This window comes from Emydura macquarii, unplaced genomic scaffold (genome assembly GCF_026122565.2).
Source record: "Emydura macquarii macquarii isolate MOO-44397 ecotype Brisbane River unplaced genomic scaffold, CSIRO-AGI_Emac_v2 contig_1692, whole genome shotgun sequence".
NCBI classification, from domain to species: Eukaryota; Metazoa; Chordata; order Testudines; family Chelidae; genus Emydura; species Emydura macquarii.
Window position 1 is genome coordinate 1,055,107 of NW_027131829.1, and position 140,138 is coordinate 1,195,244.

At 52.5% G+C, this 140,138-nt stretch overlaps 5 protein-coding genes across 8 annotated transcripts; 3 read left to right on the top strand and 2 right to left on the bottom strand.

Annotated features, from left to right (window-relative positions):
- Positions 1–31,167: 31,167 nt before the first annotated feature.
- On the top strand, positions 31,168–34,570 carry HIGD1B (HIG1 hypoxia inducible domain family member 1B). 2 transcript variants are annotated; one of them, XM_067556239.1, is made up of 4 exons: positions 31,168–31,290; positions 32,728–32,831; positions 33,319–33,453; positions 34,314–34,570. In XM_067556239.1, the coding sequence occupies exons 2-4, from the start codon at positions 32,735–32,737 to the stop codon at positions 34,376–34,378; spliced, it is 297 nt and encodes a 98-aa protein (XP_067412340.1). In that variant the 5' UTR covers positions 31,168–31,290; positions 32,728–32,734; the 3' UTR covers positions 34,379–34,570. The 2 variants fall into 2 exon arrangements, with proteins under 2 accessions (XP_067412340.1, XP_067412341.1); XM_067556240.1 differs by lacking the exon at positions 31,168–31,290 and adding an exon at positions 31,677–31,749.
- Positions 34,571–35,201: 631 nt separating this feature from the next.
- Positions 35,202–70,489, bottom strand: EFTUD2 (elongation factor Tu GTP binding domain containing 2). Of its 2 annotated transcripts, none has more exons than XM_067556232.1 (28): positions 70,443–70,489; positions 69,865–69,973; positions 68,094–68,259; positions 67,583–67,661; positions 62,450–62,525; positions 58,631–58,696; positions 58,323–58,358; positions 56,000–56,090; positions 54,423–54,505; positions 53,751–53,917; positions 52,688–52,812; positions 51,087–51,150; positions 50,358–50,448; positions 49,703–49,838; positions 48,980–49,107; positions 47,715–47,908; positions 46,522–46,633; positions 46,030–46,170; positions 45,379–45,480; positions 43,578–43,660; positions 41,749–41,835; positions 41,305–41,431; positions 40,765–40,852; positions 39,690–39,808; positions 38,971–39,065; positions 38,386–38,539; positions 36,910–37,017; positions 35,202–36,231 (listed from the first exon to the last, which is right to left on the bottom strand). In XM_067556232.1, exons 2-28 carry the CDS (start codon positions 69,967–69,969, stop codon positions 36,136–36,138), a joined length of 2,919 nt encoding a protein of 972 aa, XP_067412333.1. In that variant the 5' UTR covers positions 69,970–69,973; positions 70,443–70,489; the 3' UTR covers positions 35,202–36,135. The 2 variants fall into 2 exon arrangements, with proteins under 2 accessions (XP_067412333.1, XP_067412334.1); XM_067556233.1 differs by lacking the exon at positions 70,443–70,489 and adding an exon at positions 70,386–70,416.
- Positions 70,490–70,584: 95 nt separating this feature from the next.
- Positions 70,585–85,138, top strand: CCDC103 (coiled-coil domain containing 103). Of its 2 annotated transcripts, none has more exons than XM_067556236.1 (4): positions 70,585–70,760; positions 73,791–73,942; positions 82,814–82,946; positions 84,440–85,138. In XM_067556236.1, exons 2-4 carry the CDS (start codon positions 73,800–73,802, stop codon positions 84,938–84,940), a joined length of 777 nt encoding a protein of 258 aa, XP_067412337.1. In that variant the 5' UTR covers positions 70,585–70,760; positions 73,791–73,799; the 3' UTR covers positions 84,941–85,138. The 2 variants fall into 2 exon arrangements, with proteins under 2 accessions (XP_067412337.1, XP_067412338.1); XM_067556237.1 differs by lacking the exon at positions 70,585–70,760 and adding an exon at positions 70,789–70,824.
- Positions 85,139–108,328: 23,190 nt separating this feature from the next.
- Positions 108,329–109,573, top strand: FAM187A (family with sequence similarity 187 member A). The gene has a single exon (XM_067556297.1). The coding sequence runs from the start codon at positions 108,329–108,331 to the stop codon at positions 109,571–109,573; it is 1,245 nt and encodes a 414-aa protein (XP_067412398.1).
- A 4,844-nt stretch (positions 109,574–114,417) lies between these two features.
- Positions 114,418–133,938, bottom strand: GFAP (glial fibrillary acidic protein). The gene is made up of 9 exons (XM_067556234.1): positions 133,358–133,938; positions 129,375–129,435; positions 128,244–128,339; positions 127,433–127,594; positions 126,598–126,723; positions 125,790–126,010; positions 125,054–125,097; positions 123,184–123,269; positions 114,418–118,128 (listed from the first exon to the last, which is right to left on the bottom strand). The coding sequence occupies exons 1-9, from the start codon at positions 133,858–133,860 to the stop codon at positions 118,093–118,095; spliced, it is 1,335 nt and encodes a 444-aa protein (XP_067412335.1). The 5' UTR covers positions 133,861–133,938; the 3' UTR covers positions 114,418–118,092.
- Between the last annotated feature and the right edge of the window lie 6,200 nt (positions 133,939–140,138).

The following is a 140,138-nucleotide window of genomic DNA, read 5'->3' on the forward strand; positions in this document are numbered from 1 at the left end:
CTAAACTTCCTGATGGCCAGTTTATATCCATTTGTTATTGTGTCCACATTGGTGCTGAACTTAAATAACTCCTCTCCCTCCCTGGTATTTATAGCTTTAATGTATTTATAGAGAGCAACCATATCTCCCCTTAGCCTTCTTTTGGTTGGGCTAAACAAGCCAAGCTCTTTGATTCTCCTCTCATCAGTCAGGTTTTCCGTTCCTCGGATCATCCTCGTAGCCCTTCTCTGCACCTGTTCCAGTTTGAATTCATCTTTCTTAAACATAGGAGACCAGAAGTGCACAGAGTATTCCAGATGAGGTCTCATCAGCACCTTGTATAATGGTACTAATACCTCCCTATCTCTGCTGGAAATACTTCGCCTGATGCATCCTAGGACCGCATTAGCTTTTTTCATGACTACATCACATTGGCGGCTCATAGTCATCCTGTCTTTCAGTATGGCCTTTTAACTGGTTAGGCATCCACTGTGACACACTGCCCCTCCCATGATCACCCTTATAGTGTAACTGTGCATTGTTTAATGCAAAGTATGTCATGTAAGATATTTTTTAAATGCTCATGACATACTGAACCTTATTGTTATAGTAGTATGTTTGTTGCAATGTCACATGTATGGTTATGAGGCTTCGCTATGTAATGTTCCCAAAGGTGTGTTTCATAGCTTGAAGCAGATTCAGGCAAAACCCACCAAGAGCAGAGGGGCAGTTTGGCCCTCGCTAAGGAATCCATAAAACAAACCAGCTCTTCTAGGAACAATGGACTAGCCTAAGCATTGATGAGGGGATGCTCACTGATTTGGGTATGGAGGAGGCCATACAAGAACATTGTTTGTCACCTGACTCTGAAGGTGGGGGCAAAGCCCCAGAGGGGAGAAGGAACATTTTTAAAAGGGGAGACATTTGCCATGCTCTATCTTTCTTTCACTTACATCTACAAACACCACCAAACAACTGAAATGCTGACCTGGGGGAAGCCTGGCTGGGAAGGAATCCAGCCAGCCTGTGATGAGTATCACCTAAGTTTGTAAGGTCGCTGAAAGTGTTAAGCTTAGTTTAGAATGTGTTTTGCCTTTTGTTTCACCTTGATCAAATCTGACTTGTGTCCCTCTGACTTATAATCACTTAAAATCTTTTTGTACTTAATAAATTTGATTGTTTATTTTACCTAAAACAGTGCATTTGGTTTAAGGTGTTTTAGAGAATCTATTTGAAGTGACAAGGCTGGTGCATATTGATTTCTTTGATAAATTGACAAACACAGGAGCTTGCAGCATTCTGTGGGCAGCACTGAACGTTGTAAGATGGCTTTCCTAGGATTACATCTGGGACTGGGGATAGTGGCTGGGGTCATACCATTGCACAGTCCCATGAGTGGTTGGCTAGAGGCATTAACTCACTGAGTTGGGAGCAACTTACATGCTATAAGCTGTGCATGAGCTGCACAGGAGTGGGGATTCTCACAGCAAAGCAAGGTGAGATGGGCTCCAAGAGTGAGGGATTTGGGGTGACACAGCAATTCACCAGTCCAGATTGCAGAGGGAAACATCACACCCACCTTATAGTGATTTCATCTAGACTATATGTTTCTGGTTTGCTTATGAGAATGTCATGTGGAACTGTATCAAAAGCCTTACTAAAATCAAGATAAATGATATTTACTGGTTCCTCCCTATTCACTGACCAGTAACTCTAGCAAAGAAGGAAATTAGGTTGGTTTGGCATGATTTATTTTTGAGAAATCCATGCCACCTATTCCTTATAATGCTATAATCCTCCAGGTGCTGACAAACTGATTGTTTAATAATGTTTTCCAGTATTTTTCCAGGTACTGAAGCTAGGCTGACTGGTCTGTAATTTTTGGGTCCTATTTGTTCCCCTTTTTAAATATAGGTACTGTGTTTTTCCTTCTTCAGTACTCTGGGGCCTCACCTATCCTCCATGATTTCTCGAAGATCAGTGCTAATGGTTCCGTGATTTCTTCAGCTTGTTCCTTAAGTACCCTAGGATGAATTTCATCAGGCCCTGCCAACTTGAATACATCTAACTTATCTAAAGATTCTTTAACCTGTTCTTTCCCTATTTTGGTTTGCATTCCTTCTCCTTGTTGTTAATATTAATTGTGCTGAGTAATTGTCTTCATTAACCTTTTCAGTAATTTGATCTAGACTACATTTTCCTGGATAGTGCCTCAGTTTTCCCATCCATAAAATAAGGATAACATCACCTATTATTAAGGTTGACACTTACCATTTTAAATTCCTGTTTTCAGTTGCTTATAACATTGCCACACTTCAACTGTTTGGGATGGAAATTTCCATGTCAGGTATCTGGCTCAGGCTGAATGTTTTTGGAAAATTTGTTTCCAAGAACAAAACTAGAGAAAAAGACATTGCATGTTAAAACAACGAGAGATCTGTAGCACTTTAAAGACTAACAAATTTAATTTCAGCAGGCATAAGCTTTCGTGGGTTGCACCCCACTTCCTCAGATGCAGTTGGTAGAAATAATATAGCAAATACAAGCAACATATATATGGTAGGCAACATATACATATCCAAAGGCATAGATAACAATGGGGTAGGTGGATGAAAGCTGGTACTTGAGGCCTAATTACAACCATTGAGTAGGAGGTGAGAATGGGTGATCAGAGCAACTTACTTCTTGTAATGAGATAGCCATTCCAAATCTCTGTTTAAACCCAGTTTGAATGTGTCAAGTTTGCAGATAAATTCTAACTCAGCAGTTTCTCTTTGAAGTCTGTTTCTGAAGTTTTTTTGTGATAGGATAGCAACTCTCAGGTCAGAGATAGTGTGTCCTGGGAGATTGAAGTGTTCTCCAACTGGTTTATGGATGTTATCATTTTTTATGTCTGATTTGTGTCCATTTATCCTTGTGTGTAGTGATAGTCCAGTTTGGCCAGAGGGGCATTGCTGGCACATGATGGCATATATAACATTAGTGGATGTGCAGGTGAATGAGCCCTTTATGGTGTGATTGATGTGGTTAGAACCAGTGATGCTGTCACTAGAGTCGATGTGTGGGCAGATCTGACAACGGAGTTTGTTGCAGGGATAGGTTCCTGGATTAGACTTCTTGTATGGTTGCTGGTGAGTATTTGCTTCAGGTTGGGGGGCTGTCTGTAAGCCAGGATGGGTCTGCCGCCCACTGCCTGAGCGAGAGACAGAGCATCTGCTAGGATAGGTTGTAGATCTTTAATGATGTGTTGGAGAGATTTTAACTGGGGGCTGTAGGTGATGGCCAGTGGCGTTCTGTTGTTTTCTTTGTTGGGTCTGTCCTGTAGTAGGTGACTTCTGGGTACCCATCTGGCTCTGTCAATTTGTTTCTTCACTTCTTCAGGCGGAATTGCATGAATTGCATGTTAAAATATTCTGGCAAAATGGCAACCTTTCTTTTGCCCACATGCTTTAGAGCAGGGGCTTTGTAATTTGGCCTGAGTATCAGGGATAAGCTTTTTGCTGTCCCTTTGAAAATCTGCCCAGATTTGACCAAGTTATCAGCCTTTGAAAAATCGTAGTTAGCACATGCTCAGAAGAGACTTCTTAGATGTTACGAGTTAAATTCTCTAAAGATTCCATTCACACTAGGCAGGGCCCAGCCTGGAGCTTAGTGGGACTCTCCCTGCAATTGCAGCTCCCAACTGCTGCAGGCAATGCTGGGTCTGGGTCTGGGCTCCTGAACTGGGAGCTGGGAGAGTCTCTCTCCTATGCTCTCAGTGACTCCCCACACAGGCCCACGCAGCGCAGAGGAGGAAGTTGTCTGTTATGAATGCAGGGGGAACAAGAGCCGTTATTGGTGGAGTTGGAGTGGGAGGAGTCATTTGACAAGTAGACTGGGGAAAGGGGGTGGAAACTGGCACTGTAGACCAGCTGGGAGGATTGGGAAACTGGGACTGGTTGCTGTGGGAGGATTGGGACTGGGAGCCAGTGGATATGAGGATGTGGTGTGGGGTGTGTGACTGGAGGCTTTGGGGTGGGGAGATACAGATCAGATGAGGAGCCAGAGGGACTGGCTCTGGCTGGGCAAAGAGACTGGGATTGGAATGAGAAGCCTGAGGAGTGGAGACTAGGACTGGATAGAGGAGAATGGGCCTGAGATGAGGAACCAGGGGTGGGGAAGAGACTGGACTGGAACAAGCACAGGTTGGAAGGGGTGAGGCAGAAGGGGTCAAGCTCAGTGGAAATGAGCAGAAGGGTATGTGTCCATCTCATGGGATTGCTGGCTCCTTTAAAGGGAGTCTGGACTCAGCCTGCCCATGATGAGCTTATTTAAGGAGCCCATTGTGATGTTCCCCTAGTGCAATCTGGGCTGGTGTATAGCTGTGTCACCCCAATCTCCCACTCCTGGAGCCCATCTTACCCTGCTCTGCAGTGAGAACCGCCCTCCTGGGCTGTTCACGCACAGCCTTCAGCATGCAAGTGGCTGCTAACCAAGGGAGTGAATGCTTCTAGCCAGCCACTCTTTAGATTATGCAACAGAATGACACTAGCTACTACCTCGCAGATGCAACCCTAGAACCTCCGTTTTACGATGTTCAGTGCTGCCCACTGACCCATGTAAGCTCATAATAGTTCATCAATATAACAAAGACATTGATATGCACCAGCCTGGTTACTCCCAGCAGAGTCTCCCACACACTTCACACCAAATGCACTGCTTTAGCTAAAACAAACAAACCAATTTATTAACTAGAGAAGGATTTTAAGTGATTATAAGTCAAAGGATAAGAAGTCAAATTTGGTCAAGAGAAAACAGAAGGCAAAACGCATTTTAAACTAAGCTTTTAATACTTTCAGCAACTTTACAAGCTCAAGTGATTCTCACCACAGGTTGGCTGGTTCCCTTCAGCCAGGCTCTGTCCTTTGGTCAGCACTTCAGTTGCTTGGTGGTGGTTGCAGATGGAGGTGGAAGAAGGTGGCAAATGTCTCCCCTTTTTAAAATGTTCCTTCTCCCCTCTAGGGCTTCGCCCCCATCCCTCCTTCAGGGTCAGGTGACAAACAATATCCATGTATGGTTTCATCCATGTCCTGAGTTAGTGAGCATTACCTCCCCATGATTCCAATCTGCCCCAGGAGTGGGAGGTGAACAGGTGACTCACTTGAGATGAACTCCCATGGGTACCCGGGCCAGTCCTTTGTTTCTGGAATGCTGAGCTGGGTTTGTTCTATACAAGCCTTAATGAGGTGCGAACTGCCCCTCTGCTCCTGGAGAGTTTTGTCTGGATCTGTTTTAGGCTATGAGGACACATCTTTGGGAGTATCACATAGTGAAACCTCATAACTATACACATGACATTGCAACAAACTTATTACTAGAACAATAATCCTTAGTACGTCATGAGCATTCCAAAAATACCTTCCTTATATGACATACTTTGCATGAAACAACACACAATTACACTGTAAGGATGACCACGGGGATGCAGGGTGTCAAACCTATTTAAGCAGTTAATTGGATAATGAGCACTGGGCCTGATCAAAGGCCATCAGTGACAGGAGATGCTGAGAGGGAGACAAGCTCTCAGAAGAGAGAGGAGCTCCCAGCAAGCACCGGCCCTGAGAAGGAGGGCCATGCAACCCCTGAGTCCAAGGGACAGGCTTTCATTCAAGGTTATTTGGCTTTAATAAGGCAGAATCCCAGCAAGGGAACTTTGTGTTACACCCTTTCAGACCATGTGCCATTCTTAAAGGGCCAGGAGAGATGGGAGTCAGGGAGTTTCTGCAGTGCCACACTATCTCGGCAGGGGGCACTACAGAGCAGGCACGTTGAATGACCACTGGTGCGAGCAGTGGGGTTCTAAGACTCCATCTATCAAGGTGGGAGGATGGAGCAGTGAGGTGATTACCATCACCCACTGGCATATGGAGGGACAACCACAGCTGGGGGGCTCCAAGCTATGGGAGCGCCCAGGCTGCACCGAAGACCTACTGAGGAGGTTCTGCGATGAAAAAAGTCAATTGTCATCAGCACGGAAAGGGAAGAGGATGCAGGGCTAACCAGCAGTGAGGGAGGGAAGCCCGCAGGATGCCCTGTGATTCTACCGATGGTCTCGCTACACCAAGCACCAGAGGAACAGGGAGAACTGGGCTGCAGACACCCTGCCACAGACACCTGGGGAGCGTGAAGTCTGAACAAAGGCCGGGGGGGCAAGGCAGGGTGATGCCCCAGGCACAAGCTGGTTTGGTTGTGGGGAGAACAGGCGCATAGAAAGGTGACGTTGGGCAGACAGACTGTAATTATGAGGAAGCTAGACCCTGCAAGAACAGACAAATATAGAGTAATCAAGGAACTAGGTCCAGAGCTGTAAAATGGAAAGTTGGAAGATGGCCGTGGATTTCACCCTTCTCACTGGTTGGGGGGATACCCTGGTGGCACTCTCAGCCCTAGAGGGTGAGAGCTTGGGGAACGCAAATAATCTGGTAAAGGAGCCAGCTCAGATCTAGCAACCAGAATGGTCACCACGGAAGGGGGGTCTGACCAACTGCCCTGAGGGACGATAAGATTCCTGGGTGGAGCAAGCCAGAAAAAAAATGGAGACAGGGCAGACAGGGAGACACTGGCAGCAAGCAGTAGGATGTGGCTGTTAAACAGTTCTGTAAACTGCAGGCCCACATGGATACTTTCTACCAGGAGCAGGATAGCTGGATAAAAATCCAAGAAGTGAAGTGGAGCAGCTGACCGCACAGCTGGAATGAACCAGGCAAATAGGAGTGGACCCTGACAGTGCAAAGCAGGCATAGGAGAGTGCATGTGAGAGGCTGATGACCAACGCTTCTACCTGGTAAAGGAAACACTTTGCACTCACCGAAGGAAGTCCCATAAGTCAGCTTGAAAAGCAGCTCTGGACAGCTGAACCCATTGGAAAGCAAGTCAATTAAACTGGTGGACCTGGGAGCCCAGCTGCACAGGAGGTAGGACTTCCTGATGGAAGAGTCACGCCAAAACATTTCAGTACGTTCCCTGTGGTCTCGGTAGTTGGCAGAGCATTTCCTCTCCAAAACAAGCAGATATTCCAATTTCTTCTGTCTCTCTTTTGGGTTAGAGAGGCTTTTCTCAAGATTTTGGTTTCGCTCGGCTCCTTCAGACTTCTGCTCCTTTAAGTGCTTCTTTTCATCCTCCCTCCCTTCCAACTTGGTACGGAACCTGAGAACCAGGTGCTAGAGAATGTCCAGTCTGCTTGGATGCCAGGATGAAGAAGAAGGTGGAGGCTAACGCTAATGACCTCCAGACAGTGGCCATTGAGGCATGCGTCCTACACACCGTGACAGAAGAGGCAGGGTTCCAGGGCACTGCAGCCCATGTAAAGACGTGTGATAAGATGGTGAGCACAGAAATGGATTACCAGGAGGCTTGTGTTGATACAAGAGGGTCGACTGACAATTGTTTGACAAAGGATGGGGTGTCCCCTGGCACAAATGCCAATATCCCATGCACAACAGGAGCTGTGACAAAGGCAGTAGCTGTCTCAGTGCCACAGCAGACCTCTACTGTAATGGACTGGAATGATGGAGGACAAGGCTGCTACCACTGATAGGAACCAGGCTGAAATCTTGGAACTGCAGACTCAGTTGACTGAGCATCAGCAGGAGCTGGAAGCAATGTGCTCTTCATAGGAAGGATCATAGTGCAAGCTGTCAAGCAAGAGCAGGAGCTGATGCACCTCAGCACTGAAAGGGAAACTGAGGGAGCTGTCTAAGCTCCAGAATGTGCTTAAGGTCCAGCCAGGGCTGAAGTCCATCTTGGCTAAGGATAAAGAGCTGGAATCATGCGGGGGAAGGCCACTACAACAGGCAGGTGGCTTGAGCAAGGAGGGTCATCAGCCGGCTGATGCTAAGAGCTGCCCTGTCGTGGGTCTAAAAACACGAGATCATGATGACGCTGCAAGGCCAGGCTGCAGCTGCACCTCTGCTAAAAAGAAGGGATATACTCCAAGGGAAGAGGAAAACCTCGGCAGTGCTAGATCCACAGTCTAACTCCAAAGGTACTGTGGGCCTGGGAAATGCAGAAATGGGTGCTGCTGTGGGGAGTACTTACAGCTGTAGGAAAAAGGGTGCAGTCCTTAGTGTTCGGAGGTTGGACTTGGACAGAGACATTTTCAGTTCTGATGGTAGTGCTTGTGTTTGTATCCAGGAAGATTCCCTCCCAACAGACCAAGCAGTGGTCAGTTCACCATGGGGAAAGATCTCTGCTGTTGACCGCAACAGAAGTAGCTGAGGAAGTAGACACTGAGACATCGCATGGGCAGCCTCCGTTCTGGCATTTCCTAGCTTTTGACTGCTTGACTTTCAACTTGAATGATGTTCTTTTAACGTAGTGCTTTGTGTGTAATAGTGATACAGCTCACACAGATGTGCAAAGCTGAATGTATTAAGGATTATACATTTTATAATATTTTATCTTTAAAAGGGGCCTTGTCCAAATGCACATTTGTCACTAGACAGCATCGATAATGATCGTTGGTGGGGATACGATGCTTTTCATCTGAATCTCTCCAAGCAGGGCTGGGAACATGCTTGCTTTTTTTGGAATGAAAGGTAAGTATCGAGTGGTGACAAGTCTTGTGATATTATCTCAAGTCTCACGATATTTGGTGGGTAAGTGAAAATGACCCAGAAAGGTGCTGTATTGAGCCAGCTTACAGCTGTGGCAGGAGGTAAAGGTAAAGACTCAGCTATCTGTCTTTCTAATGATCTTTACCCATTACTATTACCCATTACTGTTACTTGTCTGTTCCTAATAACTGGAGCTCCCTCCCCTGGAGAGGATTCTCAGTGCGAGAGGAGACCATGACATCATCTGGAAAGATGGTCCCAACTATGGAATCATTTCCTTCTGCTCCACTTTGATGTTCTCCTTCCCTGAGACTTTCATCCTCCTCAAAAATACAGAGGCTGTCATATGGGGCTAGGACCGTTTGACTGTGTCTCAGAAAGTCTCATCTGGGTACCTCTCTATCTCCTGTAGCGCCTCCAGTTCAGCCACCCAGGGATTCCTGGTGCAGAAATGGCTGAATCCTTCACCCAGGGACTTCTGCATCTTTGGATTTGTCTGCCTCTGAAGCAGCAAGGATTGGCCACATCTGGAAACAGGACTCCTGATGCAGTGAATATCTCTGTCTAGATATTTGGCTGGTGGGTCTTGCTCACATGCTCAGCGTCAAACTGATCATCAGATCAGGGGCTAGGAAGGAATTTCTTCCCAGTCAGATTAGCACGGACCTTGGGCATTTGTCACATTCCTCTGCAGCATGGAGCATGGTTCATCTGCTGGGATCATCTGGGGATGTCTCACTGATCACCTCCGTGCCCTGTTCTCTGCCTGTGGCTACAGCAGCTCAGTCTCCTGGGGAATGAAATGCTTTAGTCTAACTCAGATTCTTGGGCTCCATACAAGACATCTAGATGGTGTTGATGGCCTATGCTATCGAGGAGGCCACAGTAGATGCTCTAATGGTCCCTTCTGGACTGAAACGCTCTGAAAGTTCTGCATTGGTTGAACCAGAGAAGATTTTTTAGCTCTGATCTTGAGTTAAGCCTAGTCTTCGCCGGGATTTTACCATGTGATAACTAAAATGTGATAACATCCTTGTGTGGACAGGGCAGCTGTGCTTGTTGTATGTCAGCGGCTCGAGGGGAGCCCTGCTGTTTACCTGGACCTGTTATCACTTGTGAGAACTACACACGCCCTTATTGTAAAGGTTGCGAGGGAGCGTGGCCTAGTGGTCATGCTGTAGTCTGTGGCTGGCAGGGGGGTTGTGGGGAGGGAATTCTCAATGTCCAGGACTCACCGGTGGGGAAATGGGGAGAGAAGATGGCCCCTGTTCCTCTGGTTGTGCTGGGATTGGGGCCTGCTTTCCGTCAGGGAGGGCCCCTCTTTGGGGCCAGTGGTGCCGGACTCAGGGCCTGCTTCAGCTCCGCTGGTACTGTGGGCTGCAAGTCAGTTTCCTTCCTGCTCTGCTGCCGCTCCACTCTCTTTTAAGTTTCTCATTTTCTGCAGGTGTGTTGGGGCAATGCTGGCTGGGCCCAGAATGAGCCTTAACCCCGGTTCCCCAGGGTGGGGTTTGTACACCCATCACACTTGTCCACACTAGGATGTTACCATGTGTTATGTGCTGTGTGTTAGCTTATATGTGATTAAAAACGACTTTTTGTCCTAGTGCGGACACACCCTTAAAGACTCTGTAATGAGGCCGAGTGGCCTCCCTCTGATGCTGACAGGGAGGAACCATTCCTCGCCCCCTGGTGGGCGGAGCCAGGCCAGGCCCGCCCCATGCACCGGAAGCTGAGGGGCGGAGGAGGCAGTATAAGAGGCAGGACCTCTGGCTCAGTCAAGAGTTGAGAGCCCATGAGTGATGAAGTCCTACGAACAGGTACGGGTAGGAAGTAGCCCAGGAGAACCAGACATTAGTCCGGTTGTGTTGTGGAAACCACGGTCAGTGTGTTTTGGCAGGATGCCCACCACAGTTAGGGTCCCCAGTTGGGACCTGGTGGAGTAGGGTTGGCCCAGGTCCCGCTACCCCCTGCTGCCAAACCCACCCAGACTGGAGTGGCTGCTGTCAGTAGGAGCCTGTATCCCTGGTGTTGGGGGTCACCTGGATAGATCTGCAGCTGTGGCTTGGCTGAGCCCTGGCTGATTGATGTGGTGCCCTCAGGTAATCAGCTCAGCAGCAGTCCGGCTCCAAGAGACCTCATGACATTACCCCTCCCTCTTCAAAGCATGGCTACCAGGGCTCTTCGGACCAGACTGATCGGGGTGTGACTGATGGCCTTCTCTAAGCTGCTCAGGAGCATGTATGTCTTCAGCTGGCTCCCACGACCAATCAGCTGGACCCTAACTCTTCCAATCAGCTTTCCTTGGGGAATTCTGGAGACCAAAATCTGCTTCACCAGGTATTTCTCATGCCCCTGTACCTTGGCACACAGAGGCGATGGTTACTTTCATCTGAGGAAGGGGTTGTCAGCATGTTTTAGCAATACCGAGTGCATTTTCATTGCCCTCGACAGTTGGAGTTTGAAGGACACAGGATGGATCTGCTGGATGCAGGGGCGCTATTTCAGATTTGGAAGGGGGCAACTTTAACCGTGATTCCAGGGGCTACTTAGGCACCTGAAAAGTCTAGTGCTTTTGCAGACAGTAATTTAGAAATTAGCTGACAGGAGCACTGTGTCTAATTCCTACATAAAAAAAGAAATGAAATAAATATTAGACCCACTCACCTCTAATACTAACATGTTCTGACAACTTGTGTCAAGTCACTTAAGGGACACTGTTTAGGTTTAAATTTTAATGTACATTCTAACGTTGTTACAAACTCTTGAACACAATTGAAACAATTGTAGAAAAATCTAGATTACTTCTGTCATTTCGGCTATTTACTTTTTGCAGTTCACCAAGCTTGGAATAGATCATTTAACGTTTGGGAACATCCTACTAGGGCAAGATGCTGTGAGTTTATACTGCACCTGCCTGGCGTCCTAGGGGTGTTACCATACTACAAATAATAGACTAAAAAGTGACTTTAAACAGGAATGAAACTGACACTTTCAAGTCACTTTCCCAGTATTGCCAATCCCAAATGTTCAAAAATCATGAGTCAGGCTCACCGCAAATCAAAAGATTGGCTTAAAAATCATGAGATTACGTAAAATAATAGACAGTGTTCTTTTTATTTGCCTTCCGCTTTTTGAGCCTTTAGGGTGCACTGGGGTGACATTTTGGAGCTTTCTCCACAGCCATGAGGGCTAGAAACTTACTTTTCCTTTAAGACTGAAGGCTGAAACCATCACACATCCACTTGACTCCAGGAGCTGAGGATTTAAGGAAAACAATAATTATCATGAGACTCATGACAAAATCATGAGAGTTGGCAACACTGCATTTCACTCCTCTTTTTTTGCAGCAGGCAGCAGCGAGATTAGCTGGGCCCGTGGATGGAGAGCTAGTCCTGAGAGACCTGGGTTCTGTTCTTTTCATGGACTTCCTGTCTGGCGCAGGCAGTGCCTTCGGGGTGGAGCTTCAAGGTTTTTAGGCATCCAAAGACGCACCTAGGCATCTAGTGGGGTTCACAAAGCACCGAACTTTCTAAGTGCCTTTAAAAATCCCACTAGCTCCTAAAACCCTTTGAAATGCTGGTCCTTGGTCTCTCTGTGCCTCAGTGCCCCACCTGTTCAGTGGGGATAACAGCATGGCTCTACCTCACCGAGGGGGTGTCCGCCTCCCTCTTTTCTGAATGTAACCTTGGCTCAGAGGGCTTGGCTGTATTTCTTCTGAGTCCTCTGCGTTCTCTCTTTAACACTTCTTGCGCCCCCTCCCCCCTGCACTCCCGCAGAGGGATTCCTGTTTTACAGGAGCATCTAAGGACTTCCAGACCCTCAATCTAATCACCAGCCCTTTCTTATTTTAACCCCCCTGCCCCTGTCTGTGAACAAAACACTGACTCCCTGCCCCAGGGCCACGAGCTGGGAGCCTTCTCCTCTGCAGAACTCACATTCCACGGGCAATGAAGAGCTCCGCCTGGGGCTAGGACATGCGCCGCGATCAGACGTCCTGTACAAAACTGAAGGGGGGCAGGAGTCCCCCGTTCTCCCTAAACGGCACCCCTGGCCTGGAATGGGCCAAGATATCAGTAATCTAACTTCCTTGAGGGTCGGGTAGAGCCAAGATGTGGTGTTGAGAGCCATGCTTTACCTCCAAGTGTGATGTGAGGGGGTTGCCCATCGATGAAGGGGAGCGTATGGCTTGTAATCTCGTCCGCCTGACTCTACCTGGGTTTTCAGTTCTTCCTGGATGCAATGAAGGTGTTTGACTAGCTCAGAAGCTGCAGGTACATAGATGGCTGGTGGCGTAGATGAGTGAAACTGTGGGTGGAAACCACTGTTGGGGTAAAAAGGACTCTGGTGGGTTGATTGGTGGGCAGAATTATTATCTGTGAATTTGGCAAATGGAAGGAGGGAAAGCCAGTCATTCTGATGATAGTTAATAAAGCAGCAGAGGTATTGCTCCAGAATTTGGTTCACTCAGTCAGTCTCTCCATCAGCCTGGGGTGATGCTGAGGAAGCACGTAGCTCAAGACCCAGGACTTGAACAACTCTTGCTAGAAGCGTGAAACAACTGGTGGTCCTTGCTCAGATGTAACATGAGATGGTAGGCCAGGAAATTGGAAGACAGAGTTGAAAGCAGTTGGGCTGTTACTGCTGCAGTAGGAGCTTGAAGGCAAGGCACAAAATGAGATATTTTGGTAAATAGGTCAACAACAACTAGCATGGCCATGTGGCCCTGGAAACTGGGGAGGTCAACAGTAAAATCCACAGAGATGATGACCAGGGCTGAGACAAAGTCAGCAGTGGAATCCGAGCACCAAGAGGCTTGGGGTGGGGGGCAGAGGTCTTCGTTCGAGCACAGACACCACAGGAGTTGACGTAGGACTCAGTGGATTAATGTAGTTTTGGCCACCAAAGCTATTGAGAGACCAGCTTCAATGGTTTCCAGTGGCTACAATGGCTGGCCAGGGGCGAGTCGTGGCATAGCCAGAGTATTGCTAGACGTGGTTCATCATCGGGGACATAGATCCGGTCCGTAAACGTGACAATCCCGTTGTTGGCAGACAATATTGGGCTAGCCCTTAGTGGTTGATATCAAGTTTACTGTAACTGGATCGTGGGGTAGGAGGGGCTTCTCCAGTCAATAAACGGATACTAAGCTCCGCCTTGGTGCGATCGTTGGGATACATTGCAGGACACACCAAGAACAAAAGGTGGCGCTGGTTGAGAAAACCACAGACTGCCTGGTGGTTCCCACCAAACCCGTCTAGCAGTGGAACCTTGGGCCGAGCTCTAACCCAGCTGGGCTGCCAGGGCCTGTGCGTGGAGGGAGACGTTCTGCACATGCAGCTGGGCAGCTTGACCCTGAAGGCTCTGGACCAACTCTGCCATCTCAGCAATGGCCATTCCAGGGGTCTCCATCTCACCCCTGGAGCCGGGCACAAGAGGAGGTAGTCTGCTCAAACCATCAGGCTCTGAGAAGTGGATGGTCAGGTCTAGGTTGGAGCAGCAGCAGTCAGGCCTAGTGGTCAGGCCAGGGACTGGCGCCAAAGCAGGAAAGACGAATGGGGTTGGAGCAAGGCTGAAGCAGGAGCAGGCTGGAGCTGGGGCACGCTGTCAGCACCACTACGTAGGGGGGGATACTTCTGGCGAGGTAGCACCATTGAGCAGACTGGAGTGGGCTGGTCTCATTGGGAGCCTTTATCCCTGGCGTTGAGGTCATCTGGTGAGACCTGCGCTGTGGATTGGCCGAGCCCTGGCTGATTGACGTGGCTCAGAGATGAGTCATTACTGGGGGATTGAACCTGGGTCTCCTGCAGCCCAGGCTCTAACCATGACACTGATGTTTGCAGGGAGGAGCCTGACCACCAGCTCTTAGCCAGCGTGTCCTGCAAAAGGCCGCCTAGGTGACCAATACCAGGAGACGGTTCACGGCAGGGAATCCCAAGCAGAGATTGGTGCCTTTCTCAGGCCTGGCGTGAGGTACCAACTCCCTCTGTGGGACGGGGCCGTGGCCCTACTCTACTTCTGGCATGTCCCATTCTGCAGGCTGGCTTTGGGGGATCCCCTCTTTAGGCACCTGTCCCCTTGCATAGGGAGCCTGGGGGCCTAATTCTGGCCTTGGATTCCACGGGGTGGATCTAGCTCCTAGGCCCTGTTGTAGGAGCAGAGAGAGAAGAGACACCAGAGATGGATTTTCAAAGGCATCAGACTGGGGCAAATGGCAAAAGTCCCATTGACTTCAATGGAAGCAGAGACTGGTAACACTGAAAATCAGCAGAGAACTAGAGAGCAAGTCCTGCCTGGAAGCTCTCAGTTTACTGAGCTCTGTCTCCAGCACAGTAACTCCACAGCTCTGAGATGAGCAGATCTTTGCATCCACAGGGAGCCCACTGCCTTCACTGGGACTGGGGATGGCTGCGGGGTTCCACCTTCTGGGAGAAGCCTGAGAAAACTCTCCTGCAACCAGATCTGCACAGGTGAAAACTCCACAGACTTCAGTGGGAGCTGTGCATTTGGGCAGAGTGCAGGGTGCCGGCAACATGTGCACAATGATGATAGCCCCAGAACTCAGGTTTTATAGGAAAGGGAAAATCTTGTGCTAAGAGGTGAAGGTAGAGCTGGTGCATTGCTCACTGGGGTAACTTGTCAGATGGGTTTTGAAATCTTTCCCATAACTAGGCAAGGATACGTTTCCCCCCATTATTAAACCTGTACATCTTAGAGCCAGTCTGGGCTGGGAAATTATCCCCCAGCACCCCAGGCCTAGAGCGACTAGCAGCAGCAACTGAAAAGCAGCAGCTTTTTGGTAGTAGAAGAATTCACAGCAGCGTGGGAACGAGACCCATTCACACCACGGGTGTGGAGGAATCACTAAGGAATCCTGCTGCTGAGTGCTCCCAAAGGAGGTGAAAACCTCGCCCCAACTCCCCTGCCAGATATGTACCTGTGGGCTACGTGTCCGGTCCCTGGTAGGCCTCAACTTACCATCTGCGATGCTGGCTGGATTAGGGGCCCATTTATAATATTTAACATCAATATGTCAAAATCACAACAGTTCTTGTGAGCTAGGCCATGTCCGGTACCGTTAGAAAGGTGATAATTTGCTAAGGATGATGATATTGCTTATGTGCATGTGTCATATTTGTACTGGAAGTTCTGGAGGTGTTGGATGTGTCTGTATTTCAACTTGCGCTGTGTGTCTGGGCGACACCCCAGGCAGGATGGCAGCAGCACTAGCTTGGTTAATGGCCCATTAAGGAAACTCACAGGTACAATGGGCCCAGGGGAGAAGCTGGGGCTGCACCTGATGAGTCACCAGGACTTACTCATGTGACCCTGGACTCCATCTTATTTCTGTACATTTCCACAAGCAGCCTGGCACAGGCCAAGGGACATAGAAGGCAGCTGCACCAGTGACCACCACATCCCTTGTCTTCAGCCTCCTTCACCTCCCCCTGCTAGATCAACTCATCTGCAACTGAAGCTGTGAATGAAAGGACTGAGACCCAGCCAGGTACGGGATGTAACCAGAGGGACTGTACCAGCCTGCAACCTCCACCATTCTGCTGAGATCTGATACATACGGACTTTCAAATCATTTGTATGCATGTGATTGCTTTAATCCTTTAACATTTCTCTTATACTTTGTTTCTTTCCTTTTATGATAAACCTTCAGTTTGAGTTACTAAAGGATTGGCTGGCAGCGTGGGATTTTGGGTAAGATCCAGACTTACATTGATCTGGTGCTGTGCCTGATCCTTTGGGGTCAGGAGAACCTTTTTGGTACAGAGCATAGAGTTTAAATAACTGGTCTCTTTACTGGACCCAGTGGCTGAGTGGGAGCCAGACACTGAAATGCAGTAACGGGGGCTGTGGATATTTTGTTTTAGCTTCTTGCTAACCAGTGTGGGGAATCAGAAACATTGTTTGGGGCTAGTTGGGAAGTCTGACTTCAGTGTCACCCCCCAGTGCTGGGAGAAGCTGCTCTCCTTTTGCAGCCTGCCCTGCCCTTGGCATTTTCAGATGGTTACCCTAGGCATGGACGGGTCACACCATAGACAGACATAGATTCACAGATATGGGCAGAAGGGGCGACTGTAATCATCCAGTCTGAGCTCCTGTGTAACACAGGCCGGCCGAAGAACTGCCCTGAATTAATAGCTGTTTGAACTCGAGCAGATCTTTCAGACAAACACCCAATCTTGATTTAATGCTTCTAGTGATAGAGAAGCTCTTGATGAGTTGCTCCAGTGGTTAATTACCCTGACTGTTAAAAATGTGCTTTATTTATAGGCTGGGTTTGTCTGTTACTTTGTCTGCTGGATTGAAGAGCCCTTCGTCAGATTTCCGTTCAGCACATAGGACTTACAGACTGATCAAGTTGCCCCTTAACCCTCTCGTTGTTAAATTAAACCAGCTGAGTCTTTGAGCCTATTGCACTGTCAGCATTTGTTCCCTTTCTTTAATCGTTCTTTTGGCTCGTCTCTGACCTCTCCCCAATTTATCAACATCCTTCTTTAAGTGTGGACACCAGAACTGGACACAGGATTTCAGCAGCAGTCACACCAGTACCAAATACAGAGGTAAAATAACCTCTTTACTTCTGTAAAGGTCCCCTGGTGTGGGCAGGGATCTCCGGTCACGGCGCCCGCCCTTGCCGTCGATCTCCAATCCGGGGGAGGCCACATGGAGCTCCTTAAGGAATCCATTTTAAGGCCTGCGATTCACCAAGGGAAAGTCCTGCGAGGTGACTGGTTCTGTGGAACGGTGGATGTGATATACCTTGACTTTAGCAAAGTCTCTCACAGTATTCTTATCCCTGACTATAAAAGTATGGGTTGGATGGGACTATAAAATGGATAGTGAACTGGCTAGAGCACACAGTTTCAATGGCTCCATGAGCTGGCCCGGCCCTTCCCCAGGGGTCGGCTGGGCGGGCCACGCAAACCCTCAGGGGACAGTCTCTAGTGACCTAAACAAACTGGAGGATTGGGCCCTGTGTAGCAGGCGAGCACACAGTCCGAGCTGGGTAGCAGCTCCCCGGCCCTTCAGCAGGGCGGGGCAGGCAGCGGGGAACAGGCTCTGGCCGTTAGTGGGCGATCACCCCTAGATCAGGGTAGGAAATTGGGAGGGGGACGCAGGCCCACCCGACTCCACTGCATCCCAGCCCAGGCCCTGGCGTGACGCGTTGTCCCCTCACTGGGTCAGCGGGGCTCCGGCCCTGGCGTGACGCGTTGTCCCCTCACTGGGTCAGCGGGGCTCCGGCCGAAACACGCTGACTGGGCTACAGGCCATAACGCAGCCGGACGGGTGTCTGGCTTCCCTGGGCCCCTTCCTTCCCCCTCTCCCTAGAGTACCTGGTCCCTGGCGTTGCTCCCCGTCTCCTCGGGATACCCTGCCCGAGGGGAGTTCCAGAATCCTTCGGCCTCTTCACTCCACGGCAGGTCCGGGAATTCTTCGGAGCCATCTGCGGAGGGCAGCTCCTGCAGGTCGCAGGGTCCTGGGGTCTCCTCCGGCTCGCTGGGCTCAGGTAGCTCCTCCGGCTCGCTGGGCCCAGGCCATGGGCAGCTCCAGCAGCCTCTCCTCTGGGCAACGGTCTGGTCCAGACCCAGGCCCTGGCACCAAGGGGGAGACGTCCTTCTCCTCACTGAGCTGGAAGGCCTGCCCTTTATACCTTCTGTCCCGCCTTTCTGCTTCCGGTCAGGTGGCATTGTACTTCTGGGCTCCGCCCCCCAGAGGGGGTTTGGTGCTCCCTCGCCGTCAATCTCTGAGAGAGGCCACAGCTCCCGGCTACACTCCTACTTGAGATTCCCCTATCTATGCATCCCAGAATCGCATTGACCCGTTTGGCCACAGTTCTCACTGGGGGCTCATGTTCAGCTGTTTATACCTCGCGACTCCCAAATCTTTTTTAGAGTTTCTGGTTCCCAAGACAGAGCCCCCCATTGTGGAAGTGTGGCCTGCATCTTTGGTTCCTAGATGGACATATTCACATTTGGACATATTAAAATGCAAATGGTTTGCTTTTCTCAGCCTCCCAAGCAATCCAGCTCACTCTGTCTCCGTGACGTGTCCTCTTCATTATTTACTGTTCCCACAATTTTGTGTCATTGGCATATTTTCTCAATGATGACTTTATATTTTTTTCCAAATCATTGATAAAAATGTTAGCTTAGGGCCAAGAACCGATCTCTGTGGGACCCCACTAGAAACACACCCGATGAATGATGATTCACTGTTTACAGTTACAATTTGAGACCTATTAGTTAGCCAATTTTTAATCCAGTTCATGTGTGCCATGTTGATTTTGTATTGTTCTGGTTTCTTAGGATGTTGTGCAGTACCAAGTCAAATGCCCTTACAGAAGTCTAAGTATGTTACATCAACACTATTACTTTTTTCAACCAAACTTGTAATGTCACCAAAAAGATATCAAGTTATTTTGACAGGATCTATTTCCCATAAACTCACGCTAGTTGGCATTAATTATATTAACCTTGTTTAATTCTTTATTAATTAGGACAGTATAAGCTTTCTATTGTTTTGCTTGGTATCAGTGTCAGGCTGACAGGCCTATAATTATTTGGGTTGTACCATTTATCTTTTTCACATATTGTTACATTAGCTTTCTTCCAGTCCTCTAGAACTTCCCCAATGATCTAAGACTTACAGAAAATCAACGTTATAGGTTCAGAAAGCTCCTAAGCCAGCTCTTTTAAAATTCTTGGTTGCAAGTTATCCCAACCTGCTGATTTAAAAATGTCCAGCTTTTGTAGCTGCTGTTTAACATCTTCCTGAATTACTGCTGGAATGGAAAGTTTTTCATCAATCATCATGTGATGTGACTATGTCATCTGGCTTTTTCAAAGCTGCACGACAGAAATAGTTATGCTAATACGTGTTCCCTGATCCAAGGAATAGACCAAGTTTCCCCTGTACTCCCCAGAATCAGCAATAGAAACTAGGTGCCCTGAGACCTGTAACCACTAGACCAGAGCATTCTCTGTTCCCCAGCAATAGAACCCCAGAATCCTGAGCCCCAGGCCTGCTGTAACCAGTAGCTCACATTGCCCCCAATACTCCAGAACTGGGACTATAACCTGAGTCCTGGCATCTCTGCCTGGCTCTAGACCACACTCCCCTCCCTTAAGCCTCCCATATAGCCCAGCCAGTTTAGCTGAGTCTCCGTGGCCAGTGAGCGTGGCTGATGGGGGTGTGAGGAAAGTCCCTTTGGAGGCCGAGCGACTGGGAAAAGCACAGTGCCGGCCACAATGACACAGACTGGAGCAGCAGTTTCTTTTTTTTACTTCCTCTGCTGTGCTTTCCAAGATGTCTATATATAGCGCAGCTCCACAGATTGCGCTGACAGCTCCAGGCTGCCCTCAGCTCTGCTCCCGTTGCTCCAGCACGGCTGCGAATGCAGGGTCACCCGTGAACACTCCCAGCTGACGGTGGGGCCTGGAGAGCCAATTGTTCAATAACAAAAGCGAAAGGCAATCAGTTCAATCACTGTGTGTGATGGGGCGGGGGGCGGGTTGGCAGGCAGGATTTGGGGAGGGCACATGGGCAATGCTCCTTATCTGCATGTGTCTGGCGAGGTGGCCTGGAATTCAGCGCCCACGGCTCAGCTTCCTCAGACAGCAGCATCATGTCAGGACCCACTGGTGTCCCCATTGCATAATCCTTTGCATCTGTGCCTTCCCCTCTACTGCTCGCAGAGCTGGGAGGGGGACTCTAAACCAGCCAGAGCTCCACTGTCACACGCACTCCACCCCGGGGTGCTCCCTGCCATGATTACAGCGCTCCAGCTGGGAACTGCTGCGGCGCTGAGTGCAGTGAGGCAAGGGAGTGAGAGAGATGGGCAAGGGCCCTGGCCTCTCCTGACTCCCCTTTCCTCTTGGGGGTGACGGCCTCCCTGTGCCCCAGAGAGAGAATCCCCAGGACGTCTCCACAGGGCCCTGCCCCAGCCCAGCTGCTGATCGCATCTCATGGGCTCTTGCTTTTGTGTGTCAGCTGGCTGCCAGTGAGAAACTGACAGAGGCTGAGGTTCGGAAGTTGTAGCCACAGGGTCTTGAGCAACATGGCTGAGCCAGGGCCTTGCTGTTCTCCTGGGGAAGGTTTCCGTGGAGGACACAAGGAAGCTCTGAGCAATGTGCACTCAAGGGCTGGCACCCCTCAGCCTCCAAAGGACACCCCTTGTCTCTCTGGGTGGGGCCCTTGAGCTGCGCCCCATGCACCTCTTCCCCACAGCCGTGCTCTGCCCCGAGGGGATGGTACAGCATGTCGGGCCCTGGCAAAGAGCCTTTCACCCTTGATTCTGGGAGCCCTAATTCTCCGCCCCGCAGCCCCTCCTGGAAGGACAAGGCCCTGAGGGTCCTGGGACGGTCTCCCTGCTTCCTCACAACCGGGGTGGGTTGGCAGACGTGGGCAGAGTCCTTGTGTGAGGACGCAGGCACAGCAGAGTCGGTGTTTATTGCTCGGAGAGCGACAGAGCCAGCTCCCCTCAGGATGCTGACACCAAAACACTGTCCCTGGAGCCGGCCAGGAAGCACCTCCTCCCCTGCTTCCTCTCAGGGTTACACCCTGGCCAGGGGCCCTTCCCCTGCAGGATGAGCCGCACCTTGTAGGGCCTGGCTGCGGACATGCCAGCACACACCCAGTAACTCGCTCACAAGGTTTGTGCCCCCAGAGCACCCTCTGGCCAGGAAGGTGCAAGCCCTTGGGTCACACGGCTGCAGTGGCTCCAGCCCCTGTCCTGTGTGGTGGGCACTGCCCCCATTTGACAGGTGGGTGGCAGAGAGACCTGCCCACCGCCACAGGACGGGTGACCAGATCCCAGGTCCAGTCCTCTGCCTGAGCCATGAGCCCGGCCTTCCAGCTGCTTTGCCTTGTAGCCATGGGCCACAGCCCTGCCCTGGAAAGGGACTGGAGGAAAACATTTGCCCATCCCCCTCAGCCACGTTTCTGGCCTAGCCTCTCCCTTTGTCTCCATCCACTTCACAGCTGCTTACATGTCCTGTGTGTGCCCGCCACAGCGTCTCAATGAATGCTGGCCAAGTGCCTGCCCTGTCTTGCTTTAACCCCCTTGCGCCGATCCATGGTTTGGTCCCCAGCATATGGTGCGGTACCCGCCTGGGTCCTCATGCTGCGACCACGGGGGAAGCATGTTTTGCCCAGGGCCCAGCACCGGTCACTCCTACCGCTGCTGTGGGAAGAGCCGTGAGGATAATGCAGCCGGGCCGGGGTGTGGAGCTGTCTCAGCCCAGCTCCTGGCCCCCCCGACATCCTGCCTGCCTTGGGCAGAGCAGAGCGCAGGCGGTAGGAGTGCGAGTCAGGAGAGCTGGGCTCTCCCTCTGACTCACGGGTGAACTTGGGCTCTTGACGGCCACGTAGGGAAAAAATGGCACCCTTCACCTCCCAGGTGAATATTCGTAGCACAGCCCCAAGCCAGCTGCGGGAAATGGCAGATTTTCAAACCGGGAGGGTGACTAACCGTCGGAACAAGATAGCAAGGGAAGCCTTCAAAGCCAGACTGGAGGCTTTCGAGAAGATGCTTTGGCCAAACAAGTTATTGGGCTCAGTACTGGGGTAATTGGCGGAAACTGTCTGGCCTGGGATTTACAGGCGTTCAGACCAAGCGATCGAACGATCCGTCTGCGGTGACTGCACTGACCAACCCAGAAATCATGATGTTCTCAGCGGGTTCTTACATGCACAAGAGGAAAGGCTGGTTGGGTGACTGGGGTTCTCGATCCCTAAACCTCCACTTGGACCAACTCTGCTCAGAGCCCTGGTTCTGGAGCTCGCGCGGGTGCTAGCAGTTCTGCACTCATGCTCGCACTGGCTGAGTTCTTTGCTGAGATGTGGCCTTTTTCTTTCCGCTCACAAATCCATCCTGAGTTTTGCAGACGTCTCCATTATCTGTAGCTATTTGCTGGACAGTGTCAAGCTGTTCCCACCCCAGGAGCTGTTCAGTTAGACCCTTGACTGTTTGCAGTGTGGCATACGTCACTTGGTATCACATCTGCTTTCTGCTTGATGGATGGAACTTTTTAAAGCAGGAGAATAGCCAATAATGGCCATTCTTCCTCACCCCCCAAATCCCACTGAGTCCACTCAGAGGTGACAGTCAGACAGACAGACAGACAGTGAGCAGCCATTGCCCCGTCAGACGTTTGCAAGGCCAGCTCCCCAGGGGCCACGGCAGGATTAGCAAAGACTCTTGTACAATTCCACCAGCCTAACTCGCGCCAAGGACATAGGCTGCGTGTTCAAGGTGAATTCGCACTCGGCTTTGGGAGGAGGAATGCAAAGTCTCAGCGCTCCGCTCCTGTTAGCTTCAGCATCCCAGTCCCCTCATTAGCGCCTTGTCGGGATCACTTTAGGGAAGCTGGAGGGCTTTCAAGTTTCCGCGGTGCCTCCTCTTTTTATTCATCGCATCCCCCGGCTCTGCGGGTGCTTTATTAGCAGTAATGAATGCAGCCCTCGCACCGGATGACACAAATGCTCATTGGACCTTGTTAGTGACATGTCAGCAGTTTGGATTTCTTCGAGTCTAACAATGGCTCTGCGTCCTAGGGTTTGACCTCTGCTCCCCTTCCCCGCCGCCCGCTAGCCCACATCCTAACCAGACTTGGCAGCTAATATTAAGGCTTCCCGATGCTCCGCTGACTTCCAAAGTCTCCCTCCTCCCTTTGCACTGCACTGCGTGACTCTGCACTGAGGGGTCTCCAAGCCTCTCTGGGAACAAGGCAGAGTGTCCGGGGCCAGGTGTGAACTCCCAGCATCCTTCGGTGCGAGGCAGATCGCCATAGCCATCCCAGCCTGGCTGCAGTCGGCGAGGAAGGGACGGATTGTCAGAGGTGCCCCGGCTTTACTCACAGAAATATTTGCAGAGTTCAAAGGCTCGTCAAAACCGCTGCCATTCACGGCCTCAGACAAGCCCCAGCCTCCATGGTTCAGATCTTCCCCTGGGCCTTGGGGAGTCAGGGGTGGATCCCCAAGGGGAGTTAGGCACCGTTGGGCCTCAGGCACCAACTCCCATGGACAGTCCATGGGCTCTGGATGTCCAGCTCCTGTCAGCCCCTTTGAACATGGCAGTCTCAATGCTAACCCTGCCACGCCCTTCAGCCTCTTCCTCCCGCCTGGAACGAGGATCAAGCGCAAGCCTGGGAATCACAAGACGGGGGTTGCTCTGCCCTTGATGTGCCCCGGGTCTCTGCCCCAGCCTGTGCCCGGGGGAGGCGTTGCTCTTTCTAGGGGCTCCCACGGTGTCTGAGTGCACAGAGCCGCGGAGGCTGAGATTTTCAGGAGTGGCTCATGATTTCGGGTGCCCAAATGGAGACGCTTTAATGTGGCCAGTCAGTTTCCTAGACCATGTAAAAAAATGGCGAGACTGGAGGCAGGCGTGCAGGGGGAGAAAGGAGGGTGGGGCCATCTTCCCTCCCACCAGTATAAGGCTCCCCTGTCTAGTCTGGTTCCAGAGATTGCACTTCCACCAGCCCGTTGTAGTGGCAGCATTTCCTGCGCTTTGGCCAGCTGGGCAGCAGAGTGGCTGGGGGTGGGTGCCGGTGCAGAGGAGAGAAAGCCACACTTGGGGAGCAGGCGGGGAGGGTGATTGAAGCTGCTCAGGGGTTTGGAAGGGAGACGGAGTCCCAGAGAGAAAGCTGAGTAGGCAGGTGATCCAAGCTGTATCTTGTTATCAGATGCTTGTGCCCTACTCCCCATGGCTAGCAGCCCTAGAGCCACAGACTGGACAGAGCCTGGGCAGCTCGGGCCGTCTCTATTTGCAAAGTGTGTGGTGCTGTACAAAGTGTATTATTACTAGCAAGTGTTGCAACTGGAGAGAGGATGGCCCAGTGGTTAGGGCCCCAGCCCGGGACTTGGGCTAGCTGGGTTCAATTCCTGCTCGGCCACAGCCTGTGTGAGCGTGGGCAAGTCAGTCCATGCCTCGCTTTCCCCTCTGTAAAAGGAGGAGGAAGAGGCGCCTGTTCTCCCACCTGGGGTGAGCGAGGCAGGGCAGGGACCATCCCTCTCTCTGCTCCAAGTCAATAATGACAATACTTATCAATGGACCCAGGCCGTGTCTCAGTGGCCAGAGGCCTGTGTCTGAGTGGAGGGCTGCAGGGCAATGGAGCGCCATGTGTCAGCCCCCGAAGGGATGCACTCATTAACCCAGCTGCAAGCCACCGCCAGCTGAACTTGAATGGCCTGCACGGCATGCAAGCAAAAGCCACTCAGCGTCTGCCAGAGCCCTGCCCGGCAGCCGGAGCCCAGCTGAGCCTGCAAACAGAAGAGCGGCTCCTTCCTGCTGCTTTGTGAGGGCAGTGCCAACTGTTAGACAAAGGCCACTCACGTGTGCATCTCCGACGGGTTTGCCGTGCTCCAAAGACACGCTACGACCCCCAGGAAACCAGTGTGTGCTCCTGGGCGCAGGAAAACCAACGAGCCTAATGAAGTGAAACATGGCAAACTGGCCCAGATACTCTCCTGCCCACGTCCCAGCCAGACATGCTGCACGGGCAACGCTTGGGCTACTCAGGAGCTCGCTCTCCCCTGCAGGGAAGGACCAGGGGACAGGTGGCCACATACCCAGGATTCTACCTTCACAAGGGGCATTCACGGGCCCCCGTGTGCACGGCCACGGCGAGAGTCCAAGAGCCCCATCTCCCCTCCGCCCTGGGGGCAGGGTCCTCCAGGCTGTGGCCCAGCAGTGGGTGGCATGGGGGGGGAGCGCTTGCCCTGCTGCTCGGGCTTTCCTGCTCTGTGGATAAAGAGGGGCTGCCAGGCCAGCGCAAGTTGCTATTAGCTGAAGCAGCTTCAGCGAGGGGCGCAGCTCGCTTTGGAGCGACAGCCAGCGTTCCCCGGGTGAGTCTCTGGCCGGGTTGCCCGCTGCCAGAAGGGAGCCAGGTGAATAGCTCCAAACCACCCCAGGCACGTGTCCTGCTCAGAGAGCCCCAAACTGTCCCCTGCTCATGCAGCCCCCGTGTCACAGGGCCGGATCACTGCAGCTAGTGCCTTGCCCTGGAGTGTGCCGGCTCTTCCCTGTCTTTCTGCCTGTTTTCCACGCCCACCGCAGAGCTGGGTGAGAAGAGTTCCCATTTTACCCATGCCCCCCTTCCCTGCACTGTGGGCTCCAGGACTCGCCCTTCTCTGCCTGCACCAAGTGGGCCCCCCCTTGGGTTGTTATTTCAATGGGGACAGCTAGCGAGGCCAATCGGCCAGCCTGGAGCCTGTGGGCTGGCCCGCCGCCTCGGGCATCCAGCCATGCACATCCAGGTGGCACATGGGCAGGGGCCTTCCCCCCTCCCGGGACCCCGCAGCACGCGGGAAGCAGCTGGGAGTTGGTGCCAGGAATAGAGCGCGAAAGCGGAAGCGTGTGTGCGCGGGGTGTTGCCGGGGGCAGGCTGCAGGGGTTGCCCTGACGGGTTCCTGCCCCCAGCTCTGCTCTGACCAGAGCAGCTCACAGAGCCAGACAGAGCCGACGTGCTGAGAACAAAGTGGAGGCGTGTCTGGAGCGGCTCTGGGCTCGCAGTGAGTGGAAGCAGTGGGGCCGTGCCGCCCTCACTCCTGACCCCGCTGCTACACACTGGGAGCACGTGAGAGCTCACGCAGCCTGCCTGGGAAATGGATGTTTGTCTCTCTCCCTTTTACCCTGGGGAGTTGGCAGGTCTGGGGGCCGTGGCGCCCAGCCCTCTGATCTAAGGAGGGGTCAACCTTTTCCACTCACGCCCCCGAGAGAGGGAGGGAACCAGCCAGGCCCTCTGACCCGGGTCTCTGTAAACATCCCTCAGTCCTGTCCGCAGCCCAGTGGGAACAGTGACAATGGGAATGGGGCTGGGCCGTGTCGCTCTTTCCCAGCCAGCCCCCGGCTCAGGGGCTTGCCCACGGTGCTTAGCTTCTCGCTTGTACCAGTGATTTCAGAGTGACTCTATGGGCCACAGAGCACGGTGACGGGTGCTCAGATATTACAGCGCTAGGTGCCAGAGGTCTCGAGAGGCAGCACGGCCCAGTGGGTGGAGCACAGACCTGGGACTCAGAAGACCTGGGGTTTATTCCTGGCTCTAGCCTATTCGCTGACCTGGGCCTCAGTTTCCCCAGTTAAAATGGGGCTAGGGCACTGACACTGGCTTCCTCTGCAGGGCACTCTGAGATCCTCAGGGAAGCGCCTGGGAGAACTGCCTGATCTCGCCCATGCCGGAGACCTGCTCAGGAACTGCTGTTTCAGAGCAGCACAACAGACCAGCCCCTTTGCCCAGTGGCTCTCTGCCCCCCTTAACTGCCGGGAATCTCTCCACCTCTCGTGGGTGGATCTGGCAAGACGACCACGTGCTCCAGAAGCAATGAGCGCATTGCAAACCCTAATGGGGCTGTGGGCACAGCTCCCCCGGGGAACGCACTGACAGATTAGCCACCGCTGGCTGTGTCCAGAACTGTGCCCTTAGCGCTGCACCCAGCCTGCGCTGCTGGGCCGCCTCCCCCGCTCCCGCTGGTTTATCACTGACGGGGACAAATCACTGCATCTGGCCAGCAGCAGCAGGGCCCAGCGTCCCAGGTGAGCGCTCTGCTGCTAAGCCGGTGCAGAGCTTCACACCGGTGCATCTCAGCTCACCCCTTCTCACCCTTCTGACCATCTCCCTCAGCCTGGGGCAGGGTGATCGACACTGCCTGCCTCTCCCAGGGCAGGGGTCCACTGGCAGGTCAGCACATCTGTTGTGCCGGCATGTGGGGTGATGGACTTGAGCTGGAGGGGCCAGCTGGGTTCCTAGCTGGGGAATAAATTTGACACATCCTGGGCGGCCGGCAGAACTAAACGGAGAGAGAGGAAAATGCGATGGAAGAGCAGGGAAAGCTTCCGGACCCAGAGATCCAGCCGGACAGAATCCTCTGCGCCAGGGCAGTGCTGGGGGCCTTTCTGTGGGATGTTGAACAGGGACTAGCTGCTCAGCAGAGCTTCTCAGATCCAACCTTTTATGATGCCCTGAGGGCAGCTGACCCCACTGGCCAGGGCGTCTCCCATCTGCGGCAGGGTCCGACCCCCAGAGGAGACGGTTTGTGCCAGCCCTGGGCCCACAGCCTGGCATGGGGAGCTGCAGCGGCAGAGACCCTGGCGGGCCCCAGTGCAATCCGGTGCCTTGGCTGAGACGTGACTGGCACATTGTAGCGGATGGTTTGGGCACTGAGGGGCTGAGCTCAGGCTGGTGCCTCCTCTGAGACCCCGGCTCCACAAGGGAGCGTGTCTGCGACGTCAGAAGCGGCTCAGAGGGCTGCTCCGCACCCACAAGGCCTCCTGAGTCGGCTACATTCAAATGGATCGTTTGCTTCGCCCAGGCTCCGGAGCGAGCTCAGTGACCTGTCCTCTTCAGCTCTTCCCGCTGCCCCAGCTCTGCGCCAGCTGCAGACCTACCCGCGGTGACTTGAGAGGGTGTGTCTAGGCCGTTAATCAAAACGTTATCTAGCGCAGGGCCCCGCTGGAAACACACCTGGTCAGTGACGATCCCCAGTTACATTTAGCCAGCTTGGAATCCACGTAATGTGTGCCGGGGCCGTTTTCTAGTCTAGTTCTTTAGTCAGATATTTATTGTGCAGTATCAAGTCAAACGCCTTAGAGAGATCTAATTCTCATACCTTTATCAGCCAAACTTGTAATCGCATCAAACAAAGAGATCGAGTTCGTCTGCCAGGATCTGTTTTCCATAAACCCACGCTGATTGATATCAATTATCTTACCCTCCTTTAAGTCTTTATTAACTGAAGAGTGTATCAGCTGTTCCACTATTTTGCCCAGGATTGATTTCAGGCTGACAGGCCTGTAACTGCCCACATTTACCCTTCTTAAATACTGGCACAACATTCGCTTTCTTCCAGTCCTCAGGAACTTCCCCAGTGCTCCACAAGTTCTGGGAAATCATCTTTAACATTCCAGAGAGCTTCTCAGACAGCATTTTTAAACTCCTGGTTGCAAGTTCTCCGAACCTGCTGATTAAAAAATTTCCAACCATAGTAGCTGCTGTTTAACATCCTCCTCAGTTACAGTTGGAACACAAAGTATTTCTTCATCCTCATATATGTGCCTACATCATCTGGCCTTTTTCCGGTTACAGAACAGAAATATTTATTAAACACTGCTGCTTTCTCTGTGTTATTGACAATTCCACCATTTCCATTTAGTAATGGACCAATACCACTGTGAGGATTACTTTTGTTCCTAACATACTTTCAAAAGCTCCTTATTGTCCTTAGCCAGGCCCGGCCTTAGCCATAGGTGAGGTAGGCAATTGCCCAGAGCGGCAAAACCTAAAGGGTGGCTGCTGGGCTGCAGCCGCCCGCTGCCTGCCCGGTTCCTGCTCCCAGCTGGGAGAAGGGCTGCAGTCATCCGCCTTCTACCTGGTCCCGGCGTGCAGCCAGGAGCCCAGTGGCAGCTGCCACCATCCCGGGAAGCGGGCAGCAGCCGCCCATGTCCCCGCTGGCAGTGGGCAGCAGCCACCCAGCCCCCTCCCAGAACCAGGCTCCAGCTGCCCCTGGCTTTCTTGTTAATTTCAATGCTCCAGTGGAGCAGTGAAATTGACAAGAATGTCAGCCCCTGCAGGCCTGCAAATACTCAAATTTTTCTGCTGGGCAGGGGGAGGGACACGTTTTTATTTTGCCTAACACAGCAGAATATGTAAAGCCAGTGCTGTCCTTAACTGTGCTGGCCATAGATACTTCCTTCTGTCCTTTTGCTTCCTTTATCAATTTTCTACAATTCCTAGCATCTGATTTATATTCATTGCTATCAACTGCCCCTTTTCTCCATTTGGTATCTATTGTTTTGGTTTTTATATAGATCTGCTTTCACTTCTGATTAATGGCTTGAGACCTGGTTTGGATCATCCAAGACAATTGTTCTCCACATTAGGGATGCAGTTGGGGAGACTGGACATGGGTGGTGGACCATTCTCTGCAGCAGCCTCCTATTTATCAGCTCCTGGCCCATGGGCTGATGGAAGGTCTACGCCAAATCTATGAAGCCCTTGGAAAGGGAAGATGCTCTGGTGGCCAGCGCCCCCGCTAACCTGGAAGGGAAGTCCTGGAAAGCCTGTGCCATGGATTTTCACAGAATCCAGAGCAACCTAATGTACAACATTTGCTGCAGAACGGCTGTGTGGGAGCAGCAGGCAGATAACGCTCCATGGCGCTGTGCTCTGGAGCAGAGTTTCTCAACACAGGCAGGGGGTACGCGGTAAAAAACCCAGTGAAGGGAGACAGGCGGCAGCTGCCCGCTTCCCGCCCGGTCCCAGCTCGCAGAGTGGAACATTGAGTGCTGGGTACTTATTCACATTTTCAGAAGTTAGGGGGTACTTGCTACTTAAAAGGTTGAGAGCTTGTTCACACTGACCCAGAAATTCGGTGGCAGTCGACGGGAGTTACGCAAACCACGCAGAGTAGTTTGCGTAACTCCCGTCGACTGCTTCTGCGCGCTGTTCACATTGCGCAGCGTTCCCGTCGGCTCAGCGCTACGCTAGGTGAGGGGTGGACTATTCAGTCGACTCCCTCATCGATTGAGCTGGTCTCACTGACCGCTCAATCGACCATGAAAGATCGATCTGGGGGCGACGATTTTGCCACCGCCGGTGTAAACATAGCCTGAGAAACTCTGCTCTAGAGGTCTAAACCCGATCAGAAAACATCCCGGCCGTAGGCTCTCTCCCCCAGCCCGACGTCACTGTGATTGTCACCAGGACCAGTGCTGCAGCCTCTCCAGGCTCACTGGGCACGGACCAGCGGGCAACTCTGTGCAACATCATACGTCCTTGTGGGCACATCGGGACACCGTCGATGCGAGGATCTCAAAGCACGTCACAGACGTGTGTTCACTTGGATGCACAGCCCCCGCGGTCGGCAGGTATTCGTGGCCTCAGATTACACGTGGAAACTGAGGCACCAGGAGAGACAATGACTTGCCCAATGAGTCAGTGACAGCCCTGGGTGCAGAACCCAGGAGTTCTGCTGTGCTTCCTAAGCAGACAACCCGTCCTCCCTCTGTACTAACCTTAGCGAAGGGGGCTGTGTAACTCCTGAACCCGGCCTGTCACCGGCCACCACCACATGGCACCAGAGCATCTTCTAGCTCCCCCAGCTGCAGCAACCTTCTGTGGCCTGGCAGCCCCTTGCCTCCCGCCTGTGGTGCCAGGCCGAGCCGCGTGTCAGGCCGACCCGGTTAACGGGGAGTGGCAGCACAAGCAGGGCAGGAAGCTCCGAGGTGTAGGTCTGGGAGGCGGGCCGAGCCCATGGCCGTGGGGGGCAGTCTGGGGCCTAGAGCTCGGCGTCGGGGGTGGGGGGCCTTGGCTGGGAGACAGGGAAGGACAGGGGTGGTGAAGCTGGGACTTTTCCTGCCAGTTGCTCGTGGCTCAGGGAAGCCTGGGCAAAGCCAGCTGCCTGGGTGCCCACCCGCAGCCAGCGGGCAGGGGCCGATTTCACAGGAAACGCTTCCCTCCGGGAGCGGAGCTGCAGTCTGCAGGCAAAGGGTTAAGGTCCCTGGAACGGGCCAAGTTACCGGCCCTGTCTCGGCTCTCTCCCCTCCCCTGACTTTAGCAGCGAGGCTGGCTGCCGCGGGTGACGTTGCTGTGACCCTGAAGTGAAGGGCTGGGAACCGTCCCGCAGGCGCTGGACAAAGCCATGCTGAGGCCAGGCAGAGGCGATCCTGCTCTGGCAGCCTGCGGACCTAGCCCGGAGGCGCTGAGAGTGGGTAAGTGCCGACCGGCCGCACCCGAGGTCCCTGGGCACCCGGCTCTGGGTACTTCAGGGGGCTGGTGAGTGCCGGCCGATGCTGACAAGGGCAGGGCCCTGCAGCCCCTCTGGGGTGCTCTGGCAATCCAGCACTCTGGCTACCCGGGCCGGGCGGGAGGTTCATGGCTCAGGTCAAGGCGCTTTGCCCGGGCTGGGCGGCTTGGCTCGCCGGGGCGGGGCTGGGGCTGCTGCTTTCCCGGCAGCTTTGCAGAGCTGTTGGTGCTGGAGAAGCATCTTGGGGACGAGGCTTCGGAAATATCCCGCGCCCGAAAGCCTCGCCGGGGATGTGCTGCCGACCAGTGGCCCCTGGGGACCCGCAGAGCATCATCAGCATGAAATCTGCTCCAGCCCGTCCCCTACGCACCCTGGCACCGACCAGGGGACGTTGGCTCCGGTCAGAGGGAGGCAGCGTTCTCTAGTGAGCAGCGGGAAGGCAGGACTCCTGGATCTGCTCCCAGCCCCCAGAGGATGTACCAGCCCCGGGCGTTTTCATGCACCCACAGCAGCAGTGGAGCAGGGGAGCCTGACGCTCCCTCCCCGCCGGGAAACCTCCGACCACCCTCCTTGAAGGAGCCCGAGGACAAAACGGGCCTGTTTGGTGTCACTTTTACACTCCCACGACCGTAGCTACAGATGAACCCTGGACTGTGGCAGATAGCCAGCACCTGGTTACCTGGGCAGTGCCCGCTGGCTCAGGGATCTGTCTGGGGGCTGATCATGCCACGCCCCTTGTCCCAGCTGGTGGCACTGGCCCCAGACAGGCCCCGGTACAGTCTAGCCTTGGGCTGGCTGGTGTGACTGCCACATCCCCTGCACGGCAGGCCTGGCTAGGTGCTCAGCCTTGGCCAGGGCCCCTGCTGCCGAGGGCTGCCCAGCAGAGCGAGCGTGGGGCCGGGGCTGGCGTCCCGCTGGCAGGCGGGAGGAGACCGTGGCTGGGGGGCAGCGGGGCACAGTGCAGAGAGCTGCTTCTCTTACAGCAGAGGGGCAGGCAGGAGAGTCTGGGCACCTGCTTCCCCCGCACCAGGAACAAGAGTCCCAGGGCCAGCACAGGCCCAGCCGTTCTCACGCTTCAGCAGGGCTCCTGGACGGGCCAGAGGGCGTCAGGATTCCTGGGCTCTGCTCCTGGCTCTGTGCCCACGGGTGACGGCCTCCCCGCTCTGGGACCAGCTGTAAAACGGGGGGAGGGACGGGGGAGGGGAGATTACTGGTGGGGAAGGCGCTTTGAGCTCTATGGGCAGGAAGCGGGGGCAGGGCAGGAGGACGCTGTGCCCTGGCTGGGGGCGACAGGCATACCCCGGGTACAGCTCTGCGGGGGGGGGGGGGGGGGGGGCTGCGGGAGGGGATGCGCTGACTGCGGAGGTGGGACATGCAGCTCACGGGGCCTGTCTGGCTGCAGGGGCAGGATGTCTACGGACAAGAGCCAGTGGGCGCCTGAGCGCGAAGGCACCGTCTCCACCAAACTCCTGCAGAAGGCGCGCGCGGCCCCGTTCGTGCCCGCTGGTGAGTGGGGGCGGCTGGGAGGCCGGTGCGCCCGGATGCCAGCCAGGGGACGGCCCACGAGCGGCTCTCGGGGTGCATGGGGACGGACAGGGAGGCAGGACGGGGATGGCAGAGCTGTGGCAGGGCAGAGCTGAGCTGCGGGAGCTTTTATAGCCCCTGCCCTGCCTGGCCCTGCCTCTGTCCCTCCTGCCGCGTGGCCAGGGCAGAGATGGGAAAAGCCTTTCCCACCCGGAGCCAGGGCAGCCGCTGAGTCCCACAAGCGCTGGGTGCAGGGTGCTGGGTGGAGTGAGCGCCCCGGGGAGGGGACGCGTTCATGGTCCGGGTGCTACGGGCGGGGCTGCCGAGGGTGGCAGCACAGAAGCCGGGAAGGGCGAAACAAACCAAAAATACCCTGGGCCAGCAGCACATGCCGTGGCATCAGCCTGGACGCCTGCTGGGCGCCCAGGAGAGCTTCCGGTGACCCGGGCGCTGCCGTGTGCTCCGACAGGTGCCGGAGCCTTTGCCGTGGTGGCGGCTTACGGCCTCCACAGACTGAAGGCCAGGGGGAGGATGAAGATGTCCGTGCACCTGATCCACACCCGCGTGGCTGCCCAAGCCTGCCTGGTTGGCGCCCTCACGCTGGGTAAGCGAGCCTGGCTCTGCCCCTTGGGGGCGTGGCAGGGCCCCGACGTACACGGGCAGGCGCCTAGGCAAGCTAGGGCCACGCTGCGCCGGGCGACGAAAGCCCCGCCAGGGCGGTGGACTCTGAGCTGCTGGGTGGGGGCTGGCATGGGGGGCACCGCGTCACGCAGGCGAAGGGGGGCAGGGCGCTTACTCGGCTGGTTACTTGACATTGGTGCCTGCTCGCAGGGCCTCCTTTGTCCCACACAACTGGGCCGTGAAGCCCATGGTCCCTGCCCACGGGTACCAGGGAGATGCCTTCCCCCCCACCCCCCACTTCTGCTCTCAGGGCCCAGGCTGGTCTGGAGCCAACGCAGACTGGCCCTGCCACACTGCGGGGAGGGGCTGGGGCCATGGCGTCGTGATCCATACAGCTTCAGGCTGAACGAGGCTCTAGAAACACCAAGTGTGCGTTTGGCAGATTCCTGCTGCCATTGGTCCCTTTCCCTGCAGGGCCCCTTGCTAGAGTCTGCGTGGATCAGCCAGAATAAACTCCTGTCCCAGCCTCCCTTTTAGAGTATCTGCAGCCTCCCCCCCGATCAGCTGTTTGCAGCTAGCCCCCCCGCCCCAGCGGCTGATCAGCTGTTCCGGCAGCACCCCCAGCTGGCAGCTGCCCCACCTTGCCCCAGAAGTTCTACAGGTCCCAGAAAGTCAATCCATGACCTCCACGACCATCCGATCCATGAGCTGCAAAACATGGTCCGGGGCTATGCCCAGCTGGGGGGCAGATATCAAGTGGTTAGTCGGGTTTGCAGGGGTCTACCTGTCGCCATTGTCCCTTTCCCATTAGGGCCTGCACTGACGTCATTGTCTGTCTTGCAGGTGCATCCTACTCCCTGTACAAAGACTACGTGCTGAAACCAGCTGCAGAGCGAGCCCCGAAGTAGACAAGAGGAAGCCGTGTTGCTGCTTCTGCCCTGGAGCAGACAGAGGTGGACGTAGAGCATCTTAGGGCCATGTCAGGGCCCGGCGCCCAGTAGTCTTCCCCTTGCAGACCCTAGGCCCTGCAGCCAGCACTCCCGGGGGCGACTGGTGTGTATGTAACGAGTCCTGCTTTTGTGGTTTATAAAGTTACAGTTAAAGGGAACGGAGGGTCAGCGTGATTCCTGGAACGTATTCTGAGCTGTGCCGTAAGGCAGGTAGTGCTGTGCAGCGGGGAAAGCAAGGTGCTGGGTTGTTCCCAGCTAGGAAAAGGACGAGGGCAGGGGCTAAAGCCTGTCTAACATGAGGAACCAACGGGGCTAAGCTGCAGAGAAGTGGGCTCATGGCAAAGGCAGGAGGCTAGGGCTCCCCTCCCTGCGCTGGGCCTGGGTGAGCTCGGGCTGCTCTGAGCTGCAGTTCCCCCATCTCTGAGATGTTTGCTCCCTGAGACCAAACCCCGCAAGCTGGCGGGTGGACACAGCCAGCCCCATAGAGCAACGGCCAGTGTATGTACAGAAGAGGTACGGCCCAAGCTGGGGCAGGCCCCAGTGGCCCAGAGGGGGCAGCACTAGGGGTGAGGGGGAAGGTCAGTGTCCATGGGCCATTCAGTTCCTGGCCTCTCTTCAGAGACTGCCAGTAGATGGGACAATTCCTGTGACGCCTGTATGCTGGCCCGGTCCCCTCCCACATTTCACATTGCCACTGGCCCACAAGCAGGAGGGGGCTGGCTGGACCTAGGGAACTGGAGATGGGATCTGGGGGACGTCCTGTGACCAAAGGAGAAAGGACAATGCTGGTTGCATCTACCTAGGAAGGCAAACGTGGCAGCCCAGGCCCCGGCCAGCATGTGAGCCAATAACCCCAGGGCTGCCGAGAGCAGCACAAAGGCAGCGTCCCCCCGTGCTGACCCACAGGCTCCAGAACGTCCCTCTGCCGCGATGGGAACCCCGCTCTTACCACGCGATAACTGGGCTGATTCATACCAGCGCGTCCTGGGTGACCATGTGGGCTCTGAGCCAGGCATCTCCCCTCTCTGGCAATCAGACCCCTCGGGACACAAACAGGTCGAGGAGTTTTATTCAATCATTACAAGGGTCAAAAATAAACTCGTACAAAATAGAAATAAAAATCCAGACTGGCAGCAGGCCCTGACTCCCTCCCCCACTCCCTGCCCGGAGATCACTAACCACCCTCCCCAGACAAGACCAGTCCCCTTCCTCGGCAGCCCCAGGAGAGGCTCTGCACTGCCCCGCCTGGGAAGCGTAGCACCCGTCGCTTGGTGGCAGCTCCCAGCTTTATCAGAGGCATGTGCAGGAGGCTGAAACCCCCCATGAAATTGAAGTTTGTCCCCAGGACTCAACACCAGGTTCAGCCGGCTCTGCTGACCTGGGGACACCTGGATTAACCCCTTTGGGCCTGCAACAAAATGCACTTGTATTCAGCACTGGAAGCGACAGGCTGCGAAGGACCCAGAACCAAATCATCCCAGTGTCCGGATGCTGTCGATTCCAGGCGCAGACCCCTGGCCTAGGAGGCACCGAGCACACAGAGCCGACTGGCTCCCGAGTACGGCTACGTCCGAGGCCGTAGCAGAAGTCCAGTCCCAGGCAGTAGTAGGGCAGCCGGACTGCGAGGGAGATGTTCTGCAGGATGATGATGCGGAGGGGGTAGAGAAGGGGGCGGCAGACACCGGCGCAGGCTCTGCTCAGCTGCCACAGCTCATTCACATGGGGTAGTTCAGAACAACGTCCTGCTTGGCCAGCTCCAGCAACATCGGGTCGTCGAAGAACTTGCTAATACTCACGTCCTCACTCAAGCCCTGTTGAAGGAGAAGCAGCTGTGTGAGCTGGAGAGGTGAAATCCAGCGATGCTGAGAGATCCAAGCAGCCGCGCCCTGGCGTGTCCACAACCAGTGCAGGCTGGATCAATAGGGGTAGGTGTGAACCCACCACACTGACGCTGAGGGTCAGCACAAGCTTTCCTGGTTCCTCGGCACTGGCCAGGGCCAGGATTTGCAACGTGCCAGGGGCACCCGCCATTCCCGGGCTGGCTCAAGAGCATTTAACAGAATGGGAGGAGACTGCTGGCCTTCGAATCAAGTGCTGCGGGGAGAGGGACTCACAGGACAGTCACCAGCAGTGGAGGAGGCCAGCGAAAGGCTCCCAAACCTAACCCACAAGTCTTTGTTTTTAAACGAACGGAGACACCCCTCCCAATAGCTTTCACCTGCCTGGATGCAGGGCAACTCCCCGCTCCCCATTTCAACACGCTGCACCAGGGCTGCTCTCACGGCGCCCGCTGGCTCTGGCTGACACCGGGATGTTGGTTACAGCCCTGCTGAAAGACGCACTGGGGACCAGCGCAGCCCGCTCCGGAGCGGTCAGCGCACCGTGCGGCAGGCAGCATGCTGAGCCCCCGGCCCAGCTGTGCTGCGAGGGGCCCGTTGCGCCAGGTGAACCCTGCAGATGGGGAGAGAAGAGGCTGCTGCTGGCCTTACCTTCCTGCGCCTGGTCTTGATCATGAACTCTCTGGCCAGGTGCGGTGCTGGCTGTGGCTCTAAGGGCCGGATGACGATGCTCTTGTCCAAGGGGTCTCCAGGCACGATCTGAAACACAAGCCAGGAAGTCAGCCAGGGAGAGAAGAGCCACTGAAAGATCCTGGGAGTTGCTCTTGAATTCACAAACAGCCCCTGGCTAGCGCAAACCCCCAAAAATCTGAGTCCTGGCGACTGGGTGGTCTCTACCACTCACAGCCGGTCTGCCTGTTCCCCAGGTGGGGCCAGGCAGTGGAATCTTCCACAGCATCACTAACCACGCCCGTAGCACAAGGACACCACCCTGGCATAGGCCCGTTAACGCACACAGCATGCAGCAGGGCACTGGAGCAACACAGCGGCAGGCCTGGCTGGTTATTTCCCCCAGCAGTCCCTGACAGGGTTAACCTTGGCTGTGTCCGAGCCCGTTGCCCGCGTGACAGCCGATGGAGACGTGTCTGCAGAACACACCAAGTGTGCACCGGTTCCAAAGCACCAGAACCAGCTTCAGAAAGGTACAAAGAGGCCGACCTGTTGCCAGGCGAACCAGGAAGGGTTTCGGTTTCTGAACCACAAGGTGTGTAAATCCGTCTCACATGCCTGGCAATACTGGAGTGTGCAGGTCTGATCCGGAGCCCAAGCCCCAGGCCCTTCCATGCCAACCATCAAAGGAATTTACTCCTCACCGCAGAGATACGGCCGTCTGCTGGCAGCTCCCACTTGCATGGAGACGCTGCCTCTTGGCTCGTTCTAATGGGAGTTCCCAGGCTGAGAAATTCCAGCCAAGCCCAGCAGCGTAACGTCTGCTGCCCACTAACCAGGGCCTGCTGCCAGCGCTTGCCCAGGAAGGACTCACTGGAATAGGTCTCTTGCAGCCTGCGCCCGTTAGGCAGGTCTCCTATGCCAGGATGATACGAGCCCCGGCTTGGCCGGCACTTGCACCATGCACAGACACACTCACACTAGCTCTTTACTAGTGCAAGGCAGAGGTGGAGCCTGCGGGCTGCATGGCTAGTGCCCTGCACGGCAGAAACCTGGATCCCAGCTCCTGGCCCGAAGTTCTTGAGCTGAAGGGCCAGGAGTACCATTAAGGCAACTTCCTTGGTCACGAATGAAGGACCCCTTGGTGCCCGTTAAGCAGTGGTTAAAGGAATCTCATCCAGACCACCTCAGCCTGGGGGAAGCTGCATCATGGATCCTCCTGGAGTGAGGTGTGGGCGAGGCCAGCTGGCCAGTGGCAGTACATGTACAGCAACCATACAAGCGGGAAGGGGGCAGAGGCTCCTCCCAGCCCCCCAGGGCCTGCCTTCCCTTTGTTGGTGTTGCACAGCAAGGCTGGCCCTCCCCACACTGGTAGGACACAGGCCGCGAACACAAGCAACCAGCACGGATGAGCAGAAAACCACGGCCCAGACAGCTGCGGCCAGGGGAGAAACTCACCTGCCAGTGGTGAAAGACGGACAGAGAGAAAGCTTGTCCCTGCGTGTGAGTCCTCAAGTCAGTCTCAAACCCAAACGAGTCAATGGCTGGGATAAAGGCTTTGATGGTATAAAGCGGGGAGCCTGGGATTGGAGCGTCCTGAGTCACATGACCTCTGTCAAAGAGCCACAAAGAATTAATCTTCCCACATTCGCCTTTGAGGCCTCATCCGTTCAAATGTCCTCCTGGATGTTACCTCTGCTCGCCCCTCCACTCCCAGCACTGCAGGAGAGAGCCAGACACGCTCCCAGAACCGAGTGTGATCTCTAGCACCCTCGATGGCTGGCGTGTGGCTCCCCAGACCCCCTCTCTGCATTGCCGTGGCAGTCAAGATCTGCCAGGGCAGGTTTCAAGCAGGCCACTTTCCATAGGCATGCAGTGCCACTTGAATATGAACACCACGACGGCCCATGCTGCAGGTCTCCAGCCAGCTCTGATTGCCTCACTTGGCCTGCAATCCCAAGGGGACATCGTGCACGCGCGCACGCACGCATGCACGCACACACACGAGAACATCCCAAAGAGTCACGGTCTCCTCCGGCTTACCTCCGCCTGGCCAGCACAGTGTACACTGCGGACACACAGTCAGCAGGGGCCTGGACCTCCACAAAGTAGTACGGCTCCATCAGTCGGGGGGTGGCCTGGGAAAAGGAAGGGGAAATAAGATGCCAGACGCACACCGAGCCCAGGCCCCAGATGTTCCTACAGCACCGGAGGCAGCACAGGGGCGGGAGCTGGAGGCGGAAGCACTGTGAGCATGTCAGGGAAGGCTCAAGACTTACTAGCTGTATGAGTGATCCTGACCCCGCTGGCCAGGCTCCAGACCAGCTGAACGCCTTGAGCAGATAAACAGAACCTTGGAGAACTGCTGCAGGCTTCTGGTCTGCTTTACAAACATCCCAGAGCAAACCCGCACAGGGACTTCCCTCGTCTTGGCTCAAAGCATCTAGGCTGTCCCACCCCATTTCACCAGGCCAAACACATGAATGCATCTGAAGACGGAGCAGATCTCACAGGTTCCCGGGCAGGTTGGTTTCACAATCTATAGCACTGGAATGACAACACTATCGCCGTGCCTGCCTGATGAATGAGTCAATGTAGGCTGCCAACTTCTCAGGGCAGGATTGTACTAGGGTGTTATACAGCACCATGCACCTCCTTGGTACTTCCCACCAGAGCCACAAACCCCACAGCTCCACACCGGCCCTGAAGGAGAGAGAAGCAGTGGTAGGCCCCGCCCTCACCATGCGCAGCGCAGGCCTTACCATGAGGAAGGCGGAGTACACAACCCTCCTTGCTGTTGGGATAATCTGCCCTCCGCCCCGGTGTAGCGGCTCCTGAGCAATGACTGCATCGAGGATCTTAAACTTCACGTTGCGGATCACTGAGTGGGAAGGGAGAAAGCAGGGAGTGAATGACTCCTTGGCTGGAGGAAGTGCCATTAGGAACGGAAGGCTAACCCGCTGACCCTTCCACAAACACCAGCACAAACTGCACGTACCCAGGGATCACCTCGCCCACCTCAGACACACCACTATGGGTGCACATGAACAGAGATCTGTGCAAACACCTCGGCTGTCACAGGAGATTCCCACAGATGTAGGGCCTGGAGGGACCTCTGTGATCATCTAGTCTGACTTCCTGTGTAGCATAGGCTCCAGAACTCCCCTGAATTAATTCCTGGCTGAACTAGAGCAGATGTTTTAGGAAAACATCCAATCTTGATGTAAAAGTATCCAGGGATGAAGAATCCGCCACGGCTCTTGTAAGAGGTTTAAAATTTGCGCCTTATTTCTAATGTAAATTTGTCTAACGTCAGCTTCTAGCCATTGGATCTTGTTACACCTTTGTCTGCTAGACTGATAATGGACTCTTCAAAGCTGTGTTCCCCATGTAGGTACTTATAGACTGTGACTAAGCCATCCTTAATGTTCTCTGCAGCCAGCTCTTTTAAAACTCTTGGATGCAAGTTCTCTGGACCTGCTGATTTAAAAAATCTTGCTTTAGTAGTTGCTGTTTAACATCCTCCTTAGCTACTGCTGGAATGGAAAGTGTTGCAGCAGCATGATATGACAGCTGATGTTTTCCCAAACAGAACAGAAATATTTATTGAATACTTCTGCCTTTTCTGCACTGCCAGACATCTAGTCCCACATCCTGTATAATAGGCCAGAGTTCACCCAGCGAGTTCTGCTTGGAGGGCAACACACCTGGTGGTTAAACTAGATCAGACATTTTGCCCTGGGGCATATCACAGACAGATAATTTGGTCACCAAAGGATAGGAGGATTCATTATTCTTGCTTTATGATTTACAGCTGCCCCAAGATCTCTTACTTACATTCGTCACAGAGGGGCCCTTCTCTGGTACCCCACTGAAACCCCTGTACGATGCTGTCCTTCACAGAGCCCAGCAGGGCCTTATCCACCTACACAGAAAGGGAGACATGACATCAGGGGAAGAGAGGGACACAGTCTCAAGAGTGAATTCTTAGAAGAGCAGCTCTGCTTTGCACTTCAGCAGGGCCCTCCAACCACAAGGTGGGTATTTTCTTCATTTCAGAGAGAGGAGCAATAAAGCAAAGAGCTCAGAGCCAACGTTTTCAAAGTCTGGCACCGAGATCCATGGTGGGTGCTAAGCAGCTCTGGAATACAGGCCACTGAAGCAGGTGTCTAACTCTGGCAACTTGGGCACAAGTGGGTGGGCCCCAGGTTAAAGCAGGTGAGTGGCAAAGCTGGGACTAGCCCCGTTCTAACCAGCACTCTCACAGAAGTACAGCTCCAGACCCCCCCGGCAGGGCCTGGGGAAAACGTGCCCCTCTGAACACTGCCGCGTGGACAACGTTGCCCCAAGTCAGCCGAGCGCGACTGCGCTGCTCACCTCCGAGGGCAGCGTGTCATCTACCAGGATGTTTGGGCCAGTGGCGTCTGGCCCAAAGGCCCAGATGGAGCGGGCAGCCAGCAAATCCCAGTCATACTTGGTCTGGAAGAACTCGCCCAGCTTCTTCCTGAGAGGAAGGGACCGGACAGGGAAGATGTTAGACAGCCCAGTTACTGACTCACTGGTATAGACATGCTCCTGTTCCAGGCAGGCACAAAGCAGCCTCATAGCTCCTGCTCTCCTTGCCTCTGAGTGAGCCGTGGGCTGGAGCAGGGCTGCTCACGGACTGGCAGGGTCACACAGTTAGCGACAGTCCCCATTAGATTCCTTGAGACTCTACCCTGAAGTTGGGTGACTTTCAGAGCCGTACACCTCCCTCCCGTTCCTCCCCAATTACCACCCTCTCACACACACAAGCCTCTGCTCTCCGCAGATTAACCAGACCTGTTCCAGGTGATCTGGACCACCTCATTCTCAATGTCCTCCGCAAGCCCCTTCTCCAGCGGCTCAGCAATCATTGTGATCTTGTTCCTGTGCGGAGAGAGACTATGCCAATGAGCTAATAGAAGGGATCGGAGCTTTCCCAGAGAGCAAGCTGCAGATGTAGCTGCAACAGACTGAAGTGAAAGAGGATGAGCTGGGAAGAACCCAGAGAAAGTCACAGTAGAAAAATACATTCCCCTCTTGTCCTGAGGGAACAACTGTGTTCTTTACAACAGTGGCATGCAAAGTATAATGCCTAGAACGTGGCTAGGGAGACAGAGCCAGCCACACACATGCTTCAGTTTGCTGCCTGTTTATACACCCAGGATTGATTCACTCACAGCTCTTGGAAAGCCAGGAGACCGAGTCCTGCTTCTGAATTCCTGCCCTGGGAATGGCAGAACCAGGAGCCCAGCAGAAAGGTTTGTGGTTTGTTTGGCAGGTGACTGTGTGCAGTGGAATCTGATTAGCATGAGCCCCACACACTGGGAAACACCATCCTTGTAACCAGCACACAGCAAAACAAACTCCAGTTCACAGAATCACAGAAACGAGAAAGAGAAACTCCCAGTAGGTCCCCTCCAGCTCATCCTCTTGGGAGGCCAATGCAAGACGGCCTCCTGTGCACTATAGGGCAGGGGAGGCCAAAACGTGGCTTGTGAACTCATATGGTTTTTACAGTTCAAGTGCGGCTCGCGGAGCTGCCCATGCTCCACCCCCCATTCTCTGCCTACCAGACTGGGGTGGAGAGCTCAGAGCTTCTGCCCTGCAGCAGGGTGGTGGGGCTGGAGGATTCTGCCTAGTGCAGAGAGGGGTCTCGGGGAGGAGGGGGTCACTAAGTTTGGCCACCCCTGCTATAGAGTGCTGGAAACAAGGCTTGCCAGACCAGATCACATGCAAGGTCCATCTAGCCCAGTACCCGAGGAAGGTGCAAGAAATCATGCTGATGTGGGATAATGTGCCCTTCCCCCCCATCCTGACTGCACTAGAGACTGGCTTCAGTCCGGGGAAGGGGTTCCCACACTCTCCCCCATGTGGACACCATTTCAGAGTTGTACAGATCTTGCCCCAGGGAGATTTCTCTGGTTATTCAGACTTATTCAGGTCCCCCATTCCTCCTAGTTACATGCCCCCCTTTCGTATACCCTCCAACAATTCCTCTCTCTCCTGGGATTTACATCTGCCAAACACTTCAGCTGCTTCTTCAAGGAGCTTTGAAGAACAGGGCACAACACACACACTGCATCACGAGAAGGCAGCAAACCTGCTCAGAGTCAGTGCTCACAAAACCTGAGTTGTGCTTTTGTTCCTGGGTTCCTTGGTGCCTTTGCTCTGGGGAGCCAGCAGTGCACCCCCAGGTCTCTGGGGAGCCAGGCAACAAATGCCCTGACGGGGTAACTGGGGATAGGGAAGTGTAGTTAAAAGAAAGGAAAGTGGAAACCTCACTCAACTGCTTTTTCTGAGGGAGATTGCAGAGGTGCCGTCTGCTCACGCCAGCAGAGGGCACAGTGAAGTGTGGAGCTGTCCCTCAGAACTGGCAGAGCGGTACCAGGGAGTTATGCAAAGAGCAGGAAACATCCATGCAATGAGCGCAAGATACTCAGATACTGGTAGTTTTCCTAGACAGCACCAATTTAGAGTGGGCCCCCTGGACAGTGAACGGGGAGTCAGTGGAAGCTAGCGTCCGGTGAAGCAGAACGAGGAGCAATCCCTTTCATCGCCTGTTCTGGGCACACCCCAGGGCTCCCCTGCACACCCAAGGGCGGTGCTATCAGGTCACTCAGCCGTACTTCTTATTGGGCGTCTCAGCAAAACACTTCAGGGAGGAAGTTTCCACAACGGTCTCACAGAACGTCACAACTGGATCAGCAACCTTTAAAAACAACAGAGTTTGTGTCATTTCTTTGAGCTGTAACTTCACAACAACACTTGGCTTCTGTACAGGGACTGTCTGAAACCCTTTAAACGGACCATTGTTACCAGCAACGCCTGGGACCACCAGAACCCAAAGCGACAGGCAGGGGCCTGCTTTGTGCAGCTGGCAGCACTGGGTGTCCAATCAGCGCCTCCACTCCCCTCAGCTACTTAGGCTCCCCAGGGACGTTGTGGGTCATTGTGCGTCTTTTACAGCAGCAAGGGAGAGAAACACATGTAAAAACCAAGGGAGTGTGACCGTGAGGCCACAAGGGGCTCTGGGCAGGGGTAGCCCCTGAAAACAGCTCTCTCAGGGTTTGAAAGTGATTAGATTTCAACTTGATGGTTACAGCACCTAGATCCAGGAGAGTGGCTCCTGCCCCAGATTATACTCCAGGCCCCACACACTCTGCAGCACCACAGGACCAAATTCGTCAGCAAACTTTCCCTAATGTTAATGTATTGCAGCGCCACAAAATACCCTTCTCGCCCACTCCTCCTCTCCCCAAACACCCGCCCCCGACTAGGCCCCAGGGCTGAAACTGCTCAGTGATGTACTAAGCAGCAGAGATTGGTTCGGACAATGGATTTTCTTCTCTGTATTCTCCAGGCAGCCCAGATCTCTGAGCCTCAGTTGTCATGGGGTCAGCTGGGCAGCCTGGCTCAGAATGGCCTTTCCCCCATGTACGTCAGAGGAAAGGGGACATTGTTGTCAGCTTCGGCCATTCATCTCAGTTCTCAGGCCCTGGCTGTTCTCCAGGCAGCAGAGCTGCCCAGCCTACACTTCTGGCTGCAAGCTGGTCTCCAGCTCCTGCTCTGCACCTGGCTCCAAGGAGCATGCAGGGAGCGTGCACTGTAACCCAGTTAAGCCTCCCTGATGGGGAAAGCTGGAGAGCAAGAGGAGCTGCAGTAGGTCCTGGCAGGAAACCAAACGCCAGGTGCCTGCATCCAACGAAACAGTAACTTCTGCAGCAAAACCGCTGGATTCTAAGGCACCAAATACCAAAGCTCAGGAACGGTGGAGACGGCAGGATCCAGGCTGAGAGGAAGGGGCTGTTCCCCCCTCTGAGCCAGAGACAGCTCTCGGCAGACTCAGACCTGCACTCGTTCACCTTCGTAAAGTGATCTTTGCAGCCGGAAGGGCTAGAAGCTCAATTTTAAAACCACGAAGCTGAGATTCTGCGGCACGATTCTATGCCAAGGGATACACGGGGCCCTGGCTCTACTGGAGGGTGGATTTGCTTTCTTTGCTATTCAGAAATAAAAAGTAACTTTCCCCATCCCACTGCAATCCCTGAAAAGGGAATAACAGCCCTTTGTCCGTCTCTAGTGTCTTCCATCTGAGGATCTCAGACATCCCAACTCTCACCCCTCCTGCGAGGGGCATGAGAATGTTTCACAGAGGGGTAAACTGAGGCATACACAAGGTAAACGGCTCATCCAAGGTCAGTGACAGAAGCAGGAATAGCTCCGTGAGGTCTGTCTCACCAGACAAGTCTCTCTACACCTCGTGAGCCTGCAGTCATGAGAAAGGGCCCTGAGACACAGTGGAGCAATGGGGGCAGCAAGTGCACTAAAGCCCCTTCTCCAACAGCTGATGGCCACGTCGCATGGCGGTGAGGGGCAGTGGAGAGTCCCCAGGAATGATGACAGAAAAGGCTCGGTTCACTTCCTCACCTTGATATCAATCTCTGAATACATCTTCCGTAAGTCGTGCATCACACAGTCCAGGTACAGCTCCCCAGTCCCCAGGATCACGTGCTCCCCAGATTCTTCCACCTGAAACACCAAAACAGATGCCCACGCTGCAGCACGGCGTTCCTTCTGAGCTAGCCCCTTCCCGCCTTGTCCACAAGCCCAGAGAAATGTGTTATAATCAGAGAACCGAGTGGGAAAGTTCCAGGCACCTTAGTCTAACCAAGGAGGCAAGAGGGGACAGCTACTGGCTTGCTGTGAAGGGGGAGAGGGAAGAGCAGCCCCAGTCCTAGGTTCCCAGCAAGGGGCACTGCGGGATGTGCGGCAGAACGGTTTGGCTGGGAGGGAGCCCCTTCTTGCAGAAGATACAGGCTCTGTATGGAACTGGATCAGGCCTAGCCCCGCCCGGCAGAAGGTGCTCTAGAGAATGATGCAGGTGCACCCCTGAGAATCAATGTCGGCTATTCCATACACACTAACAGCAGTGGCTTCCGTGGAGAGAGAATGGCAAAGCACAAAATGGGCTTTTCGAACATGTAAAGTATTAGCTGAAGAGGCAGCAAGGGGGCTCAAAGAGCAGGGCAGAGCAGCACAGCCGCGGGCACCTGGCTCAGCCTGGCCGCAGACACACACCTTGGTGGTGAGTGACGGGTAGCTCTTGTTGACTTTCCGCAGGCCATCCAGCATTTTAGGGAGCTCCGAAGGGTTGACCGGCTCCACGGCTATTTTGATGACCGACGTGGTGTTGAACTTCAACGGACGGAAGATCTGAGCCTGCAACCAAATCAGAACCATCAGTAAGATTCCTGGTGACAAGTGAAATCTCCACTTCACCCCGTGGAGCCTGGAGTCGGCCACAGCATGTGCCCCCTGACATCGACGGGCAGTGCCCTGGAGCAAGTGCAGGTTAGTAGGAGGCAGACGGTTTCCCTGCATTCAGAGTGGTTGTATTGTATTGACAGGCACGGCCAGGTGCCTTTAAAACTGGTAATCCACAATGGGGCTGCCTGGCTCCTGAGAGAAATGCCTGGCTCATTCTGGGCAGGAGGAAATTGCTGGCCCGTTTGTTGCCACCGGGACACTCCCCTGCTAGGAACGAAGCTGATTCACACACACACACAGTACCTCCTCATTGCCTCTAGGCTCTGTGATGGTTGCAGTCTTCACAATGGGCTGGTCCACCCCCTCTATTAGTACCCAGTTGCCAGCAGGGACCCGGTTCACCTCTATGTGGTATCTGAAATACAGAGCAGGACAGAACACCACTAGTCACTGCTGTCCACACCTCCAAGGCCCCTCACAACGCTGCCCCATGTTCATCCACCCGTATCAAATTGCAACCTCTCACCCCCTGGTTCTCACACAGACACGTCTGCACCGTCTTCCATGCTGCCTGTTCCCTGTGGAACAACACCCCTGTGGTGAGCGGTAGATTGGCTGCCCTCCTCTCCTTCTAATCTCTCTGCTGCTGCAACACCGCCACGCAATCAGACACTGCTACAGTGAAACCTGACATTCAGTCTATAGCAGTGTTTCCCAAACAGCGGGCCCCAGCGAGGGCCAAGATGGGCTGCCATGTCTAGGGCAGATTAACCCGTCGCTGGGCAAACATTCACATCTTCTGGCCCGGAGGGGCTGGGGAGGGCTGGAGAGTGAGCATGCCCAGCTCCTGCCTGCAGGGAGGGGGCTGTCGCAACCTGGTGTACGGGGGTCACAGCACCACTCGGGTTTGGCCAGCCCTTCAAAGCTGAGCGGTGCTGCGACCCCCTAAGCCGGGGGCAATGCTGGGCATAGCCCCACGGGACAGGAGCCACCCCTGCACGCTCGCTTTCCAACCTCCCACACCCCAGCTGGGCCTTCCCTCGGCACCGGGCAGAATTAGGGTTGTGTTGCTGGGGCGGAAGGTGTGTATTTGTAATGACGGGTCACAAACAAAGGTAACATGCAGTTGGCAGGTCACGTAGTAAAACGTCTGGGCACCACTGATCCATCAGATAATGGTAAAAAGGAAGGCAGACGTATCCACAGCTGTACCGATTGAATCCCTCTCTGCACCTTTGAACATCACTTATCCTCTCCCACTGCACAATCTTAGGGGCTCAGTAGGTAACCTCAGTGCAGTCCCAGTCCAGTCAGTCAGTCTGGGACTTGTCATCACACTCAATGCACCCCCTTCTCGCCCCAAAGCTCTAAGCTTTTCTCCCACACACACGCGGCAGTGTTAATAACACCACTCTAACCAGACAGCGATGAGCAGTGACTCTTCTCCCAGAGGCACCTATTGCTGAGGTTTGTCCCCGCCACTGACACCACGGTACCTTGCTACCGAGATCCACAGGCGTCCCACAGTGCAGATCTGGGAATCCTCTTCATCCTCCAATGTGTAGTTTTCTCCCAGTACCTTCACGGGCTGCCCTGCATGGATGGTCCCACTCAGCACCCTGCCGAAGGCGTGGAACTGAACCCCGTCGTCTGTGCTGTACATTTTCGTGGTGTGACACATTAGTGGACCCTTCCCCCCCAAAAAAGAAAACAAAATAAGTCACTTCCAAGACATACATCACAGAGCAGTGATTAGCCCTAAGTGGGATTATCAGGAACTGTCTGAAAAATCCACAAGAAACATTTTTTGGTCCTCAATTTTCTTCCTCTGCCTGGAACTCCCTCCCTTTGGCCAGGCCCCTTGAAAGATCATGGCCGGTTACATACATTTCTTAAGTGAATACTGAGGCCGATTGCTGCGTCCCATGCAGACACCGAGATGTAAGCCTGTAGCAGTGCTACCTCCCAGTCAAACTGAGACGTTTGGACCAGGGACCATATTAGAAAGTGGTGTTGGAGTGAAGAATGCCACCTGCTGAATTGCCAAGTCACTCCTGAGCCTAAATCCAGTGCTAGAATTGCTGGAGGTCCCATCTTTCAGATGAGACACAAAACCTAGGTTGTGCCCAGGTCTCACGACAGTTTGCCCTGGTAAAACTCCGCTTGGCTAATTAAATGTTCACTAGTTACACGGCCCTTAAACGGGATAAGGCACTCTCTCTCAGCAGTTTAAAGGTGACTATTGCCATACAATTTACTATTCTTCACTTCCCCTTCTAAACTGCTGTCTAGCATCGGTGGCACTGTTAAACAGCTGCTGAGCTCCACCCCAGAGGAAGCTACATTTGATGAAGTGATCCCTTTAGAACAAAAGACACTATAAAGGGGAGATATTCTGCTTCGGCTATCTCAAGCCAGTTTTTCAGGTCAGATTTTCATGGAGAGAATCAGCCTTCATGGAAAATGGCAAAATAACTGTCCACAAAAGGCCCCAGCCAGCCAGCCACAGTACAGCTCCCAACTGCTGGGAAGTTCTGACCTAATCTCTGCCTTTCCTTCCACATCCGCTCTCCCTGGCAGGCTGCTAAAGCTTCTCAGAGCGGAGAGATTTGCTTCAGTAGCGGACGAGAGGTTTTGAAATGCTGCAAGACACATCTGTGCTCTAGGAGGTGGCTGCCCTCCCGACCCCAGGGGAGGAGGATTTCTCTGCTAGCCAGCACCAGTTTTGGAGATTTAATGATAAGCTGAAAGGGGTCCTTACATCCGAGTCACACTCGCTCATGGCCTCCCCCAGGTCTGAGTCAATGCCGCCGGTGTAGGTGTGCTCGATTTTGATCTTGGCTCCCACCTTCGGGGAGGGAATGTGCTGCACACACATGTCCACAAAGCCTAGGAGAACAAAGTTTCATGAGAAGCTTGCTAAGTGGAGGAATTGTGAGTACAGAACAGAGGGGGGCTTGAATAAAACAAGGACATCTTTAACCGCTCGGACTACTCAGTCTATAGTCCTGGGTGACATCTGGGGCATCGGGGCAGCCTTTCAGGAGTACCTGCTAAACACAGAGTTGAGGAGATGTGTGCGCAAATGGATTACTTTCAGGGACTTCATGGCATGTCACATACACTGTGTGGTGTGGAAGCTATGCCAGAGCTTTTGGGCACCTAAGTCCCACTTCCTCCAAAGGGAAAAGTCAGTCACCTGAGTTTAGATGCAAAGACCAAGACCATTACAAACCCAGAAACCTAAAACTAGTCTCTAAATCCATAATGAGGCACCGAAATAGAGCCTGCCTTGCAGAGTAATGGGTACTCACCGGTGCCCGCTGAGAAGTGAGGTGAGCCTGCCACCCAGCAACAGCACCACTGAAAACAGAGCCCGACAGGTCTGACCACAGCAGGCTAAACTGGCACCCGGGGCACAGCCACCAGCGTGGCGTGCTGGTGAGGTACTGCCCAGGCGGGTGGGGGGAGAAATGGGACTTACCTGTGAACTCCCCGAAGAACTTCTTGCAGACAAGCCTTAGCAGGGGCCGAATGTTCAACTTCAGCTCCTCTTTGGTCAGGTGGATGCCCAGCTCATCCAGAGTCCGGGGCAGGGTGGTGTCCACATCACCAACCACCTGTGGAACAGCACGCACACTGTTAGTGACAGGATGACTGCCAGAGCCCAGCTGCAGTCAGTGGCACGTCCCAGCCATTCAAAACGGTGATGGGATAGGACCGGGGGCTGCAGGTAACACACTGGCCTTTTACTCTTGGACAGCTGGGTTCAGATCAGTTTAGTTCCTGCAGTGAAACTGGTCGGGTGCTTTAAAGTTACTGCCTGGGGGTCACGGGAACACACCACAAAACCAAGGCACGTGGTGCAGGCCCTGTTAAGGAGAGCACCATGGACCGAGCACTGCATTTGGAACGAGTAGCAGAAGTGGTGCAGGAAGAGGAGCTGCCCAGCACCCCTCTGCCCCCTCCGCCACAAGCAGTTGTGCCGGTGGAATTTCCCTGGCAGGACAGCAGACAGTGGCACATGTAGCACCCTCTAGTGTTCCGTCTTTAAACACTCAGCGACACCAATACCACAGGCGTCAATGACTTGCTGGCACTGCACTCACATCAAAGGAAAGGAGAAAGCAAGCGCGTACCTGAGCCAGGATCTTGTACAGGGGTTCTAGGACAAACTCCACAAAGCTCCGCTGGGAACTGCTGGTCGGGGCCTTTTTAGTGAACTTTCGTCTGTGCAGGAAAGCCAAGAGAACCGATGTGAACGGAAAGTGCTCTGCCATCCGAAAGCACTACGACCTCTGTGATGCACACTAGCCGCCGGGTAATCATACTGCCACATTCCCCCTTCCCCTCCTGACCTTTACACAGAGTGTAAGATCTCCTTGGCAGGGAATCTGACTTGACCTGCCCTGGGAGCTCTGTGCACACCTACGGAGCTATACACAATACTAAAAAGCACAATCTGACACAGTGCACCCTCAAGGGCATTTGGTAGGAACTGGTGTCCCTACGAATCAAACCTGCAACCCCTCCAGGGTACCCGCAACTCAGAAAACCAGGAAGTCTAGCCACATGCCCCCTGCATCCCCCCCGCCCCCAAAAATCCCTCTGAATAGTCCTGGTGAGTTGGAGCAGGGATGGCTATGGCCACAGGATAAACTCAGCAAAGACACCTAGCTATACTGTGCAGTGCGGCATGGAGCTACGCCACCCACTGGCAGCACCCAGAGCAATGTGGGGTCACAACCAGTAGAGAAGAGGCTCAGCTATGCCTCTTGCAGCTCCTCTTCTGTTCTACAGGGGGAAGGGGAATGCTGCTTGGACAGTAATAAAACTGTTGACTAAACGATCATTAAAACAGTGCATACGTCTTGGGGTTGAAGTAGATGTCGCCCCAAAGCCGCTTTGCAAACTCCTGGTAATTGATATCTCCTGCAAGGGAATAAAGACATAACTCAGCTATCACATGATGAAATCCATTTCTCCACGCACGTGGCCTTTGTTTCTTTGAGCACGAGACTTCAGAGCTGGTGAAAGGTGCTGGCTCGACAACTCTGGAGGCTGAAATTCAGGCAGCTGCAGAGCAAGATTCCCTGACAGCAGTCCTTCCCAGAGTGCCTGAGCCCTACCGTGGGAAAGCACGCCTGGGCGAGAGGGGAGTGCAGTGTCTGTGGCCAGTCTGCTGACCAGGGGGTCAGTCTGGGCCAAGGGATTTTGTTCACTACTCCTGAGGAACACTGGAACGCTCTCAAAAACCATGGCTGAAAAGAGAGCTGACCTCTCGCTTCCCGCACTGGCTCCAGGACTCAACATCTCAACCTCAGCACTGGAGGGCAGCTGGCACAGCACGAGCTCCACCTGCCATCCAGGCTCACTACAAATACTTTCTGCCTAGAGCATCTCTGAGCGTCCCTTCCCCTCCGCTCTTGTACTAAGCCCATATGTGAACGCCCTTCCTCCCAGGCTCAGGCCCAGGTGGGAATGCAGGGCTAGATTTCAAGTCATGCTGAATTTACAAGCGATAAGACATCAGTGACAGCTCACAGCACCCACTCACGCCACGTCTCTTCCACTAAGAGCACAGTCCATTCGCGTGCCTTACCAACAGCTGCCCGCATGCTAAAGTAGCCCGAGAGCTGGGAAAACTTCAGACCAGGCGCCAAAGCATGCCACACTGCAGGGAGGACTCTTGCTTATTCCTTCAGACTTATGAGTGCATGGGCATGTCAGCCCCTGATCTCGCAACAAAGGCTGCTCGTCACGTCCCCCTGAAGTTGGGCCAGCTGCTTGCGCCGCAGAGCCCAAGGTCACTACACCTGCCACGCCTCGGGACACTCCTGCCATGGGACTTGCCAACTTCCAGCTGGCTGGGCTACAGCTGAGAGCACAGGGCTATTCTCTTCCTGCCTGCCCTTGGAAAGCAGATTGCTTACGGCTGGCATCAAACCACAGCCAGGACAGACAGTTACATAAAAAAGATCCAGGGGCAACAGGAGGGCAAGACCCGCAGGGCCAAGCTTCAGCCTGGATGCAGCTGAGTCTCAGCTCCAGAGAACAGGGCTTTCCTCATGGAAATGCTGAAAGATGCTTAATCCTTTCAGCTCTGAACCATTTTGTTAGCCCACGCAGAGCGCAACACACGTGCAACCCTCTATGTAGAACAGCGACAGATGCACGTACCGTATAGTGGCTTCCAACCATTCCAATATTTACAAGGTAAAGAATTATCCAACGTTTCTCACAGGATTCCTGTTCCCTCAACAACTAGAAAGTGGCAGGTGAGAAATACCCACAAGTGGGCTCTGCGCTAACTCTCAGCTCCCCACAGGTTTCTGAGTGCACATGCTAGCATATAAGTGCGTACACAAGCCAGCAGAGCCCTGGGCAGCTATAAGTACTTGAAAGGGCTCCACAGAAATTAATGGGACTTGAGATGTTGGTGTGTGCTTGGTTTTTGGCTGAGTCTTACCAAATGTGTCGGCATAAATTTTTGCAAAGGAGCCCAGCGTGAAGCAGATGCTGTACTGGGAACTGGAGAAGCAGACGTTCCCCAGAAGAGGGGAGAGGATCAGGTTCTCGTCAGTGGAATACATGCTGAAACAGAGAGAGCTTTTATGTACAGCATAACTCTACAGGGAGATGGAGCAGCGACTGGAGCTATAAAGAGAGGGAGACGCGCTCAGTGAACCAGGCCCAGAAATGCCTAATGCTGAGGAGTCATGTTCTAGGGTTAATTGGCTCGCGTGCTCTCTCTCTCTCACCCCCCACAGGGGTTTTGCAGTTTAATTAACTAGTGTTTTCTTTTTTTCAAACATATGAAACAAAAGGAGAAGAAAAAAAACTTTTGGCCAATTAAGGAGAGAGACCAACACAGGACAAACAAAGCAGGGATGGAATAAAATGAAACCATGAATTTTCAACATGCTATTATCCCAACTCTCAACTCCCAGTGCTGTTAGGCATGGTAGAGACCCAGGTGCCTGTTAAACCAGCGGGCAGTAACTCCTCCCCACTGCTTGGTGCAAGAAGGGCGCCACTTCACTCAGGGCACAGCCTCTCACAGGGATGCTTTAGAGACAGCAATACTTTACAGGGGACTTAGCAGATTGGGATGACCAAGTCCCATTACTTTTTAATGGGAACTGGGCACCCAAATCCCTTGGTCAGCTTTGAAAATCTCAGCCCAGACTCTAAAAAATTAAGTAGGGCCTCCTACCATTTTGAGGACATCCACTGGGGACAGGTTGGCCCTGTCAAAAACAAGAGAAAGGCCGGGGCTTCCCCCTACCCCAAAAAATATTACATGCACACACTAAGGCAATGAAATGCTCTCCAACAAATGTCTGTTAAGTGAACAAATCCACGCCAAGTTACGTGTCTAGTACACATACTTTCTATGGGTGGAGACAGATCCAGGACGTGCATCTGTAATGACTTATAGTTGTGATTTTAGCATGCGCGATGCCCAAATACAGACTCCAAAAAGGACTAGGGATACCATGCTCCAGTGCCCACCCCTCTCAAATCTGTACCTGATCAAGCCATTGACCTCATCTACTATGTGTCGGAGTTTGTAATAGGCATCCGTAGGGGGAAGCTTCAGCTCCAAGATCAGCCGATCTATCTTATTAATGCACACGGTCACTGCCAGCCTCTCCTGCACTGCGTGCTTGATCAGCCGCTCCGTGTTCAGCATAACCTGCGGAAAACAAGGAGCATTAATGGAACAGCTAAAACCCTGGATAACATGCTACATGGGGCGTGACAGAGAAAGCAGTGACCTTGGTCACCTGGCCTGCAGCTGTAGAAAAGTCTAGGCTCAGCCACCAGTGATCTGCTAATAATTTGAATTTTAGAAGTATTTGTTTAACCCAACAGCATTCCTTTGAGCACCCCTTCCAACACCTCTGATATAAATAATCCTCTCTTTTTAGATATGGGGGAAAATGGAGGAACAAAGTAGTTAAGCGAGTAGTCCAAAGTCACAGTGCATCAGTGTCAGACCTGGGAATGGAACCCTGGAGCCAAGACTCTCTGCTTCAATGGCTAGAAAATGCTACCCCTTCTAAACCCACCCTTCACAGAGCCCCATCACCAGCAGCAAATGAACTCTACGGATTGCTTCAGCTGGATTTAAGTCAGGATCAAGGAACCCAAGAGATTCGGAAATCCATGCACAGGAAGTAGAAGAGGCTAACACTTACCCCCTCGGCTGCGTCAATGAAAAGCACAACTCCGTCTGAAATACGAAGGCCGGCAGTGACCTCATCAGAAAAGTTCACATGGCCTTCAAAACAAAACAAAGATCACCATGAGCACCGTTCACAGAAGGGAGTGTTGACCACGCTTGGGTCAGTGCATTCCTAACTGCCCCTTTCAGCAGCTGTGGCATCCTGATATTGGTCACAAGCTTCCACCCCAGCGGGAAGGGGTGAGAACGTTGTTCCTTTGCCTTGCAGTACGCACCTCAGTTAAACGGGCCAGGGCCCTGTTGCCAGCATCATGTATAAGGACCTTCCACACTGTCCAATGCCGATTTTTGAAACTACAGCATGCTAATAATGTGGTTTTTAATAATCAGCCGTTTGCAACTGTGACGATACCCCCCAAGCTGTGTGTAAACGCCCGAGGAAAGGTGGCAATTACAGGTGTATTTTCAGAAAGGGGCATGAACTAGGTTAAGGAGCAGAGCAGGCCAGTAACCAACACAATCCCTACAAAGCCCTCCTCCCTCCTCTGGTGTCTTGTGCTTGCCTCTCCTTGGCTCAGACTGAAAGCTCTTTGGACACAATGGGACAGTTATTTTGTAATGCGCTGTGTCAGTTTCCAGTCCCGTGTAGTCTAGTTACGCCATATGTAACAAGATGTGTGGCTCTGGTTAGAGTAGGAATGAATGCATTTCACTTGCTTGCCCAACGGAGCCACATTTTCCAAAGAGCTCAGGATGGCAGGCACCAAGTTCTTCTGAAAATCTGACTGCAAGTCTCACAATGGCACTTTGGAAAAATCTGGCCCAAATGTAGGTGCTGTGACCTTGAAAATCTGGCACCACATCTACTTCCCATTTGTTTGAGTCACACCTGCTGCCTCAACTGAAAGGCAAACAAGCTTCATAGATTCCAAGGCTGTAAGAGGCCATTGTGATCATCTTGTCTCAGAAAGTGAGAGAGCAATGTTCTCAGTGTGGGCGGAACCAGCCCAGCTAAGAGAGCATGAGCTGAAGTCAATGCTGCCTTGAGCATCAGAAACAAAACTACCAGCTAAATTCTAGCTGCAAAATCTCTCTATCGCTGGTGGTGATTTCAGAAGCAGAAAACAGCCAGCTGGGAGTTCAGATGTGAAGCTCAGTTGCAGGGCTGGAATGGAATTACTAAGAGTAAACAGGAAATCCCACGAGATCAGTTTTGAAAGGAAGCTTTTTAGAATGTTGTTGCACTTTATAAAGTCTAAACTGAATAACTGGCCTGTGAGATTGAAAGAGACGTTTGATTTGAGAAAATGTAAACTGCAAAAGCCCACCGTGCCTTAGGTGAAAAGCCCCTCTAAGGCCCTCCATTGGGAGACAGTGGTTTATATTTTTAATAATCCATTCATGTCTACGCACCATTTTTCAGAAGATCTATGTTTTACGAACTGGGACCGATGTGTGGAAGCCTTTACTTAAATGTGCATTTCTTACTCACACCGATAGCACCACTAGCTTCACTGAGACTAACTCACAAGGCAGGATTGCCAGCATTAAGCCCACAAATTTATTAGTGTCTGGATCAGCGCAACACACCTGGCGTGTCCATGACGTTGAAGAGAAAGGATTTCCCCTTGGTGTCTGGTAGAACAACAGTCACCGGGGTGCTCTTGATTCCAACACCCCTCTGAAAGAAATGAAGTCAGGATTAGCAGATAAATTAGAGTGCATGTGACTGGAGGAAGTGGTAGTCAGCCAGGGAAGGAGAATTCATCAGACAAGACATAGGAAATTGCTCATCCAGCCCAGTGTCCCATCTCCTACCATACAGGATTGGGCTGGCGATCCAGACACCCCAGTAAACTTGCTCGAGCAGTAGCCAATACCCAGTTCTCCCGAGGAAGGCGAAATCTCCTGAATACTGCACTCAGCTAGTACTGCAATGCTGCAGATGGGAGAATAAATTCGTTTTGCCTCCCTTCCCACTGCCGCCATCAAGTCATGCCCTGACACGTGAGCTCTGCCCATATGCAATGTAAAGAAACAGTGCGGGGCTGGAAACAAGAAGTTGACAGAACAGACCCAGACACGACCCTGCAGCAACATTTAATCAGCATGACAGAGTTTTTTCAAAATATAACCAAAGATCCCAGTCTAAAAGTTCAGACCCCAGAAAGCCCAAGATTTATGAAAAATGGAATCACAGAAGTTTAGGGTTGGAAAGGACCTCAGGAGGTATCTAGTCCAACCCCCTGCTCAAAGCAGGACCAGCCCCAACTAAATCATCCCAACCAGGCCTAAAAAACCTCTAAGGATGGAGATTCCACCACCTCCCTAGGTAACCCATTCCAGTGCTTCACCACCCTCCTAGTGAAAAAGTTTTCCTAATAGCCAACCTAGACCTCCCACACTGCAACTTGAGACCATTGCTCCATGTACTACCACTGAGAACAGCCTAGCTCCATCCTCCCTGGAACCCCCTTCAGGTAGTTGAAGGCTGCTATTAAATCCCCCCTCACTTTTCTCTTCAGCAGATTAAACAAGGCCAATTCCCCCAGCCTCTCCTCATAAGTCATGTGCTCTAGCCCCCTAATCATTTCCGTTGCTTTCCGCTGGACTCGCTCCAATTTGTCCACATCCTTTCTGTAGTGGGGGGCCCAAAACTGGACACAGTATTCCAGATGTGGCCTGACCAGTGCCAAGTAGAGGGGAATAATCACTTCCCTCCATCCGCTGACAATGCTCCTATTAATGCAGCCCAGTGGAGTACCGAGGGAGGAGAGCAGAAGGGGGAGAAGCGGTATGCCCCTGGGTGCCGGCCTGGGGAGGGGCAGCAGCAAGACTCTCCTCAGAGGAGCCACCCCACCCCGTCGCAGGCAGTCAGGGTGTCCTCCCGGCTCCTCTGCCCCTGCACTGGGCGCAAGGAGGGAGCCACAGCGACCAGAGCCTGTCATGCCCCCACAACACCGGGCAGCCCCTACAGTGGGGGGAGAGCGGGACACGGACCTGTAGATTGGGGGGGAGGGGGGAGGCACAATGTAAGTATGGCTCCCATGTGCCAGAGACCCACGGTACGCCACCGATGCAGCCCAATATGCCCAATCTGTTTATTTTGATCTCAGAGTTCAACCCTCAACTGCCACAGCAGTGAATAACATCTGCCCCGCGCCTTCCCTTCACAGATGCCACTCCTGCCACTGGGACAACCTCAAAAATTAAAAGGTTTTAACTTTGTAACCGTCAGCATGGCAAATCCCAAAGGGACATAGCCTCCTTGCAGGACGAGAGCCACATGGATCAATGTCCAGCGAGATTCTTAAGGTGATGTGGTTGGCTATTCAGTCTGTCTGTCTGTCTGACCTTATTGCACCACTGAAGTTTCTGGTTACCATGTGATTGCTGAATGCACATTGGCATTTCTTGATACACGCTCTTAGGAATTCACTGGCCTTCCATTCTAATAATATGTCCATCATCAATTTTACACTTACCAAACGGCCCTTTCAGAACATTTCATTTGTCATGTTTGCCTCAGCATCAGAAACTCTTGGCTGTTTCAGCTACAAGGACAATTGACTAGATTGCCGCAGGTGGGCAGCTTCAGTAAAGAATGTATCAGCTTAGATTTGTGCATTTAATTAAACTTGACTATTAAGGTTTTATACAGGGAGGCAAGAGTAATGGAAGGAAGATAGATCTGGTATGCTTGTCATTGCTTGAAGCAGTAAGATCCCGGGTTCACTGATCAACTGGGGATGAGTCAAAATGAACTTTCCTCCCAGCGTGCAGGACACAGCAGGTCACACACAGGGAAGCATTGTGAATGATACGTCAGAGGGAAGAACTTATTTGTTCATGTCTTTCTGCTGCTTGAGGGCAGTTTGCCAGATTTAGTGCCTATCCTACAAGGTGCACTTACCTCTTGCTCCGTGAACAGTATGTCAGTGTAGCAAAGCTGCAGAAACAGAGAGTTCTCAGGGTCAGATCATGAAACAAGACATTTGTATATAAAACATCTTCAAGTTTGAAATAGGAAGCATGGCTATGCACACATAGCTAACACAGCAAATAGATGGCAGAGCTAAGAACAGAATCCAGGTTTCCAGTTCCCTGCTCTAACCTTTAGATTGCATTCTCCCTCCTGAACAGAATCTCTCTATTTGAATATGAGCACCCTTTTCCCTCCTGTCATTCCAAAAGATTAGAGCATACTAAAATGCCACTTACGTCCTGATCGTAGCGCTTCCTGATCTCCGGGTGCGTCTGCTCTATCAGGCAATCCACAAAACAAGTCTGAAAATATCAAAAGGCAAGAAAACACAAGGTAACCTTATGGCTGATAAACAGATATAGATGGGCCATCAAATCTTTGTTATTTTAGCCAGAGAGGTGGGAGGGAGCAGAGCTGGTGGCTAACTGTATGTTAATTGGAGTCTCACTGTGATAGCAATATCTCATGGGACTAACACTATCAGAGCAGTGATAAAGGGAATCAACTGACAGATCATTACTACAGTTTTATTAGGGAAGCACTTAATGGGCCCACTCAGGATAGGGACCCGACTGTTTGGTACCAGCACAAACAGAAATAAGAGATAATCGAGCCCTGAAGGGCTTCCAATCTAAGCACACACACAAGATGAAGGGTCGGGAACAAAGACAGAACATGATTGGAATAACTGAGACTTGGTGGAATAACTCTCACGATTGGAGCGCTGTCATGGATGGGTATAAACTGTTCAGGAAGGACAGGCAGGGGCGAAAGGGGGAGGAGTTGCACTGTATGTAAGAGAGCACTATGACTGCTCTGAGCTCCAGTATGAAACTGGAGATAAGTCAGTTGAGTGTCTCTGGGTTAAGCTTAGAAGCAAGAACAATAAGCGTGATGTCGTGGTGGGTGTCTGTTACAGACCACCAGACCAGGAGGATGAGGTAGATGAGGCTTTCTTTACTCAACTGGGGAAAGTTTCCAGTTCACAGGGCCTGATTCTCATGGGAGACTTCAATCACCCTGACATCTGCTGGAAGAGCAATACAGCAGAGCACAAACAATCCAGGAAGTTTTTGGAGAGTGTCGCTGACAATTTCCTGGTGCAAGTGCTGGAGCAACCAACTAGGGGCCGTGCTTCTCTTGACCTGCTGCTCACAAACAGGGAAGATTTGGTAGGGGAAGTAGAAGTGGGTGGCAACCTAGGCAGCAGTGACCATGAGATGGTCGAGTTCAGGATCCTGATGAAAGGAAGAAAGGGGAACAGCAGGATACGGACCATGGACTTCAGAAAAGCGGACTTTGATTCCCTCAGGGAACTGATGGGCAGGATTCCCTGGGAGGCTAATATGAGGGGGAAAGGAACCCAAGGGAGCTGGCTGTATTTTAAAGAAACCTTATTGAGGGCACAAGAGCAAACCATCCCGATGTGCAGAAAGAATAGCAAATATGGTAGGCGTCCAGCTTGGCTTAACAAAGATGTCCTTGGCGAACTTAAACGCAAAAAAGAAGCTTACAAGAAGTGGAAGCTTGGTCAGATGACTAGGGAGGATTATAAAAACACTGCTCGAACATGCAGGAATGAAATGAGGAAGGCCAAAGCACAATTGGAGTTGCAGCTAGCAAGGGACGTGAAGGGGAACAAAAAGGGTTTCTACAGGCATATTGCCAACAAGAGGAAGATTCGGGAAAGTGTAGGCCCCTTAAAGAAAGAGGGAGGCGACCTAGTGACGGAGGATGTGGAGAAAGCTGAGGTACTCAATGCCTTTTTTGCCTCTGTCTTCACAGACAAGATCAGCTCCCAGACTGCTGTACTGGGTGGCACAGAATGGGAAGGAGGCAAACATCCCGCAGTGCTGAAGGAACAGGTTCAAGACTATTTAGAAGGATTGGACATTCATAAGTCCATGGGGCCGGATGCAATGCACCCGAGGGTGCTGAGGGAGTTGGCTGAGGTGATTTCAGAGCCATTGGCTATTATCTTTGAAAGCTCGTGGCAACAGGGGAGGTCCCTGACGACTGGAAAAAAGCTAATATAGTGCCCATCTTCAAAAAAGGGAGGAAAGAGGATCCGGGGAACTACAGACCGGTCAGCCTCACCTCAATCCCTGGAAAGATCATGGAGCAGGTCCTTAAGGAATCCATTTTAAGGCACTTGGAAGAGAGGAAGGTGATCAGGAACAGTCAACACGGATTCACCAAGGGAAAGTCATGCCTGACCAACCTGATTGCTTTCTATGATGAGGTGACTGGTTCTGTGGATGTGGGGAAGGCGGTGGATGTGATATACCTTGACTTTAGCAAAGCTTTTGATACGGTTTCTCACAGTATTCTTATCAGCAAGTTAAAGAAGTATGGGTTGGATGAATGGACTATAAAATGGATAGTGAACTGGCTAGAGCATAGGGCTCAACGAGTAGTGATCAATGGCTCCATGTCTAGCTGGCAACCGGTCACAAGCAGAGTTCCCCAGGGGTCGGTCCTGGGGCCGGTTTTGTTCAACATCTTTATTAATGATCTGGAGGATGGGGTAGATTGCACCCTCAGCAAGTTTGCGGACGACACTAAGCTGGGGGGAGTGGTAGATACCCTGCAAGGTAGGGATAGGATACAGAGTGACCTAAACAAACTGGAGGATTGGGCCAAAAGAAATCTAATGAGGTTCAACAAAGAAAAGTGCAGAGTCCTCCACTTAGGAAGAAAGAATCCCATGCACAGCTATAGACTGGGGACCGACGAGCTGGGCAGCAGCTCTGCAGAAAAGGACCTGGGGGTAACAGTGGATAAAAAGCTGGATATGAGTCAGCAGTGTGCCCTGGTTGTCAAGAAGGCCAATGGCATATTGGGCTGCATTAGGAGGGGCATTGCTAGCAGGTCACGGGAAGTGATTATTCCCCTCTATTCGGCATTGGTGAGGCCGCATTTAGAATATTGTGTCCAGTTTTGGGCCCCCCAATACAAAAAGGATGTGGACAAGTTGGAGAGAGTCCAGCGGAGGGCAACAAAAATGATTAGGGGGCTGGAGCACAGGACTTATGAGGAGAGGCTGAGGGAACTGGGCTTGTTTAGTCTGCAAAAGAGAAGAGTGAGGGGGATTTGATAGCGGCCTTTAACTACCTGAAAGGGGGTTCTAGGGAGGATGGGGCTAGGCTGTTCTCGGTGGTGGCAGATGACAGAACAAGGAGCAACGGTCTCAAGTTGCAGGGAGGGAGGTCTAGGTTGGACATTAGGAAAAAGTTTTTTACTAGGAGGGTGGTGAAGCACTGGAATGGGTTACCTAGGGAGGTGGTGGAATCTCCATCCTTAGAGGTTTTTAAGCTGCGGCTTGACAAAGCCCTGGTTGGGATGATATAGCAGAGATTAGTCCTGCTTTGAGCAGGGGGTTGGACTAGATGACCTCCTGAGGTCCCTTCCAACTCTAATATTCTATGATTCTATGAACATAGAAGTAGCTGAACACTGGGAAGAACTGACACAACTTGGCTAGTTACATGTGGGTTTTTCTCTTCTAATTATTAATTGGGGGTAGAGGGAAAAATGGAGGAGTTAGTGAGAGCAAAGGAAGAAGGAGAAGAGGGACTGTCACACTTCGGCAGCTCCCTAGCCATGAGGAGCAGGCCTGGTTTTGTAGGCATCACAGCAGAGCAGACCCTTGACAAGGCAGTGCTTAGTGTATTTCTCCCCTCTCCCCCAATCTGCTAGATTTATCTACATATTTTACTGACATATACTATCTAACACTCCTGAGCTCATGCACACACATTACTTCTTAAAGCAGAGTTCTCTAACCACACATGCATTAGCTAGAGAACACAGAACAGAATGCATAAACTGGCTTCCGGCTTGCTAGTTTAACCACTGAGAGACTACCACAATCAGCTTGGCCTCTTAATCAAAAACCAGTCACCAGTGTGAGCTAGTGAGCTCTGCACATCAGCACTATTAGCAAGGCATGTCTCTGCATAAATGCACTGCTATCCTTCAATAGCACCAGCTGATTCATCAATGCAGAAGACACCCTCCGTCCTCAGCTAGGCACCGCCCTGTATTCATTCTACCTTGCCATGGTGGAGATGCCCGCACAGGGTCACATTCCGAATCAGCTCAGAGTTGTCCATCAGATCTGCCAGAAAACTAGAGAAAGGGAAGAGACAAATAACTATTAGCTGCTTCTATTCTGCCCACAGTCCAGGATCACCCAGTAAGACCTGGCACTTCAATTACACCTTTCATCCCAGGGTCTTGAAGTGCTTTACAACAACATTCAAATTCTCCTAGCACCCTGCCAGGTAGGTAAGCATTATCCTCACTGTACAAACGGAAGCTGAGCCACAGAGATTAAGTATTGGACCAATGGTATTGGTCCACTACTAGATGAAATGGTAGAACTGTCAATAACAACACTGAAAAGGTGGAAGTGTTCAATAAATATTTCTATTCTGTACTTGGGGAAAAATAGATGATGTATTTATATCATATGAAAATGATACACTTTCCATTCCAACAGTAACTAAGGAGGATGCGAAACAACAGTTACTAAAGCTAGAAATTTTTAAATCAACAGCTCCAGAGAACTTGCATCCAAGAGTTTTGAAAGAGCAAGCCAAGAAGCTCTCTGGACCGTTAATGTTGATTTTCAATAACTCTTGGAACACTGGGAGAAGTTCTAAAGGACTGAAAGAAAGCTAACGTTGTGCCAACATTTAAAAAGGGTAAACAAGATGACTCAGTTAATTATAGAAACCTGTCACCTTGACAAGATAATAGAATGGTTGATATAGGACTCAAGAAATAATTAAAAGAGATTAATATAATTAATGCCAATCAATATGGATTTATGGAAAATACTTATTGTCAAATTAATTTATAATCCCTTCAAACAAGTATCAAGTTCAGTTGATAAAGGTAATAATGTTGATCATTTCAGTAACACATCTGACTTTGTACTGCATGACATTTTGTTTAAGTAACTAAAATGATACAAGATCAACATGGCACATATTAAATGAAATAAAAACTGACTAAGTGACAGGTCTCAAAATCTAACTTTAAGTGGGGAATCATGATTGAGCATGTGCTTTTCTAAAGGTGTCCTGGAGGGATCAGTTCTTTGCCCTATGCTAATTTAACAACCCATCTGAAAACAAAATATGCACTAAAAAAGTTTGCAGGTGACAGAGATTGGAGAAGCGGTAAATAAAGAATAGACTAAATCATTGATACAGAGCGATCTGGATCATTTGGTGAGATGGACGCAAGCAAAAAATATGCATTTTTATATGGCCAAATGTAAAGTTATACATCTAGGAACACAGAATGGAGGCCATACTTTCAGGCTGGGTTACTCTATCCTGGGAAACAGTGATTCTGAAAAGAACATAGGGGTCATGGTGGATAATTTGCTGAACATGAAACCCAGTGTGACGCTGTGGCCAAAAGAGCTAATGTGATCCCTGGATGTATAAACAGGAGAATCTTGGGAAAGAGCAGAGAGATATTACCTTTGTATTTGGCACTGGTGCAACTGCTGCTGGAATAGGTGTCCAGTTCTGGACAATTCCAGAAGGATGCTGATAAATTGGAGAGGGTTCAGAGAGGAGCCATAGAACATAAAAATGGACAATGACCCTTCTAGCCTAGTATCTGGGTCTTCTGACAATGGCTGGTGCCAGATGCTTCAGCGGGAGTGACAGAACATGGCAATTTATTGAATGATCCATTCCTTGTCGTGCAGCTTCTAGTAGTCAGAAGTATAGGGACACCCAGAGCACGGGTGTGTGCGCCTGCCCATCTTGGCTAATAGCCACTGACTGACCTATCTTCCATGAACTTATCTAGTTCTTTTTTGAACCCAGTTGTATTTTTGGCCTGCACAAAATCCCCGAGCAGCAAGTGCAATGGATTGACTTTGTGTTGTGTGAAGAAGTACTTCCTTATGTTTGTTTTAAACCTGCTGCCTATTTGTTTCATAGGGTGACCCCTGGTTTGTGGGTTATGTGAAGGGGTAAATAACACTTCCCTATTCACTTTTTCCACACCATTCATGATTGTATAAACATAGTTTCTCAACCTGTGGTACGCGTATTCCAGGGGTACGCAAGACACAAGCAGAGGGTACGCAGTGAAAAACCCAGTGAAGGGAGGCAGGTGGCAGCTGCCGATTTCTGGGGAAGCCAGGTGGCAGCCGCCCACTTCCCGCCCGGTCCCAGCTCCCAGCTGGGAGGTAGATGGCAGCCGCCCCAGTCCTGGGAAGCTGGGCGGCAGCTGCCAGCTTCTTGGAACGCCAGGCAGCAGCCGTCGGCTTGGGTGGCAGCTGCTGGCTTTTTGGGAAGCTGGGCAGCAAACGCACACATCCCGCCCGGTCCCAGCTCCCAGGTGGGAGCCCAGTGGCAGCCTCTTGTGCCTTGCGAGCTGGGTTTACAGCTGGGTGACTGCCACCCGTGCCCCGGCTCTGAACCGAGAGACAGCCTCCCACACCCTGGCTTGAAGATGGGCAGCAGCTGCCTGTCACCTACTCACATCCCCGTGTCCCAGCCTGCGCAGAAGCCTCCTCCGCCCCAGCTCAGAGCAGGTGGCTGTCGCCCACCTCCCAGGCTGGCAGCCAGGCGGCAGCCATCTGCAACTTGCCCAGGTGGCAGCTCCCCTCCCTGGCTCAAAACCCGGTGTCCAGAAAGCCAGGCGGGGAGCCCAGCGGCTTGCCCAGTCCTGGAGCTGGGCTCTACCCCCAGGCTAACTTGTCAATTTCACTGCTCTAGCTGAGCAATTAAATTGACAACTATGATAGCCCCAGATTTTACCACTATAAAAATCTTAAGAGGGGCCCACACAGTCTGATTTGCCCCAGGCCCGCACCCCCCTAGGGATAGCGCTGCTATCCACTCTGGTGGGCCACTAGTGCCTGCTCAGACCTCACAAGTTCCCGCCTGTGTGAGGAGAACACCAGGTGACCCTGCCACCAGGCCATAGTGACTGGCTGGCGTTGACCTTTGCTCCTCTATGGAGGAAGGGGAGAAGGAAGGAGGGGAAAAACAGCAGGGGGTTTTGTGATCTGCCACAGCCACACGGCACTGCAGAACTCTCCTGCTTTACGAGAAATACAGTCGTCCAGTGGTAAAGGGGAAAAAGATTGTATTTCTCAGAGTGGAACATTGAGTGTTGGGTACTTATTAAAATTATCAGAAGTTAGGGGGTACTTGCTATTTAAGAGGTTGAGAAACACTGGTATAGACCTCTATCATATCCTCCCCTTACTTGTCTCTTTTCCAAGCTGAATAATCAGTCTTTTTAATCTCTCCTTCCATGGAAGCGGTTCCATACCTCTTGCCCCTCTCTCTACTTTTCCAGTTCTAATATATCTTTTTTGAGAGGGTGAGATGAGAACTGCATGCAGCAGTCAAGGTGTGGGGTACCATGCATTTATATAGTGGCATGATGATATTTTCTGTCTTATCTATCCCTTTTCTAATGGTTCCTAACATTCTGTTACCTGAGTACTGCTGCACACTGGTAGATGTTTTCAGAGAACTATCCACAGTAACCTCAAGATCTCTTTCTTGAGTGGTAACAGCTAATTTAGACCTCATCATTTTGTATGTATAGTTGGAATTATGTTTTCCAATGTCCATTACTTTGCATTTATGACCATTAAATTTCATCTGCCATCTTGTTGCCCAGTTACCCCGTTTTGTGAGATCTCTTTGTAACTCTTCACCGTCTGCTTTGAATTTAATTATCTTGAGTAGTTTTGTATCATCTGCAAACTTTGCCACCTCATTGGTTATCCCTTTTTCCAGATCATTTATGAATATGTTGAACAGCACTGGTGCCAGTACGGGTCTTTGGGGGACCCTACTACTTACTCCTTTCCACTATGAAAACTGACTGTTTATTCCTACCCTTTGTTTCCTATCTTTCAACTAATTACTGATCCATGAAAGGAACTTCCCTCTTATCCCATGACTGCTTAATTTGCAGAAGAGCCTTTGGTCAGGGACCTGTACACTATATCCACTGAATTACCTTTGTCCACATGTTTGCTGTCACCCTCAAAGAGCTCTAGTAGATTGGTGAGGCATGATTTCCCTTTACAAAACCTGTGTTGATGTTTCACCAACATATCATGTTCATTTATGGATCTGATAATTCTGTTCTTTACTATAGTTTCAACCAGTTTGCCTGGTACTGAAGTTACGCTTACCAGCCCGTAATTGCCAGGATTGCCTCTGGAGCTTTTTTTAAAAATCAGTGCTACGTTAGCTATCTGCCAGTCATCTGGTACAAAGGCTGATTTAAGTGATGGGTTACATACCACTGTTAGTAGTTCTACAATTTCATATTTGAGTTCCTTCAGAACTCATGGATGAATACCATCTAGTCCTGGTGACTTATTACTGTTTAATTTATCAGTTTGTTCCAAAACTTCCTCTCTTGATACCTCAGTCTGGTAGAGTTTCTCAGATCTATCACCTAAAAGAACAGTTTAGATGTCTGAATCTCTCTCAGATCCTCTGCAGTGAAGATGAATGCAAAGAATTAATGTAGCTTTTCTGCAATTGCCTTGTCTTCCTTGAGTGCTCCTTTAGCACCTCAATCGTCCAGTGGCTCCACTGATTGTTTGGTCACTTCCTCCTTCTGATGTACTTGAAAAAATGTTGCTGTTACCTTTTGTTAGTTACTCCACAAATTCTTTTTTTGGCCTGCCTAATTATACTTCTACACTTGGCTTGCCAGAGTTTATATTCCGTTCTACTTTCCTCACTAGAATTTGACTTTTGATTTTTAAAGAATGTCTTTTTGGCTCTCTCTCTTTTATTTTGTTGTTTAGCCAGGGTGGCTTTTTTTGGTCCTCTTACTGCTCTGTCGTGCAGCGAGTGGAATGCATTTTTAAGCTTAATTCCTTTGATGCCTTCTTCATTTTCCCCTCTACCTAGAAAAAGGGGAAGCAGCTGCTCTTGCAGTTATGTTGACAGTATCCCTATGCTAATAAAAGACTAAACTGCTGCTGTTTTGGAAAGCTGGGAGACCAGATATTTTCACCTCCACTCTAGGGTAGCTTTTTCCTCTGAATGGTAAACACAAATCCCTCTTCACTTTCCCATGTTCACTGCCTAAGGGAGGTAAGGATACACTGTCCGAATTACTTGAACCAAGTATGAACTTTTAAAAGAAAAAAAAAGCCACACAGTACTCACTCCATCTCATACACAGTGAGAGGCAATGTCTGCTCCATCAGGGAGAATTTCTTGGTTTTCACAGGTTTAATAATAGGCTCTGAAAACAAAACAAAGAAGAAAAATGAAAAGGTATTCCCTAGCACCCCTCAGCCCCAACATTCTCTCTAATCTTAGGGGTTAACTGTAATAATAGACAAAACTTTCAGTGGGTAATGTAATTTTCAAGTTGATGGCATCCCTTTAACTCTTGTATGTGCAGAGGATCAGAAACTAAACTGAAAGAGGTTTTCATTTGCCTTCTTTAAAGTAACTCATTTTTTGAATCTCTGAACAAAATTCTTCTTTGTTAACTACCTCAATAGAACTTCTGTTAAAATGACAGAAACAAAACATTAACCAGAATGGATTCTGAGGAGAGGAAACTAATGATACCGCCAGCAGCAAGACTTTATTTTCCTTCTCCCTTACAAATTTGCTGAAAGAAACCCTCCCTGATTGTTCCCACGATTTACCAACTTTCATTACTCACCAGTGAGAGGCTGTGTATCTTCCTCCTGCACTATGGTCTCTACCTCAGGCCCATAAACCTCTTCAGCAGTCGGATAGTATTTCTTATCTTCATGCAGCACCACCTCCATTCCAGGATGATCTTCATCATGATCTCCTATATCATCATCGTCATCATCGTCGTCAAGCTGAAACCAACAACAACATTTTGCTATTCTGTAGCACCTTCTACCCAAAGATCTCAAAGCACTATACAAACATCAAACTCTGCAGTGCTGCCCTCATTTTACAGTTAGGAAACTGTAGACAGTGAGAGGGTAGCTGATTTGCTGATGATCACACTTCAAGTCATTGACACAGCTGGAAAAGAATCCAGCCATCATGATTCCCATTAGAACATATCCAACTGCAGTGCAGGTCCCAGTCTTGCCATATCAGGCACCGATCAAAGTCAGGTCCAGAAAAGGGTTCTCAGGGATTCCCCACTTTTCAGTTTGGAGGCCATTTTTCCACCTTGAATCCAGATAGCCACAATGAGCAGCAGGTCATTTTTAAAACAGATAGCAATGCCACATGCAAGTGACGCTTGCGCAGCAAGCAATCGATGCCCTTTATACATGCACACAACATATCCAGGGCTGACAGTACAAGCAGTGAGACACACTGGAACCTTTCCGCAGCAAGGGCAGCTACCAAACCCTGTGCATGAAGTCCCAGTTGTGTGGGAGTTGTGATTTCAGTCATACAATAATGATTGTTTTGTATGTGCATATAAATACTCACACCATTGGGAGTTCTTTTTCTTTAAAACGAACAATTCAGTGATTAGTTCCAATATCTTACATCTCTACAGATCTACCAAAGAATTCACAGTGAAAGGGCAATTTTCAACACCATTTCTAAACATATCAGTTACTGTTTCGGTTTTCATAAATATAAAGACTACTCATAGACTCAAAGGTCAGAAGGGACCAATAAGATCATCTAGTCTTACCTCCTGCACAATGCAGGCCACAGAAGCTCACCCACTCACTCTTGAAACAAACCTCGTACACACAACTGAGCCACTAAAGCCCTCAAATCATGGTTTAAAGACCCCAAGGCACAGAGAATCCATTCTTATTCATTTATTCTAGTCTATAAATGTTCTTCCACCAAGCTCATCATCGTCATCCCTGAGCACCTTCCAGTCATGCATTAAACAACATGACTAACATGTCACCTGTTGGTGTTAACATCTCTTAATAGGAGACACCAGAAAGTATCAGTAAAATGATGAGGGACTCAGTGTAAGGATCTTGCTTAAAACACAGGATATGGAGCTCCTATTTGAACGCCTATAATAGCAGGGAAACGCACTTAAAACATAGGATGTTTCTTGCTTTGTAACACATTTAAATGGATGCTGCATTTCAAGAGGGCAGCTTCTTATTGGATTTTTAATTTTTATTATATTTTTAGATACTTTGTTTTTAGAAATATATGCATAATCAGAATATTTAATAGTACATTAAACTTTTCCTTTAAAACAGTAAGTAATTCTGCTGTGGTGCTGGGTGTTTTTTCTTTTTTTGAGATAGAGAGAGAAATCATTTTCTGGGGACAGGAACACTGATGCAGAAGGAATAGCTACTTTTCAGCTTGCAATAGAGGTCTGTTGATAACTGTTGTTAGGATTAAACTTCAGGAGAAACAGGTTAGAGAAGGAGGAGGAAAACTAAGACACGAATAATCTTATCACAGTATTTTAGTGAAAATATACATTAGGATTTTTTGCACGTGTCTCACTGCACCTCATCAAGATCTTTGGCATCTCTGCCCAGTTCATCATCGTCATCATCCGAGTCGAGCTCTGGCCCGATGTAATTCCCAAACTCATCGTACAGGTCTGTGTCCATGGTGCTAGTGCCAAGAAAGACAAAACCACGTGTAACTAGAGCCACCTGCACCGTGGATGAAGCTGCATCCCACCCCCACCGCCCCAGCCGGTCACTTCAGTGTATGTATTAAACACGTCTGAGAACCGACGGCCTCTGCAGCACCTAGAGCAACCCCGCATCGCCCCGTTCAGCAGCCAGTGCCCCTCCCACACCACCCGCCCCAGCTCTCTCCGCCAGCACCCGGCGCTGCTCTCACACATGGCCTGCAGCACCCCGGAGCCCGCTCGCCTGCACGCTGCACCCAGCGCACCGCCACGTTACCGGCCCCCCCACATCGCCCCCAGGGCCCCCCACATTGCCCTCCCAGCCAGCCCCCAGCGCCCCCCGCCAGCCCCCCCACATCAACCCTCCAGAGCCCCGCAGCGTTCCCCCACATCAGCGTCCATCAGCAGCACGCAGCCCCCCCCCATCCCCGGCCAGCCCCCGCCTACCCAGCACGCGCACACCGCTCCGCTCACTCCGTCCCGCGCCTACCTACTACCGGTCCGGCAGCCGCTGCCTGCCTGCGACACCAGCGCCGAAGGACCCCGGGGCTGGCGTTTCGCCTGCCTACCGGGCCGCTTCAAACCCAGCTGCAGCCAGCGCCCCGGCCGGGGTGGGGAGGTTCGGAGATGTAGACCCGACTGGGTCCGCGGCCCCTGGGGCCGGGCCGTCTTGGTTGTGCAGCCTCTTCTGATCAGGCGTTTGGCACGGACAGCCCTAGCGGGGGCCCCGGCGCCGTGGCGCGGCCGTTGTTATGGAGACCGCAGGTGAGGCTTGGCGCCCGGCTGCCGCGTTGGGGTCTGGGGCGCAGCAGGAGCCCCTGGGGGGTAGGTGGGCTCGGTTCCATCGCGGCCTGGCCGGGTAACAATCCTGCCCCGCCCCGCGCAGCCCCAGGGAGCAGCGGCCCCTTTGCAGAGGGTGAAGCCGAGGCACGCACAGGGGCTTGCCCCAGGTCACCGGCAGCCGCTGGCAGAACCGGGACTAGCGCCGGGCCCGGGGCCGGGTCTGTGGTTCCCCGCTGTGGGACTCAGCTAATGAACCCGGCCGCCGGCTGCTCCGTGGGAGTCTTGGGACTGGCGGCAGCGCCCGCGCCAATGTCTAGAGCCCCCCGGGGCTCCCGGCTGCAGCGATCGTGTAGGAGGCTCCCAAAGGGGTGCACCTTGGGTGCTCCCTCAGATCAGCGGCTCTCCGGCTGCTGCTCCCCTTTCAGGAGCGGATTTATCTTGTCTGCCCGAAGTTTCACCTCATTAACCGCTACCTGCCTACAGACTCTGAGAAAACCACAGAGGAGTCACCGGGCCTGGTACCGGCCACGCGCCGGCCTGCTCATGTTACCACCGAGTTATAGCACTGGTGGGAATATGAATATTGTAGGAAGGTTTCAGTGGGATGCTTGGACCTGTTTGTCACTTGTGAGCCTTGTCTGCCCCAAGTGGTGGCGGGGCTGAAGAATGTAACGTAGCTCCACGGTGCTGCCCCTTGTGGTACGGGACCCAGGCAATCACCCTTCTTAGAATCCTAGAAGAGGAGAGTTGGAAGGGACCCCAGGAGCTATCTAGTCCAACCCCTGCTCAGAGCAGGACTAACCTCAGCTAAATCATCCCAGCCAGGGCTTTGTCAAGCCACAGCTTAAAACCTCTAAAGGTGGAACAAAAACAACAAGTACCTGTAGTACGTTAAAGACTAACAAATTTCTGTGGGCATAAGCTTTCATGGGCTGCAACCCAATTTGTCAGATGCTGTATACAGACTGGAACTTTTCTCTAAAGATGGAGATTCCACCACCTCTCTAGGTAACCCATTCCAGTGCTTCACCACCCTCCTAGGGAAAATCATTTTCCTAATATCCAACCTAGACCTCCCCCACTGCAACTTGAGACCATTGCTCCTTGTCCTGTCATCTACTAGCATTGAGAACAGCCTAGCTCCATCCTCCCTGGAACCCCCTTTCAGGTAGTTAAAGGCTGCTATCAAACCCGCCCTCATTCTTCTCTTCTGCAAACTAAACAAGCCTAGTTCTCTCAATCTTTCCTCATAAGTCGTGTGCTCCAGCCCCCTAATCATTTTTGTTACCCTCCGCTGGACTCTCTCCAGCTTGTCCATGTTTTTTTTGTAGTGGGGGTCCCAAAACTGGACACACTACTCCAAATGTGGCCTCACCAATGCCAAATAGTGGGGAATAATCACTTCCCGCGATCTGCTGGCAATGCTCCTACTAATGCAGCCCAATATGCTATCAGCCTTCTTGGCAACCAGGGCACACGGCTGACTCACATCCAGCTTCTTATCCACTGTAACCCCCAGGTCCTTTTCTGCAGAACTGCTGCCTAATCCGTCCGTCCCCCATCTGTAGCTGTGCCTGGGATTCTTCCATCCTAAGTGCAGGACTCTGCACTTGTCCTTGTTGAACCTCATCAGATTTCTTTTGGCCCAATCCTCCAATTTGTCTAGGTCACTCTGTATTCTATCCCTGCCTTCCAGGGTATTTACCATTCACCCTAGTTTAGTGTCATCTGCAAGCTTGCTGAGTGTGCAACCCACCCCATCCTCCAGATCATTAATGAAGATGTTGAACTAAACCAGCCCCAGCACTGACCCCTGGGGCACTCCACTTGTTACCAGCTGCCAGCGAGATATCGAGCCATTGATCACTACCTGTTGAGCCTGATGATCTAGCCAGTTCTCTGTCCATTCATCCAACCCATACTTCATTATACTTCAACTTCATACTTCTTGCCACCCCCTAAAGCCAGCCCTGCACTTGCAACTCTCCTACACTCCTTCCCTGACTCCCAGGCTGCAGCCCCCAGATTGAGAAACACTGATCTAAATGAGTTGAACACCCTGTGGAAGATCTCTGCGTACTCCAAGGGTACACAAACCCCTGGTTGAGAACCACTGCCGCAGAACATTCTATCTGATCTTGTGTTTAGCTGTGACACTCTGAGTATCTTTCCCAGACCTGAAGAGGAGTGCTGTGTAAGCTCGAAAACTTGTCTCTCTCACTGACAGAAGTTGGTCCAATAAAATATATTTCCTCACTCACCTTGTCTTTCTAACTTCTGTTGGTGAAAGAGACAAGCTTTTGAGCTACACAAGAGCTTTTTTTCAGTACTTTGAACATAAAACACTGCATGCCACTCTCTGCCACCCTTCTGCACTTTGAGAAGTACCTTACTCCATGAGTATTGCCATTGAAATAAACAGGAGGATTTGCAGATAACATGCTACTCAGCATCAGGAAGGGTGCCAGGCTGGCACATAGTGTTTCATTTTCAGTGTCTGAATCTGACCCTGAATATTTTTAAGAGTATGTGTGAACTGTACATTTTTTATAGTCTCAGTCAATAAGACCCTAACTATATTTTTAGCCCTTATGCTTTATTAACTATAACATTCTTAGTCTGCAATTTTAACAAAGTTTATATCTGGCAGCCTTTAGTTAATGTTTAGGGGGTCTGATGATAAAGTGATATACAAATGACACTTGTTTTAAGTGACTAACGGGGAGTCCAAAATAAAAATACTTGTGTAATAGAGACTGGTCTTTAACTTCAGGTTAAACAAAATTGCACTGGAAAATTTGGGTGTACTTTGAAGTGATTATTTAAGACAGGAATTTGCCTGGCTGAGATGGGATCATTAGCACAGGACGCACTGTATTATTAGTTAGTTACGATGAGTCTAACAAGAATTCTAGTGATGAAGTAGGTGGTTGTGAAAGAGTGAGGAGTATTCTCTTTGTGTGATGCTTATGCACCTAAAGTCACTCTGATGATTATGTGTGTTGCTCTTAGGCTTTTGAAATGGAGGAAACTGGAGCAATAGATTTTTGTGCTTTAGAGAGAGAACTGCAGGCTGCTGTTGCTGCCGATGAAAAGTACCAAAGAGAAAACGATGCCAAGTTCCGAGCCATTCACCAGAAGGTGGCATCCTATGAAGAATTCAGGTTTGCAGAATTTTGTTTTCTATGGCGAGTCACAGAATTGGGAATATAACAATCCAATGTTTCTTTCATCAGGATGAAAGTTTCATAGTGGCAAATCATAGAAATGTAGGACTGGACAGAACCTCAATAGGTCATCTAGTACAGTAGTCCCCTGTGCTGAGGCAGGATTTTGTATTATCTAGAACACCCCTAACAGGTGTTTGTCTAACCTGTTCTTAAAAACTTCAAATGACTGAGATTCCACAACCGCCCTAGGTAATTTGTTCCAGTACTTAACCACCTGTATATGTAAGCAGTTTTCCCTAATGTCCAACCTAAATCTCCCTTCCTGCAGTTTCAGACCATTACTTTTTGTCCTGTCCTCAGTGGTTAAGGAGACCAATTTATCACCCTGTTCTATAAAACAACCTTTTACGTACTTGAAGACTGTTATCCTGTTCCCCCTCAGTCTTCTCTTCTCCAGACTAAACAAACCCATTTTTTCTCTCTTTCCTCATAGGCTATGTTTTCTAGACCTTTAATCATTTTTGTTCCTTTCCTCTGGACTTTCTCCAATTTTCCACATCTTTTCTGAAGTGTGATGCCTAGAACTGGACACAATACTCTAGTTGAGGCCTTATCAGTTCTGAGTAGAGTGAAATAATTACTTTTTGTATCTTGCTTACAACACTCCTGCTAATACATCCCAGAATGATGTTTGGTTTTTTTGCAACAGTGTTACATTGTTGACTCATATTTAGTTTGTGATCCACTATAACCCCCAGATTCTTTTCTGCAGTACTCTTTCCAAGCCAGTCATTTCCCATTTTGTATTTGTGCAATTGATTGTTCCTTCCTAAGTGTAGTGTTTTGCATTTGTCCTTACTGAATTTCATCCTATTTATTTCAGACCATTTCTTCCCTTTGTCAAAATCATCTTGAATTCTAATCCTGTCCTTCAAAGCACTTGCAACCCCTCCCAGCTTGGTATCATCAGCAAACTGCATAAGTGTACTCTCTCTGCCATTATCCAAATTATTTGTGAAGATATTGAACAGAACCAGACCCATGACAGTACCCTGTGGGACCCCACTCAATACGCCCTTGCAGTTTGACTGTGACTACTGAGTACATTTTTCCAACCAGTTGTGCATCCATCTTATAGTAGGTTCATCTAACCTATATTTCCCTGGTTTATTTATAAGAAGGTCATGTGAGACCGTATCAAAAGCCTTACTAAAGTTGAGATATATCACATCTACTGCTTCTTCCCATCCGTAAGGCTTGTTACTTTGTCAAAGGAGGATATTAGGTTGGTTTGGCATGATTTGTTCTTGACAAATCCATGTTGACTAAGACTATTACTTATCTCCTTATTACCTTCTAGTTGCTTACAAATGGATTGATTGATTATTTGCTCCATTAACTTTCTGGGTCCCATAGTTAAGCTTTCCGGGTACCAAAGTTAAGCTGACTGGTCTATAATTCTCTGGGTTATCCTTATTCCCCTTTTTATACCTAGGTACTACATTTGCCCTTTTCCAGTCCTCTGGGATCTCTCCAGTCCTCCATGAGTTCTCAAACATAGTTGCTAATGGCTCAGAGATCTCTTCATCCAGTTCCTTAAGTATTCTAGGATGTATTTCGTCAAGCCTTGACAAATTGAAGACATCTGAGTTGTTCTAACATGTTTTTTTCCCTATTTCAGCCTTAGATCCTACCCCATTTACACTGATGTTCTCTGTGTTAGTCGTTCTATCACTGCTAACCTTTTTGATGAAAACTGAAGCAAAAAAGGCATTTAACACTTTGGCTGTTGCTGCCTTTACTGTTATTGTCTTTCCCTCTTCATTGAGTAATGGGTTTACCCTGTCCTTGGTCTTCCTCTTGTTTCTAATGTATTTGTAAAATGTTTTCTTGATACCCTTTACATCTCTCGCTAGTTTAATTTTGTTTTGTGCCTTGGCCTTTCTAATTTTGTTCCTACATGTTTGTGTTGTTTTTATATATTCTTCCTTCATAATTTGACCTAGTTTCCCTTTTTTCTATGATTCTTTTTTGAGTTTCAGGTTGTTGAAGATCTTCTGGTTCAAATTCTCACCTAGTTCCTCTTTATTTGTCAAAATCAAATCTAGAACAGCCTCTCTTCTAGTTGCTTTCTCCATCTTCTGCAATAAAAAGTTATCTCCACTGAATTCCAAGAACTTGTTGGATAATCTTTGCCCTGCTGTGTTATTTTCCCAGCAGATGTATGGGACTTTGAAGTGTCCAATCACCACCACTCCTGTGTTGTGGATTATTTTGTTAGTAGTTTAAAAAAAGCCTCATCCACCTTTTCTTTCTGGGTAGGTGGTTTATAGTAGACCCCTACTATGCCATTACCCTTGTTTTTTACCCCTTTAATCATTCTCTCGAGACTGTCAACAGGTCTGCCTCCCACTTCTATCTCAACCTCAATGCACGTATATACATCTTTGACATACAAGGCAACACCTCCTCCTTTTTTTCCCCTGCCTGTCTTTCTTGAACAAGCTGTACCCTTCTATATCAATATTGCGGTCATGAGAATTATCTCACCAAGTCTCTGTGATGCCAATTATGTTGTAAATGTGATTATTCACTAGTATTTCTAGTTCTTCCTGTTTATTCCCCATACATCTTGCATTAGTATACAGACATCTTAAGTTGTTCATTAGATTTCCCTTCTATATTCCCTCAACTCTCCTTTGTCCGTACTATAATTGCCCATGTTACCCCTAGATTCTGACCCTTCACCCAGGTCTCCATTTTGGACTTACCTGTGGGCTTTTGTCTCCTGCCCCCATCAAACCTAACTTAAAGCCCATCTCACTAGGTTAGCCAGTTTGTATCTGAAGATACTCTTCCCCTTGATAGGTGGGCCCCATCTCTGCTGAGCAATCCTTCTTCTCGGAGTAGCATCCTATGGTATAGGAAGCTGAAGCCCTCCTGGCGACACCATCCATGCAGCCATGCATTCAACTCATTAAGCATCTACACTAAAAGGTTGCTCCCACCACTTAATAACTCCACCTCCGCAAGAGGCGTAACCCTTAGGTTGACACAGTTAGATTGACACAGTGTCAGTGTAGACACTGCGTTATTTATGTCATCTTTAATGGCATCCAGAAGACGCCCCACAATGCACCACTGTGACTGTTCTGGTCCTTATTTTGAACTCCGCTGCCCGGTGGCCAGGTACACAGGTGTACACCCCTCCCCTCTAAATCTCCATGAATTTTTGAAATCCAATTTCCTCTTTGCTTGGCGTGGAAAGCTCACCTAGCAAGTGCCCAGCTGACCATGCCAGCTACACGCTGCAGACACGTTCCTGCCTAGAGTACGCAGGAGGAGATGGATCTCCCAAGTCTGTGGGGAGAAGAGGTTGTGCAGGCACAGCTCCGATCCAGCCATAGAAACATTGATATCTACAAGCAGATCGCTTGGAGCATGGGGGAGAAGGGCTACAAGAGGGACCTGCAGCAGTGCTGCATGAAAGTCAGGGAGCTGCAGCAGGCGTACCAGAAGGCAAGGGAGGCTAACAGTCACTCTGGTGTGGAGCTGCAGACATGCTGCTTTGACAAAGAGCTGCATGGCATCCTCGGCGGAGACCCCACCACCACCCCAAGAGCCCTATGGATACTTTGGAGGACTCACAAGTGAACAGTGAGGAGAAGGTGTTGGATGAGGAAGAGGAGAAGGAGGAGTATGGGGGACAGGTGACTGGGGAATCTAGTGGTGCAGTGAGCCAGGACCTGTTTTTGACTCCAGAGCCGTCGAGCTAGTCCCTGCAGTCCAGCACAGGTGAGCCTGATGCAAGGGAAGGAACCTCTGGTAACTATGCAGTTTGCTTTGATATTGCAGAGACACATCTGTTCATTTACACTTTTTTATCACGCTAGAAGAGGTAGTGAGATAACCAACCGAGTTAGAGTTGCTATCTGCTTCTCATTCCCCTGTACAGCTAGGCAGAGTGGGCCGTGTAGAACGGTTAGTTTATGTGCCATCGGATGTCCTGTGAATTCTCCATAGAGATCTCAAGGAAACTTCCGTGCAGGTAGTCTGCAATCCTCTGCCAAAGATTTCTGGGGAGAGTTGCCTTATTTCTTCTGTTGTGGTGGGACATTTTGCCAAGCTACTCAGCAGGCACCATTGCAGCACACAGGCTAATGGCATACAAACAGATCCTGCAAGCGTCTGGCTGCAGACCGGTTTCCTTTCAGCCTCCATTACCCTCAGGAGTAAGGTATCAACTAAAATCACCACCACCTGTGGTAAATAGTGCTAGTATTCAATTCATTTGGCCTATCTGCATCTATTCATGCCCATGAGCTATCCCCCTTATTGTTCCAACTTGTCCCCTCCCCTGCGGGCCGTACTCCCCGTGGCTAAGTGAGAATGTAGTGTTTGTAACTTGTGTGGATCAAGGGGAGTGAGTTCAGTATACCAAGTTTCCATTTATCTTGTGAATACACTCACAGTAGTACCTCTCTGTATTGTATTTTTTGCAGCTGGAAATATGGCCTTAAGGGTCTCTCCATCCACACCTGCGGAGCAGGCTCAGCCAGATAAAGAGGAGAAGGACGAGGATGTGGGATGACATATTCCAAGAGATCCTGCAAGCCTTTGGTGCTTCTGATACCGAGCACAGGGCTTGGAGGATCACCGTCACAGACAGAAGGGACAAGGATAGAAAAATGGAGAGAAGAAGAGCACAGGAAAAGTCAAGAGATGTGCAGCAGGAGATGCTAGCGCTTCTCAAGCAGTAAACACATGCTGGAGACTCTTGTTGATCTTCAGGTTCAACAAACAAGTGCTCATCTCCCTCTGCAGCCCATAGAGAACTGCATCCTGGGACTCCCTATACACATCCTCCCCCCACATACATGTGGCATCCGGGGCCACTTGACTACCCCTACCACTCCACCCTGGAGGAGAGTAGAGGCAATCCAGCTGCACATACACTGACTTGTGAGAGACATGGTTGGTGTATGCGTTTGTGAAATGGAAATGACTATTCTTTCTTCTTCAAATGTTCTTTTCCCCATATGTATATAGTTTCACTCAGTTATAAATATGTCTGTTTGTATGGGTTTGGAATAAAAGTCTATTTATGGAAACTTAAGTCATCTTTATTAGTTCACAACATATGCTGGTTGGGTTGACTCATTCACAGGTAATAGCAATAGGTGCATTTGCAATGTTATATTACTACACACACAGCATTCATTACAAGGTTCATACCGGGATGCAAAAAAACAATGCCCGGCAGAGCACACTACAGCAACATGCATTACTGTGGCTCACTATTAAAATGGTCTTTCAAAGCTTCCCTCAGTCATATAGCTCCGCATTGGGCTCTTTTTATAGCCGTGGTATCTGGCTGCTCAAAATCAGCAGACAGCTATTCCACCTCCACCCTGGCGGAAACTTTTCCCTCTTTGCTTCACAGATATTATGAAACACACAGCAGGTAGCAATAACCATTGGGATATTTTTTTCACTGAGGTCTAATCTTGTGAATAGACAGCTCCAGCAACCTTTCAAACAGCCAAAGGCACATTCAACTGTCATTCTGCATCTGTTGAGCCTGTAGTTGAAGCACTCCTTGCTGGTATCCAGATGGCCTGTGTACAGCTTCATGAGCCACAGGAGTAAGGGGTTGACTGAGTCTCCGAGGATCGGTACTAGCATTTCAACATCCTCAATGGTAATCCTCTGGTCTGGAAAGAAAGTCCCTGCTTGCAGCTTTCTGAACAGGCCTGTGTTCTTAAAGATGTGTGTGTCATGCACCTTCCCTGACCATCCCGTGTTGATGTCTGTAAAACGTCCCCAGTGAAACACCAGCATTTGCAAAACCATAGAAAAGTAGCCTTTTCTGTTGATGTACTCTGTGGCAAGATGGTCTGGTGTCAAAATAGGGATATACATGTCATCTATCACCCTACCGCAGTTCGGGGACCTCATTGCTGCAAAATCATCCACTATGTCCTGCACATTGCCCAGAGTCACAGTCCTTCATAGCAGGATGCAATTACTGGCCCTGGACACTTGCATCACAGCAATCCCGACGGTGGATTTCCCAACTCCAAATTGATTCCTGACTGATCGGCAGCAATCTGGCATTGCAGACTTCCACACAGTGATCGCCACTTGCTTGTCCATTGTCAGTGCAGCTCTCATTTTGGTGTCGCTGTGCTAGAGGGCTGGGAAAAGCTCCACACACACATTCAGGAATGTGGCCTTGTGCATCCAAAAGTTCTGTGGCCACCACTCATCATCCCATACCTGCATAACGATACGATCCCTCCAGTCAGTGCTTGTTTCTCAGGCCCAGAACTGGTGCTCCACTGTCTGCAGCTGCTCTGTGAATGCCAACAACCTTGAACTGTTTCTTTCTATGTCCCACAGCAAGCTAGCCTTCAAGCAATTGTCATGTTCCCTGCAGCTACTTTGATGGCTCTGCAAATTCTGCAGGATCAGGGATGTTGCACTTGCAACACACATCAGAATAGTGCCAAATTGTGCAGGATCCAGGCTTCTCACACACAGCGGCTGGGCGGGTTTGCGGACTTTTGAAAAAAGGCGTGAAACATTATGTGATGCAGATAAAATTATGGGATGGAGAAAACTGCATCATGGGATGTTGAAACCATATTCCCAGCCACCCATGTGCAACTTGTTTGGCTCCATGAGGTATTGTAAACCCTGTGTTAGATGGTGGGGAGTTGCCCAGTGGGATACGTGTCTGTGGTGCACTGCTGACACAAGGAGCGCAGTGTGGATATGCAAAAGCCATTTATTTACTGCGGTGGCAGTACGTCAGCGTAACTAAAGTTATGTCTACACTAGAGACCTTACAGAGGCACAGCTATTACTGCTGCAACTGCGCCACTGTAAGGTTTCCCATGTAGCCGCTCTGTGCCAATGGGAGAGCGCTCTCCCATCAGCATAATTAAACCACCCCAAGGAGTGGCAGTAGCTATGTCAGCAGCTATGAACGTCCCCCACCAACATAGTGCTGTCCATACCAGCACGTCTGTTGGTGTAAGTTTTGTTTGTCAGGGGGGTATTTTTTTACACCCCTGAGTGACAAAAATTTTGATGGCATAAGTGCTAGTGTAGACAAGGCCTCAGACCATGGTTTATAGTGTCGAGCAAAGTTAAGAATTTAAGCGTCTGGGCTCATCTTTTGAAAGTGTTGTGCAAGTTTCATTTGAGGATGAGGACTGATAGGTCAGATATAGAGTGATCGCTTTGTGAAAAGTATTCATCCACAGGTGATAGGATGTTTTTGTCTTATTTTTCCATGTGAGTTCATTCAAGAGTGTAATGATTGTCTGGTTTCACCCACATAACCCAACAGCAACTATTTGGTACACTGATGGGGTACATACAGGGCTTAAATTCAGCTGGAGCTATACAGAGCAGAGCTCCGGTAAATATTTTCAACCCCCATGGAGTTTTTAAAGCATGTTGGAGGGGTGCGGGGCTCCAGGAAATACTCTATAAGAATTTAAGCCCTGTGATCATAGAATCATAGAATCATAGAATATTAGAGTTGGAAGGGACCTCAGGAGGTCATCTAGTCCAACCCCCTGCTCAAAGCAGGACTAACCTCAGCTATATCATCCCAACCAGGGCTTTGTCAAGCCTCACCTTAAAAACCTCTAAGGATGGAGATTCCACCACCTCCCTAGGTAACCCATTCCAGTGCTTCACCACCCTCCTAGTAAAAAACTTTTTCCTAATGTCCAACTTAGACCTCCCGCCCTGCAACTTGAGACCGTTGCTCCTTGTTCGGTCATCTGCCACCACCGAGAACAGCCTAGCCCCATCCTCCCTGGAACCCCCTTTCAGGTAGTTAAAGGCCGCTATCAAATCCCCCTCACTCTTCTCTTTTGCAGACTAAACAAGCCGAGTTCCCTCAGCCTCTCCTCATAAGTCTTGTGCTCCAGCCCCCTAATCATTTTGATTGCCCTCCGCTGCACTCTCTCCAACTTGTCCACATCCTTTTTGTAGTGGGGGGCCCAAAACTGGACACAATATTCTAAATGCGGCCTCACCAATGCCGAATAGAGGGGAATAATCACTTCCCGTGACCTGCTGGCAATGCCCCTCCTAATGCAGCCCAATATGCCATTAGCCTTCTTGACAACCAGGGCACACTGCTGACTCATATCCAGCTTTTTATCCACCGTTACCCCCAGGTCCTTTTCTGCAGAGCTGCTGCCCAGCTCGTCGGTCCCCAGTCTATAGCTGTGCATGGGATTCTTCCTTCCTAAGTGGAGGACTCTGCACTTGTCCTTGTTGATAGGACCTGTGGATCTTGAAAGGTGTGTTGTGGGGGGTGTTGATCATAGTAGCAGTGGAGATATGATCATCGTGCAAGATGTCAGACGATGATCATATTGGTCCCTTCTGACCTTAGAGTCTATGAGTCTACGAGGTTGCATCGGTTGTTCTGGTGGGTCTGATGCTGCGCTGAGTTGGTGTGTCCCGTCTTGCTTCTGACAAGCACGCTCTCTTTCACTCTCTCTCTCTGAACTATCAGTTAGGGACAAAGGTCCAGACTTTCTGTCACAGTGCCCTTAGCCCCTTTTGGTTCTGGGATGAGAGCTCAGACTGGAGACATGGAATCAGGTCTCTTGCCCGTTAGTCCGGGTAGAGAGCACTAAATGGAAATATGGGGTCTGGCCTCGAGAGATTTTGTGATCTTCATTTGAACCCAGATCTTTTGCACGGTAGAACTTTGCACCACAAACACCGTGACTGTGCCAGTCTCACAGAGAGGAATCAAAACTGGAAATGGTGCTAATTTCAAGAGAGAATTTGTTTTTGCTGGGCTTACCACCTCCTTTATATTTCCTGCAGGGATATTGTGCTAGCATCACACCTGAAACCTCTAGAGAAAAAGGACAAAATGGGAAAAAAGAAAAACCTACCGTGGAATTCCTATGCAACCCAAGCTAAGTGTAAGCAGGACAGAGAGATGGAGCTAGCCCAGGTGAGGAAGAAAACTCCATCACTAAGGGTTTGTCTACACATGAAAGTTAATTCAGATTAAGGTAGGGTGTGAATTTAAAACTCAGTAGCTATTCCAGAATAACTCCATATGTGGACATGTATTCCAGAATATAAATACCTTGTTCCTGTTTAGCTTAATCTACTTTCAAAGTGGATTGTTTTGAGGGTTTATTTACACTTAAAAATTAATTCTGATTAAGGTAGGGTTAAATTTTAAAGCACAATAGCTATTCTGGAATAACACAATGTGTAGAGAAGCTCTAAAAGAAATTTCCCAGAATCACCACAGCAGATCCGGCTAACTGTCCATCTAGTCCTGTATCGTGTCTCTGACAATGGCCAGGACCGGCTGCATCAGAGGAAAGTGCAAAGCACCCCTTAGGGAACAATCTGTATAATAAGATTCCAGGATTCACATTGGGTGTCACTCTGAAATGTAGAATGTCTTCTGAGTCAGTGTGAAATGATGGAAACAGACAAAATTTAAAGCATGGGTGAGAGCTCTTTTTTTAGAATATCATCTTGTTCAGTCATCACTAGGATTCCTGATCTGTTACTGTCCAGTTTTTTAGTCCTCAGCCATTCTGACATGTGACAGCAAGGCATGTATCTGTCTATGCCATGCCAAGAGTTCTAGACCATTGTGATATCAGAGGTAACTCAACCAGTCACTACCCTTACTCTACATGTAATTTGCATACCACAGTTTCATTGTAATGAAGTCAGTGATATAAGGGAGACAGCACAGATGGTGGATTACTTGGCCCAGTTGCCACAGTTTTTCAAAGGTTTAATCATCATCCATACAACTTTACATAAACTCCCCAAATAAATGAGTACAAACTCCCCAACGCAATACACATGTCCGAACAAATCAACACAAATCTCACAACATCACCCACACACAAATCAATACAATAACCCCAAACACACAGAACCATTTACCACAGCATACAACCCCTCATTTGCAACCCACACAAATTAACACAAAATCTCCATGCACAACCTACGCACAACATCTCCCAGCACTGCCTCAGACACAATTCAACACAAATCTCCCTGCACCACCACCCTCAAATACAAATCAACACAAAATCTCAGCACAGACCTTCCTGACACAACCACACACAACACCACAACCAAAACACACAATAACCTCGAATATACATAGCCCCTCATCACAGCCCGTACATCTGATTCACTTGCTGCACAAATTAACAAAAATCTACCACCACAACACACACCTTTATGTACCCTCACTCAGATTTACCATAAAAAACCATAAACTTGAGTGACAAAACTATTTTGACTTTACTAATTAAACTGGTATGATAGCACAGCCTTTCAGTTACTGGTTATGAAATAACCTGTCCAGGGGGGAATTCTGCTCCTAACCCTCATCAGCTAGTAGGATTCTGCATTTTGTATTTTAATCTGTTTTATGTAACTGTTGTTGAGCATCTTTTCATCCAGGGATTGGATGGACTCCCTGAAACGTCCGCAGACTTTTACAGAACTTGGCGCAGATGCTTGAAAAGTGGACAGGAAAGATACCAGTTCCTGTTTCAGCTTGGCGGCCATGCCCTGGGCAGAATATTTCAAACTGATGTTGGCTTTGGCCTCCTAGGTGAATTTCTCATGGTGCTCGCTGAGCACACCCGTAGCGAAGACAGAGAAGCTGTCCTTCAGATATTACAGAGCCTTTCTGGGACCAAGCGCTTTGGACTAAATGTGGATCTCCTGAGCCAGGTGGAGAAGGATAGCTGCAGGGATTTGTTTAGGAAACTGCAGAGCATGGGGAAGAACTGTGGTGCTGATAGCCTTCTGGAGGGCACAGCTGAAGCAGGTTCAGCTGCTTTGCAGGAAGAGCAGAATGAGTCTGAGAGAGAAACCCATCTGGAGGGGGCTGGCCAGCAAAAAGAGGCAGATGAAAGACTGATGAAAGAACTGGTTAAGTGTTACCATGTTAACTGAAGGAGCACGGGCTCACACTCTACCAGGGTTACGAGGAGCCGAAGGCAGGAGGGACCCTCCCTGTGCTGCTCTGTCATCAAAGATGGAGAGACTGTGAGAGCCCCTTTTCTACAGAACCTTGTTGATTGAGTTTTTCTCTGTACCTGCTTCACCTGCCCAAAGAAATAGCCTGGCACAAATAAATAATAATAATCAAAAGGATTATATTGCAGTCATTGGGGGAAGGGCCATCACACAGGAGACAACACTTGCTGTGAATCAGTAGTACTGAATATATTATTTGGGAACCACAGCCTAAGGGACAGGAAAATATCACTCTACTATTAGTGGGGGAAGATTAATCCCCCTCTTTCCTTTTCTCAGGCCATATATTCTTGTCAACGGGATTTTAGAAACATAAGCAACTGTATTGTAATGGCTAAACACGTAACAGAACCAAGTGTGGAATGGGTTCATGTGCACAGCCATGTCTGGGACTGATCTGACCACCTACTTAAACGGAACCTGGGATAAATACATGGAATGTACATTGGTAATGTTCACAGTTGAGAGACATACAAATGGTATAAAATGGGCCATTTTGGTGAGTTCAACTATTATGGTTAGTATGGTGGTCTGACCTTCTGAGTCTGCTAGTTCTGCTATAAAATCGAGGGTTATACATGACCAGGGTCGGGAAGGGATTTCAGACAGTAACAGGAGGCCAAAAGATTTGCTTCAGGAAGTCTTAGTCTGGGCACAGAAATTGCAGGAGCTGATGTAGTATCAGACATCATCACACATCTGAGGCCATGAGTGGGCCACTGCATAATAAGTCTTGGATTGTCCAAAGTGAATCATCCAAGAGGTTTCATGTTGCATGCGCAGCACCTCAAGTCTTGGGGGACTGTCAGGGTTGCATAGATTGTCATTAACATAGAAGAGATCATTGACCCAGGAGTAATTGCATAGGGCAGTGCCAGGGAGGTCCTTCTTAAATGATATGAGCTTTAAAAAAGGCTCATTAGGGAGAACTACTTGAAGCAAGATAAGAAAGTCCAACAATATGGATCCACAAAGGAAATGGTGTGGTTTCAGCATGCCAGGTGGTGGTTCTTCGGGGTTCACCTGTTCCGTATAATATTCCCTCTTTTGCAAAAGTGTGTCCACCTTACCATTTTGTAGCCTAGGTGATATGTGATAGTTAAGGATTCTGTGACTTTTTGGAACCTCCGTGACGTCTTCTGGGTTAGGGCGGGAGCAGCTGTCAACCCCGGGGCCACCGGAGCAGTGGCCCAGGGCTGAAGCAGCAGCTGGGGTTGGGTCAGCATCCCGGGGCCTGGAGCAGTGGTGGTCAGCCCCTGTCGCAGGAGCAGTGGCAGGGCTGAAGCAGCTGCAAGCCCCCGGCAGTGCTCTATTTGTCCCCCACCCCCAGAGTATTTTTACTAAAAGTCCGGGACAGGTTGTGGGCTTCCATAAATTTTTGTTAATTGCCATGACTTTTACTAAAAATATCTGTGACAGAATCTTAACCTTACTGATAGCAAAGTCAAACCTTGAAAAGAACAAAGCCCAATGTAACGCCGCTGATTCAGCACCTTGGCAGATCTTATATATTCCAGGTATTTGTGGTCTTTTAGAGCAGTATGGAGTGCTGAGCCCCTGTGGGGTCGTGTCACCATGTCTCAAGCCTTGCCTTAATTGCAAGCATTGCCTCAACAGCCACTTTATAATTGCCTTTGACTGGAGTACATTTTCAAGAAAAAAAATCCAGAGATGCTCCTCTTGCTTGGACCCTGTTCTTTGGGACAATACCATGCCAGTGGCTACAACAGAAATGTCGGCCTCAAGGATAAAAGTTTGGTTGGGATCAGGGTGGTCCAGCACTGGAACTGAGATGAAGGCTACCTTCAGACATTCAAAAGCTTGATGGGTCTCAAGGAACCGGTGAAACTTTGCAGGTTTATGAAGGATGGCAGTTACAGAAGAACGGCCATACTGGGTCAGACCAGTGGTCCATCTAGCCCAGTGTCCTATCTTCTGACAGTGGCCAATGCCAGGTGCTTCAGAGGCACTGAACAGAACAGGTGACCAGCCCGTCGCCCATTTCCACCCTCTGGCAAACAGCAATCCCAGCCCATTTGGCTAATAGCCATTGATGGACCTGTCCTCCATGAACTTATCTAGTTCTTTTTTGAACCCTCTTACAGTCTTGGCCTTCACAACATTATCTGGCAAGGAGTTCCACAGGTTGACTGTGCGTAGTGTGAAGAAATACTGCCTTTTGTTCACTTTAAATCTACTGTCTATTAATTTCATTTGGTGATCCCTAGTTCTTGTGTTATGAGAAGGAGTAAATAACACTTCCTTATTTACTTTCTCCATATCAGTCATGATTTTATAGACCTCTATCATGTCCCCCCTTTGTCGTCTCTTTTCCAAGATGAAAAGTCCCAGTCTTATTAATCTCTCCTCATATGGAAGCTGTTCCCTACCCCTAATCATTTTTGTTGCCCTTTTCTGTATCTTTTCAAATGCCAATATATCTTTTTTGAGATGGGGCAACCAGATCTGCATGCAGTGTTCAAGATGTGGGCATACCATGGATTTATAAAGAGGCAATATGATATTTTATGTCTTATTATCTATCCCTTTACTAATGATTCCCAACTTTTTTGATTGCCGTGGTACATTGAGAGGATGTTTTCAGAGAACTATCCACAATGACTCCAAGATCTCCTTGAGTGGTAACAGCTAATTTAGACACCCTCGTTTTATATGTGTAGTTGGGATTATGTTTTCCAATGGTCATTACTTTGCATTTAGCAACATTGTATTTCATCTGCCATTTTGTTGCCCCGTCACTCTATTTTCTGAAATCCCTTTATAGGATTCCTGGTGTTCCCCCGTCCCCACCTCCAAAGATATGGTCTCCCAAGTAACTGGGTCTGATGTCAGCAGAGAACTGTCCACTTTTTCCACCACATTCAGGGTGGTATTGGGTTGTATTGGAAGGACGAGGACCCAGCTATGGAAAAATCTATGAAATTATCACCTGCTCCCAAGTCAATCAAAGCCCTGGCACAGGAATGGCCAGCTTGTCCTTCAGGACCACAGTTGCAGGGGAATTTATAGAAGTGGGAAGCAATGAAGACTTCCTTTTTGAACCTAACCTTGGTATCTTTCAATTATGGTGCCCAGGATTGAGAACCCACCTGAGCCTGGGCCTGATCTTTTCCTGTTGTCAGGCTGGCAGATATTTTGATAGGGCATATGGATACCACATGTCCGCTCCTCCTACTGTAGAAACAGAGCCTTTCCCATCTCTGGCAATCTCATTAGCCCAGGGAGAGGCCGGGCCACACCACATCTACCTGCACATCTATCTGGCTGAGCTCCCTTGAATCTGAGGGCTGAACCTTAGGCCAGTGCAGAATGTAGATAGGGGCATCCTGCATTCTAGTTGTCGTTCATGAAGCTGGTTCCTGGCCCGATACACAGGTCCATAAAGGCCTTCAACCTGACCAGAGGGTCGACCAATGCTAGCTTGCCCTTTAATTTGTTGCAGTGACGGAGCAAGCTAAGTACCAGTCCCACCTTGACCTAATCCACGGAGTATTGCTGGGGCTGGAGCATACACAGGATTGGCTGATAAACCCACAAAACTTGCTGCAGGTATTGTTGCAGGGCATTCTTTATGATCAGTGTGAAGTTACCAGTGAGACACAGTACGCCTGATTTGCAGATCAGTAAGGTTTAACGTGTAAGGATTTCTAAGATAATTGTCGGCTTTGTATTGAACTAACTACAACATATCATACTCACTAGACCCAAAGAGTTATGTGTTCGCTGAAGAGGCTGTATACAGGAAGGGCTTGCTTCAGGAACTCGGCCAGGGGATCAGGCCGACAGCATCTCCTGCAGAATCAGGTGGCGATATAGCGCGTCCCCTTGTCTGGGTCATGGCTTTTTATACTTTCCTATACACACAATTCTTCCATTTGCTTATCTTGGGTGATGGTCTTACATCCTTCACTTTCTCTATACTTCACTGTTAATGCTCACTACAGATACAAGAGCTGGTACTGGGTGGTGTACTGAGTTCAGCTGATCCTAATTAGGGGGTGGTGTTTCCCAATAGGGGGCCTATAAAGGCAGCCACTCATCAGACAACAGTGCAAGAGCCAGCCAACAGAGCTGAAAACAGGAGTTTGTAAGGGGAGTTTGGGGAGGGAGTGTGTGGTGTTCTGATATTGTTGGGGTGGTCGTTGGGGGTTATTTTGGTGGGTATTTTGTTTTTGTGTCTCTCACTGACAGGAACTAGGGGGAAAGGCTATGACAGATGCAGAGGCGTTAGTGGCGGTCACTCAAGCAGTGGAAGGGAATGAAGATGACTGGATGTGGAAGCTGTGGAATGTACATGATCCTGGAGGGGGTACCTCAAAAGAGCTTCGTTTGTATGAAATGCCTCCTCATAGAGCTGATGGAAGAGAAGATTCGAGGGTTGGAGATGCACATGGAAACTCTGGTTGAGTTTAGAAGGGTGTTCGAGCAGATGAAGGAGAAAAGAAATGAGGAGGCTAAAGGGAAAAACCCAGACCTGCTGATGGAAGTAGGATCAATGAACTCTGAGAGGAGAATGCTGAGTGAGGAAAGAGGCCAGTGGAAGTATGCGACTGCGAGAACCCGGCAGAGAAAAAGACAGGCTAGTGAAGGAGAAATAGTGCTCAGAAACAGGTTTGCAGAGCTGGAAAACAAAGAAGGGGCACAACAGGAGGTTGCTGAAGGTTGGAGGCCAAGGAAGAAGAGAAGAGCAGCTAGTCCTGTACAAAGAGTGCATGAGCCAGTGGAGATACCAGCAAATCAGAGCCCCAGGAGGATACAGGAACGGTTCCAGAGGATTGCAAAGGAGACGAGTAGATGCGATGACCTGCAGGCAGAAAGAACAGGGAATAGGCTGGAGAATCACACTGTCACCATGTAAAGGCAGGTATATGTGATTGGGGACCCCCTCCTGAGAAGAAGAGACAGGCCTGTAACCAGAGCTGATCCAGTGAACAGAAGGGTGCACTCTCTGCCGGGTGGACCTGAGGCTGAAGAGGATCCTAACAGGGGCGGGAAAGAATCCACTGATTGTCCTTCATGTGGATACAGATGACTTAGCTAGATTCTCGCTGGAATATATCAAAGGAGACTATGCCAGGCTGGGGAAGACTCTTAAGGAAATCAAGGCTCAGGTGATCTTCAGTGGGACTCTGCCTGTCCCTAGAGGAGGGCAGCAAAGGCGTGACAAGATTCTGATGATGAACAGATGGCTCAGGCAGTGGTGCTATAAGGAGGCTTTGGGATGTATGGTCACTGGGAGGCATTCATGGACAGAGGACTGTTCTCTCTTGGGATGGACTTCACCTGAGCAGGGAGGGAAATGCACTTCTAGGATGGAGGCTGGCACAACTGATTAAGAGAGCTTTAAACTAGGGAGATGGTTGGGAGATGCCCAGGTAATCTCCATGCCTGATTTTAGCATTGAGAGGGAGGAAAATGACATAAGAAAGGACACAGCATTGGAGAGCAGAATGGACATTAGGAGGAAAGGTGGTGTAGACACCAGTCTAATAGACAATATTGGCAGAAGAATGACTGTGCCAAATCAGATAAGGAATGTGAGTGAAGCCAAACAGCAGAAATTAAGATGTTTGTACACCAATGCAAGGAGCCTGGGTAACAAAAAGGAGGAACTAGAGCTACTGGTAGAGGAAGTGAAATCAGATATTCTAGGGATAACGGAAACGTGGTGGAATAGTAGTCATGACTGGTGTACAAGTATTGAAGGGTATGTGCTGTTTCGGAAGGACAGATATAAAGCCAAAGGTGGTGGAGTAGCATTGTATAGCAATGATGAGGCAGACTGTAAAGTGATGGAATTGATAAGAAGTGATGGAATTGATAAGATAGAGTCTGTCTGGGTAAAAATCACATTAGGGAAGAAAACTACGACAGTTTCCCCTGGGATAGTGCTTGGGGTGTGCTACAGACCACCAGGATCCAATTTTGACATGGATAGAGACCTCTTTAAATTGCATGATTATGGGGACTTTAACTTCCCAGATATAGACTGGAGGACAAGTGCTAGTAGTAATAATAGGGCCCAGATTTTCCTGGATGTGAGAGCTGATGGATTCCTTCACCAAATAGTTACTGAACCAACAAGAGAGGATGCCATTTTAGATTTGGTGTTGGTGAGTAGTGAGGATCTCATAGAAGAGCTGCTTGTAGGGGACAATCTTGGTTCAAGCGACCATGAGCTAATTCAGTTCAAACGAAATGGAAGGATAAACAAAAATAGATCTGTGACTAGGGTCTTTGATTTCAAAAGGGCTAACTTTAAAAAATTAAGGGAATTAGTTGGGGAAGTGGATTGGACTGAAGAACTCATGGATCAAATAAAAAAGGCAGTTAAAAAAGTGCCTTAATGTAAAATGTATAAACTCTTGTCTTTGTTCATTTTTATGTATATACAACTATAAAACTAACAAACTCTTTGCTGTGTTGTACAAAACACTATTTACTATCTGCACAAAAACTGAAATGCCAGCAGGTTACTCAGCACGCTAATGGTCTCTGCCAATTGTAAAACAGTCAGGCTATGCGCCCAACGGTGTCATCATTGCTCTCTGCTAATGGCACTCGAGCTGGTGCCCAGAGTGGTGTTGTGAGGGTACCCACAGCTGCTCCAATGGCTGCAACCTGTTCCCACAGAGAGCAATTTTCTATTTGCAGATGCTGTGCTTGATCCCTCAGCCTCTGGCTCTCAGCCTGGGGGACAGAGACCCACAGCCCCTGCTGCATCGGTGAGGGGAACCGCAGCAATGCCCATACTCACTCCAGATGTTCAGCAACGAGTCCCAGAAGAGACCAAGGGGGTCTTAGCTATCCGTCATGACCCATACCGTGGGAGGCTGGACAGTGGTCAAAGCCTGGAGCAGAGTTGTGGTCAGGAGTCACACCCAGGTCACAGCTGGAGTTAGGGCGAGGAAGCAGGAACAAGCAAGTTACCAGGAACAAGAAGAGGGGAACCAGGTGAGGAGGCAGGAACTTGGTCTCAGGGGTCTGATCAGCAGCAGCCCAATAACTAGTTGCTCAGACAAGTGGTGTGGCAGGAACAGCAAGCTTTGTACTAACAGGTGTCCAATCAGCGATCTGCTGATAGTCAGCTGATCCTGCTGGGTCAGTGGGTCTTATTTGCAGATATCAGCTGCAGTTTCCTCATCTGTCCTTGCACTATGGCTGTGCAGGGGGTGAGGCTGTCACTCAGCAGGCCTGGGTTCAAGCCCTGTGGTGCCTAACAATTTCAAAATTAAGCGTTCTTACTTTTAGATGCTTGAATTGGAGGTTCATCCTCTTATGTATTGCCCCCTTTATTCTACATGCGACAGCCAGGTGAGCCCATCAGGAGTGCAGGACCGTGCACCCTGCTTTGGTTTTGTAGGGTTACTCAGGAATGCAACAGTGCTGGTGGTGCATTTCTGGGCTTTGTGGAGTTACTTTTTCAAAGATAAAAAAGCGTTTAGCACCATTGCTAGAAATGTCACTTTTCCATAGACTTTACAAACTAGAATTGATTCCAGGGATTGCAGATGGGTGGAGAGTAACTGAGGTTTGAACAAGTCCAACAGGATAGGACAGGAAGTAAAGAAGGAGCCTCTGTCCAACAAGAACTGCAGAATCTCAAGGTAAACTCAGGATTTGGCCTTGCGTAGTCACCTGCGCTGGACTCTGATGAGAACTGCCACAGCATCTTTAATGCCCCTTCATCCTGTTACAGTCCAAGATAAGGACTCATAAGGATTATAGTAGCAACAACCAACAGCAGGGCCCATTGTGCTAAGCACTGCACGTAGGGCTGACAAGCAAAAGGGGAGGGAAATGACTTGCCTTGGCTCACACAGCAGATCAGTGCCAGAGCTGGGACTGGAATCCAAGTCTTCTGGGTCCCAGGCTGGTGCCCTAGCAACTAGTCCATGCTGCCTTCCTTGAGAGCGACTTCTGGAGTAGAGATCACTCAACTAAATGCTTCACTGTAGAAGGATGGTAAGTTATGCAGTTAGCTGGAGTCTCATCGATTACCTCCCACAAGGGAAATCCAGTACCCAGGGGCATCATTTAGGTAGGGCAGGGCTAGGCAAGAGCCTCCTCCAAATTTTTGATCTTAACAAAAGCTGGGAGCCAGGTGACAGTTGCTTCCTCTTGCTCCTCTTCCCCCCTGCCCTTCCCTCCCCAGCTGGGAGCAATGATCATAGAATCCTAGAAGATGAGGGTTGGAAGGGACCCCAGGAGGTATCTAGTCCAACCCCTGCTCAAAGCAGGACTAACCTCAGCTATATCATCCCAGCCTGGACTTTGTCAAGCCACAGCTTAAAAACCTCTAAAGATGGAGATTTCACCACCTCCCTAGGTAATCCATTCCAGTGCTTCACCACCCTCCTAGGGAAAACTTTTTCTTAATGTCCAACCAACACCTCCCCCAATGCAACTTGAGACCGTTGCTCCTTTTCCTCTCATCTACTACCACTGAGAACAGCCTAGCTCCATCCTCCCTGGAACCCCCTTTCAGGTAGTTGAAGGCTGCTATCAAATCCCCCCTCACTCTTCTCTTCTGCAGACTAAACAAGCCTAGTTCCCTCAGCCTTTCCTCATAAGTCCTGTGCTCCAGCCCCCTAATCATTTTTGTTGCTCTCCGCTGGACTCTCTCCAACTTGTCCACATCCTTTTTGTAGTGGGGGGCCCAAAACTGGACACAATACTCCAAATGTGGCCTCACCAATGCCGAATAGAGGGGAATGATCACTTCCCTCGATCTGCTGGCAATGCTCCTACTAATGCAGCCCAATATGCTGTCAGCCTTCTTGGCAACCAGGGCACACTGCTGACTCATTTCCAGCTTCTTATCCACTGTAACCCCCAGATCCTTTTCTGCAGAACTGCTGCCTAGCCCGTTGGTCCCCAGTCTGTAGCTGTGCATGGGATTCTTCTGTCCTAAGTGCAGGACTCTGCACTTGTCCTTGTTGAACCTCATCAGATTTCTTTTGGCCCAATCCTCCAATTTGTCTAGGTCACTTTGTGTCCTATCCTAACTTCCAGGGTATCTACCACTCCCACTAGCTTAGTGTCATCTGCAAACTTGCTGAGGGTGCAATCTACCCCATCCTCCAGGTCATTAATAAAGATGTTGAACAAATCCGGCCCCAGGACCGATCCCTGTGACCAGCTGCCAGCTGCCAGATAGACATGGAGCCATTGATCACTACTTGTTGAGCCCAATGATCTAGCCAGCTCTCTATCCATTTTATAGTCCATTCATCCAACCCATACTTCTTTAACTTGCTGATAAGAATACTGTGAGAGACAGTATCAAAAGCTTTGCTAAAGTCAAGGTATATCACGTCCACCGCCTTCCCCACATCCACAGAGCCAGTCACCTCATCATAGAAAGCAATCAGGTTGGTCAGGCATGACTTGCCCTTGGTGAATCCATGTTGACTGTTCCTGATCATCTTTCTCTCTTCCAAGTGCCTTGAGGATCTGCTCCATGATTTTTCCAGGGATTGAGGTGAGGCTGACCAGTCTGTCATTCCCGGGATCCTCTTTCTTCCCTTTCTTGAAGATGGGCACTATATTTGCCTTTTTCCAATCATCAGGGACCTCCCCCTGTTGCCACAAGCTTTCAAAGATAATAGCCAACGGCTCTAAAATCACATCAGCCAACTCCCTCAGCACCCTCGGGTGCATTGCATCTGGCCCCATGGACTTGTGTATGTCCAATCCTTCTAAATTGTCCTGGACCTGTTCCTTCAGCACTACTGGATGTTCACCTCCTCCCCATTCTGTGCCGCCCAGTGCAGTAGTTTGGGAGCTGACCTTGTCTGTGAAGGCAGAAGCAAAAAAAGCATTGAGTACCTCAGCATTCTCCACATCCTCTGTCACTAGGCTGCCTCCCCATTCTGTAAGGGGCCCACACTTTCCCTAATCTTCCTCTTGTTGCTAACATACCTCTAGAAACCCTTCTTGGTTCCCTTCCACGTCTCTTGCTAGCTGGAACTCCAATTGTGCTTTGGCCTTCCTGATTTCATTCCTGCACAGTCAAGCAGTATTTTTATACTCCTCCCTAGTCATCTGACCAAGCTTCCACCTCTTGTAAGCTTCTTTTTTGTGTTGAAGCTTCCCAAAGACTTCTTTGTTAAGCCAAGCTGGTCATCTGCCATATTTGCTATTCTTTCTGCACATCGGGATGATTTGTTCCTGTGCCCTCAATAAGGTCTCTATAAAATACAGCCAGCTCTCTTGGATTCCTTTCCCCTCATATTAACCTCCCAGGGGACCCTGCCCATCATTTCCCTGAGGGAGTCAAGTCCGCTTTTCTGAAGGCCATGGTCCGTATCCTGCTGTTCTCCTTTCTTCCTTTTGTCAGGATCCTGAACCCAACCATCTCATGGTCACTGCTGCCCAGGTTGCCACCCACTTCTACTTCCCCTACCAAATCTTCCCTGTTTGTGAGCAGCAGGTCAAGAGAAGCTCGGCCCCTAGTTGGTTGCTCCAGCACTTGCACCTGGAAGTTGTCTGCAACACTATCCAAAAACTTCCTGTACTGTTTGTGCTCTGCTGTGTTGCTCTTCCAGCAGATGTCTGGGTGATTGATATCCCCCATGAGAACCAGGGCCTGTGATCTGGAAACTTTCCTCAGTTGACTGAACAAAGTCTCGTCTACCTCGCCCTCCTGGTCTGGTGGTCTATAACAGACACCCACCATGACATCACCCTTTTTGTTCTTGCTTCTATGCTTAACACAGAGACTCTCAACTGGCTTATCTCCAGTTTCATACCGGAGCTCAGAGCAATCATAGTGCTCTCTTACATACAGTGCAACTTCTCCACCCTTTTGCCCCTGCCTGTTCCTGAACAGTTTATACCCATCCATGGCAGTGCTCCAGTTGTGTGAGTTACTCCACCAAGTCTTGGTTATTCCAATCATATCATAGTTTCTTGACTGTGCCAGGACTTCCAGTTCCGCCTGCTTGTTTCCCAGGCTTCTTGCATTTGTGTATAGGCACTTGAGATAACTGGCTGATTGCCCTACTTTCTCAGTGCAATTCAGGAGGCCTCCCCATTGCACCCTCCTCCATCTGCTTCCTCCTGGTGTCCCACTTACCTCCGGGCTTAGGTCCCTGTTCCCCATCGCACCTAGTTTAAAGCCTCCTCACGAGGTTAGCCAGCCTGTCTGCGAAGATGCTCCTCCCTCTCTTCGTTAGGTGGATCCCGTCTCTTCCTAGCAATCCTTCTTCCTGGAACAACATCCCCTGGTTGAAGAATCCAAAGCTCTCCCTCCAACACCACATGTGTAACCACGCATTTACTTCCACAATGCGATGGCCCCTACCTGAGCCTTTTCCTTCAACAGGGAGGATGGACGAGAACACCACTTGTGCCTCAAACTCCTTTATCCTTCTTCCCAGAGCCATATAGTCTGCAGTGATCCGCTCAAGGTCATTCTTGGCAGTGTCATTGGTGCCCACGTGGGGAAGAGTAGCGCTCCGAGGGCTTGGTAAGTCTTGGCGTCTCTCCGTCACAGCATGAATCCTAGAGCCAGGCAAGCAGCACACTTCTCTAGTTTCCCGGTCCGGACGCAGATGGATGACTCCGTCTCCCTTAGGAGGGAGTCCCCAACCACCACCACCCGTCTCTTCCCTTTGGGAGTGGTGGTCGTGGAACCCCCATCCCTAGGACAATGCATCCCGTGCTTTCCGATCGATGGGGCCTCCTTCTCATCCCTTCTCTCAGATGAATCTTACAAATTGTTCTCCGCCGTAGCACCTGTGCAGAGAGCCTGAAAACGATTGCTTCCCTCTGACTGCATGGTAGGCATGTAGGTTCTCTTTCTTCGGGAGGTCACATGCTGCCAATTTTCTTCCCCGTTCTTCAGTCTCCCCAGCTCTGTCTTCTCTGGTTCTTCCGCATGCTGTGCCTGCAATAACGAATCGTGTCTTCGATCGAGAAAGACTTTGTTTTCTTTAATGCAACGCAGGGTTGATACGTGGGTCTCTAGTCCTTTAACCTTCTCTTCCCATATGGAAACCAGGCTGCACTTTGTGCAGGTGAAGTCGGCTCCGTCCTGTGGGTGGAAGACAAACAGGATGTTGCTGGCTCCTCTTCCCCCTCCCCTCACTGGCCTAGTCTTTGCTCAGCCAATCCGAACGCAGCGTGTGGCAGAGCCAATAGCAGGGCTGTCAGCGCAGTCAGCTGGTGTGGGGGGTGGAGGGGGGGGGAGGAAGGACGCTCTCAGGCTTTTTGCTTAGGTCTGAAGATGATGCAGATTCATCAGGATCCGCCCCTCACCTTCACATGCTGACATGTTAAAAAGGCAGGAGAAGCTCCTTGTGACACCAATAGACACAGGGCTGCTCAGGCAGGGGTGGGGCTGCTGCCCCAGGCACATTCAGGGGATAATTTAATTATCCTCATCAACACAAACAGCCCAGCTTTGGAAGTTTTATAGAATCATAGAGTTGGAAGGGACCTCAGGAGGTATCTAGTCCAACCCCTGTTCAAAGCAGGACTAACCAGGACTAACCTCAGCTTCTTCCCCTGCTGTGAGGAAATAAGCAAGTGCTGTCACACCACAAATATTATTTAAATTGCACTTAAAACTTTCCCATTTCATTCCAACGCTCTAGTTTTTGTTAGTGAATAGCAGGACCCCCAGTGTCAGTGGCCATTTATTCGCCGTTTAATCCCACTTGTCTGTGAGAATCTTTCCTTTGACTACGATGGGCTTTGGGTCAGTTACCAGGTAGGGCCACACAGGCTGTTCCACACATGCTGGAAATCCCTTGATTGTAGCATCTCCCAGGGTTCCCTTTTCTAGGACCTTTTCCCAGAATACCTTTTGAGGAGCTGCTGGTCCAGTCCTCAATATGTGCAGATACGAGCAACTGCTGCCCTCAGGCAGCCATGTTGTAGCTGTGTGTCTTTGCTGTGCTGTGTGTCCTCTTCTTCCAACTGGTAAGTAACCTTAGCTCCTTTGGCGCTTCCTCTTTAATATTTCTGAGGGGACAGTCTCACAAACGTGAGGACCTCAGTGAATTGCACTGGCGTGATGTTTACTCTCGCAAATCCTTAGAGCAAAACACTAGAAACCTCCTTCCAACTTCATCCGTTGTGTTTTCAGAACTATGTGTATAAACCAACCCTCAGAGCGCATAGACCAAAACTGATAGGACTTTTTGATATGACAATTTGTAAGCTTTGGCTGCCAATATTTGTTCATTATAGATCCATGCTGTTAACATCCATCATTTAATTACACTCCAGATAGTGATTTTTTTCTTGTTTGGTATCTCAGCTATTTTTGAGCCATCATTAATTCCCCCCTCCCTCCCTTTCATTTGTTAATTAATGCACATACTTTCTCTCTAATACTACTTTTCTCCTTGACAAACTTTTAAATGTTTATCTTAACCCCTGTAGTTCAGCATCAGCTCATTTATGTTAGTGGTGAAAGTTGGTCAAGTTGCAACACATAACCTGAAAATGTCTTTCATGATGGAAAGATCTCCAAAAAGATCATGCCCAGGAATAATCTAGAGATCATGCAGCCACTGTGCTGGCCCCTGTATATAATGCAAACCACTTCAAGCCAGGGGATGCTGCATCCACAGTGCCCTTAGTTCCAGCACCTTTTGTTATACTTGTAAAAGAAAAGATGAGCAGGATCTTAGTCAGGGGACAAGGCAACACGCCACGTTTATTATGAGAAAAACACAGCTATGTTAATAGCTAATGTCTAGTACCTACACACACATACACACACACACACTCCAAATGTTCTGCAGTGCGTCAGGCATAGTTACCAGTCCTGATCGTTGCTTGAGATCATAGCTTGAGTTTGTTGCGGGTGTTCACAGTTCGTGGCGGCTACCTGGCCAGGGGAGCCGGGCACAAGGGAGGGTGGGGTCTCTGTCAGGCGTGCGCCGACGCTCGTGGATGCTATGCAGAACGTTACCCAAAGCTCTACAATCTCACGCATTCTTTACAGGTTTTAATTTCGATGTGTGTCTATGAGTTCTGCTTTGTCACGCTGCCTCAGGGCTCCTGTGTGATCACTGATCACCAGTCAATTGCAGACATGACTTTCATCTTGTCTTGATTATACTTTGTCCTTTTCTTTCTGGGGTGGATCCTTCCTCTTGCCTTTTCAGGGATTTGTCTGCATTCTTCAGGCATTAAGGTGGTACTTGCGTTTCATCAGGACAGGCTGGCGTTGGAGACTGATCCCATAACACACACACCCTTCATTCACACATTTGTTCACACATCTAAATGAAATTACACAGTATACACCTAAAACCAAGTTTCATCCAGAGTACAAAATGGAGTACATTATTCAAGATGGAGTTCCACATTTACAATATGGAGTCTTGTGGGACATTGGTTACCATGTAATAGGACAAGCTATTAAACAGAGTGACAGAGTTACTTTAGTTATGACGTTAAAGTACAGATACACAATATTGACTAATAGTTACTCGAAAGGCAATTTCTAATGGCTACAATAAAAGAATGAGCTATTTAAAAGACAGACAGTTTCTGTTTGTGATAATAATTAAAGCATAAGTGATTTAAACAGTACAGGGCAAGCAGCAAGTGACTTGGAGGCAGCTTTGTCAGTGGTAACTAAAAGGAGCGGCTTTCTCAGAGAACGCACAAAAGCTGCATCTCTACCCAGCATCTCCCAATAAGCGCACAGCGCGATTTTATGAACTAATCCATTTAGCGTGGTTTATGAACGGTTTTAGTGTGTGTTATATAGACAGTAAAGACAATTCATTTGTAATACAAATTCAATTCATTTTATCTATCTGTACCCCTACACTATGGCTTTTTTTAAAGTTATAAAACTATAGACTACAAAAAAGATTCCAAACCCTTTTTTAAAAGACTATGTATCTGACTGAAAATAGTTCTTAGACCAAGATTCCTGTGCAGTGTTTGCAAACCAAACATTGGAGCACCTACTAGGAACTGAAAGTGAAATGAATTTTTCCCCATTGTCTACACTTAGAGAAATGCAGAAAGCAAAGCACGTAAATAGTTACCAACGACATTAAACTTTTAAAAATTCTTTCATTTGTGGTGGCCTAAGTCAGTGCTGTCATTATTAGCTGCCCAGTCAGATTTGGGATTGGGAATTTCATGCTGTGTTATCTCCTGATTGTTCTACATTTACAAATAAACTTAAAATATGGCTTTAATTGGTGTTTAGTTTTTTCTTTCTACAGGAATTAGGTACAGTGCTCCTGGCAGCTAAATTCCTTACTTATTACTTGCAAAAAAAACCCTAGAGTTTTCAGGTGCCTAAACAGTCCCAGGAATCATGATTAAAGTTGCCCCTTCCTACCAAATCTGAAATGGTGCCTCAGCCCCTGCCAGTACCACGAGCTCTAGCTTTGGAAAGGCGAAGGGGCTGGCTTAATGGCCTGAGTGTCTGGTTTGAAATCCTGAGACACCCTGGAACCAAGGGGTCAAATGCAGACAGTGCTGAGCTCTCCCCGTTCATCTCTCCCAGAGGGACCAATGCATGTGAGTCTTTCCACCAATGCCTGCAGCAATGGAGCTCTTGTCTGCTGTGCACCAGTATTCGCAAGCAATGGTGGCCTGACTCTGGGCAGAACTTCCTCTTTGACAAAGTCACTCCTGGCAGATAGAAGAGAGCGCTTGGCCTCCAGAGAGGAGGGCTGGGAAGCTTCCCTGACCGTGAACTGAACCCAGGCCACAGCGGTGAGAGCGCCAAAGCCTGACCACTAGGGACGGCAGATGAAGGCCTCTTCCCTAAGAGCTGAAAAAGGGTGACCGCAGGTTAACTAGAGACACCTGAGGCCAGTTAAGGGCAGCCAGTGACCTTTAAAAACCCCTCTTCTGCTGAGCGAGGGGAGAGAGGCTGCAGCAGGGGGGTGGCAATCGGCAATGAAAGGCTTCCCCTGGCTGGAGGGCTGTCTCCTCTCCCCTCCCTACAGAGAAAGAAACTAAGATAACGCTGCTTGGGGAAACACTGGCAATTAGGAGCCGGTGTAGAAGGATAAAACCCCGGCAGAAGAGGCGGGAAAGTAGTTCTGTTTGCATTGGGCGTTTCTTCTGTTTTTGATTAAGGGGATTTCTTGGGCCTACCCTGAGGCTCACCACGTAAATAAGTGAAAATAAAACTCGAATAAAGAGACAAACCTTCCAGAGTCAGGCTGGTTTATTGCAGGCCCCCTATCGCCCGCGGGAGAAACGCGGAGGCTACCTAGGCAATGGAGATGCCCTGCACACCCTGCAGTCCTGTTACTATCTGGGTTCCGGGACGTGGGGGGGACCAAGCCTGCCCACAGCTAAAAGCCCCTCCCCCAGCCTAAGGGGAGGAACTAGTGGGCCTGGGAGTCAACTGATTACGGGGGAGAACGAATGAAAAAACAGGAACAGAGGGAACCAGATGGGGACACCGAGCAGAGACCCCCGGACAGCGCCCACTGCTCCTCAAAAGTAGCTAAGGTGTGAGCTGTGCTGTGTACAACGGATTTCCCTGGTGGTCGCCTTCCACTCCGAGGTGCCTGCATGTCAGTGGTGCTTTTATGCACAGATCTGTGACACGCTTTGGGCTGAAAGGAGCCGTTTATTTTCTTAGACTCACATTCTTCTTCGAGTGCTTGCACATGTCCATTCCACTATCGGTGTGTGCACGCCTCCGTGCACGGTTCCCGGAGCTTTTTTCCCCTTAGCAGATCCCGTAGGGCTGGCTCTGGTGCCCCCAGGAGCCCCGCGCACATGCCGCGGTATGTGAGGCGCTGCTGGCCCTACGCCCCCTCAGTCCCTTCTTTCTGCCCGTGACGGTTGCTGGAACTAGCCTTGCTCTCAGCAAGTTCTATTCCCCTTGTTTGGACTCTCTGTTTTCTAAGCAGTTTAGTTCGTTTTAAGTAGTTGTTAAGTGTTGTTAAGTGCAGTTAGATAAGCAAGTCCCTTCGGGGACTTAGAACGGCCGGGCCATTCCCTGGTCACTGGGATTCAAGCCACGTGCCTCCCGTGGGAAGGCTTTCCCGCCCAGCGACCCCCTCGATCGTGCCTTAAGTGCTTGGGGGAAGTGCACAGAAAGGATAAGTGCAAGATCTGCCAGGCTGTTAAACCGAGGACTCAGAAGGACTGAGAGATCCGGTTAAAAGCCCTGCTCATGGAGGCAGCGCTCCCCCTCAGCACCGAGCATGACCTTGGTGCAAAGTGCACCACCAGCACCGGCCTCGACTTGGCACCAAGCAACATCCCCGGTGCCGAAGAGGAAGAAGGTGCGCGCGGAGTGCGGATGCTCCCCTGCGCCGTCAGTGCAAGCAGTGTCGAGTGCAGAGATGCACTGAACCCGGCCCATCGAGTCTTTTCTGGTGCCTGCATCTCCGGTCAGGGAGCCTCCCCCAACTCCTGTGGGAGTGGGAGAGTGCCCTGCCGACGCCGTCGACACCGGAGGCTTTTCAGGCGGCAAGAGCCTTGTTGGCCTTGCCTACGCCACCTCCATCATCGTCATCCTCTCCCCCTCCCCCCCGCTGAGGGAGAAGGGGCCGATGTCCCAGGGCAAACCCGCGTTGGGTCCCCCTGAAGGGTGGTGGAGATCCCCGGTACGGGGAGGAAGATCTCCCGCCGGACAGCCACCGGGGGTAGAGCGAGGATGTTCCCCCAGCAATCGCTCCAGGTCGACGTTGTCGAGCCGGCCTGCTTCGACTCAGGACGAGGAGTCTCCCTCTTGGCACCGACATTGGTCCCCAGCACCGGCGGCAGTGCATGCCAGGAGGCGGCACCAGTCGAGGTCTGCCAGGCGGTGCTCGGACAGCTCCTGCTCCAGGTCCCTGGCACCGAGGAGTTTGCCCGCACCAAGGCCGTGCAGAACCCGGTCACCATCCTGAGGAGTTCACCCGCACCAGTGCAGCGCAGAACCCGGTCGCTGTCCGAGGACCTGGCACCGTGCAGTCCCTGACACGGAACCTGGTCACCGGAGTCCGGCTCAGCACCACGCAGTTTGGAGCGGCACTGGTCTCGGTCACAGAAGGGCAAGCAGCACCAGAAGTCATCGGTACTGAGACAACGGTCCGGTACCTCGAGCTTTTCGGAGCGCACCTCCACTCACCGGCACCGCTCGCGGTGATGGAGGCGGTCCTTGTCCTCCAGGTCAGAGACATCGAGAGGGCGATTCCTGGCACAGAAGGGCGCCTGGGACCGAGGACGTGCATGGCACCGCTGGTCCAGTGGCTCGGGGTCCCACAGGGGGGACAGTTGTCAGGAGAGCCGACGCCCCCACAAATCGTCACAGCCTGTGGCGCAGTCAGCCCCGGGTTGGCCCCAGGCTCAGTGGCCACAGCAATGGCCTTATTGGGCCCCATGGGGCATCCAGATGGGGCTGGGGCCCCAATCCATCCTGTCATCGGGGGTGCAGACTGTGCCTCCGGCACAGGAGAAGGCCCATAGACACCACTCCTCAGACGTGGAGTTGGACCCCATGGAGGGAGTCTCAGCAGGTGCAACCCTTCGTCAGGTGGGGGCGCACCCGCAGGACGCGCCTCGGCAGTCTTCTTCCTCCTCCCTGGACGAGGCAGTCTCCTGGGACCACGTGTCTCCACTGGAGGATTTCAGGAGGGTGGTCTCTAACTGGGGCTGGAGGTGGAAGAGTTAGAAGAGGCCGAAGATAGCCTCGTTAATGTGCTGGCTGTGGCTGCCCCAGCTCGAGTGGCCCTCCCAGTCCACAAAAGGGTCCTCAGAATTGTGCAGGCCTGTGGCAAACCCCTTCCTCGGTCGCTCCTACGTCAAAGGTGGCCGAGAGAAAGTATCATGTCCCGGCCGAAGGGATTGGGTATCTGTTCACTCACCCGGCCCCGGGAACCCTGGTGGTAGATGCAGCCAACCAGTGGGACAGGCAAGGCCAGCCAGGGTCCACTCCCAAGAACAAAGACAACAACAAAGCTGGATTTGTTTGGGAGAAAGGTTTATTCCACGGCAGCCTGCAGTTCAGGATTGCCAACCATCAGGCCCTCCTGGGCAGATATAATTTCAACCTGTGGGACTCCCTCAGGCAGTTCGCTGAGGCCCTGCCCCAGGACCAGGCCTCAGGTTTTACCACCATCGTGGAGGAAGGAACCACGGTTGCTAGGGTAGTGCTCCACACGTCCAGTGACGCTGCTGACTCGGCGGGCAGGGCCATAGCCTCCGCCATTGCCATGAGAAGGTGCTCGTGGCTGCACTCCTCGGGCCTGTCCCAGGAGGTGCAGCAATCAATCCAGGACCTCCCCTTTGATGGGTCGGCCCTATTCTCTCACCAGACCGATGCAAAGCTGCACGCTCTGAAGGACTCCAGGGCCACGCTTCGCTCCTTGGGCCTTTACACGCACCAGGCTTCTAGGCGGCAGTCACGGACCCAGGCGCAGCAGCAGCCAAGGCCTCTGCCCAGGCCTTTTCAACCCTATAGGGATAGGGATAGGGGGTTTAGAAGGAGGAATCAGCCCCCCAGCTCATCCTCAGCCCCTCAGCAGGGGCCCCCCAAGGGGTCAGGCAACTGGAGGAGGCAGTTTTGATGGTGTGCCCGAGGGTGGTGCCCTGACTGCTCTCCTGGATCCGCCCTGCCCCTTCCTAAACAGGTTAAAGCCCTTCCGTCCCGAATGGGCAAAGATCTTGTTGGACCTTTGGGTCCTTGGGATAGTCTCAGGGGGCTATGCCCTACAGTTTACATCTACATCCCCAACAACCCTCCCCCGCCGTCCCTCTTCAGGGACCCCTCTCACAAGCAGCTCCTCTTGCAGGAGGTGGACACCCTCCTCAACCTGGGAGCGGTGGAAATGGTCCCTCAAGACAGAAGGGGGCAGGGGTTCTATTCGAGGTACTTCCTCATCCCCAAGGTGAAGGGGGGTCTGAGACCCACATTAGACCTGCATCATCTAAACAAATATGTCAAACGACTCAGGTTTCGCATGGTCTCCCTAGCCTCCATAATCCCTTCCCTGGATCCTGGAGACTGGTATGCTGCCCTCGACCTCAAGGACGCATACTTTCATGTGTCTATCCTCCCCAGACACAGGCCACAGGTGTTTTCACGGTGGCTGGCTCCCACTACCAATTTACAACCCTGCCCTTTGGCCTGTCTTCGGCTCCAAGGGTGTTCACCAAGTGCATGGCTGTAGTGGCTGCCCATCTGAGACGAAAGAATGTGCAAATCTTTCCTTACCTGGACAATTGGCTGATCAGAGGCAGGTCCAGGTCCCAAGTGCAGGAGAGTGTGACCCTCACTTGCTCCACGTGCAGCAGGCTGGGACTGCTCATAAACGAGCAGAAGTCCACACTAACCCCAGTGCAGCATATAGAATTCATTGGGGCCACCCTGGACACTTCCCAGGCCAGAGCCTTCCTGCCTCAGCCACGTTTCGAGGCGATGGTCTCCATCATCTCCCAGCTGCTCTCGTCCCATGACAACAGCCAGGCACTGCCTACAGCTGTTAGCCCACATGGCGGCCTGTACGTACATAGTGAGACTAGCTCGCCTGAGGCTCTGACCACTCCAGGCATGGTTGGCCTCAGTATATGTACTGAGCAGACACCCACTGGACCGGGTGGTCACTGTTTACCTGCCCGTACTAGCCTCCCGAAACTGGTGGCGGACTCCCAGGGCAGTGATGAAGGGCGTCTGTTCAGGGAACTGGTCCCGTTGGTCACCCTAATTTCCGACGCTTCGGACGTAGATTGGGGAGCCCATATTAGCGCCAACCTAGGCACTCAGGGGCTCTGGGTGGGGGAGGAGAGGCACCTACACATCAACGTGAAGGAGCTGAGGGCCATTCACCTAGCGTGCCAGGTGTTCCTCTGATTCCTGACAGGCAGCGTGGTGCAGGTGCTGACGGACAACACCGCAGCCATGTTTTACATAAACAGGCAGGGAGAGGCGCGCTCCTCGGCCCTCTGCGAGGAAGCTACCCATCTGTGGGACTTCGCCGTGAGGCACGATTTCCTCTTGACTGCCTCTCACCTCCTGGGAGTGAGGAACGACGAGGTGGATCGCCTCAGCAGGTCGTTTCTACCCCTCCACGACTGGTCGTTGCACCCAGAGGTAGTGACTACGATCTTCCAGAACTGGGGCATTCCCCAACTGGACCTGTTCGCCTCGGCCTGGAACACGAAGTGTCCGAGGTTCTGCTTGCTCTGGGGTCGCGAGACTGGGTTAATTGCTAACATGTTCCTCACCGACTGGACGGGGACTCTCATGTACGCGTTCCCGCCCATTCCGCTCCTGCCCAAGGTGCTGCTGAAAATAAAGAGGGACAGGGCGGACGTTATAGTCATCGCTCCGGCCTGGCCGAGACAGCGCTGGTTCAGCATGCTGCTGGACCTTTCGATCGCCCCGCTCCTGGAGCTCCCAAGGCGGCACGACCTTCTCTCCCAGGACCATGGTCGCCTGTTTCACCCGGACCTGGATTCCCTGCACCTCATGGCCTGGAGGCTCTGTGGCTGACAGAGGAAGAGAGCCTGCTCAGTGCAGGTGCAGCAAATCCTGCTTGGCAGCAGGAAACCTTCCACACAGGTCGTGTATCAGGCTAAGTGGAGGTGGTTTACCTGTTGGGCGAAGTCCTGGGGTATCCCACCCAGCCTTTCACCTGTACAGGCGATCCTGGAGTACCTGCTCCAGCTAAAGCTCCAGGGTCTGGCGCTGGCCTTGTTGAAGGTTCACCTGGTGGCCATTTCAACTTTCCATCAGCCACTAGAGGGGAGATCCCTGTTCTCCCATCCCATGTCGGTCAGGTTTCTCAAGGGGGTGGAGAGGCTTTATCCGCAGGTCCGTGACCCAGTGCCTCCCTGGGATCTCAACCTGGTCCTCTCAAGACTCACGGGGCCCCCCTTTGAACCCATGGCTTCATGCCCCCTGCTCATGCTCTCATGGAAGGTAGCCTTCCTGGTGGCCATTACCTCAGCCAGGAGGGTCTCCAAGGTTAGGGCTTGACCTCGGAGCCCCCTTATACATATTCTATAAGGACGAGGTGCAGTTAAGGCCACATCCAGCCTTCCTGCCCAAGGTGGTTTCCCAATTTCATTGTAACCAAGATATTTTTCTCCACATGTTTTTTCCCAAACTGCACGGTTCGGAGGGGGAGAGGAGATGGCATTTGCTGGACGTGAGACGAGCCCTGGCCGCCTGCATCGAGTGTACAAAGCCGTTCCGGAAATTGACGCCGCTCTTCGTCGCAGTGGCTGACCGGATGAAAGGCTCACCTGTCTCCACCCAGCGCATCTCCTCGTGGATTACGTCATGCATCAAGTTCTGCTATGAGCAGGTGAAGGTGCTGCTTCTGGGACCCATCACAGCGCACTCAACCAGAGCTCAAACCTCGTCTACAGCCTTCCTGGAGAGAGTGCCCCTGCAGGACATCTGCAAAGCTGCCACTTGGTCGTCGGTGTGCACCTTCATGTCCCTCTATGCCATCATCCAGCAGGGAAGAGAGGACGCAGGATTCAGCAGAGCTGTGCTGAGGGCAGCTCATGGTAACTCCTACCCACCTCCAGGGTATTGCTTGTTAGTCACCTACAGTGGAATGGACATGAGCAAACACTCGAAGAAGAAAACAAGGTTATTTACCTGTAACTGATGTTCTTCGAGATGTGTTGCTCATGTCCACTCCACAACCCACCCCCTGTCCCTGCTGCCGGAGTTGGCAGAAAGAAGGGACTGAGGGGCATAGGGCTGGCAGTGCCTCATATACCGCGGCATGTGTGTGGGGCTCCAGGGGGCACCAGAGCTGGCCCTACGGGATCTGCTAAAGGGAAAAAAGTTCCGGGAACCGTGCACGGAGGCGTGCACACACCTATACTGGAATGGACATGAGCAACACATCTTGAAGAACAGCAGTTACTGGCAACCTTGTTTTCTCAGGGCTCTGCTCACATTCTAGAACAGACACGAGGGAAAAAAGAAAAGGTTCTAGAGTTAACAGCTCTGAGCGCCCAATCAATAGCCTTGAGCTTTCAGCACAGGACTAAAACGTAGAACTTTGCAAGAATACACTCACGTTTTAAAACAGCTTCCCCAGCAAGCACTGGGCTGTGATGAGATATTCCCAACTGCTCTCCAACCGCTCCCATCGATCAAAGCAGTTCCAGAGGGGAGATCCTACTGCAAAACCCATCCCTCTACAGTGAAACGTGTTAAAATCATCTTTTAAACGTGTTAAAATCAATCAGAGCTGATCTCTGGCTGTTAACCGTAGAGACCAGAGGATCAGGAAGGATCTTGGGATACTTATGACTGGATATGGATGCTGGTTTGCTGCCATTTCATTCCACTGCTTGACTGAGGATCTAGACTGAATAATGGAGATGAGGCTGGTTGAAATTGCCATTCTCCTTAGGACGGCAGATGTTCTCCACGCCTTTGCAATCATGGAGAAGGAAGATGTGTTCAAGAAAACACCCTGCCCAGCCTTCCTGATGTTTGACAATGCCGCCTACTTGGCTGACATGAGCTTTGAGCTCCCTTGTAACTGCAAGCCAGAAGAGGTCACCTCAGTGGTGTGGTACTTCCAGAAGAGCATGGGCAGCCGGCAGACCAAGGTCTTAACAGACTTCGACGGAACCGTAGTCACGGACTCAGGCCATATCCGGGTGGGCAGCGACATGCTGAAGCGCTTCAGCATTAGGATGTTCAGTCTCATCATCTTCCAGGCCCAGGTGGAGGATTCAGGCCACTATCTCTGTGGCACCAAGCAAGGGGACTTCTTCTATGGCTACGACGTGGATGTGCAGCCCTCCAAGGGCATCACCGTGGCCTTTGAGGACCGGAGCCAGCACCCACAGAAGGATCATACAGAAAAGCATTTCAGCGTGTTCACCACCTTCTGGGCCTGGAGCAAGTGTGACCGCTGTGGAGTGAGAGGTGAGCAACGGAGAATCGGCCTCTGCTACGTGAAGAGCGCCTACCTTTACCCCAGGTACCGCACAGTCACAGCCGATGTGGTGTCCTGTGGCTCAAGATCGATCCCCGTGCGCTTCCAGGGCACCGTCCAGCTCAGGAAGCCCGAGATTGTCATCCGAAGCTGCTTGAGGCCCTGTATAAAGAAGAAGGACCCCGAGGAAGGTGTGCTGTCCATCTCCAACCTTATCGCAAAGGTTGGCCATAAACCCTGGCTGCCCACGGTCCCCATTCAGTTCCACAAGCAGCTTCTTGGAAGCGGTCTGATAATCGCCTGCCCTGGGGCCAGGCCAGAGCATGCAGTGGCCTGGGACAAAGATTCGGCTCGATTGTACCGCACCAGCTTCCTCATTGGGGTCAACAAGAGCATGCGGGTCTTCATTGACCATGGCAACCACCTGCACATTCGCTTTACCCAGCTGAACGACAGGGGCACTTACTACTGCTGGCGGGAGGGGCAAATGGTCGCTGGCTTCCGGCTCTCCATAGGGTACCGAGGTCATCGCAAGCGAACCCTCGATGACCCCGAGACGAAATATGCCATCAAGGCCATCCTCACCAGCTATGTCCTCATCACCATGGTCTTCGTCACCATCCATGTCTGCCGCTGCTGCTTGTATGTGTTCAGATGCCCTGCCATGGGGTAGCATTGCCAGCGAGCGCTGGCTGCAGGCCAAGGACATTATTTATTTCATCCATTTGTTATTATGTCTTGGAACATTTTCGCTTGGGCTGTTGGGAGTTTTCCTAACGCACATTAGCAATAAAGGCAAGCAAAATACTACCAGTGCGTGCTCACTAATTTCCTTTCATTGTGGAGAAAGGGGGAACTGAACCGTAATGCATTCAGAAGATTACAGCTTCAGCTTGTTAAGGACAGAGTCTGGGAACTAGGACTTCTGGGATGTGTTCCTGGCTGGGCCAAGAACTTGCTGTGTGACTGGGTAAATCACTTAGTAAAATAATAATATTTTGCACTTAGTGTCTATACTAGAAGCGCTACATCAGCGCAAGCTGTGCCCTGCTGCAGTGCGTCTGGTGAAGACACTCTATGCCAACGGGAGCGAGCTCTCCCATCAGCATAACAACTGCACCCCTACAAGAGGTGGTAGCTATGTCAGCAGGAGAAGCTCTCCCTCTTCTTAGGTTGGTGTGACTTACATCGCTCCTGGGGTGGATTATTCAGACCCCTGAATGATGTAACTTATACCACAGTAAGTGGTAGTGTAGACAAAGCCAAGGATCTCAAAGTGGTATGAAGGTGGTGAAGTACCACATTATTATCCCCATTGTACAGGTGGGAAACTGAGGCACAAGGGGCCAGGTTTTCAAGGGCCCAGCAGCCAACGTGCCAAAGTGTGCTGAGCCGCTTCTGAAAGTCCAGCCATTTCTCTTGGCACCTACAAGGGAGCTGAGCCCTTTGGAACAGAGTTGGAAATTCTGGCTCTAGTCCGATGGCTCCAGCAACAAGTCAGTCCGGCCCCTCCCCAGAGCACCTGTTCGCAGGCTCCTCTTCAAAGTGATGTCGTGGGGCTTCCCTGTCCTCATCCCCTCCCCTGGGCACGGGAGAAGCTATTGGGCTATTCTCTCTCTCTGGCTCAGGACACACCCAGAACCACAGGCTGCCCTGGGGGAAGAATCTTCAGGCTTCAGGGTGGGGCACAGGTAGGTTCCTTATCCCCTTCCAACCTCAGTGGGCACCCTTCCCTGGTACCTGCAATGCATGCTGGGGCATGCCTCCGCGATGCCAACGCCATGCAAGGGAGCTACAGGGGTGAGAACCGAGGGGGGGGTCTGTGCAGCTGGGGCCAGGAACCTCCTGCAGCCTCAGCCAACCCCCTACATGAGTGAAACGCCAAAATCAGGAGATTGGCCCCAAATCACGTGATTTAAAAGCATGCTGTTGTGGTTCTGGTCTGCCTTTGATTGTAGATTCCCCTGTCCCGCCCGGCTGGGGGGCGTGACGATCAGTGTAATAGGAGCACTGGCTGCAGCGATTTGGCCCCTGCTGCAGCAGCAATCCCCCCATGTCTGCCCACCCTGCTCCAGGAATTAATCCTGCCCCCCATCAATTCCCCCTTCACCCCCAGTCTCACCTCTGCTCCTCCAGGGGCTCTTCACCCCCTTCTCACAGGCCTGGGAGGGTTGCAGGGGGGTCCCCTCTCCCCCTTACAGGCTGGGGGGGTGTAGCTCCAGGGCTTTTCAGCCCCCTTCCCAGGGGTGCCCGGCAGAGGGGAGGACAAGGCGCTATCCTGCCCCTGCTGCTCACAGAAGAGGGGTGGGGCCGCCCTGAGCTGCTGGGTTCGCTGCTCCCCTTCCCTCCCTCCCTCCCGTGAGAACTGGGCTGGCTCCGGAGGGGAGGAGGTAGGGCACCCCTGATTGGCTGCTCTTCCCCAGTAGGTGGGAGAGTGGGGAAGGCAGCCAATCAGAGGGGGCTCCCCGCAGGCAAGGCTGACTTTGGCTCAGGCACTGAGGGTCTCGCTCAGCCAGGCTCGCGTGGCTGGTGACGCTGCTCCCAGGAGCTGGCCGTCGCCCTCGCTCGGGTTGTGGCTGTCCGAGCGCAGCACACGGCTCTCCAGGCTGGGTCTGGAGGAGGACTGATGGGCTGGCACATGGAGACCAGCAGTGGGACTCCAGCCTGGGGTAGCTGGTTGAGTTATAGCTGAAAGGGAGCTGAGGCTTTAATCCAGCCAGCCCAGCCCCGGTCGTGTCTACACTAGCTGCCACCTGCCCCTTTAAATCCTGAGGCCCAGGCCAGGGGCAGGCACTGTCCAGCTCGCCTCCCCTTTCTGCTGATCATGCTCCTAGTCTGTGCACCGGGGCCGGTCACCACTCGCGCTGGGCATCACATTACGCCCCATGTGCAGGGCGCTGGAATCCCAGGGCTGAAACTCCGTAGTGAGGGCCCGAGCTGCAGGCTTTAGTTGTGCTGCACGGCTCAGACGCAGCAACCTGCCCCAGCCCAGGCTGGGAATGGCCCTCCGGGGGAGGGGCAGCCTGCCGTGGCGCGCCCCGGGATTGGAGAGCAAGGGCTGACGGACCCTGCCACTGGGGCCTGGGCAGTGGAGGGCCAGTGGAGTTTGATGTCTCAGGGAATAGCAGGCGGTGCAACGCGCGGAGCCCAGCTGCGATGCGGGACACCTGGAGGAGGAGCTGGGCGATGGCGAGAAGGGAGACGGTCCAGCGTGTCCGTGAGTCGTGGGACTCGCACTCAGGTGGTTTCTGGGAGGGGATGCTCCAGTGGCCCCACCTGTACCAGGAGTTATCGAGTGTGCTGCCCGCAGGTCAGTGAAATGCAGACGCCTGCCCTGGCTGCGTCATTCCCTCTGGGTCTTTCGGGCTGTGAGGCAGCATGGTCGCTGGATAGCAGCCTGGCTTTGTCGCTGGCTCTGCCGCTGGCCCCCTGGGAAGTCACGGTGCCTGTTTCCTTCCCGCCCCTTGTCCGTTTACACTGAGTGCTTGCTCTCTGGGCCAGGGCCTGCCTCTCACTGTGTCTATACAGTCCCTGACCTTGGCTGGGGCCTAGGGGTGCTACTGCCGTAGAGAGAGTGAGTTATAAAACAACACCCATCGGCAGGGAGGGGCGTTGTCTGGAGAGCAGCCCTGGGCACAGGGGTCCCGCAGGCCCTGCCATCTGTGGTTCTTCTCTTCTAGCTGATGCTCGCCCCTGGGGCTCACTCTCTCTTCACCCACTTCTCCTTCGGCACCTGCCGGGGTCTGGCGAGGCCAGTGTCACAGGGACGAGGGTGCTGCAAGGGGAGGCTCAAATGCCTTGGGCACTCTGCAAACTCTGTCTAGTGCGTGTAGGATAAGGGCCATACAGGTGCCAGGGGCCCGGGGCCAGCACCAGCTGCTTCAGCAGAAGGTGGAGGAACCCCCTAGTGGACAGTGGTGCAATAACCAGTCCTTACGGGAAGCGTCTTCCTAGCCCGGTCTACTGGTGGTTGGTTTATTTGCTGACACTGCGGGGTTGATCTCCCCTTAAATGCTTTTCACCTCTCTCCTATAGCCGGGGATGGTCTCATTAGCTAGCCATTGACATGCCACCAAGCTCCTGTCTCAAGGACAGTCTGTGGCAATGAGTTCCATGGTCTAAAACAGCGCGTGAAAAAGCACTTTTGTCACTTTTAAAGGCGCTGCCGTTGAGCTTCTGAGACAGGGTAGCTAGACGCAGTTGATTCACTTTCATTAGTTTGGCTCTCGCTATCACGTTCTCTCTAAACGAAAGAGGACTGGTCCTTTCACTCGCTCCTCATATGGAAATCTCTCCAGCCTCTGATCACTTGTCACCTGTCTCTGAACTCCACTATTGCAGCTAGGTCCTTTTGGAGCTGGGGTGACCGATACCGGACACATTGTTCCAGGTGAGGGTGAACCACTGATCTATATAAAAGCATTAGAAGATTTTCAGAGTTATTTACACTCCCATTCCATGTGCCTCTTAACACAGTCTGCCAGACCCTCCAGTGACGTGTGTCCGTTCACACTAGGGCTCACCGGCAGTGTTTGTCGGTTCACACCAGACTCTCCAGTGGTGTGTGTTGGCTCACACCAGTCCCACCGGCAGCGTGTATCCATTCACACCAGACTCTCCAGTGGTGTGGGTCGGTTCATCCCAGCCAATGATCCGGGTTCTTGTTTGCTTTTCCGCCTTGTCACTGCACTTTGAGCACATGCCTCTTTCCTGAGGGCTCGCAGTTCATTTCAAACCCTAAGGATGGACATCAGTAGGTCGGAGTATTCCTTCCAATTTGCTTTACCTTGCAATTGACAACACTGAATTTCATCTGCCCTCGTGTTGCTGGTTCACCCCAGTTGCTTGGCTCCTTCTGAATTTCCTTCCCTTCTTTTCGAGTCTAGATAACTGTGTGTCATCTGCAGATGTTCCCACCTCCCTGCTCACGCCCTCTTCCAGGCCTGATATGTTGGGGCACAATATTTGTGATGCTGAAAATGGGCTTTGTCACAGTTCCTCCCAGGCAGCCTGCAGGGCGAGCCTGTGCTTTTGTTCAATCCTCCTCCCCTATTTCCCCTTCTGCATCTGAGCTCCTGTCACAAACACCATGCTCCCCTGGCCCTGGCTGGGCATTTGCAGCTCAGAAGTTACACGTGGGACTGAAGGGCATTGGGAGAACGGTTGTGGTGGGACTATGCACTCACCATGGGCATGCACCAGCAGTCGCTGGGGTTGGGAACCAGACCTGGAATAGGGTAAGTTTCAGGTCAGGATTGAGCTGCATTGGCAAAAGCTATGTGAGGGGAGCTGGGACTGGGAGGCACTGGCAGATCTGAGGGTTGTGGGGAGCCAGGACTGGACTAGCAGGGGGATCCCAGCTGGGACTGGGAGGCACGGGCAGAGCTAAGCTTACACAGGAGCCGCCCACACTAGATTCTTGCAGGTACAACCAACCGCTCATTTTTCTGAGCACTGAAACCCAGGCTCCCCTGACCCCTGATGAGGCGCAGGTTGCATTTATCTGACCAGCGAGAATGCAGTACTTGTGTTAGCTTTATTTCTTGTCTCAGGCTGCTGCTGCTATTAGCGTATTAAGTCAGTAGCAACGCGCAGTGCAGGAAACTGCTCACTAACATATCAGCATCTTCTGAGAGAGCAGAGCGAGGGGGTCTACGCAAGTGACAATTCAGTCTCTCAAACTCCTACCGTCCCTGGTGCGCCCCCCCGTCCGGCCGCCTCCTACCTGGCCCCAAACAAACCCTGGCTTTTCACAAATAGCCTGGGGCAGCCACTCTCTGCGGCTCTGGGGATTTGAACTCTGGGGATTTGAACCCTGCACAAGGGTCTGTTTGATGGCAAAATAGGATCTAAGGCCAAAGGTCCTGGACCAAGATCTTCATAGGTGACGAATGAGATGGGGGCAAGGCCCCATTCCTGGGTGCCCGTCTGGCGATGCCTTACAGGGTTCTGGTTTTAAGAAAATGCTGGGCACCCGCCTCTGAAAATCAAGCCCCCAAAACCTGAGCCACCCAGAATCGCTGAACATGTTGGCACACAGCTGAGCGACTGACTCCAGGGCGCAGCACCACTGCCGCTGCTGCCTTGCATGGCCACTTCCGCACCACTCTCTCCTCAGCGCTTTGGGAATCTCGTGGAGCCTCTAAAGGGAGAGTGTTGTCTAGTGGTTAGGGCACAGGACTGGGTGCTAGGATAGCCAAGGTCTGTGCTGTCTCTGCCACTGCCTTGCTGGCTGACCTTGGGCAAGTCACAACTCTCTCGGTGCCTCAGTTGGCCCAGCTGCACGCAGGGGATAATAATCCACCCCTCTCGCCCTGGGGAACTGCAGGCTGCATGGCTTAGTGTTTGTAACGTGCAGTCAGAGCCTGCAAGGGGAGGCGCTAGAGGAGTGGCAGATTCATGGCGTTCTATTCCCTGGTCACTAAATACTCCTGGGAGGAAACGTTGAGAGAAGCGGCTGTTAGATCTTTGCTCCTAAACCAGCCAATACACACAGGAAATGGGGCGCAGGGATCCTAGCAGCCGGGGTGCAGCCCCGCCTGTTAACTGTAGCTAGACACAGCAGCCCCGAGGCAGGGGCGGGCAGGCCCAGTCTAAGCACTGGAGAGGTCATTCTGACCTGTTCCTGGATGAGTGCTGGCCGTCCTGCCCTGCGGGATGGCTGACTCACATCAGCTTAGCTGGAAATCGTGTGTGTGTAGCCGAGGCCCGCAGTGTCAGGGCGTGTGGAGCAGGCGGCCTTTCCAGCCCAGGCTGCCTTTGAGGCACGGGTGCGCTGACTGGCAAGGCTTTGCCATGCAGTCCCAGCTGGTCAGGTTCCTCTGGGACACAGAATATGGGAATTCTGGGCCTGAAGCAGCTCTGAAGCTCAGGCCTTCCCTCTCCCTCTGCTCAGCCCCGCAGGAGGCTGCAGGACGGCAGGTGAAGGGCACAGTGCTAGCACGTGGCTCACAGGCAGAGCCCTGACACGCCTGGCGGCCGAGGGGGGCTGGAGTGACACTGCGCCGGCGTGCCCAGCAGGGCCCAGCCCCCAGAGCTCTCACACTGACAGTGGAGCCCCCTCCTCCTTCAACGCAGCCGTGGTCCTGAACACACGGTCAGGCCCCGGACAGGCTGGCCCTCCACTGCACCCTTCTCTGCCCTTCCGTCCTTTCTCTCCACCCTCTCCATTTTCACTTGCATTAGAAACTTCCAGCTGGGGGAAGAAGCACCTGGCTGGTGTCTGATCAGCTGCCTTGCTGGCTCTACAACCATAGTAACAAGCATCCCTACACTGTGTTCACCCACTGCTGCAATGCAGCCACCTCTGGGGCAGAAGGCGGAAGCTGTTTACCGGCACCCACAACTGTCCAACAGTCCAGGACAAGCAGAGGTGAACAGTTGCTCTCCAGTGGAGGATTGTTTGACATTAAGCCAGATTCTGCCACCCTCCTGAGCCCAAGCAGTAGCTCACCGAGCAGTATCCCACTTCTGCCACCAGCACTGCCCCAGGCGTAAGCGTGTCAGAGCAACCCCGAGAACAGCACATGAGAGACATGGGGACACATCTGGCCGTTAACAAACCCTTCGCGGCGGGAGGGGCCAGGGACTCCCACAGACTGAGCCAGCTTTAATGCAGGCCACCAGCAACTCTCTCCAGGCACCTCCCGACCATGGCTCTCCTTGACAGCGAAAGCCTGACCCAGCCATGCGTGCCCCCAGGCTGCCCGCAGGCACTGAGCTGGGCACAGAGCTAGCTCACTGGCTGTCTGGCCAGGGTAGCGCCGGCTCTGCCATGCTGCTCCGCGGGGTAGTGACACTCCATTGCCGCTAGTGCTGCCAAACAGGGGAACCCCTGCGCATGGAGCCCTGCTCATGCCTCTCGCAGCCTGCTGGCCCGGCCAGGCCGGGGGCTGTGAACTGGCCTTGATTGAGCCACAAAGCTGCCAGGAGACTGCGGGCCTGCGCCCCTCCCTGCCATCATTAGTCCGATTCCCTCTGTGCACACTGAGCAGGGCTTTGACAGCAGCGGGAATCTCTTCCCTGCAAGACTCTGTCCTTCCCGCCCCTCCATCCTCTCGGCTAAACCTGCCTGGTGCTCGGTCACCCGGAACCATTGGTCCCTAGCCCTCAGCCAGCCCCACCCTGCTTGTGCTCTGGGCTCCTGCCTCCATTTCCAGATCTGCTCTCCTCCTACCCTACTTTGGCACAGCCGGAGCGACTGGGTGGGCCAGGGCGTTTGGTGCAGCACGGCTGCCTGGTGCCTTTTCCTCCCCCCCCGGCCGCCAGTGTCTTGGGGGGCAAGTCCTGCTGCTCAGAGCTGTATCGCAGGGCTCCAGGGAGCAGAATCCTGCTCCTTCGGGCCCAAACCCATCACATCTCCCGCCACAGAGGCTTTTCTGCCTGATCTCCAGGCCGGTGGAGAGTGCGTGAAGGAGATCTGCTCTCCACAGCATCACCCCCCCGGCAAACCCACGTGGGCATTACCCTGGCCAAACTCGCACTCAGGGCCTCTCACACCAGCAGCGGACCGGGCCTTCGGCCATCCTGGGGTGGCTGAGATCTGGGGCAGGTGGTTGGGTACAGCCAGATCCCACCCCTCGAGTCCAGGAAGCCGTGGAAACACTGCAGCCTCCAGGCCATGGATTTCACCCTCTCTGTGGGTCTGAGCTGGCCTGCCAATGCTTTGCCTACCCCCCGCCACCCCCGCACAGGCAGCCTCTTGCCAAGGCCCCTTGGGAGCAGGGCGGGCGGGTGCAGTGGGTCCCAGCGTAGCCCTGTCTTTAGGTGACCTCTGGCACCCCCAGCAGGGCCTAGCCCCCGTCCCCCTGGCCAGGCTCTGCAGCAGGGTGAATAGCAGCTCAGCAGCAGCTCCCACAGATGCGTGGGCCAAGGCAGGCCGGGAGAGCGGGTGGGGGAGTGGGAAGGACGGACGTGCTACGGCCGGCACCGGGGCAGCCCGCCGCCGTTCTAAGGGGCACTGGTTCCGCGAGCTCCTCCGGCTAGAATCGTTAACCCCTGGCCGGCAAGTGAGACACGCTCCCTCCGCGTGGCGGCTGAGCTGCGGGTCCCTCGCCGCCGGGGCAAAGGGAGCAGCCGGGCCTGCTGGTTCCAGGTCGGAGGGGCCGAGTGTCCGGTGGGATCTACGCTGCTAGTGAACTACAGCTTCACGCTTGCCTCTGCCGCTAGTGCCGCCCCGCGAGCTCCGCCGCGTTAGTCCTTGTGCTCCAGGGTGGATTCCTTGATCACCTGCGGGCGGGCAGAGGGCGAGTGTTACCATCATGGCCGGGATCTCCTTGGCTCAGGGCCGGCCCAGAGACCCACACCCCCCTGGGGAGGCCAGGAGGCAAGTCTGGGACTTGTCCTAGGTGGAGCCAGGGCTGGCACATGGCTGGGGTTAGCACATGCATCCCCTATTCAGGAGCTGCCAGGGTGCAGGTTGCAGCACTAGCCCTCTGGGCTCCCTGAACCCGTGCCCACCACTGCCGTGGCATCCATGGGGCCAGTGGCCGTGGAGAAGTGCCAAGCTGGCGGAGTGGCCCCAGCACTGGGGAAATCTGCCAGTGGGATCCTTCCACCAGCCTCGTGGTCCCTATGTACCCGCCACGCCACAGAGCAAGGGTGAGTCTGGCCGGGGGGGCTGGCACTTCCTCCTGTCCTGCAGCGGAGATCACTGAGTGTCTGTGAACCAGACTGCAGGGCGGGGGGCCGGGGGGCCTGCTGGGCTGGGCAGGTATCTGGCAAACTGGAACCAGCCAGCGTCCAAGGGGCAGGCTGGACTCGTAACCAGAGACAGAATTCACACCTGCAAGGGCAGCCCCGGGTGTTCTCCTCTGCCCCTACGTCTCACGGGGCGGCCCCGCAGAGAGGCAGCACGTCTCCCTCTTGGAGCAGAGGAGTCAGGACTCCTGGGTTCTCTCCTGCGCTGTCGCTGGAGGCTGGCGCGCCAGTTCAGCTGTGCGCCCATAGGGATTATGCTAGTGACCCAGCTCCCAGGGAGAGGGGTGAGGCTCAGTCCGTCCCGGTTAGCAAAGTGCTTAGAGACCCCAGGACGGCAGGGGTCCAGGAAGAGTGTTACCGTTCCCACAGCAGCTACCCGCACCTGCTGGCCCGGCTGCTTGGAGTCTCAGCTCCTCGGTCTGCAAGGCACTGAGAGGAGGCAGCATCTGGGCAGCTCACCCCCGAGGCTGGGTCACTAACATGCCCCACAGCCGCTTCGTCCCTCCAGCCCGGGCCACAGGAAGGGGCCATGGCCCAGCCTGGCGGCCCCTAGAGCCACCACTCAAGGTACCTGCCATCAGTGGGGCCAGCCACATGCCGGCCAGTGAGCACAGAGCAGGAGGATTTCAAGCAGCCAGCGCTGCTGTGCTCTGCCCAGCAGAGGGGACTGTGCGGCCGCCTTTGTGCTGTAATGGCAGCTAAGGAGCCTTCCCAGGGGCAGGGGGAGAGTAGTTAACCAGACCTCCATTAGCGGGATGCTGGGAACCACCCCTGTTCCCGTGCCAGGGGGAGTGAGCGACAGATGGCTGCACAAATAGCCCCTGACAGCTCTGCCTGTGCACCTCCACGTCAACTGGCCAGGCCAGGGGGCCACACACCTGCCACGCAGTCTCCGTGCCCCACTGCCCCATAGCCTGTCTGCGTGCTGGGGCATTATCCCTTGCCGGGTTCCCCTGGGAGATCAAAATGCCCGTACAGGCTGCGCAGAACTTTGCCTGACCTGATAACCCCCCAAAGCCTGTCTTTTCAGAGTCTATGGGATCAGCCCGTGTTCCCGGGGTGCAGTCTGAGTACATCAGGAGCAACAGTCCCGGCCCCAAGAGCTTACAGTCTAGCTAAGAGAGATGAGGTGAGGGAGGGGGATCTTTTACTGGACCAGCTTCTGTTGGGGGCAGGGACAAGCTTTCAAGCTACACAGAGCTCTTCTTCAGGGGGGGAGGAAGCGGAGTGTCTGCACTGAGCAGATTGGGGCAGATTGCTAAGCAGATGGGTACTGCCCGTTGGAGGCAGTCACTGCAATGAAGTGGGCAGTTGGGGGGTAGATTATTCTGCATGAAGGGTTTGAAGAGGGTGTGATGCTGGCGGAGCAGGTGCGTAGCTCTGGCTCACCTGTGGTTGTAACAGAGATCAGAGCTATAAGAATGGGCTTCGTGTTTAGGGTTTATGGATTGTTTGTAGGATGCTGCATGTGTTAATCCTATTTATCCGGGCTGGGTCCCAGGGTATAGAGTTATACTGGAATGAGAAAAGCAGCATGAAGGAAGGTGAAGTGCGCCTCCTGCACACAAGGTGGCCCATTGAATGCAGATGAGGCATTGTGTAGGATCAAAGGGCCCAGACCGTGTTGGTTGCATTCCTCACTCCCCCAGGAAGGGGAGCTCTGCGCATGAACTCATCCCATCAGCTGGGAATCTGGGTGAAGGGGATAAAAAATCCCTGACAAGGAGAAACTGGGTCTCTTTATGGAGGGGCAAAGATTCCTCAGCATAAGCCAGAGATCCCCATGCTGCTTGGCATGGGTCAGCCCTAAAGGACGGAGAGAGCTGCTGATTGTAGGCGCTTATATTAAATCTAAGACTGGAACTTGCGTGTTTGTGTTTTGTATTACCTTTGTACATTAGCACTGCCGCAGATGGAGGGAAGTGATTATTCCCCTCTGTTCAGCACGGGTGAGGTCACATTTGGAGTATTGTGTCCAGTTTTGGGCCCCCCACTACAAAAAGGATGTGGACAGTCTAGTTTGGAGAGTCCAGCGGAGGGCAACAAAAATGATTAGGGGCTGGAGCACAGGACTTATGAGGAGAGGCTGAGGGAACTAGGCTTGTTTAGTCTGCAGAAGAGAAGAGTGAGGGGGGATTTGATAGCAGCCTTTAACTACCTGAAAGGGGGTTCCAGGGAGGATGGAGCTAGGCTGTTCTCAGTGGTGGCAGATGACAGAACAAGGAGCAATGGTCTCAAGTTGCAGTGGGGGAAGGTCTAGGTTGGATATTAGGAAAAACTTTTTCCCTAGGCGGGTGGTGAAGCACTGGAATGGGTTACCTAGGGAGGTGGTGGAATCTCCATCTTTAGAGGTTTTTAAGGTGCAGCTTGACAAAGCCCTGGCTGGGATGATTTAGTTGGGGTTGGTCCTGCTTTGAGCAGGGGTTGGACTAGATACCTCCTGAGGTCCCTTCCAACCCTCATCTTCTAGGATTCTATGAAATAACTCTCATTTCTTTTCTTAAAGTTAATAAATCTTTAGTTCGTTCGTTACCGGATTGGCTACAGGCGTTGTCTTGGGTTTGAGATCTGAGTACAATTGACCTGGCGTAAGTGACTGGGAGTAACCTGAATATTGTTTGAACTTCGAAGAGAGAGTTCAAGAAGGCATGAAACCGTTAAGAGGTGCCTGTGGACGGTGTGAGGCCAGTAGCAGGCCCCACCGCACCGGGACCGGGTCTTCTCGGAGTCGGGTTGCTTGGGAATGCAGCCCAAAGCGGGTGGTAAACTCCATCTAAGGCTAAATACTGGCATGGGACTGAATATTGTTGTGATTTCTGGTGTAAAGTGACCATCGACCACATAGTGCAGCTTGCCTGGGTGACAGATAGACTGGCGTGCCCAAGGGGACAGTCTGTGACTCCAGGGTAAGGCTGTTACAGCGCTTTTGGAGTTCACACGTGTTACTGGATTGGAGAAATCTAACTGTAGAACGTACCGCCAGTTTGGGGTGTCTGCCTTGCTTTGTGACGGTGGGCCCTGAGGCCGGCACTCATGGTCATGACAGTGTGACAGTGGGAAGTTAAAGGGCTCAGGCAGTGTGATGTGTTATGAATTGTTGTGATGAGCCACACAACCCGGGTCCCTGTTAAGTCCAGGGTTTTTGGTGACTAGCAGAGTTATGAATTTAAGTTCCCAGGCTCGTCAATTTGTAACACACCACACGCCCCTTAACTGCCCATTTTAAACCCTCTATGCACAACATCTAACCTACAACTGCCTGCGTCATTTCAAGGGAGCACTGCCAACATGCCTCACCCCTTCTGCTTCACAATCTGTCCCCACGTGTTTGTCTGTGACACACTGGTCACCTTCCCCAGAGCTGAAGAAGAACTCTGTGTAGCTTGAAAGTTTGTCCCGTCCCCCAACAGAAGTTGGTCCAATAAAAGATATTCCCTCTCCCACCTTGGCTCTCTCATATCCTGGGACCGACCTGGCCATACCAACACTGCAAACACCCTAAGTAGCCAGGACCGAGGAAGGGTGGGAGAAAGGAAGGATCATTCACCCCATATTACAGATGGGAACCTGAGGCCCAGATTAATTAAAAGCCTTGCCCAACATCACACAGTCTGTGGCAAAGGTCGGACTGGAGCCGAGATCTCTAGAGCCCCACGTGGGGCCATAATCGCACTGTGGAGCTGGTTGGAAACCAGAATTTCTGTTCAGCTGGAAATTCTGGCATTTCAGAAAATGATTAGTTCAGAATCAGAACAAAAAGCCAAAATTCCCTGTATCACCCGAATTAAAAAAAAATGGCATTTTGGGATCATCCAATCATGGCATTTCAATAATGTTAAAATGTGTCCTTTTGACACGGTAAAAAATGTGTCGTTCTCACTCTGTCCTTCTGATGAATTTTGTTTAGACTTCGATATTACATTAAAATATTAGATATAATATTGAATAGTTAACGTAATATATACGTGATATATACGTGATATGAAATCAGTGTTTTAATATCATAGAAAAGTCAACATGAAATGCCTTGAAACACTCACAGCGAAATGAAATGGCTTTACCATATCGAAACGTTTCAGCGTTATCGAAATGAAATATTATCGCTCTCGTCAAAACGAAACGAGAAAGTCAGAACATTAATTTCAACTTTCTTCTGTCAAAATGACATTGGAATTGACATTGATTTCGCTGAAACTGCATAGCCCGGCAGAAAGTGTTCCCTTGAATTGTTTTGATGGGCTCCCCCCACAGCACTGCTTCCTTCCCCAGTGCCTTGCCTGCCATACGCCCCAGCCTCGGTGGACATCCCTCTAGACACACACAAGGGGGGTTGCTAGTCACACACAAGCAGGTGACTAGTGATGAGATCCACCAACAGAACAAAAGCCACTGCTTCTCTGCAGGAAATCCTTGGCCCTGCTGGGCATGACAGCTGTACATTTCAGCAAGCGAGATGCATGCCCATCACCCTCCATGACCTGTACCATTCAAGGCCCAGACAACAGGGAAATGGGATCAGGTGGTCTCCAGCAGGAAGGAGAGGGGAAGGATGATGGGGCAGGGGCAGGGGAGGCCATCTCCTACCTCTGCATCTCTGGTCTCCACAGTTTTTACCACGATGCCCCTCTTCAGGTGAGCCTCAGACACTGAGCGGGTATCCAGGCTGGTCTCTGGTGGAAGAGCAAATTCAGTCACCATCTCCACTCAGAGGAAGCCCCGCCAAGCAGAACAAGGCCAAGTGAAGCATTTAGGGCCACACAGGCTCACCAGTCCGGCTGTCTTTGGGCCCAAACAGAGATTCCCTGCACAGGGGACAGTGGTGGCCCATACAGCCAGTGGACCCCATGGAAGTTCACACAGTACCATGGCGCTATCTATCCCCTGCATGCTGTTGGATGGGCTGCCCCTGACGTGATGCCTTTGGTGGGCTGGGTGCTGTGATGCACCGCGCCCTTGCCCCCTCTCTGCAGAGGGGTGGGAGAGTCACTGCGGTCCTGGCCTGCCTGACTTCCTGCTTGGAAAGTTTCATGGTCCTGAGGGGCACAGCTGCTCTGAATCTCCACCATCTCCTGCCCCAGAACCCCCCAAAGCTCTGGATTCCCTGTGCTGTCCCCTCACCCCCAGTTTAGGGTTCCCCTGCACTGCAGAGCAGCCTGCATTCAGAGAGGTGATGTGACTTCAGGGAATTTCAGGGTCCCCATGTTACCGTGCTGGGTCCCAAAGGAGGGGTGACCCCCTCTTCCCTTCACCCGCACCACATGGAGTCTGGCCCTGCTGGAGGCAGGGAATGTCGACATGCCGGACTGGCTGTACCAGATCAGACCAGTGGGGCACTCGGCCTGGGACCCCGCCTCCCACTGGCGCCGGTGACAACACTACTCAGCGTGATGTGCCGAGGCAGGCTGGCACAGAGGGGAGGGTCGCCAAGGTCACGCAGCAGTTTAGTGGCAGGAAAGCCAGGTCTCCTGGCTCCCTGTCCATTATCATAGAATCATAGAATATTAGAGTTGGAAGGGACCTCAGGAGGTCATCTAGTCCAACCCCCTGCTCAAAGCAGGACTAACCTCAGCTATATCATCCCAGCCAGGGCTTTGTCAAGACGCAGCTTAAAAACCTCCAAGGATGGAGATTCCACCACCTCCCTAGGTAACCCATTCCAGTGCTTCACCACCCTCCTAGTAAAAAACTTTTTCTTAATGTCCAACCTAGACCTCCCGCCCTGCAACTTGAGACCGTTGCTCCTTGTTCTGTCATCTGCCACCACTGAGAACAGCCTAGCCCCATCCTCCCTGGAACCCCCTTTCAGGTAGTTGAAGGCCACTATCAAATCTCCCCTCACTCTTCTCTTTTGCAGACTAAACAAGCCCAGTTCCCTCAGCCTCTCCTCATAAGTCCTGTGCTCCAGCCCCCTAATCATTTTTGTTGCCCTCCGCTGGACTCTCTCCAACTTGTCCACATCCTTTTTGTATTGGGGGGCCCAAAACTGGACACAATATTCTAAATGCGGCCTCACCAATGCTGAATAGAGGGGAATAATCACTTCCCGCGACCTGCTGGCAATGCCCCTCCTAATGCAGCCCAATATGCTATTGAACAGTGCATTGAACATGCATTGAACAGTGCTGCCCTTGATGCATCAGAGGAAGATGGGGAAAAGCCCACAATGCATCTGGCCAATTGCACAACGCTGTGCACAAGGAGACTGCCCCACAATGATCAGCTTATGCTCTGGAGCATGAGATTCGATGGGCCCCATCTTAGCGCCTCTAGGTGCAAACGCTGTTAGTGGCCATCACGTTACCCAGCCCTTCCTCCGGTCCTGGCCCCGTGTCAGAGCCCGTGTGTGCCAGCGGCAGTGCCGTGGCAGAGTGATTCCACACCCCAATGGGAAGGCGCTACCTGGCCACAGCCACCCATCCCTCCCTCCTCCCTTGGGGGCGCGCGGCATCCTGACCTCGGATCTGCAGGTTGGAGAAGGTCTGCACGGGGATGGTGATCCTGCAGAGACAATGGAAATGGGGAAGCACAGGTTTGAGACGGGCCCCACAAGAGGCACTTCCACAGCAAGGCGGCCTGTGACTTCCCGAGAGAAGGGAGCTCTCGAAGAGCAGGGTGACAAGAGTCCCCGTCCCACCACGTACCTAACCCAGCCATGCACCCCCAGCGCCTGCCTGTCCAGACCCTTCTGCTCTCACTGACGCTGTTGAGGTCAATGGGGACAACTGAGAGCCATTCGCTTCCAACAGCGAATGGGGGAGATGGGGCCAGGCTGCCAGGCTGGGATCCGGTCCTAGCTTTCCTCCAGTCATGAGGAGAGTTCCATCCATGGTTTTGGTTTAGGCCCTTCTCTAAGTGACAGAGCATTAGATCCATTCCAGCAAGCTGTGGCCTGGAGCGTCTGGTAGCTGATGGACAAGGACGTAGCACTGCAGCTATGGCTGGGTTGGCAGCCCAGGGACTGGCGTCCTCTGGGTATCCATGGACAGGTTCAACGTCCCCTGAAAGAACGAATGAACGAACTCCCCTTCCTCGTCCGGCCAGTGTGTCTCACCCTTTCCCTGCAGGGGTCACATGGATGGGGGCAGTGGCGCCTGGGGATAGCCTCTAAAGCGCCTTGGACTCCGGGAGATGGTGATTCGCACAGCGGCCCCCCAGGGGAGCACATCCCTCCATCCAGCTGCAGGACTCACCTGCTCTCCTCCCCCTCCAGGAGCTTGCGGTAGGTGGCGATCTCAATGTCCAAGGCCAGCTTGACGTTGAGCAGCTCCTGGTATTCCTGGAGGTGCCGAGCCATCTCCTCCTTGAGGTTGCGGATGTCTTCCTCCAGCCGGACAACCGTGTCCTGGTAGCTGGCTGTCTCGATGGCATAGCGGTCCTCCATCTCCCGCAGCTGCCGCTCCAGGGATTCATTCTGGGGGGGAGGGTTATTACTCTGGATTCACCCTGCCTTCCGCTGTCTGACCCAGGGATCCTGGGCACAGGGGGTGATACGACACCAGCAGACCAGGGTCACGTCACCCGAACAGGGCTCATCAGCCTCCAGGGCTGATACTGACAGCCCAGTGTGGGTCACCCCACGAGTCCAGTCCCCACCCCCTGCCTGTACCACTCATTCGCTTCCACTGGTCTCCTTCCCCCCTGCCCCACGGGAGCAGACCCCAGGCCCAGCCCAGTGAGCCGTCTCTGCCCCACAGGGACAGACTCCCCTCCCAGCTCGTTTGGCAGCCTTCCTCTTCACACATCACAGGTGCACAAGGGAGCGCAGCTTTGTTTGGTGTCTGCCGAGACCTTAGCTCCCAGCATGGCTTGCTGGGGTCTGAGCGAGGTTTATCTGACAAGGTTAATTGTAGCCTGAAGGGAAAGGAGAGCCCAGAGCAGGGCTCAGTGACAGGTGTGAGAGTCATTGGGAGGCCTGTGTTAACGAAGGGCAGCAATGGGAAAGCCACCCAGGAGCCCCCAGCACCCTCACCTCCCCCTGCCCCCGGCATCATCACCTACCAATCCCCGCAGGGACTCCAGGTCGCAGGTGAGCATCTGGAGCTGCCGCCGGTACTCATTGGCTTCTTGCTTGGCCAAGCGCAGGGCTTCGATGTTCCGTGCCGCAGCATCCGTCAGGTCTGCAAACTGGGGAGAGGTGTCAGTGCTCGTGGCCTGGCGAGCTAGAGACGGCCCTGGCTGGGGAGAGCGCTCAGCCGGGCGCTTGGCACCCAGAGGAACAAGAAACTGGGAGCGAGCCGGGAAAGATGACGATGGCCACACAGTTGTTTGAACAACGTACTCTGGGGGCTGGAGAGGGGCCTGGCTGCTGGGACTCCTGGGTTCCAGTCCCAGCACGGCCAAGGAAATGTGGTCTAGTGGTTAGAGCTGAGGAGTCAGGACTCCAGCGGCCTAGTCCCATCTGCCACTAACTGACTGTGTGACCTTAGGAAAGTCTCATACCTTCTGTGTCTCGTCTTCCCCCATGCATAAAAGCGGGAGACTAATTCCCACCTCGCTCCTAGGAAGTTGGGGGCACAATTAGCGACGAGCTCTGAGATCCTGGTAGGAAAGGTGCTAGCCGAAGACAAATGTGGAAGTATGATTATTATTCCTGCTGCTTTCATGAAGTCAGGGGACTCACCGAGGGGAATCTCTCATGGACCAGCCCTTCCAACCTGCCTGGTAACTCCCCTGGGTAGCAGCATATGGCACATGGGGCATCGTCCTGGAGACATCCACCGTCCAATGCCGGCCAGACCAGCATGGGCTGCTGGTCACAGAGGGGGGATGAGACAGGCACTGCATGCACCAGCAGCCCCTGGGATCGGCTGGCATGTGCCCCTGGTAACGTTACCTTCGACTTGTACCACTCCTCGGTCTCGTGCATGTTGTTGGAGGCCATGGACTCATACTGAATGCGGATCTCCCGCAGCGCAGCCGTCAGGTCCGGCTTCGACACGTCCATCTCAATGTGGACCTGCTGTTGCGCCAGCTGCTCCTGCAGCTCTCTCAGCTCCTGCAAAGACGCAAGCAAGGAGGGTCGGAGGCGAGGGGGCAGGGCTGTGCCGTGCTGGTGCAGCTGGGAGGCAGGCTGTGGAGCCCCCCCCAGGCACCAGGCTGAACGTGCCACGGCGGCCGCTCCTGATCTCTGCGTGGGAACTGGTGCCAGCCACATCCCGCCTGCAGCGCCTACTGCTGCCCACTCTGTGGTATGACATGACATGCTATGGCTGCTGCAGAAGACACCCACCCTCCGCCGGGAGTCCGGACATGCTGGCAGAGGTTACCCAGCAGTGCCTGGACCTCAGGGGAGGAAGACACATAACGCACCCCCCAAAACACAGCCAGGAAGGGGTGTAGCCGACAGGCTGGCAGAAGAAGGTGTAGGTCCTCCTCATGTGACGGGGGGGTGTAAATTACACCAGCTGAGACCTCCTGACACCCCCTCGCAACAGGCCAGTCGGGTGGGGGCCCAGCCTGCAGGTGGCACAAGGGAGCCCCAGGGACGGCATGGGGGAGAGGGAAGCCCCCCGAAGGAGAGCCCTGCCTCCCCAGATAGCTGGGCCCATCGGCAGCGCATGGCAAGGCAAGGACAGAGGGGCTCTTGGCCACCCCATCCCCACCCAGACACCCAGGGGCTAGCGAGGGTGGGTCACTCCCGATACCTCCTCATGGACTTTCCTCAGGAAGTTGATCTCCTCCTGCAGGGACTCGACTTTCCGCTCCAGGTCCAAGCGCACTAACGCCGCGTTGTCAACATCCTGCCATGCGGGAGAGAGCAGGGGGAGGTGACGTGCCAGCTCCTGCCAGGATCACACGCCACGTGCCGCGCCGTGTGCCAGGGGGGAACTGCCCGGCCTGGCACCAGATCCAGCCCAGGGGATGGGGCCGAGCAACAGGGGCTGGGGCGAGCTGTTAGCGGTGCCAGCAACCTGCCTCCTGGGGCCGTGTTGAGCTGCTGAGTCAGGGAGCAAAGTTAGCTCGAAATCCACGGCTCTGCGTCTTCGCTGCCGTGAAACCGCAGCCCCGGCGGTTAGACACCCTCTGCTAACGTCCTGCCCCGACTTCTTCCTGGCCACTTCATCCCATTTGGGAGGGGGGCTAGGAGTGTTGTGTTTATGGGGGTCATGGCTGTGTACAGGAGTTGTGTCTGTGTCAGGGGGATTTGGGGGTGTCTGTGGTTGTGTCCGTGTGAGGGGGATTTGGGGGTGTCTGTGGTTGTGTCCATGTGAGGGGTATTTGGGGGTGTCTGTGGTTGTGTCTGTGTCAGGGGGATTTGGGGGGTGTCTGTGGTTGTGTCTGTGTGAGGGGGTTTGGGGGTGTCTGTGGTTGTGTCTGTGTGAGGGGGGTTTGAGGGTGTCTGTGGTTGTGTCCGTGTGAGGGGGGTTTGGGGGTGTCTGTGGTTGTGTCCGGGAGGGGGTTTGGGGTGTCTGTGGTTGTGTCCAGGGGGGTTTGGGGGTGTCTGTGGTTGTGTCCGTGTGAGGGGGGTTTGGGGGTGTCTGTGGTTGTAGAGATTTCGGGGTGTCTGTGGTTGTGTTGGGGAATTTCTGGCCAGGCCAGTTGCCTGTTAGGAACAGGGAGCTCAGCAGGTGAACACCCTCATGGCCATGGGGCCTGCCTGTCCCCTCGAGTCCCACCCCGGCCCTGTTCCAACTGCCACAGCGGCCTGGGCTTGGCAGGCAGGGCTCGTGGGGTTAGCGCTCTGGTTTCCCGCCTGAGGACCTGATCCTGCAAAGCGCTGAGGGCCCCATCTCCCAGGACAGGCCCTGTCTGGGCGGAAGCAGCAGTCGCCTCACCTGTCTGTAGGAAGACAAATTGTTTTCAGCTTCGAGCCGTAGATTAATCTCGTCCTGTAACCTTAAACAAGAAGCAGACAGGCAGTCGGCACCGTTTTCATCTCATTATCGGCTTTTCGCAGTGAAATCCAAACAAACAAACCCGCAAGGTCAAAACGAGCAGGGAGCGGACGGACCCCTTCTAATTCCCTTTCACTGCTGCGCATCCAGGCGCACCATTCCCTCGCACAGACCCACACCCGGCCCAGCCCCGTGTCACACACACACACAGACACTCACGCCCAACCCATCCACACGCACCATCCCCCTCGCACAGACCCACACCCGACCCGCCCCGTGTCACACACACACACACAGACACTCACACCCAACCCATCCACACACACCATCCCCCTCGCACAGACCCACACCTGGCCCTGCCCTGTGTCACACACACACGCAAGCCGCTTGCACAGACACTCACACCCAACCCATCCGCGCGCACCATCCCCCTCACACAGACCCACACCTGACCCTGTCCTGTGTCACACACACACACACAGACACTCACGCCCAACCCATCCACACGCACCATCCCCCTCGCACAGACCCACACTTGTGTCACATACACACACAGACACTCACACCCAACCCATCCACACGCACCGTCCCCCTCGCACAGACCCACACCTGGCCCTGCCCCGTGTCACACACACACGCAGACACTCACGCAGACGCTCACGCTCTCCTCGCACAGACACACCCCATCAGCTTCCCAGCCCCCCAATCCCCACTGACACACCCCTCGCCCCCTGCCACAGCTGGTGCAGCACAGGCAGCGGCACGGCACACCTCCCTCATAGCTCCCTGCCAGCCGCCCTCCCCCTGCCCTGGGGTGGCCACCCTTATGGGGGAGGGGGAGGCAGGGGCCCTGAGGGGCAGGATCCATATGACCAGTCCCCGGAGCCTCTCGTCCCTAGTGCGAAGCAGGGGCCGAGCTCTGCTCGGCCCCAGGGCCCAGCCTGACGCTGGGTGGGGGGGGCAGCGGAGGAAGGCAGGACTGCAGCGAATGGCATTATCGAGGGGTCACAGCAGGCAGCCCCGGCAGCTGTTGTCCAAAGGTGTCACTGGGCCAAGGGACCAGGGACACTGGGTGCAGGTGGCCCTTGCAGCGCACAGAGATCGCTGCCCCATGCAGAGAAGGGCTCTGCCGAGATGGCCAGCCAGGAGGGAGTAGAAGAGAATGGTGGATCGTGAAGTGCGGGCAGTGTGCATGTTGCATTAGGTGGGATGGGTTGTGTTAAGTGGGTGGTGTGGGTTGTGTTAGGTGTGTTGTGCGAGTTGTGTTAGGTGGGTTGTGTTAGGTCGGTAGATGGGATGGTTGTGTGGGTTGTGTTAGGCGGGTTGTGTTAGGTGGGGTGGGTTGTGCGGGTTGTGTTAGATGGGTAGGTGGGGTGGTTGTGTGGGTTGTGTTAGGTGGTACAGGTTGTGTTAGGTTGGTAGGTGGGTGGTTGTGTGGGTTGTGTTAGGTGGGCAGGTTGTGTGAGTTGTGTTAGGTGGGTTGTGTTAGGTGGGTAGATGGGATGGTTGCGTGGGTTGTGTTATGTGGGTTGTGTTTCGTGGGATGTGTTGTGCAGGTTGTGTTAGGTGGGTAGGTGGGGTGGGTTGTGTTAGGTGGGGTGGGTTGTGCGGGTTGTGTTAGGTGGGGTGTGTTGTGCAGGTTGTGTTAGGTGGGTAGGTGGGGTGGGTTGTGTTAGGTGGGGGGTTGTGCGGGTTGTGTTAGGCGGGTGTGTTGTGCGGGTGTGTTGTGCGGGGTGTGCAGGATGGATTGTGTTGGATGCTGAGAACCCCCTTCCTGCGATGTCCCAGGGAAGGAGGCTGGTCCCTGCGGCAGCTCCCGTTGGAGCCGTGTCCGCGCCCCCGGGCTCTGCACCCCATGCGAAGGCTGGAGGGCCGGGTGCGGAGAGAGGCTGCAGTGCCGTGCCCTGGGGTGTTAACGTGCCCAGCCCGGCACCCCCAGGCTGGTGAGCCGCTAACAGGCAGGGCAGGGGGTTGGACCCTGGGTCCTGTCCCTTGTTCTGCAGCTGACTCGCTGCGTGACTTTGAGCCAGTCGCTCTGGGCCGCGCTCGCTGTCCCTGCCTCTGACCTGGGTGCGATTCACACACTGGCCGCGGTGCAGCGTTTGGGAGGCTGGATGTGCAGAGACCCTGGAGACAGCCAGAGGGCTTATTGCGAGTGTCCCAGGACTTGTTTCCTTTGATCCCTGCTCAGGGCATCCCCAAAGCTCTGATCTCATCGCCTGGCTGTGTCCCACTCTTCTGGGTAGCAAATTCTGCCACGCACGAGACCGTTTTGGGAAAGGAACGTTACTTGCCTTCCAATCTGCCTGGCTCTTGGATGACAGGAGGGATGTGTGTGTTTGCAGGTGTGAGGGGGCGGTTGTCCTGCTAGGGATGCCTCCCGCTGCCTTTCAATTGCTGGTTTTATCCCCTGCACCTGCCATTGTCCCAGCCCGCTCTTATTGTAACTATCGATTGTTTCATTACGCTGGAGGCCCGGCTTTCTCTCTGCTGTAGGGACAGGGAGCAAGAGACAGCTGACAGTCTGCAGAGGCAAGCCGAGGAGTGGCAGAAAGGAAGGTTCATTATCCTCACCTTGCAAATGGGGAGCTGAGGCCCAGAGCGATTCAGGGCCAGCTTTTAAACGGCTCCGAGCCAGATTTTCAAGTGCTCACAAACACAACTGGGCAGATTTTCTAAAGAACTGAACTCAGCACAAGTTGAACACTTTGAAAATCCAGCCTCCGCCGTGGGTGCTTGCCAAAGTCACACAGGGAACCTCCCGCTCCCCTCTCCCCCGGCCCCAGTGATAGAGCTGCGGGGGGGGGGATGCTTTCCCAGACCGGGAGAGTTTTACAGACAGCAATGTGTCTTCCCACCCTGAATCGGGATAAAATGTTGAAATCTGAACACTTTTCATGAGCCAATAAGCTGAGAAACATTTCCGATGGTGTCAGCTGAAAGGCGTCATTTTGATCATTCGTTTTTGTTTCAGTTTTGTCCTTTTTAACTTTTGAATCTTTTTCAGTATATGTTAAGTGCAGTTTTTAACCCCAAAGTCTTTTCTAACAGCAAAATGAAACTTTTCCCTTTGAAAATGTCAAAATGAGGCGTTTCAAAACTATTTTTCCAAAGCTTTTCGAATCAGGAGATTCATCCAAACTGACCCTTCCCTGGGAAGTTCTGGTTCAATGAATCAGCATTTTCTGATGAACAAAACTTTCACTGGAACACCCCTGGCCAGCTCCTGCCAGTGCCAATAACCCTGCATCCTTCTCTAGCACAGCCATAAACTAACCCTGCTATCTCCTGGGCTGCTAACCCCCCGACATGGAGAAGTAAACATCTCGCCCATAGACAGAGATGAGAACCCAGGAATTCTGACACCAAAACCCTTCTCTCAGCCACGAGACCACCCTCCTCTCTCAAAGTGCTCTGCCTGGGTCCCTAGGCACTGGGATCCCTGATGGGGCCAGAGAGAGGGCAGCACTGATCTCCCAGGCTGCAGAAGGGAGTCACAGCCTAGGGACCCAGGTGGAGCGCACGGGGCTGCAGGACGTGTGCGGTTTCCCTGCTGCAGCCAGGGGGACGGGAGCCCACTGAACTCCTTCCGTCTGGCTGCAGGGGGCGGTGGGATGGGGTTGATGGCACAGACCCATGACCCTTCAGGATTGTAAAAATGAGATCTGTGGTCCTCGAGCCAAAAGGTTTGGGAACCCCTGCTCTAGCCAGGCTCACATTACCCGCCAGCTGTGAGGTGCACAGAAAACGCTTGGAGTACGTTGAAACCCCAGCCAGGCAGCATCAGCGACGGCTTTGCTGTCCCGCACTCAGTGGGACTGTCTGTGTCATGCTCCTTGGCTAGGCGACCTGCCCTGTCTGTGTAGCACCGAAGGCTACTTGGCTGCTCGCCTACCCTGCGGCAGGCTAAGGAGGCTCCTTACTTTTGCCGGAGGTTGTTGACGTCGTCCAGCAGGTTGTCCCTCTCAATCTCCAGCCTGGCCTTGGAGTTGGACAGCTGGTCCACCTGCCGGCGCAGCTCCCGCAGCTCCTCCTGATAGATGTCGCCCAGCTTGGTGGGCTCCTTGTCTCGGATCTGGTTGAGCTCCGCCACCAGCACCTTGTTCTGCTGCTCCAGGAAGCGCACCTTCTCGATGTAGCTGGCGAAGCGGTCGTTCAGCTCCATCATCTCCACCTTCTCGTTGGTGCGCGTCTCCTTGAACTCGGCGTTGAGGGCGTCGGCCAGGGAGAAATCCGCCTGGTCCTGGGGGAACCTGGGGCTGGCACGGACGCTCAGGCTCGAGCTCTTCTTCTTGGTCATGGAGATTCTGGTGGTGGGGCCCGGGGACATGAGCCAGAAGAGGGGTGAGGATCTCAGGGGCTGGTGGACAGCGGTGGCTTGGGGGCCAAACCGCCGCCGATATGAGGATAGTCGCTGGCTCTCCATGGTCAGGCTTATCCTCCTGCCCCCTCCAGGCTGTGCCGAGTCCCGAGTGCAGACCTGCGCTGGAATTCACTCTGTGCTGCCTGGGGTTTATACAGAGGACCACCCCCCCCAGGGGTGTGTGTGAGAGGCAGGCAGGAGGAGCTGGGCACTGTGCGTCTGGTCCTAATGTCTGACATGTACCAAGCCAACCACGCAGGCCCTGGCACAGAAACAAAGAGGGACGGATCAAGCAGAAACCCGCAGCTATTGCCTTGGGCAGAGGAGAACGAATGCAAATGGACATGCGCCGTGGGAGATGTGTTTGCCACTGCTCCAGGAGCCCCAGGTCCCCTGGCAGATGGGCACCGGCTGCCCATGGAATCATGGCATGGCTGCATGTTCCTGGGAGCCAGCTGCAGCAGGGGACAACCTGGTCTGCGCGTGCCCGTGCCCAGCATCCTAGAGACCAGCAAGAGTCAACGTGGCCTTTTCCTCTGAAGCCCGGCAGGGACAGGGCAGGGCCTTCCCGGGGTAAAGATGAGTTCTGCTCAGTCAGAGTGTGCAAGGGCTGTGTGTGCAAGAGGGGTGCATGGTTTTCCATGTGGGGGGTGAGAAGCATGAGCATGTGTGCACGTGAGGGCTGTGTGTATGTGTGTTTGTGTGTGTATGTGCAAAGGGTGTGCATATGTGTACGTTGTGTATGGGATGTGCATGTGTGTGCTCTGTGAGTGCAAGTTATGGGTGGGGGGGGGGGTGTTTGTGCATTAGTGTGTGGGGGTTGTGCATGAGTGTGTGTGGATTAGCCTCAGGAGGCTTTCGCTTCTGGACCTCCCTGCAGAGGTGATTCCCAGACGCTGCTGTTGTGCAGTTAAAGCATCAGATGGTCCCTCCACTAAGGCGCACCAGACTCGGAGGCAGCCAAAACCAGAGGCAGCTTTGAAAGCAGGAGACATAATTACCCTTGGCAGAACTCTCCGCTTTGGCTGGAGCTGGAGCCGAGCCATGAGCACGCACTGGCTTTGAGAACCGGCCCCTACTCTGAGCTCCTGAAATACGTGGAGGAGTTGGGGATTTCTTCCAGTCCGGGAGAGCCTGGGAGAGGCTGTTCTTCCAGCCAGTCCCATGAGACCCTGATTCTTGTCTATCTGGAGGGACCAGAGCCAGTCACCACAATCCAGAGCAGCCCCTAGGCTACACTATGGTATGCCCGAGCCTCTCCGGCTGGAGACTCAGGGAGACATAACTCGGGTCTCAGCACAGGAGAGATTCTCGCCCTTTCTCCAGAGCTGGCATCAGAACCCAGAAATTCCTAGTCCAGGCCTGTCTTGCAGGTATTTTCCATGGTCCATTCACATGTCTTCTCTCACACACGTTATTTTGGGGAAGGAAAGATTCTGTCTAGCAAGGGAGTTTTTGGTTTAAAGAAAAATATATTTTAAAAACAACTTCAGCGATGCTTGAAGGCGTCCCGGCAACAGGGGGGATGTCTTTGATTCCATGGCCTATTGTACATCTCTTGTCTGACGTTGACTTCACTCCTTAGTGAAGGGAACACACACGCTTGGGACAATGCTAGCCTTCTCCTTTCTCTCACCGTACACACAAGGCAGCAAAATCTGCCGGCAAGTCTTCAGGCAGCGCTGTGCTCAGTTCTCCTGATGCAGGGACGCGGTTGGGGAAATGGCCATGTAACAATGGGCCCTGTCAACACCACGTGCAAGGTCCAGTTTAAAACTATGTCCATTAAAACGTGTCAGCGAACACATCGGAAAACACTTTTTTAGCTTAGATATGCTTCATCCCCCCTCGCGGCTCTCCCCCCAAATTAGGATACTAACATCTTTGTGATTAGCCTCCAGGTAGGTTGTTTAAAAGTTTGAATTAAGCCGTTTGAATCATTTCTTAAACTATTATATGATTTAAAAAAATGGGCTGTGCGTCAGGAGACATGGGCTCTGTTCCCACCTCTGCCCCTAGCCTGCTGCGTGGCCTTGGGCAAGTCCCTTCCCAGCGCTGTGCCTCAGTTTCCCCTCCCAACCTTTGTGTCTCTTGCCTGTTCAGACTAGAAGCTGGCACAGCCAGGCCTGTCTCTTGTGGTGTGTGTCTATGGACCCCAGCACAGCAAGGCCCAGCTTCTGTGACAGAAATGAATAAATAATCATGTTAATGATAATGAATGACCCTTTTCTCAAATTTTGACCAAGGCGTCCTAGGGATTTCCTATGTCCTGATAGCATGTCACAGGTTCTACCCTTTAATCTGCATTGCAAACTGTGGCGCAGTGCCTCTTTTAAAACACAGCGATCCCAGCGCTGTCACTGGCTCCTCTTCTCCCTGCCGGGCCCTCCAGCACGGACGCTGCCCTTTAAACTTTGGCAAACAAACCTTTGGCATCCACGTGCGTGTGATTCTGCCGGCAAGTCTCTGTGTGCTTTGGGGGCTGAGCAATAGCTATTCTACAGCTGACATGTAGCCCCCACTTAGGGAAGCTCCTCAGCACCATTTTGAGTCTTGTACAGTCAAGTCTTGTTATCTGCGGGTCCGTCTGCACTCGAGCTGGACACGTAACTCCATGCGCTCACGTTGACGGAGCCAGCACACTACAAAGCGCAGTGTAGACGTGACGGTGCAAGCAATGGGAGGGCCTAGCCGCCCTGCGTCCATACCTAGGGTGAAAGTGTGTTCAATGCGGAGAGGGCATCGAGACAAGTTCACAGAGGGGTCACTCGACCCACTTCTGGATGAGTCATCTCCTGACCCCCCCCGAGGGCTGACAATTAGACCCCCATAGACTCCCATGATGGCTGGCGGCCAGGACTCCTGGGTCCCCCCCTGCCCCTGAAACTAGGGTTTCAGGCTGCGGGCCAGGACTCCTGGGTGCCCCCCCCCCGGCCCCTGAAACTAGGGTTTCAGGTAGGATAGCACTTGGGACAGCTAGCCCCTCCTGCCACCACACACCGCAGCAACAGTTCTGATTTAGTGTAGGCAGATCCTGCTTCTCCTGCAGCACCCACACATGGTACGTCTCCATTCAGCGAGGTCTGGCTGTGCTCTCTGCCGTCCTGGCTGGTTACCATGAAAATCAGCCGACGCCAGAACTTTCATTTAGCTTGACTCAGAGTTTCTTTTAAAGGGCAAGTGTAGCCAGACAGCTGAGACGCTAATTAAGAGAGACCTTGTTGAAGGGTCTCTTTGAACCCGCTGGACTTGGTTTCCAGCCCAGTGGTTCTGTAAAAGCTGTGCAAACATACAGATCTTTTTCTGCTTTCCTTGTTTTTTCTCAGGGATGCTGCTAGCGCTACCGAGTCTAGCGGAGAGAACAGGGGGCTGGAATTCAGGACTCCTGGCCCAGCTCCTGTTCCCCAGGCTGGCAGCAGGTTACCCAGGGGACAGAGCAGAGACTGGGACTGACACAGGACTCCTGGGTCCTCACGTTGATTTTGAGCTCAGCACCGGCTAAGCATAAGGAGGCAGAAGCTGCATCTGAAGCAAGGCGGCGCCGAAGACTCCCACCGAATGAGGAGCAGTAAGGAGGGGTCCTCGGCCGGCCCACACGCGGCTCCCTCCGCTATGACCTTCCCTGTCGAAGGCTGGGACGGTCTCAGGGCCGCTCTGCAACTGGGCTAATTAGGAATAAAGTTGTGAGGGGGATCCCGCAGCTCTGGCCATTTGCAAGGCCTGTCTCCTTCGTCCCTTCACTCGCGGGCTCTCCTTGCCCCCAGGGCGTGGGGGGCGGGTGCTCTCTGGCTTGCACAAGCTGGGACATGCCCACTGCTGGGGAGCAGCGGAACCGGTGTCGCCTGGTCCCTGGCCCAGCAGAGACGTGATGCTCAGGTCGCTGGCCTCCAGTGGGCCTCAGTGACGGGGAGCTGCTTACATCGAAGCCCTGAGACTCGAGGGGAGGGTGGGGGGGTGGGGAGGGCTTCACTGCAAAGTGACTCTAGTATTGCCCCAGCTCAAGTCCCGCCCGCACACAAAACCTTCCGACCTGAGCGGGCTGCAGCTGCCCCTCTGCGAACAGCCACTCTGCAGTGTGGACACAAGCCGGCTCTGCCTGCGGGGTGCTCGTCCTCCAGGGCCTTCCCACAATCCCGCCCTGGTGCCCGAGTTCGGTGACAGCTCACAGCAGTGCAGGGACCCTTGGGATGTGCCCCCAAAAGCCTGGGCACCTCCCGGGGCGAGGACAGAAGCTGCCCATAGACTGTAAGGTCAGAAGGGACCATCAGGATCTAGTCCTGCACGTCGCAGGCCACAGCCTCTCGCCCACCCACTCCTGGGACAGACCCGCAACCTCGGCTGGGTCACTGACGTCCCAAATCACATACAAAGTGACGAGAACGCACCGTTTACACTAGTCTAAAGAACCTCCCCCCCCCGCAGGGTCTCAGACAATCTGACCGGGGTGAAAATTCCTTCCTGACCCCAAATATGGCGACCAGTTAGACCCTGAGCAAGACCCCCCAGCCAGACACCGGGGAAAGATTCTCTGCAGTAACTCGAGCCCTCCCCATCCCGTGTCCCATCTCCGGCCGTGGGGACATTTGCTGCCAGCAGTCGTGGATCAGCGACATGCCATTGCCGGCAGCGTCCTCAGCCCACCCCCTCCAGAACCTGGTCAGTCTCGAAGCCAGGCAGGTTTTTTGCCCCCACTGCTCCCCTTGGGAGGCTGTTCCAGAGCTTCACCCTCTGGTGGTTAGAAACATGCGTCGATGGCCAGTTTCTGCCCATTTATTCGGGTGCCTCCATTGGCCGTTAACTTAAATAACTCCTCCCCCTCCCTCATGTGTGTCCCTTGACGTATTTACCGAGAGCAAACATCTCTCCCCTCCGCGCGCTTGGCTCACACGCCTGGTCACCCTTCTCTGCACCTTCCTGTTCCCCTTCATCCGTAAACGTGGGAGCCCAGCTCTGCACCCAGGGCCCCAGATGGGGCCCCGTCTCCCCACCTATACTGGAAATACCTCGCTTGAGGAGTCCCCCAGGCCCGTCCCCTGTGCTGCGCTGGGTTCCCGGCACCCCGGCCTCACCATGGAGAGACCGAGGCAGGGTCAGCTATGCCCTGCCTTGGGACAGCGCATCCCTTGAGCTGCCTTCTCTGGGGCCAGGAGATGACAGCTCCACAAAGGCTTATTAATGGTGCGGGGGCCGCAGCCTGGCTCCCCCAGGGGCCGGCACAGAAGGTACTTTGTGCTCCAGCTTCTGTCCCAAGGTGTCGTCCAGCGGCGATCAGCGCCAGGGCTTTGTTCCCGCTGGCTGCCCCCATGGAGCCCCAGGGCCCGTCCTGTCGCGGGACCAGACAGACCCCATGGCTGGGGTCCAAGGGTAACGAGCGATGGCCTCATCAAAGCTGCCGGAGACAGGCTGAGGGCTTGTGGGACCCACAGCAAATGGCCCGGCTCTGGGGAAGGAGGGTCCCGTCCCATTCCGCACCCCAAACTTCTTCATGCGCAGGCCACAGGCACCGCAGGCAGACCAAGGGCAGGACTCAGTCCTTCTTCCCCCCCCCAACTAACGGGCCAACACCCCCTCTGCCCCACGGGGGAGGGGCTGTCTCTGCCCAACACCCCCTCTGTGCCACACCTGGATGTGCCGTCTCTGCACCCCCATGTTCCCTCTGCCCCACACTGAGAGGTGCTATCTGCCCCTGAGCCCCACAGCGGGAGGAGGAGGTGCATTAAACCAGCCCCACTCCGACAAGCAGCCCCCAGTGCCCTGCTCTCGCAGGGATCCCCTGCCCAGGCGGGGTGGGGCTGGCTGGTCAGCAGGCAGCTCAGAACTGCTCCAGGGACCCCAGCGACACGCAGGAGGTGGGAGGGGGGATGGGGGGGACTGCCAGCTCCCCCCTGTGGGGGCAGTGAGAGGTGAGGGACGGCGCTCGCCCGTCCTTCCTCTCTGCTCTGTAACCGAGCCAGGCGCCCGCTGCTCTGCCACACACGCCTGCAGGAGGCGCTGTTCTGCTGCGGAGCGTCTGGACGGCCGCTAGAGCGGGGCGGGCGTCTCACCCGCCGGCAGCCGGGCCACAGGGCGGTTCAGTGTCTGCCAGCGAGCTGGCTCCTTGGCTTCCCCCGTGGCGGTCGTGGGTTCGGTCCCTGCGTTCGGCTCGGCCGTCTGCTCCCAGAGCCGGACATGGAGACCCGTGGCCTGCTGCCCAGCGCCCCACGGCTGTGTCACAGACCCGGGATCGCCCACGGGCCAGGGGTGCTGTGTCCCTGCATGGGCTGGTCCACGCGCAGCCGGCTTTGGCAGGGCAGAATGTGCTCAAGGGGAGAGCAGACCCGGCCTGTGTGGGCTCCCGCCAG

Bases quoted from the DNA above. Each gene is read 5' to 3' on its own strand.
- FAM187A (XM_067556297.1), top strand. From the start codon at position 108,329: ATGGAGATGAGGCTGGTTGAAATTGCCATTCTCCTTAGGACGGCAGAT.
- HIGD1B (XM_067556239.1), top strand. From the start codon at position 32,735: ATGTCTACGGACAAGAGCCAGTGGGCGCCTGAGCGCGAAGGCACCGTC. The intron at 32,832-33,318 runs GTGAGTGGGGGC...GTGCTCCGACAG, and splicing joins GGCCCCGTTCGTGCCCGCTG to GTGCCGGAGCCTTTGCCGTG. The intron at 33,454-34,313 runs GTAAGCGAGCCT...TCTGTCTTGCAG, and splicing joins GGTTGGCGCCCTCACGCTGG to GTGCATCCTACTCCCTGTAC.
- CCDC103 (XM_067556236.1), top strand. From the start codon at position 73,800: ATGGAGGAAACTGGAGCAATAGATTTTTGTGCTTTAGAGAGAGAACTG. The intron at 73,943-82,813 runs GTTTGCAGAATT...TATTTCCTGCAG, and splicing joins GCATCCTATGAAGAATTCAG to GGATATTGTGCTAGCATCAC. The intron at 82,947-84,439 runs GTGAGGAAGAAA...CTTTTCATCCAG, and splicing joins GAGAGATGGAGCTAGCCCAG to GGATTGGATGGACTCCCTGA.
- GFAP (XM_067556234.1), bottom strand. From the start codon at position 133,860: ATGGAGAGCCAGCGACTATCCTCATATCGGCGGCGGTTTGGCCCCCAA. The intron at 129,436-133,357 runs GTAAGGAGCCTC...TTCTTGTTTAAG, and splicing joins GTCAACAACCTCCGGCAAAA to GTTACAGGACGAGATTAATC. The intron at 118,129-123,183 runs GTAGGAGATGGC...GCCCGCCCGCAG, and splicing joins TGGAGACCAGAGATGCAGAG to GTGATCAAGGAATCCACCCT.
- EFTUD2 (XM_067556232.1), bottom strand. From the start codon at position 69,969: ATGGACACAGACCTGTACGATGAGTTTGGGAATTACATCGGGCCAGAG. The intron at 58,359-58,630 runs GTAAGTGGCATT...CTGTTTCTGCAG, and splicing joins GGAAGCGCTACGATCAGGAC to CTTTGCTACACTGACATACT. The intron at 41,432-41,748 runs GTCTGGTTAATC...CCTTCCTCTCAG, and splicing joins GTCCAGATCACCTGGAACAG to GAAGAAGCTGGGCGAGTTCT.